This window comes from Salvia hispanica, chromosome 2 (assembly GCF_029641045.1).
Source record: "Salvia hispanica isolate PSC_SH4W2 chromosome 2, Shi_PSC_v1, whole genome shotgun sequence".
Taxonomy (NCBI): Eukaryota; Viridiplantae; Streptophyta; class Magnoliopsida; order Lamiales; family Lamiaceae; genus Salvia; species Salvia hispanica.
Window position 1 is genome coordinate 38,197,813 of NC_142693.1, and position 118,936 is coordinate 38,316,748.

The 118,936-nt window shown below is 36.1% G+C and overlaps 10 protein-coding genes, 8 long non-coding RNA genes, 3 other non-coding genes and 3 pseudogenes across 33 annotated transcripts in view; 12 read left to right on the forward strand and 12 right to left on the reverse strand.

The window, feature by feature from the left end:
- LOC125202715 (syntaxin-71-like) overlaps positions 1 to 2,766 on the reverse strand; it is a 3,766-nt gene extending 1,000 nt beyond the window's left edge. The window contains exons 1-6 of one of the 2 annotated variants that reach the window (XM_048101161.2): positions 2,482 to 2,765; positions 2,278 to 2,403; positions 792 to 957; positions 588 to 673; positions 412 to 480; positions 249 to 293 (exon numbers count right to left, since the gene is read on the reverse strand). In XM_048101161.2, coding sequence (XP_047957118.1) covers positions 249 to 293; positions 412 to 480; positions 588 to 673; positions 792 to 957; positions 2,278 to 2,403; positions 2,482 to 2,634 — 645 coding nt within the window. In that variant the 5' untranslated portion in view covers positions 2,635 to 2,765. Of the gene's footprint in view, positions 1 to 248; positions 294 to 411; positions 481 to 587; positions 674 to 791; positions 958 to 2,277; positions 2,404 to 2,481 lie in introns of both variants that reach the window. The other variant, XM_089063547.1, reaches the window with a different exon arrangement.
- A 6,196-nt stretch (positions 2,767 to 8,962) lies between these two features.
- Positions 8,963 to 10,400, forward strand: LOC125200898 (polyubiquitin-like). Its single transcript, XM_048098723.2, has one exon. It carries the CDS (start codon positions 9,121 to 9,123, stop codon positions 10,267 to 10,269), a length of 1,149 nt encoding a protein of 382 aa, XP_047954680.1. The 5' UTR covers positions 8,963 to 9,120; the 3' UTR covers positions 10,270 to 10,400.
- A 12,912-nt stretch (positions 10,401 to 23,312) lies between these two features.
- LOC148932352 (uncharacterized) lies at positions 23,313 to 25,153 on the forward strand (annotated as a pseudogene).
- Positions 25,154 to 26,511: 1,358 nt separating this feature from the next.
- Positions 26,512 to 28,450, reverse strand: LOC125200905 (uncharacterized). The gene is made up of 3 exons (XR_007172806.2): positions 28,353 to 28,450; positions 27,865 to 27,917; positions 26,512 to 26,765 (listed from the first exon to the last, which is right to left on the reverse strand). It is a non-coding gene; the product is annotated as an uncharacterized LOC125200905 (long non-coding RNA).
- Positions 28,451 to 33,895: 5,445 nt separating this feature from the next.
- LOC148932353 (uncharacterized) lies at positions 33,896 to 35,251 on the reverse strand (annotated as a pseudogene).
- Positions 35,252 to 35,375: 124 nt separating this feature from the next.
- LOC125194606 (glutathione S-transferase T3-like) lies at positions 35,376 to 35,924 on the reverse strand. The gene has a single exon (XM_048092860.2). The coding sequence runs from the start codon at positions 35,922 to 35,924 to the stop codon at positions 35,376 to 35,378; it is 549 nt and encodes a 182-aa protein (XP_047948817.2).
- A 1,409-nt stretch (positions 35,925 to 37,333) lies between these two features.
- Positions 37,334 to 39,080, forward strand: LOC125200901 (uncharacterized). The gene is made up of 2 exons (XR_007172803.2): positions 37,334 to 38,005; positions 38,088 to 39,080. It is a non-coding gene; the product is annotated as an uncharacterized LOC125200901 (long non-coding RNA).
- Positions 39,081 to 39,920: 840 nt separating this feature from the next.
- Positions 39,921 to 41,919, reverse strand: LOC125200896 (cytochrome P450 71AU50-like; annotated as a pseudogene). Its single transcript, XR_016135872.1, has 2 exons — positions 41,008 to 41,919; positions 39,921 to 40,723 (listed from the first exon to the last, which is right to left on the reverse strand). The product of XR_016135872.1 is annotated as a cytochrome P450 71AU50-like (transcript).
- A 3,027-nt stretch (positions 41,920 to 44,946) lies between these two features.
- Positions 44,947 to 46,383, forward strand: LOC125200897 (polyubiquitin-like). The gene has a single exon (XM_048098722.2). It carries the CDS (start codon positions 45,136 to 45,138, stop codon positions 46,285 to 46,287), a length of 1,152 nt encoding a protein of 383 aa, XP_047954679.2. The 5' UTR covers positions 44,947 to 45,135; the 3' UTR covers positions 46,288 to 46,383.
- Positions 46,384 to 47,944: 1,561 nt separating this feature from the next.
- Positions 47,945 to 48,016, reverse strand: TRNAP-AGG (transfer RNA proline (anticodon AGG)). Its single transcript has one exon. It is a non-coding gene; the product is annotated as a tRNA-Pro (tRNA).
- Positions 48,017 to 48,588: 572 nt separating this feature from the next.
- On the forward strand, positions 48,589 to 49,680 carry LOC125200899 (uncharacterized). Its single transcript, XM_048098724.2, has 2 exons — positions 48,589 to 48,931; positions 49,028 to 49,680. The coding sequence occupies exons 1-2, from the start codon at positions 48,755 to 48,757 to the stop codon at positions 49,523 to 49,525; spliced, it is 675 nt and encodes a 224-aa protein (XP_047954681.2). The 5' UTR covers positions 48,589 to 48,754; the 3' UTR covers positions 49,526 to 49,680.
- Positions 49,681 to 58,842: 9,162 nt separating this feature from the next.
- Positions 58,843 to 59,499, reverse strand: LOC125194617 (uncharacterized). Its single transcript, XM_089065075.1, has one exon. The coding sequence runs from the start codon at positions 59,497 to 59,499 to the stop codon at positions 58,843 to 58,845; it is 657 nt and encodes a 218-aa protein (XP_088921201.1).
- Positions 59,500 to 62,125: 2,626 nt separating this feature from the next.
- On the forward strand, positions 62,126 to 64,540 carry LOC148932354 (uncharacterized). Of its 7 annotated transcripts, none has more exons than XR_016135224.1 (7): positions 62,126 to 62,488; positions 62,579 to 62,685; positions 62,939 to 63,014; positions 63,662 to 63,759; positions 63,833 to 63,937; positions 64,157 to 64,254; positions 64,425 to 64,540. It is a non-coding gene; the product is annotated as an uncharacterized LOC148932354 (long non-coding RNA). The 7 variants fall into 7 exon arrangements; XR_016135225.1 differs by having other exon boundaries at positions 62,127 to 62,488; positions 63,662 to 63,755; XR_016135222.1 differs by lacking the exon at positions 64,157 to 64,254 and having other exon boundaries at positions 62,128 to 62,488; positions 62,936 to 63,014.
- A 2,243-nt stretch (positions 64,541 to 66,783) lies between these two features.
- Positions 66,784 to 67,719, forward strand: LOC148932355 (uncharacterized). The gene is made up of 3 exons (XR_016134887.1): positions 66,784 to 66,892; positions 67,088 to 67,277; positions 67,493 to 67,719. It is a non-coding gene; the product is annotated as an uncharacterized LOC148932355 (long non-coding RNA).
- Positions 67,720 to 69,189: 1,470 nt separating this feature from the next.
- On the reverse strand, positions 69,190 to 69,894 carry LOC125202305 (uncharacterized). The gene is made up of 2 exons (XR_016134932.1): positions 69,540 to 69,894; positions 69,190 to 69,448 (listed from the first exon to the last, which is right to left on the reverse strand). It is a non-coding gene; the product is annotated as an uncharacterized LOC125202305 (long non-coding RNA).
- A 3,333-nt stretch (positions 69,895 to 73,227) lies between these two features.
- LOC148932356 (uncharacterized) lies at positions 73,228 to 74,292 on the reverse strand. Its single transcript, XM_089064080.1, has 3 exons — positions 74,206 to 74,292; positions 73,708 to 73,962; positions 73,228 to 73,587 (listed from the first exon to the last, which is right to left on the reverse strand). The coding sequence occupies exons 1-3, from the start codon at positions 74,290 to 74,292 to the stop codon at positions 73,228 to 73,230; spliced, it is 702 nt and encodes a 233-aa protein (XP_088920206.1).
- A 2,567-nt stretch (positions 74,293 to 76,859) lies between these two features.
- Positions 76,860 to 78,341, reverse strand: LOC125194637 (uncharacterized). Its single transcript, XR_016136015.1, has 2 exons — positions 77,184 to 78,341; positions 76,860 to 77,086 (listed from the first exon to the last, which is right to left on the reverse strand). It is a non-coding gene; the product is annotated as an uncharacterized LOC125194637 (long non-coding RNA).
- A 194-nt stretch (positions 78,342 to 78,535) lies between these two features.
- On the forward strand, positions 78,536 to 79,759 carry LOC125204078 (uncharacterized). The gene is made up of 2 exons (XR_007173486.2): positions 78,536 to 78,961; positions 79,507 to 79,759. It is a non-coding gene; the product is annotated as an uncharacterized LOC125204078 (long non-coding RNA).
- Positions 79,760 to 88,156: 8,397 nt separating this feature from the next.
- On the forward strand, positions 88,157 to 93,343 carry LOC125201463 (importin subunit alpha-9). The gene is made up of 11 exons (XM_048099585.2): positions 88,157 to 88,520; positions 88,880 to 89,102; positions 89,413 to 89,566; positions 89,645 to 89,747; positions 90,815 to 90,999; positions 91,251 to 91,327; positions 91,918 to 92,068; positions 92,145 to 92,226; positions 92,305 to 92,363; positions 92,476 to 92,778; positions 92,903 to 93,343. The coding sequence occupies exons 1-11, from the start codon at positions 88,469 to 88,471 to the stop codon at positions 93,065 to 93,067; spliced, it is 1,554 nt and encodes a 517-aa protein (XP_047955542.2). The 5' UTR covers positions 88,157 to 88,468; the 3' UTR covers positions 93,068 to 93,343.
- Positions 93,344 to 93,406: 63 nt separating this feature from the next.
- On the reverse strand, positions 93,407 to 93,478 carry TRNAE-UUC (transfer RNA glutamic acid (anticodon UUC)). Its single transcript has one exon. It is a non-coding gene; the product is annotated as a tRNA-Glu (tRNA).
- Positions 93,479 to 93,850: 372 nt separating this feature from the next.
- LOC125219123 (beta-1,4-xylosyltransferase IRX9-like) lies at positions 93,851 to 95,610 on the forward strand. The gene is made up of 3 exons (XM_048121006.2): positions 93,851 to 94,579; positions 94,648 to 94,840; positions 94,956 to 95,610. The coding sequence occupies exons 1-3, from the start codon at positions 94,017 to 94,019 to the stop codon at positions 95,061 to 95,063; spliced, it is 864 nt and encodes a 287-aa protein (XP_047976963.2). The 5' UTR covers positions 93,851 to 94,016; the 3' UTR covers positions 95,064 to 95,610.
- Positions 95,499 to 95,601, forward strand: LOC125202929 (U6 spliceosomal RNA). Its single transcript, XR_007173259.2, has one exon. It is a non-coding gene; the product is annotated as a U6 spliceosomal RNA (small nuclear RNA).
- Positions 95,611 to 97,596: 1,986 nt separating the features above from the next.
- On the reverse strand, positions 97,597 to 99,479 carry LOC125202415 (uncharacterized). The gene is made up of 2 exons (XR_016135453.1): positions 99,364 to 99,479; positions 97,597 to 98,474 (listed from the first exon to the last, which is right to left on the reverse strand). It is a non-coding gene; the product is annotated as an uncharacterized LOC125202415 (long non-coding RNA).
- Positions 99,480 to 108,552: 9,073 nt separating this feature from the next.
- Positions 108,553 to 112,492, forward strand: RIP2 (ROP interactive partner 3). 5 transcript variants are annotated; one of them, XM_048100726.2, is made up of 4 exons: positions 108,553 to 108,781; positions 109,734 to 109,820; positions 110,055 to 110,226; positions 110,526 to 112,492. In XM_048100726.2, the coding sequence occupies exons 2-4, from the start codon at positions 109,801 to 109,803 to the stop codon at positions 112,155 to 112,157; spliced, it is 1,824 nt and encodes a 607-aa protein (XP_047956683.2). In that variant the 5' UTR covers positions 108,553 to 108,781; positions 109,734 to 109,800; the 3' UTR covers positions 112,158 to 112,492. The 5 variants fall into 5 exon arrangements, with proteins under 5 accessions (XP_047956683.2, XP_047956686.2, XP_088922133.1 ...); XM_048100729.2 differs by having other exon boundaries at positions 109,741 to 109,820; XM_089066007.1 differs by lacking the exon at positions 108,553 to 108,781 and adding an exon at positions 108,941 to 109,483.
- Positions 112,493 to 118,936: the final 6,444 nt, after the last annotated feature.

Genomic DNA, 118,936 nt, shown 5'->3' on the forward strand with positions numbered 1-118,936 from the left:
ATTTATATACTTTTTCATGGGCCATGGAGTAACCTTGATTCTTGATTGAATATTTTATTTTAGTAAGCAATAGAGAGGAGTGATGTCTACAAAGCATTTGAACACACAGTGTAATGTTGGATATGTTTACACGTCTACAAATATGGAGGGAAGAGGAGATGCTGATAGGCAACGGAAAACATGTGCCATGGAGAATAAAATTACTCAAATCTTGCACACCAGTCATATGTTTGTATTGAATTTCTAACCTTTGTGTCAATCTCATCCATCAGAGGAACCTGCCTATCCAATTCCTGCAACAAATTGTATGGAATTTGAGATTATTGTAGAGTAGGCAATTGGCAAACAACCAAAACAAAAGTATCAGATATCAACAAGTAAAGAGAACACCCATAGAATTAGAAAGGTAACCTCATTCATATCTTGGGCCATGTTTTTCAGTGTACCCAAACCTTCTGCTATGACATCCAAACCTTGGTCCTGCATTATGATTTAGATGATACTATTGTTGAAATAATAATACAACAAATTGTTGAAAGCCTCCTCTAAAATAACACTAGACTGCGCATTTTCAGAAAAGCACATGCCTGATTCATTTTCCGCATCTCATACTCTTGCCTGAATTGACTTGATTCTTCTGTATTCTGAAAGTATTCATTGTCGAACTTTCCATCTAAAATTCAGCATCAACAGATAGTCAACAAAGCCCAAATAAGCTCCATCAGAACCAGAAGAGATTGCACACAGAAACATGAAGTTGAATACAATGGATATCGATCTGGAAAAGAAACCTGAATCAAATTTTATTTCTGTACGAGGAGCTGAAGCTGATGTTCCCCAACCCCCAGATGATTTGGGTGGTGCTGCAGACCCATCCGGTATGGCTTGGATCCTATCAGGCAAGACATGGACCAGATCGTTACGGGCAGTGAGTTCTTCTGTTGAAAGTCCTTTAACCTGAAATGAACACCAACATAATTAATTATTTCACAAACTTTAAAATGTGACATGAATGATGAAATTATTTATCATCTAGAACAAAACACGGGCTGAAGTGTAAATGTGTCATAAACTACAACATTTTAAAGAGACCAAGTAGCTACAACATGACTGTAAAATGGTATCTCCAGCCCAGGGAGTGTGTGAGACCAGGTTGCATCAGTTTTGCAAAATGAAACAAGAACAAAAATAAATACTCATAAGGTTTCAATTCAAATTTCCCAAAAAAACAGACGATTTAAATCAGTAGTTTGACTTAACACCAGCTTACTTACATTAAAACCCCCCATATATGATAGCTCGCAATGAACTAAAACAGAACCCTGGGGTGACACCTCTAATTCAAAAAATTTAGATCAGGCCAAAACACCACACACCAATGTTCAGTACCCACCTTCTCTTGGAAGTTGATACTCAAAGAAAACTCATGATGGAGTGTTTCCAGATACAATAGAATGGCACAAGTAAGCTATTGACTCGATGGCAACATCCATTTGGCATTTTAAATTGGACATCAGCCAGTTCATCAGTTCTAGACTTCTGGTATTCCAACAATCATGGTCTTGAAATCGTGAACTTAGGGCACGGTGCCGCAACGCACAAGTAGTGATTAACATGTAAAGTGAATAAACAACCAAATTGCTACCGTCCCTATCTGCTATTCACTACCCCCTCCATCCCCCAATGTAGTTAAAATCATGAATTTAGGGCACAGTGCCACAAGGTACTCCAGCCATCAGTCCATCACCGTCTTGAAATCATAAACTTAGGGCTCGATGCCACACGGCACAAGGATGATAAGATGATTAGCATGTAAAGTGAATAAATAACCTAATTGCTACTGGCCCCATCTGCTATTAACTACTACACATGTTTGTTTCTCAGCTCAAGTTGCCAAATCCCAATGTAGAATCAGCTTCCTATGAACAAATTGTTCACATACCGCCGATTCAAGCAACTATAACAAAATGGGTTTCGACTTAAAAACCTTTATCAACAATGCAGGCTATACTTTTATCTCAGCGACTGATAATTACACTAAGAATTTAACAAGGAAATCCTTAATTTCAATAAAGGTTAAATTTGACAGCGTGAAGGAATGAGATACTATGAGAGGTTCTAGAAAAATTCAATCCAATGATCCACCAAATCGCACAATGAATCATGAGCTTTCACTTCAAAACAAACGAAATAAGAAACTGATGACATAAAATGACAAATTAAGTGAACCCTAAAGAGAATATCCAGACAGAAATTAGGATGAGCAGAACCTTGAACCTTCTTAACAGCTAATCGCTGCAATTTTGGGACTTCTTCAAGCAACCTGGCCTTGGTCCTTCGAAGCTCGGCGTTGATCGCTACAGCCGATGCCCTACTCTTCTCATTGGCAGCTGTCTCCGCTTTCTGCCATGATAAATTAAAATCAAAATCTCGAAAATTCAGTCAACGTGAGTAAAATTGAGTAGTCGAAATTAGTCAAACCTGGAGGGCTTCCTCGATGTCAGACTCTACAGCGGCGTAGAGGCGGGCGAAGGCGTCCTCGCCGGAGATGGCGGAATCCTTCTGCGAGACATCGTATTTGTCGTACTTCTTGCAGATCGCATCGACACGAGTTAGTAAATCAATGACGCTCATCTTTTGACCTCTGTTACACTCCGAATTCCCCTTCTGTTGTTCAAATCTTAAAGCAGAGACAATGAGATGATAGAGATACAGGGAGAGAAGGGGACAAAATAACAGAGGTTTTCCTTATTTTAATTAATACTTCTACGAACAGCTGTAAGCAGACCCAATTTTTATTTATATTTGCAATGATTAATTTTAGCTCCCTTATTTCACCACAGCCCATTTTCTTTTCTTTTAGAGCATCCGCGATGGTTAATAGGTCAGCCATAGGCCAGCCATTCTCTCCTCTGCCACGTCAGCAACACTAAAAAAATCACCTGTCACGTCAGATTTAGGCCAGCCATAGGCCAACCGCAATAAAAACAATTCAAAATATACTACATTTACGGAATTAAAATTGCGATATACGGAATTAAATTTACGACACATATACGGGAAAAATAATCCATTCCATTAAAAAAAAAGTACAAAGATTTAAAAAAAAAGTACATGATTTTTTTTATAAAAAAAAAGGGCTTCAACACCCGAGCCCCGCCACTCTCTACTCCTCATCGCCGTCGCCGTCGCCCTCCTCGTGGCCGTCGCCGCCGCCGCTGCCGCCACCCGTGGTATCTGAGCCCACGTCGGAACCCCCCAGCCTCCTCGTCGCGATCTCTAAATCAGCACGCATGCTCTCGAGCATCTCGAAAAGAATCCTCTTCTCCGTGGGGTCAGTGGCGTTCTTCCACTCTCGGAAGACCTGTAACATCTGAGCCCGCGTTTGGTTACGCGAATGGAGAGTGTACGCGAGTGGGGCGGCTGGGAGGGCGGAGGACTGGACCTCGCGGGGCGATAGGGGGGATCCGCCCCTCGCAGCCCGCTGCGCCCGCTTCTGTCCAACCGGCCGGGGGCGACCAGTAAATGAAGGAGGGGATGGAAACTCCTCAGCATCCGGGGGGAGGTCGTGGGATCCGCCGCTGCTGCCGCTGTAGTCGCCGCTATAGTTAAGTCGCTGCTTCTTCGGCCACCCAGCGTCGCACCCCGCCCGGAACTTCTCCGAGTCCTTCAGCAACAAGAAGCACTCCCAGAAGGTGAACTCCTTATACTTCCCCTCCAAGGGGAACTGACTCGCGGCTATCCTCCGGGCGTCATCCTCAGTCTGCCCACTTTTGAGCTGACGGAGGGCGTTGGCGTACAAATTCGCAAAACGGCCCACTGCGGCCCTGGTGCGTTCCCACCCCTTCCGGACCTCCTCGTTGCTGAAGTCCTTCCCGTGCGGGCAGTGCCTCTTATAGGCAGCACTGATCTTCGCCCACATGTTGACGACCCGCTGGTTGTTCGCAACCAGTGGATCGTCGCACACCTCCAACCACCCCTTGGCCACCCCGGCGTACTCATCCTCCGTCCACTTCCTCCGGCCAGGGGCAGCGGGCTGCGATGACTCGCCGACCGCCTTGCCCTTCCCCTTCCCCCTCGTCTTCTTCTTCGGCGCGGCCCGCGTCGCTGGAACGGGAGTATCATCTTCCCCGAGATCGATCCCCATATCGTGCAATGACAGAAGGTCATCGCCAGAGAACTGCGTCTCCACTGGGGTCGACGTGTGAGACGAAGCCGTCAAAAAATCAAGCGAGGGCCGATATACCGCGTCCCCTCCCGGTGACCCCTGCACCCCCCTCCCCCCCCGGCATCCCAGGATACATGTCGTGCAGCATCCCCCCCTGCCACATCATCCCCATCATCTGCTGCAACATCATCTGCTGCTGCATCTGGGGCATACCCCCCCACCCGGGCGCTGACTGCCCGCCGCTCCCCTGCCCGCCGCCCGGCATCCCCCACGGCATACCCCCCTGGTTCCCCCCCATCGCCCCCCCCCGGCGCACCAGCCATCATCCCCATCATCTGATTCCAAGGGATGTTAAATCCTGGGCCCATCTGCCCCCATCCAGATCCCACGGGTATTGTGGGAGTCTGAGAGCCGCTCGTCGCCGGACTGGACTCGTTGTTGTGATCCATCACTCGATGATGCTCTTGAACAGAAAGTTAGAGAGAGAGAAAACTCGTTAAAACAAGTGGTGCAAATGAAAATGAAACGAAAATCGCGTTTATATATGATTTAAAAAAAAAAAAAAAAAAACGAAAATCGGCGCTGGCCGATCGGGCCTCTGCAATGGCGGCTAGCCGATCGGCCAGCGGATCGGCTAGCGACGAGCGATCGGCCAGCCCACGCCGATGCGCTCGCCGATTTCGCGCTGGCCGATTGCAATGGTTCGGCTAGCCGATCGGCTAGCGCGACGAATCGGCTAGCCGGTCGCTAGCCGACCATCGCGGATGCTCTTACCTTATCAATTTTATTAATCGGATTTCACTTTTTTAACTAATTTCTCAATTCTGTAAGTATTCATGCTTGAAAATCCAAGAGCAATAAAAGCATCCGTATCATCGTCTCGATGCTCGGTCTCATCTCGGCGAGATGAGCCAGCATCGGGATGGCGATGCAGCCCTTTCGTCGCGTCGCGTGTCCCTCCGAGACGATGAAGCTGACGAGCTCTGGCGCAAGGCGTGACGCAATAAATAACTTTTTTTTAAAAAAAATTAAAATTTAAAATTTTAAAACTATAATATTACCGTTTGAATTTATTTTTATTTTTTTTATTTTTTCTATAAATACTCTCATTACCTCTTTCATTTTACACACAAACACACTATCTCTCATCTTTTTTTCTTCTCATCACTATCGTCCCTCCGCCTTGAGGTATGGGCAAACGCAGGGATTATCCCAAATTAGGGAGAATATTCCAGAGGAACACACTCCGGAAAACCTTCCGACCGAAGCTAGAAGAGGTGGAGGCGGAGGAGGACGAGGCCGTGGAAGCTCCGCTAGTCGCGAATCCGAAAATGAGGAGGAGGACCTAAGCCGTCATCCATACAGCTCCGCGGAGACGATGACTCTGTTCGACGCTTGGATCAGCACGTCGTACGATCCCATCATCGGGAATCAACAAACCCACAAGTGTTTTTGGGATAAGGTCATCGACGTATACAACGAGCAAAAGTCGAGGGGGACCTTCAGCCGCAACATGAAGAAGCTTCCCAGTCATTTTGAGCGAGCTGACAAAGATATCAAAATATTTTGTGGGATCTACAAGCATGAAGCGGAGAATTACCAAAGCGGAGCCAACATTCTGAGAGCGGCTTTGCGAGTATTTAAAGCCGACGCCGGTAAAGATTTCAAATTTTCCGATGTTTAGCAGTCGGTCAAAGAGCTTAATAGGTGGGTTGGCGGTGTCCAGTCCAGCACGGGCTCGAGCTCGAAACGCACGAAGCACACGATAGGTGGCCAATACTCGTCTAGTGGGGAGGGGGGAGAGGCAACGCCTCACAAGAGGTTGAGTTCCTGACATCCGATGCAGGGGGCTCCTTCGGTACACGACATCGGCCGCAAGGGAACAAGGCGGCGAAGGCGGCTAGAGCTCGCGCGGGGAGGGGCCGAGGCGAATCAAGCCAGGCGGGCTCCCAAGGCACGTCGCCGTCCTCCCTAATGTCCAAGTATTTCACCGCCACAATGGCTGACACTTCCCGCATGACGCCTGACCAATATCAAGCCCATTTTGCCGGCATTGCGTACCTGGCAAGATAACTTGGTATTCCGCCTCAAACATGCAGTGCCGCCTTCAGGGGATGATTCGCCGGCAGAGTAGTTTTTAAAATTTAAGTGTGCAATTTTTAATATCTAGTATTTTAAATTATGTCTTTTTTATTTTTTTAAGATTTTAATTATGTGTTTTTTACTGTAATTTTCTTTTGTTTAATGAAGTGTGTTTTTATTAATTAAATTTGTTGGAAATAAAAATAAAAAATGAAATTGAATGAATAGTTAAGGGATGAGATGGATGAAGGGTTACATGTATTGTCTCTTAGTTAAGAGGTGGGGTAAAAAGTGCAGTGAGACCCATGAATAATTAAGGGATGAGACAACATTGAGACGGTATTGAGACAGGGATGTGGATGGCCTAAATCACGAAAATCGAGGATTCATGCGGCATGAAACTTTGAAAGAGTTGTGTTTTTACCATAAACTTTAAACTAATAATATCATAAATTTTATCTGGATTTGTTATTTTTCACCGGCGAAAAAAATTACGGCAAATAATATTATGATACAATTTTATTTTTTTTTGTAATTTCTCGACAACAACTTCGAGAGTTTCAAATTCTTCAATATTTGAGGATAATTTTTCTTGAAATACACCCCTAAAATTATTCTTCAATCCATTAATACAACCACAATTTTTTAGTTGGTGAGAAATAACAAATTTGGATAAAATTTGTGATATTATTTACCAAATTAAAAGTTCGTGGAAAAAACCTAACATTTTAAAGAACTATGATATTATGGGCCAATATCTCTTCGTATTATTGTATGAACATTGATTACAATTTTAACCCATTTTACTTTACAGTCTTTCCATTTTTCAATTTATAATTTTTCTTTCACTTTTTAGTTAGTAAATTGTAAAAACAAAACGCAAAAATTTTATTTGAAAATTGAAATAGTGAAAAGGAAATAGAAAAATGTGTCGGATCAATTACGTTAACTAAAATCAATCTCATACTTGACAGAAAGCCCTTAGCTATTGATTATTATAGTCAATTCAAAGAAATTAACACTGACTTCAAATCTGCTAGAAGAAAGATGATGTTTAAGAGCATATAATAAGGGTGTGTGTGGTTTGTATGTTGGGAGTTGGGTTATACACGAATAAGTGCAAACATAAGTTGATGGATAAAAAATGGCTCTTGTAGGACTGGAGGGAATCAGGGAATATTATTTTCTTACAAAATTCTAAAAAAAATCATTTAGTTCTTTGTCCACTATCCCCCACAAATGTATTGAGATGTTTTTTGATGTCAACATGTAGCTAGCTGCAAGTAGATTTAAGGTAGTGTGGTGATTTAATATTTGGTGGCTTTCTTGTTATTTTTGCCGGTGCTAACCACTGACACCGTCACCTACATGTCTCAAAGTCGTCGAATGATATCCAATGGAGATTCGAGCCAAGGCAGTCCGAGTAAGCTGCACCGTATAAAATAATTCTATCACGTATTTTACGGGAACATGTAGTGAACCTTTAAATCTTCCTAATATTTTTTTAATATATGAAAAAAAAATCTTTAAATCTTTCTAATATTTTTTTAATATATGAAAAAAAAATCTTTAAATCTTTCTAAACTTATGCATCACTTCTTTGTAGGTACATTTCATAATTGGAGGATTGCTACACAAAGGTGGACAGATCACCCATGAGTTGGTCGGATAAAGAAGAGCTTGCGCTTATAGCAACAATGAATGAATTAATTGCGATAGGTTGTAAATCTAACATTGCATTATATTTCCCAGGAACCATATTATCAACAATCATATTCACGGTGATCATATTTTCTAGAAATCATATAAATTCAATAATCAAAATCCCAGATATCATTTCTCTATTAACATTTAACGTAACATTTAACGAGGCATGAATCTCTTGGACTCCTTTCCTCACATATTAGTCTACTAGTCTTTAATCTTTGGTCTACTTGCACGTAACTAAATTAATGTATCTTGAACTGCTTAATCATTCATCTTTAATGAGCCTCTTGGATGATTATTAAGTCAATATTTTTTAACTAATCCATCAATTAATTCTTAAACTTCCTTGCTTGGACTTACTAGTCCAACAGCTACTATATTTTGCGGTCCTTGAATTGCATTATTGTCAATTTAGACACAATTTACCCTCCCTTTTTCTTTATGTTGTGGTCTTTTATTTCGGATTGTATCGTTGAATACTTTTAATCAATCTACCGTTATTTCTTAAAAAAAAATTGTTATATCATGAATGTTTAAAAAATTATAAAGTTAATTGTATATTAGCCTATGTTAGGGGTTCCGTTCAATCAATTTCTACTAAAAGTGGAATGTTGATCTTGTTTCCCAAAATCTCTAAAATTGAAATTTTATTAAATTGACTATTATATACTCCATCTGTCCCACTAGAAATGAAACGTTTTCCTTTTTTGGTTGTCCCATTAAAAATGAAACGTTTCTGAAAATAGAAATAACTTTATCTCTACTTTTCCCTCTCTCTTACTTTACTCTCTCTTCTTTAACTCACAAAATAACACTACATAAAATCCTGTGCCGAAAAGCAAACGTTTCATATTTATTGGGACGGAGGAAGTATTTTCGAATATATTCATTTAATAGGGGCAAATTAATTTAGGACGACTAACATTTCAAAATTGAAAGAAAATAAATAAATAACGCCAAATCAGCGTTCAACGTTCGAGAAGGATCCCGAGTCCTCTGTCGAACATTCTCGAACGTCACCAACCGCCTTCGGAATCGGCAATTTCCCCAACCTTCGCTCCCTATAAATTCACTCTCACGTTTGCCCAATTTAATCATCTCAGCATTTTGCAATCTCTAAATTCCCCTTTAATCCTCTCTCTTTTTCCCAATTCTCGTTGAAAATGCAGATCTTCGTAAAAACCCTAACAGGGAAGACCATTACTCTGGAGGTCGAGAGCTCCGATACAATCGACAACGTTAAGGCAAAGATCCAAGATAAGGAGGGGATTCCTCCGGATCAGCAGCGCCTCATCTTCGCCGGAAAGCAACTTGAAGACGGCAGAACCCTCGCCGACTACAACATCCAGAAGGAGTCGACGCTCCATCTCGTTCTCCGCCTCCGCGGTGGGATGCAGATCTTCGTCAAAACCCTAACGGGGAAGACGATCACGCTCGAAGTCGAGAGCTCTGACACAATCGATAACGTCAAAGCCAAAATTCAGGATAAGGAAGGAATTCCCCCTGACCAGCAACGGTTGATCTTCGCCGGGAAGCAGCTTGAAGACGGCAGAACCCTAGCCGACTACAACATCCAGAAGGAATCCACTTTGCACTTGGTTCTCAGGCTTCGTGGAGGGATGCAGATTTTCGTCAAAACCCTAACCGGTAAGACGATTACTCTGGAGGTCGAGAGCTCCGACACAATCGACAACGTCAAGGCCAAAATTCAGGATAAGGAGGGAATTCCGCCGGATCAGCAGCGCCTCATCTTCGCCGGGAAGCAGCTTGAAGATGGCAGAACCCTAGCCGACTACAACATCCAGAAGGAGTCGACACTCCATCTCGTTCTCCGCCTCCGCGGCGGGATGCAGATCTTCGTCAAAACCCTTACGGGGAAGACGATTACTCTAGAGGTGGAAAGTTCTGACACAATCGACAACGTCAAGGCAAAGATTCAGGATAAGGAAGGAATTCCCCCTGACCAGCAGAGGCTTATCTTTGCCGGCAAGCAGCTTGAAGATGGGAGGACATTGGCCGATTACAATATCCAGAAGGAGTCGACATTGCATTTGGTTCTGAGGCTGCGCGGTGGGATGCAGATATTCGTCAAGACGCTTACTGGAAAGACCATAACTTTGGAGGTGGAGAGCTCTGACACGATTGATAATGTGAAGGCGAAGATTCAAGACAAAGAGGGGATTCCACCAGACCAGCAGAGGCTCATATTTGCTGGGAAGCAGCTCGAGGACGGGCGTACCCTCGCTGACTATAATATCCAGAAGGAGTCCACTCTGCACCTTGTCCTTCGCCTCCGTGGTGGTGAATGGTGATCATCTCTGAATTGATTACTACATAGCTTGGCAAGTTAGTTTTTGTAATCAAAAGCTCGGTTTATGCTCGTATTCTACTGTAACTGCAAGTTTGTGATATTCTGTTGTTATTAAGTAATCTTGTTTCGTTCTTTTTCCTTCCCATTATCATTTAGAATGCGAACAATTTGTGAATGCACTGAATTGGGTTATTTTCTGTTCAAAAGTGTGGTTTGTTTGTCCCAGAAGCATATAAATTTCTCGACACCACGAAGTGTAATAATGGGTTTAAGATTTGATGGACGCAAAGTCATTGCTTAGCTGCGTATTCACACAGCTGATGTTCTATGCTTTATATAGAAATTGTTGGCATATGATCTCTGCTCTACATCTATTTGTCAATCATTTCTTAAGATGTCCTATCATGGATAGACCATGAGATTGCCAGTTCCGCTTGCCATTTTTCAATTCTATGATTTGGTGCGGTTAGTAACAACTAACAAGGCCGCTCTTTAGCTCATTGCTGGAATGATGCATTAGATGAACAGGAGACGAGCTGTGGAGTGGAGTAGTTGGCCTGCTAGATGCTGGTATCACAGAACCTGAGAGATGGTTCTTCTCTTTTGCATCATCGCATTCTGGTGCCAGGAATGCAGTGTTTTAGCCATTAATTCGCTAAATATCGATTGTTTCATGTTTGTTCTCCATCTTTATGTAGTGATAGCATGTTGACACTCTTGTGAAAGTCATCTTTTCTTCTTGCATGACAAAGCTCAAGAACTGACCTGTGTGATTAGAGTGCTGCAGATTTACTAGCGAGTACAAAGGTGATTCTCACATTTCACAAGGAAAAAGTACTGACTTTTGGAAGTCATTACCCCATTGTTATTTTGATGATAATATCTTCTGTTTTCTGATGGAATCTCACCCCAAATTCATACTGCGAGATAATGGTACGAGTGTTTTTGTTGAACAAGAGAGAATCTAACATCTTTCATAGATTAATCATTATTGTAAGGTGCAAATAATTACCAAAGCCCTAGCAAAGAAGGCTAGCTGGAACGAATTCTAAAAGAGAAAGAATGTAAGGTGTAAATACTCGCAGACCAATCTAATGTATCGGATTATCTGGGGCAGCTTTCAAACGTCTCCACAGTGGCTTGGAATCATTGTCTCACATACATGTTGATCGTTGGGGCTCTCATGGTGCAGGTAAGTTTATAGTATGAGTCTATTGCATCGTGGAAAAGTTTCAAGTATTGTACTAAGATTAGCTTTGAGTTGATATTTCAGATTCAAGTTCTTTTGGTCACTGTCCGAACACCAATGAATTAAACGGTCATGCTAATAGTTCAGAGGACAGTAGTGGTTACAACAATAATATTTCAACTCAAAGTAGTTATGGTTGTTTAATCAAACTCGTAGAGAGGTCCAGAGCAGTTATGACCGAAGTTCACCCCAACGTTTAGTGCTTCATAAGAACATCTTTTACCCAGGGCAGGTTGCTGCTTCTGGCGAAGGGCCGGCAGTAGTTGCAGACAGTTTCCCTTCCAGACAATTGCAGGGATTTTCCACCTAACGATTTCATTATAATAAAAGCAATGATTTCATCAAGTGACAAATATGGACCTGTTGCTGGGGAGCTGAGTGCACCTGATCGAGCAGCACACGAGGTATGGATTGGTCCTAACCTAATTATTTGAAAATGTTGATGAATACGAGCTATCTTATACTCTGGACGTCATTTCTATGCCATTGCTTCTTATTTAAATTCCGTGGATGCTTGATTCTAATGAAATTTTCTCCTTTTCAAACCCTTTCATTTTGCTGCAACTTCAAATGTATTCTCAACCTATTTTGAGTAAATATTGTTGCATGGGCTTTATCATATCCATCCATGTATTCCGCACACTCATGTGGATGATTTTCTTGATATTGTGGCGGCAAGCTACTATACGTACTATGGCTCGAGGACTCCTTATGATCAGCATAGGGAGAAAAGTGTTTACCTAAAAGTTTTTCTTCTTAATTTGGCGCTTTTGTACTCGAACACAAGCAAACAGGTATGATCAGGAGCTGCTTGCACTGGGAGAGAAAATTGGAAGTCTCAGCTCAAGTTTGTCTGATGGTTTGATTTCAGAGTGTCTTGACTCGGTCCACATATTGCTTGCAGACTGACGTCAAGACGATGCAACATGTGTCGTCATTTCCCTTTCTAAGTGTAATTGTGGTGGTAGGAGGAATACACAGTACATAGATATGGATGAAGTAGGGAGTCTGAAATGTGGGAATAAATTTCATGTGGGTTGTATCAGAAAATGGTTGTCAGTGAAGAACTTATGTCCATCTGCAAGCAATCTGCAGTTGATGATAGCATCAACCAGGAACTATCTTCTTGAATTATTACTTTCTGGAAGTGTATGTGCAAATTATATTATACAATGGATGACTTTTGAAACAACAATGTTTAATGTAAATATTAAGCTGCCGTTATAGTATTTTTGTTTGTAGTCTTCATAGGATTTATGCATTGTTGTGTAGTATATTTTTAAAATGGTTGTACTAGTTTTTTGTACAAGGTTATTGGTCTTAATAATCAGAAATTTATTTTTCATTATTTCAAAATTTATTTTTTTCATAAACTTTAAGAATGGCATTAAAAATCACGAAGTGTGCAAATTTTATTTGAATGTATGGCATACTTTGATTTTATGTCACTAGCCATGAAATTTTCTAAATTATAAATGGAACGACATTGTTTTGACGTTCTAATATTTTAATTCGGTTTTGAATAATATATGCTTAATACTTTGTAGATTTGTCGGGTTTGAAGAATGACCAGTTGCAAGAAATTGCTACTAATCTAAAAATTTGTGAATTTTAAAACTATTTTTAAAGTTTGTGTAAAATACTAAAATTTGCTTAAAAGCTATGGTTATTACAAACAATATCCAATTTTTAAACACCCTACTCAAATACTAATATTTCTGTGGGCGTGAAAAATATTGATTACGTATCTTGTATAATGTCTAGTTATGTTGAGTGATTCCTTTTCATCAACAGTGTAGATTTAAAGGATGCTAAAATGATGATTTTTTTGGACTGCCTAATCCAACCTTAAAGTCGCTTAATTCCAATCAATTGCATCATAATCAACAACTATAAAAATCGCACCCTTTTAGTTAGAGAAGATACATTCATGATTCACCAATCACTATAATGGGATGCAAGAGCAAACTTGTGCTTATTTGTTTAGCACGCCTAAACTAATTTGTTTAGCACGCGCCTAAACTAATGCTTAACAAATACAAATGCTAAGTAGCCTAAAAAAACTTATATTCCTACAAATTATTTATAGAGATACAATCGAAACATTCCTACCAAATTATTTATAGAGGAACGATGATCTCGATTACCAAAAGGCAAAATCTTTAAAATTGGAAGTTTATTTGATGAAATAATTTATTATTGAATATTCACATTTATTAGGGTCAACAATTTAGGCCGACTTACATTTCAAAAGGAAAAAAAAGTTAGACGACGAATTCTTGGACGAAATTGTGGAGGAGAGCACGCTATCAATCACGACATTCAATCCGTCCGCGTCCACACCACTCACTAACGCTTCCTGTAGGGTTTATATCCTGCAAGACGCTGCGGGAGCTCGTATTTGGTTTACGTACCCGGGCGCTTATCTTTACCAAATTTGAAAACCCTTTTATCTTGAAAATGAATTGTGCTTCCACGGTAATGACAACAAAATGGAGCCTTTTTCCGGCTCTCATCGGTTCTTTTATTTTTGGCCTTGTTATAAAGGCACCAAAGCTTAAAGTTCTTGAAATCACTACTCCTTTCGTAGTGAAAGAGATTTACACTCCCTTGCTTACCTCTTTTAGATACGAGTCACATAGGGCTTGGAGAGTGTGCAACCGTGAATCTTCCAATGTTGGAGCAAGTCTATTTAGACATTCATGAGACCAGGCCATGGTACAATTACCGGCGTCGCATTCATATTGTTAGGATGCTTCACCAATTTGAATGTGTCGCCACAGTCTTATTGACTTTGGACAACTTTGATGGAGACTTTGTATTGTAAGGTTGAGTTAAGAGAAAGGTAATCTGAGAGTATCCAAAGTCAATGAAACTGTGGTGACATTTTCAAATTGGTGAAGCTTCGTAACAAAATGAAAGTGTTATTGATAATTGTACCAGGTCTAGTCTCATGAATGTCTAAATAGACTTGCTCCAACATGGGGAGATTCACTTAAATCACTTTCACTGCAGGGTCATAGGAAGTAGTAATTTCAAGAACTCTAAGCTATGGTGCCCTCATACAAAGCCGTCTCTAAAACAACCGATGAGAGTAAGCTTGTCAAGCTCTGGAAGGCCAGAGAAAGGCTCCGTGTTGCTGCCATCATCACGGAAGGACAACTCGGATTCAAGATGAAGGGTTTTCAAATTAGGTAAAGATACGCGTCCAGGTACAAAAACAAACCACGCCTGCCGAGCTTGAGCTCCCGCAGCGTCTTGCAAGAGAGAAACGGTTGCGGAAGCTTTAGTGTGCGTTTGGCGTGGAGGTGGAGGGACTGAACGCCGCAATTGATGTCGTAGAGCACGCATTCCTCCACGAATTCGTCGTCAGCTTGATAGTACCTAGGGACGTCGAATGAGAGGTGGAAGTCGGAGTCACGGTGAGAGAGGCAGCGGGAGACCATGTGAAAGAAGCGGATAGTTAAATCTTCAAACTCGAAGACGTAGTGGCCGATGGAGCTCAAGTTGAAGCGGAGGTTGGGGACGAGATTTCCGTCTATGGGAGAGAATCGTGGTTTTAGCGGCTTCAAATGTGTCGATTTTGAGTAGAAAATTATTGTTCTGATTTGGTCTTCCTCTTCCTCTTCCTCCATTGTTTAATTAATTTCCTGGAAGAAAGAACAAAGTTTAGAAAAATGGAGTGAATATTGACTTGTAACGAAAATTTAGTCCAAAGTTAAAGATGATAAATTGAGTAAAGATGCAAGAACTTTGGGCGGAAACGTCGACGTCGGCGGCGGCGGCCCTAATTTTCAGAGGCGGCGCGGTTGGAAGATGGAGAGAAAACTTTAGGAAAATTATAATGGGATTAAAAGAATAGTTATGTCAATTTATATTTTTTTTGCTGTTGTTACAAATCTCATAATTAATTGATAACATAATTATAATTATGGGAATATTTCATTCCATAATTAGTTAATTACTGATATCATATTACGGGAATATTTCATTCCAAAACTACGGGATTATATAATAATTGATAATTATATATGGAAGTTATTAGATCCCATAAATATCTCATTCTTTTTAGTATTATTATAATTAATTGATAATATATTTATGGGATATTTCATTCCATAGTTACGGGGTTTACATAATTAATTGATAATTATATATGGAAGTATTTATTAGATTTGATAAATATCTCATTTTCTAATTAATTGTATTATGGTGGGGCCCTAAATATTTTATCTCATAGGTCACTCAATATTTAATTTCAATATCGCTCTAAAATAATAATTTTATTTCGTTAATTAATATAAATCTTACTTTTCGTGAATATATAAATGGATGTAAATATATGAAAATAAAATAAATTCTATTACTAATATTTTATAAAAATGGAGTACATAGTTAAATAATAATTATAATGATAATGTTGCAGAATACACAAACATAATTAGGGAGTAACAAAAATAAATCAAATAAGATTATTATTCTGACCATATATATTTGTAATTTAGGCACCAAAGAAAATAACACTAATTTTATTTCTTACGTTATTGATAATATATAGAGATACAAAGATTATGAAAATTAAAAAATAAATAAAACCTATCATACTATGAAAATAAATCTAATAATTATACGACTATACAATATATTTGAGATAGATGACGTGGATTTACATATTTGTAGTTTAGGCCCCACATATATAATCAGAGATCTGTTATTATTGAAATCATATTTTTCAGAAAACAAAAAGAAATTGCAATGAATCTCTATTATGCTCAAATTTGAGGAGCTCACGTTATGATAGAATTCATCTTTCAAATCGAGAGTGCAGTTGCCATGTCATGAAGTGGCCGTTTTCCACATCTTTGAGAAAAACCTTGACCTGAAAGATAAAAAACGTGTCTGTTTCTAGTTGAAAAGGACAAAATTCTTAATAATGAGATTCTCAAGACTGAAGCATATTAAGGAGTTTAAAACTCATATTAAAATTTATGAGTACACATTGCCAGCATTTAATGGGATTTTCCCTTCTCAGTAAATTCCGGTATAATCATGAATGGTAGTACTCCTAAAAGAATAGGAACACTTCTGACAGATTTGATATATATAGATAATAATGTGAGACACGGCATATGATAAAATGTAAGGTAAAAATGAGTTGCACCGTTTTTGTTCAATGATTAATTCGTGAAATGGCCTTTTTCATCTATATACCTATGCATCTTTGCTCACTTGCAGCTTAATCTGAACTGAGTCAGGGGCTGAAATTGTGATACTCTGAGAACCTTTACCTTTGTTCTGGATCAAAAGTGACAGCAATGGCAATTCTGGAATTCAAAGAGCAAGAATTATTATTGTTTTCATACACCCAAGAATCTAGTTCATCAAAAGCACTCATAAGGTCGAGCTCAATTATTCTTACAGAAGAAACTTGCAAGATGAGTGTGCTAATCTAGATTCTAGCTAGACCAGATATATAAACTTATTGTTGGCAAAATGAAAAGTTGAAGAAAAAATAATTTCGGGCAGCAATCAAGTAGGACACATTACTTGTTAATCATTAGGAACAATCATATTGAAAATCAAGTAGGAAACTTTGCTTGTTGATATCATTAGAACAACTGGAGAACAAGCAAACATATTGTAAGAAGTAAAGATCACATGTCCCCCAATTTCTTGTCACAACACTAGAGTACTGCATACATCTTTATTCTGAATTCAAACATCATTAAAAGAGCAATTGAAGTGCTTATTTCCAAACCATAACAGATATACTACAATCCAATGAAGAGAAATAAACAAAAATTAACCTCATAATGTGAAAGCAAATCACATACTATTCCCAGGAACTCTCAGACAAGCAACCAAGGTCTTATCATCACCCGTACAATGATTTGACGAGGAATTACATTTTTCTCTTTCCGGCGGCAATCTGCCTTCTTTAGATTAATTCAGGAGCTATCATGATTCATTACCTCCGAATCTGCAGCTGCACGAACAAGAAATTACTGAGGCAACAAGCAAAATCACTAGAAGGGTATTGTTTACCTTCATCCCCAAAGGATTAACCGTTTTCAACAATCTGACTAGTTCAAAATTGGTCAACCTAAACAAACTAACAAAATAGCAGTTCAGAGTTAGCATAAACTTTCGTGCATTTGCTACCCGATTAAAAAAATGAAAGAGTATACTGATTTCAGATCACTAACCTTGCGTAGGTACGGAATACGATATCGAATTTTCGGTATACCGCATTTGCGAAATACCAAAAATTCGATATCGTTAATTTTTGATACCGTTACCTTACCGTTATTGCGGTATACTGTAATTTTACGGTATACTGTTATGCAAAAAAAATCTCTTTAATACACAAAATATTTAAAAGTAGGATTTTCGGATATTTTTCTTTTTAATTCTATTTTATATTATATAAATATATTAATATAATGTAATATATATAATATTTTAACATGTACCCATTTTTTGGTATGCACCGAGGATTCGGTATACCACGGTATATCGATTCTAGGTTATATACCAAGTATTCGGTATATCACGGTATACTGCAATATAGGAAAATTGATACCGTTATCGTACCAGTATCATACCGTACTGAAAACCACGGTATATCGAAAAACCGGTATTTTCAGTATTTTTTCGGTACAATAAGTGCATTATTTCGGTATTTCGGTATTTTTGTCCAGCCCTAAGCGCGGTGGCTAAGCATCTAATTCGGAATAAATAGGTTGTCCTCAGCTAAAACACTTGAGAAATACAAGCATAGACATAGAAATCTCGAAAGAGGATATATAATTGAAAATCTAGGGTTCCCGAGATTCCAGATGTAAATGGTGGAGTATTTATGTCGAGTATACGGTTGTACTTGATAGAGTAAAGGTCAATTTTGGTCCTAAACATATGGCCAAAATACGAATTTGGTCCAAAACATTATCTTTTTGAAAAACGGGTCCATAACAAATGAAATCCGTGTCAATTGGGTCCATTTTTTACGGTTCCGTCAATTTTTTACGGTCAACCGTCGATTAGTGATATTTTGACCCGATTAGGTTTAATCTCGGATTATTAGACATCTAATTATTTTGTTAATTAAATTTTTTTTAAGACTCTTTTAATTCCTTTTCCATTTCTAATTCAAAAATCATACCTCACCACACTCCAAATACTGGAAACGAATCGACTTCCTCCCCAACTCTCCAACTCACTCTTTCTCTTCTTTCTCTCTACACAATCCACAAAAACCCTTAAGTCTGATTCAGATTGAGAACGCCGTCGATGCCGCCGGCCATGAGTGGAACTTGTTGTATCATGAGTTCCGCTCCACCGACGGACTTGTGAACGTCAAAGCGGCGTATTCGAGGAAGAGGAAGTCCAGCCTCTGCCCGCCTTAAAATCAAAGTGAAACTGAAGGGTGGTCGGAGCCCGATTCTGACGAACACCATTCTTCTCCTCCTCTGAAGCAAATGGAACAAGATCTGTCGGCAAACCCTAGTACCAGCACGGAAGTTAAGCTTTCTCCAATTCAAAGACGATGCAGGGAGGACGACGACGAACCCTAGTTCTTCCTACCCTTGATTCCAATTGTAAAATGTTCATGATGTATTTGAACATGATTATGAATATCAAGGACTAGTTTGTCGTTTATTATGTTGATGGTGTTTACTGGTTTTTATGGTAGGTACTTGTTGTTTGATGGTGGATACTTGACTTTGATGATGGTTTTGATTGTGCAAGTGACACAAAAACTTGTTTTTTGACATCATATGCTACTGACCTCGACTCGGCCATATCCGATGGGTCAGACGATGTATGGTGATGTTGTAGAGAAAGATAAAATTAGGGTCCTGGGAAAGAAAGAGAAGAAAGAAAGGGAGAAATGAAAAATTCAAACTGAATCGTGAAACTTGTTTGCATTTTTAAAAGATTAGAAACTTGTTTTAGTTTTGCATTTTTAATTTTACATTTTAATTTTCAATTTTCAATTTTCAATTTTGCATTTTCAAATTTTTCAAAAAAAAATAAATCTATATATATATATATAAGTATGCTACAGTAATCAAAATTGCCTAATTGGGTCAAAATTTCGCTAATCGACGGTTGATCGTCAAAAGTTGACGGAACCGTAAAAAATGGATCCAATCGACATAAATTTCATTTGTTATGGTCCCATTTTTAAAAAAGTGAATGTTTTGGACCAAATTTGTATTTCGGCCATATGTTTAGGACCAAAATTGACCCTTTACTCTGCTTAATATAAACACAATGCCGAAATAAAAGCAAAAAGGAAAAGATGAGTATATATTGTTAGTATTTACCTATTTACCTAGGAGTATTAGATAAATAAGCTGAGTAAAATATTGTCATTTATTGCATAGATGTTCTTCGATAAATGTAATAAAAATATAGTACTATTAGCAAAGTAACTCCGATCCATATCACAACAAATAAACTAACAAGATCTACTAGTCTAGACAAATACTCCCTTCGTTCCTTGTTAACAGAGACATTTCTTTTTGACACGGAGTTTGAGAATAGTGTGTTAAATGAATGGTGAAAAAGTAAGAGAGAGTAGAGTAAGAGAGATTAAGATAGAATTAAGTAAAAGAGAGAATTACTTTTTGCCAAAAATAGAAATGACTCAATTAACTTGGAACTTTCCAAAATAGAAAAATGACTCTATTAACATGGAACAGAGAGAGTACTCTATAGAATTAACTACCAGTCAATCTCAAATCCCCTTAGCTTTTACTATGTGATAGTCAATACTTCCACTTCCATTTCATACCGCTAAACAGAACTTTTACCTTTGACAATAGATCCTTTTGCTCTAGTGTCAGTTTCTCGAAACCCTGCACAAAATAAAAAAATATAATTAAAAAAATCTCTTCTAATTTATAAATTTTATTAATAACTACAAAATTTACCTCGGGCTTTGTGGGAGCCAAGTGATCAATTTATGCATGGCATTTACAATCTCAGTAGTCAACTCTGGAATTACTGTAATGAGAAATCTAAGGGTGGTCTCGCGATCACTATGATCCTGGCTAAGAGCCTTATCTATTGACACCATATGTTGCATGCAATTCCGCCAAAATCACAGCTTGTCCATCGGAGTAAATGTATTAATCTCCTTTAAGATCTCATTCATGTTCTCGTTATGCTTTTCCTCCACTTGTATATGCCAATTAGTATTCTTAAAAGCATCGAGAACAATAAATCTGGCTAATTGAGTATTGTCTCTATATAGTACCCAATACACAGCGTATAAAAGTTTTATTGTTTGCTCTTCTTCCCAGAATATTACGGGATTGAGATCGCACTGTTTATGCAAGCGACTGGAATAACGATTCCAATTTTTCAATTGTTTTAGACAGAACGAATCTATCGTGGGCGGGATAAAAGGTTCACACTTAGAAGTTGTTTCCAAGAACAGATACTTTATGGCGCGATTAATTAACAATATGAGCTCATCAACGTCTTTTTTCTGTAAAACTTGTAGGTCAATTGGCGATCGATCTTTTGTGTTGGAAAGGTGGCCCTTCGGAGGTTGATTCTTCTTGATGCTAATGACAATTCCATTTGTTGAGATTCCCGTGATACTAATCAACAGAGTGAAGTGATCTAATGTCATCAACAACAGGGCCAAAAATACTACTAAAGTCTGAGGCAATACGATCCCACCACGTCTCATGATTTCTTATGTACTCCCGAGCATAAAGACGACGAAGCTCTATATCAGCATCTTTGGTTTGTTAACTTTTTACACAACCAGTGATCCAAAGTGAAATTGACATCCACCACCAACAAAGTAGACGTAGACTTGTTTAATAATCTCATATTCACCGTGTTCGAGTTCTTAATACCGGCCAATACCTTCTGATGATGATAGTCTTTCTCCACCATAGGCAGTCAAGTTATTTGGCCTTGAGTTTCCAAGCAATTATCTTCTTTGTTAAAAAGAGCTACCCCTCTTGACATGTTGTACATTGTATTTTACATGTAACACCTCCTCAATAATTCTTGTATACATGTTTGTATCAACATTTCGACATCTAATGGGTTAGAGATTGAAGTATACAACTTGGAGTATGAGAGGAAAAGTGTCGATGATAGAAGATGAAGAATGGGGAAGCATGATAGTGGAAGTGTATTTAAATGGGTTCTCTCAGTACTATTTTATTTTCTGGTATTTTTATTTGCCAAGTGTCATTTCTTTATTTCACTAGATTTTTCTTTATCTAACTAGAACATTCTATAGCTTGAGTAAACAAATAGGGGTTAATTAATCTCCCAAGAACAACAAAATAAAAATCGTCCCTTTAATTTTCATGTTTGTTAAAACTTAAAACTCTAATTTACAAACTCTATAAATTTTAATAAAGGGAAAATTGCCTAAAAAGTCACAAACTTTTGGGAAAGTTTGGTTTTTTCCACAAACTATAAAAGTTACCCCTAAAGTCACGAACTTTATCGGATCGTGCAAATTTCCCAAACTGCCGACCTGACGACATATTTCCGTTAAAAACTTATCCTACGTGGCATGACGGAGGCGTGACTTGGCAAAATTTTTGATTGGGCACAAAACGATGTCGTTTTATGTTTTTTTATTGAATCTTCTTTTCACGTTGCCGATTTCATCCCTAAACCATTTGTCGATGATTTCACTCTTGTCGATTACGTTTTCCGTCGATTAAATTGGAGTTGCGCTTTTGAAATCAGCCAAAAAGAGGTTATATTACCTGATTTTAGGGTTAAGCTAGAAATTTTGCCAAGTCATGCCTTCGGCATGCCACGTGGGATAAGTTTTTAATGGAAATATGCCACCGGGTTGGGTAGTTTGGAAAATTTGCACGATCCGATAAAGTTCGTGACTTTAGGTGCAACTTTTATAGTGTTTGGTAAAACCAAGCTTTCCCCAAAGTTTGTGACTTTTAGGCAATTTACCCTTTTGATAACATATTATAAGATTTTCATTTTCTTTATAACTTTATATTAACTCTAATCACAATTTCTCATAGCATTATAATTCTCTAATATATTAATTTATTCTTCAACGATTTTGAGATAACGAGCTAAAACGGTTTCGGTTGATAACTCACAAATTTCTAATTTTTATTCATTCCAAGTTGTAAATATAATTCTAGCTTCTCACCATATATAAACTTAGAAATTATCATTCACAATTATAAATTATTGCAATTTTTGGTATTGTATTATTCACCATAAGCCTCGATTCATCGATTTCTTAAGCAAACTAGCAAATTTCTTCTAAGACTATTTTTGGGGCGTTACCTCAATTCTGTCCTATGTTCCCCTACTTTTACACGTTTGCACAGTAACTCATCATCCATTCTTCTTCTTCATATTCAAAAAGTTATATATTGTTATTAGGTGAAAAATAAGTTCCATTTAATTAAAACATAGGTGTGTCTAGTATAACATTATTTGCATGAAAGTAGGCTCTGAGGATAGTTTTCATTCCATTTTTTTTAATTATTGGGCTGCAGAAAGTGGGCTTTTAGGATTGTTTGTTTTTATTGGGCTGCGGAAAGTGGGCTACAAAATATTTGGTTCTATCACTGGATTTGCAGCTAAATTAAAACACAAATATATAATTCTTTATCTCATCCTATTAATATATTTTAAATAGTAGTATATAGAGTTGTGATCAATGTCGAACCCTTCTTAAAGATCGAACTAGAGACCAAATCTCATCCACCCATTAATCACATCTAATGGTTATTAATAATTACTAAATTATTTGATTTTTTTATTAACAAATGGTAATTTTGGAAGATCAAATATTATGCAGTATGCATCTCTTTCTATCTTTCCAAACCCAATCCACTTCTCTCTACAATTCTCACTCATCTTCCACGCCAACTACCTCCGGCGCGCAGCCTACCCCGCCCTACCGCATCGGATTCGAGGAAGAAGCAGCACTATGCGAAGTGGATCTCCAATCAGGTGGAGATGGAGAAGCTCTCCAATTAATTGCCGTGGGAGGCTTGGTATCCGACGGTTTAGGCTCGGTGCCGACGGCTCTCACCACGTAATTCTATAATTGGTTAGACATCACGACCAGTCTCACATCAATCAAGCGCTGAGAACATTTTGCTATGCCAATTTTGACTTTTAGGCGTGTTTTTGCACCGTTCAGCCCCTAATCCGCCACAAATTAGTCTCAGATCCACATCAAATCTTCGGTCTGTCCCTCCAAGGAGCAACCGACGATCTCCAGCGCTTGATCGGTTCAATTTTGTTCGGCAACTGTTCCGAATTGTTGCGCGATGCGCTGGACCAGATCCGACGCCCTTTGGCCGCGATCGAGGCCGATACGTTCTTGTAAACGAGGACCGACGAGCAGAGGGCGAAGATCATGAAGCGGATCTCGACGGCGGAGTAGGATGTGGACACGTGTTTGGATGATTTAGGGAAAGTTGGAGCGGGGACGGAGCTGGTGAAGGTGATGGTGTACTTAAACGGCGCCAGCAATTTTGTGATCGACTACGGGAGGGCGGTGCGGATGGCCGCGCGATTGCAGATGTTTGAGGCGCATAACATTGATCGGTGGAGGAGGATAATCATGAATAATTATGTCTTTCTGGGTGTATTCTTCCAGTGGGTTTTTGTTGTTCGGATTGTTTTGTGCTCTGATTTCTGTCATCCTAAATTACTTCATTCAACTAGACTATTACTTCATTCGGTTACATTATTACTTGATTCACCTAGATTATTACTACTTCATTCGGTTATATTATTTACTTCATTCAATAAGTATACCACTTCATCACAATTGGATTTTACTTCATTAAACTTTAATTGGGTTATCACTTCAGTCCATTACCTTATTAAATGAGGTTCTAACTTCATCAACATTGACATACATCATAATAAAGAATAAACACTTCATTTTGAAAACGCTTCACATAGTCTATTCGCTTTAAATTTTGTAAAAAGGTTAAACAAATTCAAATTCAAAGTGGAATGAAGTAATAATCTACTGGAATGAAGTAATTAACTATTGGAATGAAGTAATAAATCTACTGGATAAAGTAATGAACTATAAATGTAATTCAACAAGTATATCACTTCATCAAAATAGGTTTTTACTTCATTGAACTTCAAGTGCGTTATTACTTCAGCTCACTCTCTTATTAAGTGAGGTTATAACTTTATCAGTGGGGTTATAACTTCATCAACATTGACATACGAATAAATCATAATAAAGAAAAAAGTACTTTATTTTTAAAACACTTCATACAATCAATTCTTTTTAAAGTTTGCAAAAAGTTTAAATGAATTCAAAGTGGAATGAAGTAATTCACTACTGGAACAATGACGGATCCAGAAAATATTTCGTATGGGGTCGGACAAGTGAGCAATAAACCCTATATTAATTTTATGCGTTGAGCGACAACCCTTCCAATCGGCACATCGGATCACTAAGATCAATTTTCTTCCCCACTTGACGTTGTCGATGTAAAATCATCAAAGAAACAAGATTATTTTAATAACTTTTCATACAAGAATTCATACTTTAAGTTGTTTAGTGCATAAATTAGATAATTTGTGATAACTTTTTGTAAAATTGGTGAATGTATAGTTTGACCATTTGTGAAATTATATCGTCTCCACTTGTAAAAATAGTGTATACTTCATTAGGTAATGTTCCTTGAAAAAATGATTCACAATAAAATTATATAAAAACAAAACATATAATGCTATATTGCTGCTAGCCATTCAATGATTCACAAAGTAACATTAAAAAAAAGTACAAATCAAATACATAAAGATTACATAAAAGATGACATGCACGATAGTTCTAAAATTAAGAGCATTTGATGGATATGGAGAAGAAAGGAGATAAAGCCACCAATACAGCTCAATCTCTCTCACACTATAACATACATACCTATTCCTGAATGACCAACACAGACACCATATATGATTTCTTGATTGACATGTGAATAAATCATTACTACTCTCATTTACAAAAATCACAAAACAACGATCAAATGTACAGTTTGTATATTTCAAAGAGAAAGATTGTCGTTTTTGGGGCAGAGGGTCATACGATGGGGTCGACGGTTGATCGAACGCCTGAATACAATTAAAAATTTCTGGTATTCATAGACCCACGGTGGGGTCGGCCGACCCCGCGCGAACCCACCTCCATCCGTCATTGTTCTGGAATGAAGTAATAAACCTACTAGAATGACGTAATAAACCTTCTGAATCTCATGGAGAATTCAGATTATGGTGATCTACAAACACCAATTGACACTCTTCTTTATACAAATTCAGAATTAGAGGTAGAAGAAGAAGGCAACTTATTTGAAAGTTCACTTTTTTTTGGATACCTGATGTGTTTTTATTTTTGATAAAAAAATTTAACCAATCCGATGAAAAATCTATTGTTGAACCTTGTTGATGAATGAATTATATTTAACAATTTATATTTTTTTCAATTTTTTTTTTCGTTTATAGTGATATACAGATCTAATAGTTTAGCTGAATGAAGTAATCACCAAGTTGAATGAAGTATTATTACCATAACTATAAGTTTGTGTAGAGCTATACTTATTATGAACCAAATATCCAAATGAATGAATTATATCTAACAATTTGTATTTTTTCGATTTTTTCACTCCTGTAGTATAAACATATCATTAATGTTACAATAGTTGAATGAAGTAAATGCGCCAAATACGGCGAGGTTGGTCGGCATGATTCAAGAATTGTGAGAAGATACAAGTGATGTGCTTATTTTCTTATATTAAATTATTTCATTCCAGTAGGTTTCGTACTTCATTCCTGTAATTATTTACTTCATTCATGTTGTTTATTACTTTATTATAATTTGAATTTGAATTTATTACTTCATTATAGTAGTTTATTACTGTGCGTGAACTAACATCGTTTAAATTTTCTCCAAAATAGTCACTATTCCCACAGTAACCGATACAGAATCTCCATCACAAAAAAAGGAAAAAACACAAACTTGTCCAATACAAGAAATCATCCAAAATTGACACCAACACATCTCAATGGTCTGGGCAGTGATTTTAGGCACCACCCATATGTTAGGCGTGGGGATGGAATGCACAAATGTCCTCATCAGCATGTCACCATGCCTCAACTACATCACCTGAAACTCTTCACCTCGCTCCTCCAATTTGATTTCTCACCTAGCTGTGAGTTAAAGGATTTTTCCCCAGCGTTTTCTTCACCTGTATACAAGAAACACATAACAACAATTCAACATTTGAAACATTATTTATATTACATCATCAATATAGTATGTAACATCATATTTAGGTTCTTTAGTTTATTACAAGTATACTCATAGCTAGATATACATACAAAACAAGTCAGTTTATATTACTTCATTCCATGAAGTTATTGCTTCAACTAATAAGTTATTTAGCTCATTCAAATTAATTTCTTAGGAAAATATGCATACAAAACAGGTCAGTTTATGTTCCTTCATTTCATAAGGTTATAACTTCGTCAAATAACTTAGTTGATTCATTCAATTGTTATTCTCACAAAATATGCATACAACACAGTTACTTCATCCCATGAATTTACTACTTCATCAAATAGGTTAATTAGTTCATTCAATGCTACTCCCTCCGTCCCCGAATAAGAGTTACTAATTTCCATTTTAGTCCGTCCCCAATTAAGAGTAGCACTTCACTTTTACCATAAATAGTAAGTACGTCCCACATTCCACTGACTCATTTCACTCACATTTTATTATAAAACCAATATAAAAAAGTGGGTCCCACATTCCACTAACTTTTTCAACCAACTTTTCTTTACATTTCTTAAAACCCGTGCCCAGTCAAAGTGCTACTCCTAATGGGGGACGGAGGGAGTATTTCTTAGCAAAATATGCATACAACACAGTTAATAAAATTCATACGAACATCAGACGAACTTTCCTTGCGATTTGATTTCCACGAAGCAATGTCTCCAAATTATGAAGAAATGAATCAAATTAAGAAGATGCAGATTATTTTTTGCCACATAATTCAAATGAGTCCAGAAATGAACTAGAAGCACACACTAATAACATATAATCGAAAGAAAAAAAAACAAAAATCAAGCACCAAACTAATAGCCACATCAAATGAAGTAATAACCTCATGAAATGAAGTAATATCCTCATGAAATTAACTATATCGATTTACGCAGCCAAATTGTTTTTATACATTTTCTCTCAAATATCAAAAGTATAGTGAAGTAATAGATTTATGCAACAATCAAATATTGAAGTAATATCTCCTAAAGACAAATCAAAGCCAAAAATCAAATGTGTCTTACCTGAATCAGAGGTTCGGCCAGAGGATGGAGTAATCTCTCAAATATCAAAAGTACTGTGAAGTAATAAAAAATTAATTGTTGTTAGTCAAAAATCATGAGAAACAAAAATCTTTGTTCAAAAATTATTTAAGATCATACAACCATGTTATTTCTTCGCTCAACTAGGTTATTTGCTTCATAATTAGTACAAATTTTTGCATACTTATATACAATACAATTCATATTAACTAGAATTAAGTTCGTCCGATCATGTTATTACTTCATTATATTAGATATTTGTAAAACTTATATATACAACAAAGTTAAATTCATCTGATCATGTTATTAGTTCATTACATGAGGTTAATACTTCATTAGATAGGTTATTTAGTTCATTACAATTATAATTATTCGCAAAATTATGCATATAACGGCAGTTCAGCTTCATTGTTTATTACTTCAGTCCATGAGTTTACTACTTCACAAATAGGGTATCACTTCAATTTTACCTTCAAGCCGACCAGCAAAAGAACTTCACACGAGATTAGCTTTGTCGACCCGCTGCGAATTAGCCACCAGCAAACGATTATATTTCACCCCTAATTGAACTTGTTATCCATTGATTGATGAACTAATTATGCAAAAATCATAAACCAAAGTAAGAAAGTATGAAGTAAAGTCGAATTTTGAAAAATATAAAACTTTAATACAGTGTATTACATGAGGCATAACTTTCTGCCGGAACGCAATTGACATCCATTTGAAACAGTAAATCGAAGCAATTTTAGTCATAGACTTCAAAATAGGAAGTTCAGAAAAACAATATAATATAAACCTTCACCTTCCATTGATGAATTTCTGGTGTCAACTATTTCAAATCGCGTGGAGATGTGGACGTCGGCTGATGGAGATGTTGAAGTTTGCAGATAGAGATGCTGAAATCGACGGATAGAGATGTTGAATCTGTGGTTAATCGACGACTACCGGTCAACGACTTTCGTGTGTCAACCATTTCGAATATGTGGCTAATCGACTTGAATCAGCTTGAGATGTCGTCGATAGTAGAAGAGGAAGTTGTGGAGTCGTCGATTTTGGCAGAGAAGCAGCGTTTGAGCGTCGATTTGCAGTAGAAATGAGAATTGGTTCAGAGCAGAAGATGAGCGTCGCTTTGTAGAAGAAGATTCGTCGCTTTGTGGAAGAAAATTCTTCAATTTGGAGAAGTATTCTTCAATTTGGAGAAGAAGAGAGCGAGAGAGATGAGAAAGAAGAGGAACGGCGTGAATGAGGAGAAACAGTATTGAATTTTTCTTAACCTAGATGTAATTTGACCGAAATACCCCTGATTTGAAATATATTGCTTACATAATGAAGTAGCAAAATTCATGAGACATGGTGTAATCTCATCCATTAAAATCTAAATCTAATGGCCCTAATTTGGTCTCTAGTCTGGTCTTTAAGACCGGATTTGTGAATAATGGGACTCGTAGTATATAATTTCATATATTTTAATTAGTTTCAAATTAATTGAACAATACAACAGACTTTATAGAATAAATTACGAAATTAGATGAATTTATAAATATTTAAAATTAAATCTAATTTATAAAGTTTGTATGACTTCTTATAATATAAAGTGTAGCATAAATTTTAAGTGATGAACTGTTATCACTTATTTTAAGTAATAATTTACTTTTTATATGTATATATGGTGGAAATAAGAATTTTTTTTTTCGTATACAAAAATTGCATTTAATCTTTGTCATGCATATCAAGTTATTCCATGTTCTGAAATTAAACATATAAGTAAGACTTCTTATAATATAAAGTGTAGTATAAATTTTAAGTAATGAGCTATTATCACTTATTTTAAGTGATAATTTACTTTTTATATGTATATATGGGGGAAATAAGAAATTTATTTTTTTCATATACAAAAATTGCATTTAATCTTTGGTCATGCATATCAAGTTATTCCATGGTCTGAAATTAAACATAAGAAAATAAGTAGTCAACTAAGATGTGATTATTGGATGATCCAATTTTTTTTTTATCTTGGCTTCTCAAGGAAATTTTAAATTTCTATGATCTAATTTATTCATATATTTAATTGTTTGTTTCTTACTATTAATAAAAGATAAAAAAATGAAATTAAATGATATTGATAACATGGAATTTAATAAAAGATAATTGTCTTTCTAACAAAAATCTAAAATTATTATCATTATCAAACAAAGAACAATATTGCATGATATTAATTGTTGTTGTGTATAATAATATACAATTAAATATGTTGAAATTACTTAAAAATACATATTTATATTCAAGATATATAATTTATAAATATATTTATATTTAAATGACTAGAAGTACACATAGTTATAATTGAGTTGATTTTGATTTATTCTACAACTAGATAAGATATTTTTGTTTATGACTTTGAGTTCTATTTCTTTTTTATGATTTTCAAAATATTATCATGTACTATTGATGAAAATGAATTTATTAATTGTGATTTTTTTTTATTCGTTTTATCATGTCCACTTAATTCTAAAAAAAAACATGTTTTTAGTTTTTTTTTTGAAAAAATTAAACTCCTATAAGGAGGAAATTACAAATAAACTCCTATAGAAAGGGGGAAATTACAGGTGATGTCAAGAGGGCTCAAACTCGGCACTTCATACAATAATGTCTAAGCTCCTTGCCGCTAGGACAAAGGCTCTGGACAAAAAACATGTTTTTAGTTATAAACAATTATGTTACAATTTCAAAACTTATGAAGTACTGGTTTTTTATTTTGTTTTTCTTATGTTTTTGTTCGCATTTATGAATACTTATGTTTTGTTAATCGAAACTGGTGAACTATTTATTTGTTCATATAGTTTGTTTTTTTTTCTTTTATAAATAGTAGTATTACAGTTTTCTTTATTTGTATGTCTTATTCTATGTCATTCACACATCTCCTCTTTTGGTATTTCTTTAATTTTATACTACTACACTCATATTAAATAATTAAAATAGTATACAATCATTTGCTAAAATATGAAATGTTTCATTAAGAGTGAGTTGAGAGAAGTACAAATATCTTTTTGTGATTGTTTTTAATATTTTAAATTGTTTATAATATTACAAATACTTATTTTAATTAGTTGTTATCTGTAAATACATTTTTATAATTATTTATTCAATATTCTTTATTTTAAACTAATATATATTCATTGTTTAAAATATCGTTTGTCCTGTGCATACATGTGGTAACCGGACCGGATCACCTCCCCCACATGCTACCCATTTGTTACCCCACCAATAAAATAGCGACATGTGTTTACTCTTTAAAATATTACTCCCTCCGTCCCACAAAAGATGTCACACTTTCCTTTTTAGTTTGTCCCACAAAAGATGTCACATTTCGTTTTTTGAAAAAAGTTCTCTCACATGAATATAAAAATTATATTTTCTCTCTTCATTAAACACATAAAACAAAACCTCCTAAAATCTCGTGCCTTACCACAAGTGTGACATCTTTTGTGGAACGGAAAGAGTAAAAAACAAGCAAAATCCTACGTGGCACCTTCACAAAATGTGTATACTATACTTTTCATCTTCATTTTCATTGAATTATTATCACACCTTTGAACATCAAATTGATGCCATAAAAAATGCAAAGACCAATCTAGTTGCCATCTTCCCCAACCTCCATTAAAACTCAAATATGTAAATCCACAAGTCTTCCAAAAGTCAACAACAGCAACTTCTTCGTGATTCTCTCCCCCTTCAAATTCGTTCTTACAGGAACTTCCAACTCACCATTCCTTCTCAAATTTGACACAACCTCCTGCACTTCTCTCTCTCGACCAGAATTCCTCGAATTAGTGAAATCTCTGCCTACTCTCTTATTCTTTTATTGCGCCGTCAACCTCCAGCTCTCGGAGTTCACCCGCCAGTATCGGCCGTTCACAGTGCCACCTCCGTCGCCGACGTCCAGCAGCTGTCCCCGCCGCTGCCATCCCCTATTCATCTCGTCTTTCTCTCCTTCTATCACTGTCCCAACCGAACAACAACTCCAGTTCGTCGCCCCACACACGCTGCCACCTGGTCCTCCGTCGTGCAGCGCTGCTGTTCACCCCGGTCCAGCCACCACTGCTCCACCGTCGCACTCTCTAAATCTACAACCGACCCGGCGGTGGACCAGCTGGGGGGGGAGGTTGCAGTCCGAGCGTCCAACTTCCCGAGAGCAAACCGAAACTTAGGGATTGCGATAGGTCGGGGAGGAAGTTGTAGTGGTTACGGTGAGGAGGGCGAGCTTCCTAATGTTGACAATGGACTGGATGGGGGGATATCTGTGAGATGAGGTGCCGGAAGAAGAATCCGAGCAACCAGTCAGGCGGCAGTGGGGAAAGTGGCTGCCATTTGGTGGAGATCGAATAGCCGGTGGCGATATGCAGGGGATCTGAGAGGTGTTGGAGCTTGTAGGCGGGGAGAAGTAAGGGGAACGAGAGAGAGAGAGAGGCAGAGGTGGCCAGGTGATCGGAGATTTCGGTGGCTAGCGACCAATGCCGAAACCAGGAACTGAAACTCGTGAGATCGAACACAATACTCCCTCCGTCCCATAAAAGATGTCTCACTTTCCTTTTTAGTTTGTCCCATAAAAAATGTTACATTTCCATTTTTGATAAAAGTTTCCCCTCACATTAATATAAAAATTATATTTTCTCTCTCCACTATACTCACAAAACAAAACCTCCTAAAATCACGTGCCGTCCCACAAGTGTGACATCTTTTGTGAGACGGAAGAGTACAAAATAATAAAATATAGTAATATTTAATTAATTATTTAATACATATGTTATAATTTAAATAGTTTATTTTCTATTATAAATAAGTAGTACTCTTATTTTTAAGTTGTATTTAAATATTTTTTAAAATAATCACTTTAATGTTTATCAATGATTTAGAAAAAAATTATAAATTCTATTAAGTTAAAATGAATTATCACCAATAAAAAATTGTAAATATAATTATGTTTTATTTAATCAATAACTATTTTAATTCAATTAAGTGTACCTGTCACAATTTATAGTATGAAGTAAAGAGCTTATAATTTTAATAGTAGGCCCAATATATAGCCCATTTATCAACTAATTACTCGTCTTCTTCATAGTAGATCTGAAACTCTACTCTGGTCTCTCCATTTCTCTCAACTAATCTTCCCAAGAATCACGAAATTCTCTATCTTTTTCTTTAATTTCCGGCGAAGCCTGAAGGATTGTGGTTGAGATCTGCTGCTCGGGGTCAAGGTAAATGGAGTTTCCGGCAGTGCTCGTTGGGCGACGGTGGGGTCGGTCGACCCCACTCGACCCCACTTGGGTCCGTCATTGCTAGCGACTAGTAGTGATGCTCGGAGGCATCGTGGTGGTAATGCTGCTTTGGATTTTTCAGCGGCGATTATCAGTAAAAAAGGAAGATGAATGCGTTGACAATATTTTGTGAAGAAGGTGCCACATATGACTTTGATTGTTTTTTAATATTTTAAACAATAAACACATGTCGCCATTTTATTGGTGGGGTAGCAAATGGTGTAGCGTATGACGGAGGTGATCCGCTTCGTGTTGCGACACTAGTTTGCTTAAAAGTTATTATTATTACTAACTATCCCCATTGGTGGCACCCACCCAACCCAACCACAATCAACTTTTGAATAAAATACTCATTTCTCTTTCATCCACATATACAACCCCCAACTTATTAAAACTTTTACCTCCATCAATGACCCCAACTCAACCCCAATACATATTTTCTTTTTCATATACTTTCAATCAATATAAATTTTATATTTATTCAAATATATTAAAAAACTCATATAAAAATTATATAAATTATTTTATAATTCAAATTTATAATAAAAATTATTACACATCCATATATAAGTGAAGTACAACATAATAAATATACACAAATAAAAGAAATACGGTACAATAATAGAAAATAAACAAACCAAATTACAAACTAAAGTGAAAAATAAGAAAGCTTACTAAAAAAGATAAACATTACACATTCAACTATTTGTGCCAAATTTATCCCAAATGAGCTCAATCAAATCATCTCGAAGAGCAATATGAGCTTCTCTATTGCGGAGTTGATCTCGATTTGTTATATAAGAAAACAAACTCCCGATCCGTTGAGTAGAGTAGCAAAAAGCTTCAGCATTTCCTTCTTGTGCTCTTGTAGGGGTATCTTCAAAAAACTCAGTAGGAACATAATAATTTTGATATGTATCACGTTCATCTTTTACTATCATATTATGCATGATTATACAAGCAATCATAATTTTTCCCATCAACATCTTGTCCCAAACAAGGCTTGGCCTTTGCAAAAATGCGAAACGCACTTGTAGGACTCCAAATGCTCGCTCAACATCTTTTCTGATAGACTCATGGAATTGAGCAAACAACTTATGCTTTTGAATTTGTGGAGAAGCAATTGACTTCACAAATGCAGCCCATGCAGGGTATATGCCATCAGTAACATAATATGCCCTATTATATTGATGACCATTTACTACGTGATTAACGGATGGTGCTCGACCTTCTAAGACATCATTAAAAACAGGAGACCTATGGAGTACATTAATATCATTGCACGAACCTGGAGTTCCAAAGAATGCATGCCATATCCATAAGTCGTATGATGCAACAACTTCCAAAATGATCGTTGGTTTTCCAATTCTCCCTGTATATTGTCCAGCCCATGCGTTAAGACAATTCTTCCATTCCCAATGCATGCACTCTATATCCCAATCATGCCTGGAAAACCACGTTGATTTGCTACATATAGAATTAGCGAGATCTTGTTCAGTAGGTCTTCTAAGATATGTGGCACCAAAACATGAGATAACACCTTCAACGAAATGTATTAGAGAATCTCTCGTCACCGTTGAACTCATCCGCAAATATTCATCAACGACATCGGATGATGTCCCATACGCCAGCACCCGCATAGCTCCGGTACATTTCTGTAACGATGACAAACTTTGTCTCCTTGTAGCATCGCGTCTCTCTTGAAAATACTCATCATTAGCAGTAAAAGCTTCTACAATCCGAAGGAATACAGATTTGTGCATGCGAAATCGGCGTCGGAAGACCTCTGGCCCATATGTCGGGTTGGGACTAAAGTAGTCATTGATCAAACTCTCAGCACCAATCTAGCGTTGCCTTTCACAATACCTTTTTCTAACTGTAGAATCTTGAGCCCCTACAATTAGATTATGATTGGCGGATAACATGTTCTCAACAATTGTATAGATTTGATGATTTTGTTGAGAAACTCGTTCCTCCCATTCATTGAGTGCTATGATATTTGAATCATCAGAACTTGAATCTGATGAAAGTGATGAGTTTTCACTAGAAGACATTTTTTGGAGGTGGAATGAGTTTTCACACCAACATACACCTTCACTAGTTCCTTCTCATTATCTTTAGCTAGCCTTAGTGCATGAAGTTCTGCAGCAACTTGAGCATTAGTAGAATCAGATTGTGTTACCTTACTTTTCCTTTTCTTTTTGCCTTGTCTCTGCCCATAGGTCGAGAACTAGTTGAATGGCCAGATGTAGGAGTTTCCGGATTTGAAGGGATAGTATACTCGCCAGATTCAGAAGTCTTTGTCCTCTTTGAATTGCTACCATCTTGTTCATAACCAACATTTTCATTGTCAGGAAATACCTGTGTTGTATCATGAATACTCCACTTTTGATGTTTGCTCATAACTTCATTAAACACTATCAAATCTTGAAATTTGTTGCCGCCTCCTGCTTGGTAGATGCTATGAGCTTCATTCTCAACATCTTGGTCGCTCATTCCACTCCTCCTTCGCGCGTTTGCTTCTCTGCAAGCAGCCACCCATTTGTTTGCATTTTCGTTAAGTCGTTTCCATCGACTCTTCATAGAATCCACATTTCTTTTGTTAATTTCAGCTGGATTTTTTGCTTGAGCTTCGTGATACAATTTTTTCACACGTACCCATAGTGCATCTCCCTTCTGATGTTTACCACGCACACTATCTACGCTTGCATGGACCCAAGAAGACATAAGTGCTAAATCTTCTTTCACAACCCAACTTACATTGTTTGAGTTCCTCTTCTTTTTGTTCTCTTGTTGGGCATCTCCGAACAAGTTTTGGGCGACATTGTTTGATGTGGGAATTTCAGTGGATGTAGGAATTTGGCTTAGATTTGGAGATAATTCAAAGTTTTGTGAATACTCAGGATTTGAAAATGATTGGGGATTCTGATAAGGTGGTGCAAAATTTGGAAAATTTTGCAAACTTGGATATTTTGATGATTGTGGATAATTTTGGGAATTAAAATAGTTTGGGAAACAAGAGCGATAATTTTGATGATTTGGATCCATAAAACCAAATTTATCAAAACAAGAATGAAAGGGCAATAATTTGGATGATTTGGTTGCTTTTTTGAGGAGTTGTACATGTTAAGTGGGATATATATAGAAAAGTGAAGCACAATGTAGTAGCAAATAATAAAAAATAATAGTCAGATGTCATTTTATGGAAGAGTTGTTCACATGATTTTTTTGGAAGAATAATTCACATGATATTTGAAAAGATATATATAGATAAATGTAATAATCATTGAATAAAAAAAAAATAATTAATAAAACAATCAAAATTTAATGCAGTGCAAAATTTTGAAGATTGAAAATGTGATGTAGAATTATATTGTTATTTTGCAAATTTATTACAATATACATGTAGTACAATAATCAAATAATAAATACATCAATAATAAAAAATGAAAAAACAAAAATAAAAAGGAAATCAATATTCAGCCAATGATATTATGACAGTGGCATGTGCCCCTCACTTTGTTTGGTGGCGCAGAGTGCTCCCAATTGATGAGGGGCGGTTGGTGTTTATTGTTTTAGAATTACTTTTATTTATACTTATCTTGTTTTTTATGGGTAATATTGTGTGGAGTGTTACTGATGGAGGTGGTCTAATAATATCCAATTTCTAAACACTCAAGTCCCAACTCAAATACTAGTACTCCCTCCATCCCACTTAAGATGACAACAATCTTGAGTGGCACGAGATTTTTGCAAGTGTTGTTAGATGGAATAAAATAAAGAGAAAAAAGAAGTTGAATATTTTAGTAAGGAGAAATGAGAGAGGAGGTTATTTCTAAAACTGGAAAGTGATCATCTTGATTGGGACAAAAAAAAAAAAAAGAAAGATGATTATCTTGAATGAGAAAGGAAGGAGTAATATTTTTGTGGGCGTGAAAAACATTGATTAAGTATCTTGTATAATATATGTTAGAGTTTCATCATAACTGTAGATTCGAAGGACGCTAAAATAATGTTTTTTTTTACTGCCTAATCCAACCTCAAAGTCGCTTAATTCCAATCAGTTGCCCATAATCAACAAGACAACAACTATAAAATCGCATCCCTTTAATTACACATTCACCAATCACTATAATGAGATGCAATAGCAAACTTGTGCTTACTTGTTTAGCACGCCTAAACTAATGCTTAACAAATACAAATGCTAAGTAGCCTAAAAAAACTTACATTCCTACAAATTATTTATAGAGATACGATCGAAACATTCGTACCAAATTATTTAGAGTTTAGACCTACCAAACACCCCCTGGTGTTACATACGAATTTGAATTTTATTAAAAAGAAAAATTATGTTGTATGAGGAACGAGGATCTCGATTACCAAAAGGCAAAATCTCTAAAATTGGAAGTTTATTTGATGAAATAATTTATTATTGAGTATTCACATTTATTAGGGTCAAACAATTTAGAACGACTTACATTTCAAAAGGAAAAAAATAACACCAAATCATCGTTCAACGTTCGAGAAGAATCGATCCTTGGGTCCCAAGTAGAACATTCTCGAACGTCACCCACCGCCTTTGGATCGGCAATTTCCCTATAAATTCACTTCCACGTTTGCTAAATTCATTCATACAATCTCTAAATTCCCCTTTAAGCCTCTCTCAGAAGCGTATAAGTCGTAGCACTCTGCTTCGTCAGTTGTTTTATTCATACAAATTTCGTTTCACGCGTGAATCCCTGTGTTCTTAAAATTGGTATTTTGCTGGGCATCACATGAACACTAGATGGGATAAGGATTAGATGCAAGTAAGTATTCACTTCACCTTTGCACCCCCTAAGAGCAGAAGTGGCCTTGAATTTCGCTTAACTATTCCGTATTATGAAAAAGACATTGCTTAGGTGAACAGAAATGGACATCAGTTTGTATTTGAATTTTGAACAGCTGGTGTTGGCATGAGAACTGCGGAGTCATAGGCCCTTGCCCCTTGATGTTCTGTAATCTCCATCTATTGTCGACCATTTCATGAGATTTCCTGTTCTGCTTTGCTATTTTTCAATTCTATGATTTTATGTGCTTGGAGGAACAGGGCCCCGCTTCTCGAGTTCATTGCTGTAATAATGCACTACATGAACAGGGAATGAGCCACAGCCATGGAGTGGAGTAGTGGTCTGCTAGATGCTGGTGTCACAAAACCTGAGTGATGCTTCTTCTTTATCTGCATCCTCACATTCTGGTTCCAGGAATGCAGTGTTATAGTAGTACCTATTATTTCGTTAAGTATGGTCGGTTTCATGTTTGACTCACCCCATTGTTATTTTGATGATGGAAGCAGAATCTCACCTCAAATATTTACTCAAGGCCAAACAAAAAGGCTAGCTAGAACTAATACTAAAACAGAGAGAATGAAGGGATATATCTATCAGGCTAACTTACCTGTAACTCAGCTGTGGTGGAAATTTTGAGAAATAAAGATGCTGATTATCTTGTATGGAACAAAAATGAACAGGATGCTTGGGCGGTTGAACCAAAAGAGTTCATCCCCTGGTTTTGGATCCTTAGTTTCATTTTAGTGATGATAAACTGTAGTTTTCCCCCAACCACCAATATAAGAGCATCTCCAATGCCGGCTAGCCGAACCATTGCAGCAGGCTAGCCGAGAATCGGCGAGAAAAGCGGCTTGGGCTAGCCGATTCGGGTGTGCTGGTCGATGCGCTGGCCGCCATTGTGGTGTGCCGATTGGCCAGCGCTATTTTTTAATTTTTTTTTTAATTTTTGAAAAACTATATAATGTACTCCCTCTGTCCCTCTGTCCCGCTTAAGATGACACGTTTTCCTTTTTAGGTTATCCCAACTAAGATGACACATTTCCTTTTTTGGAAACTTTCTCTCTCCAATTAATACACTCAACAACTTTTTCTCACTCCTATTAAATTATTCATCTTTCTTTATCTTTCTACTTTAATACTTACATCAACATTTTCTCTCTCCAATTAAACACTTTAATCAATAACTCCTAAAATTCCGTGCCGGCTAAGCAATGTGTCATCTTAGCTGGGACGGAGGGAGTATTTTTTTAATATTTTTTTTATGATTTTTTTTAATTTTGTAATTTTTAAATAGACACACAGACGACGGGCTAGACCTAATACAAAATTAAGACCTAAAACAGAAACATGTCATAGCGTCGGGCCGGTGGCTTCTCCGCGCCCCCGGACCCCCATGGCAAGGGGCGTCGCCCCCCTTGACCCACTGACTCGGCTAACGGCAAACTATAACGGATTCAAGGCATACTAACATTTTTTAATGTATTTTTTTAATAAATTAGTGAGGAGTAGAGTGGGGCGGTGGCTCGTGTGTGGAAGTCCGGATATTTTTTTTATTATGTATTTTTTTTTTTTTAGTTAATGTACTTTTTTTATTTAAATAAAATTAACGAATTTTTCCCGTATATATGTCGTAAATTTAATTCTGTAATTTAATCGTAATTTTAATTCCGTAAATGTAGTATTTTTTGAATTATTTTTATTGCGGCTGGCCTATGGCTGGCCTAAATTTGATGTGGCATGTGGATTTTTAGTGCTGCTGACGTGGCAGTGAGAGAGAGTGGCTGGCCTATGGCTGGCCTATTTGCATTGGAGATGCTCTAATGTGCAGAGATAGTGTAATAGCTTGGTTTCATGAATAAAACCTCAAGGTATCTCTCAAAAACTAATAAAAATCTGAAGGAAAAAATATAACGATCATAATTTAGCTATTAGCAACTACACTTGAATACCTTTACCATCTCGTAACTTTTTTTTCGGTAATAACTTTTCCTACTCATCACTTCCACATTATAATTATTGCACTAAGATCTCCTGCATGCACAATGCATATCACCATGGTAATGAAGTGGAGAATTCGGTAACCCATTCAAACATGCAACCTGTAAACTGGAATAGCCATGAGATGCTTGGCCCTAGAGGTGACCAAACCAAAATGCTCGGACATGTCCAAATCATGTGGTTTTGTTCTATCAAGGAGCTCCCAATCAAAGCAATGAACCAATTGCGCTACTGTCAAACTAACTACAGTTAGTCCCAACTGTAGCCCCGGGCAACCCCTTCTACCTGACCCGAATGGTATGAGCTTAAAATCTCGACCCGAAAGCTCAACGTTGGTCCCTTGGAATCTCTCTGGATCAAATATTTCAAGGTCAGTCCATGCTTCCGGATCCCTCCCAATGGCCCAAACATTCACAAGAACTCGTGTTTTATTTGGAATGTGAAACCCGTTGATCTCGCACTCTTCCATGGCCTCGTGTATGAGCAACGAGCCCACGGGGTGGAGCCTCATAGATTCCTTGATGATACAATCAAGGTACTTGAGGCTAGAGAGATGACATTCTTCCACCATTTGATTTCTCCCACCTTTTCTTCCAATTCTTTACCAAGTTTCTTCATTTCTTTTGGACGTCTAATCAACTCAGACATGGTCCATTCTATCGCTGCTGCTGAAGTGTCCACTCCAGCTAGCAACATATCCTATCCAACATTAACTTGTAAAGTCACTTTTTCTTAACTATGTAACTTCTTGATTATAGAAAATGCTTCATAGAATTAAAAGGTATAGTACTCCATATAAGTCTTTTTTAACTAAGAATAACAATACGAGAAACCATAGTCCTTCCTTTTCATTACGAAATTTCTTTTTTATCGTTCCATTATAAATGATCAAATTTTCTTTTTTAGCGAAAAAATAATACTTTTATTCTCTATTATTTTATTCTCTGTTATAAGTATTCTTTACATAAGAGTGGGAATATTACCAGAAGAATGGCCTTGACATGGCGGCTGTCGAGGTCGAATCCGGCCTCCCCAGAGTCAAGAATGGCCATGATGGTATCCACGTAATCATGACTCCTCTCCTTTTTGCCAACATGATCATCAATAATCCTCTCAAGAAACCTATCGAAAATACCGCTAAGCTTCTTGAGCCGCCTGGCCGACCCCTGAAGGTCCATCCACCTGAGGCAGGAGAAATAGTCGCCGAGGTTGAACGCAGCCGCCTCAGCCATCGTCTCCGCCATCACCTCCTTAAACCCCCTCTCATCGAACTCCCCGTCCGTAAACTTCCTCCCAAACACCATCGAGCACACCATATCCGCACTGAGAGACATGACCCTCGCGCTCAAATCCACCGCCCCAACCGCCTCCCTCAGCTCCGCCACTAGTAGCCGCAGCTCCACCTCCCTCACGGGCCGGAACTGGGCGATCTTGAGGGGGCTGAGGAGCTCGAGCGTGCAGAGCTTGCGCATGCTGCGCCAATAAGGGCCGTAGCGGCCGAAGACGATGCTGCGCTGCTCGTAGCTGAGGTAGTAGGCGGCCTCGTGGTGGCAATGGTGGGGCCGGTTGGCGAAGATGAGGTCGTGGGTTTGAGAAAGAGCCCGGAGACGACGATGGTTGGGATGGAGCCGAAGCGGGTGTACATGATCGGGCCGTGTTTGCGGGCCAGACGGTGGAGGTCTTGGTGCGGATTCTTGCTTAGTAGATGGAAATGGCCGATGATCGGAAGCCCTTTCGGGCCGGGAGGGAGTTTCTTCTTGTTCTGCCGCCATTGATGAACGTGAATTAGGTAGAGGAATGTGATTGTTGCTGCTGCCATTACCCAAATCCAACCCATTTTTTGTTGCAATTGTGAATTACAGAAACTGGGAATTCATGATCATTATTTGGATAAACTACGACTTAAACTATTTATTAGAGTGTACTCTTAACTATGCATTTATAGTGGTATTGTAGATCTTTTAAAGCTTGATAATTGAGGTTCTTCTCGTAGAATTATCTTCATTTCGATTTGTAATATTAATTTTGGAATAATTGCTAGTATGACTTTTTTGTATTAGAACTAGAACAACCTCATCACATAATGTCATATGCTTGATTAATTAAATCATGAATTGTATCCTCGAAACTAACTACAGTTTGCAATTTAAATCTAGCATATTAATGGCTTCGGTCGTTCTATAAATTCAAAATATAAAGTTTTTGCCTGCATGGAATGTGAATTCTAAGTCCTCACAACGAATTGATGTTTTCAATTTTTTACGATCTACATGTTCAAATTAATTCCTTCATGTTCAAAATGAATGATTATTTTACGTACCAATACTATTGGGCAACTACATCAGCGAGACGAAATATCAAGTGAAAACCAACCAAATTATGACACCATATTACTTTTCAATACAAAAATATTAATGAGAAAAAGGGACTTGAATTGAAAAAAGAAATTAAGCCATATACTCCCTGTCTATGAAATTTTCTTTAAGTTTTAAGTCTACCGTTGTGTGTCTTCAAAAATTTATATTTATCTCACCAAAAAAACTTAATTTTAAGTCATTGTTGCCCAGCTTTTAAAATTTTCATTTATCAAAATAAAAGAAAGAAAGAAAGAAAGGCGTTTTATATGACAATACTTCATTGATTACAAGATTTCTTATGCATAATTCAGCCTAAAAGTCAGAATAAAATTATTAATTAAACTACTCTGATTTTCATAGCTAGTGATCATGTTTATTGACTTCGTATACAGGAATCCAACTAAAAGCACCCATCATCCACTTGGATACTTTTCTGATGGGGAACTTTCTAGTTCAAATGTTCAAGGTGTCTTCTAGCTAAGTATTCAGCATATACTACTATTTATGCAACTTCATTAACAATCTATTGATGAAGTCAAATCTAATTTGTTTAGTCAATTAACTTTCTAAGGAACAAGTTTTCGATCAACACACATGAAAGTTGAATAGTTTATAGATATCTCATATATTCTGTTTATATCGGTCTAGAATCAACAACATCAAGGTTAAATAGTTTACTTCATGTGATTGCTACAAGTTCTTCCGAATGCGTTCCAAATTAACATTTGAAAGTCTGATTTCACGTCAAGGAAACTATATTGTATGTCTAGAATCTATTGTGATGATCATTACAAATTTTCGGCAACTTATGGTGATTAAATGTGCATAAAAATGGTCAAATGTGAGATAAGTACCAATATATGGCACTATTACAGGGTATCTATAATTAAGTATCCTTGTTGTGAGATCTAATTTCACCCTGCTTTTAGTCCATGTTTCATGTATTAGTATTATCAAATGGTTATAAATTACTCTCAATTGCTTAAAAACAAAGAAAATAAAAGAGAGGGCATTTCATCACAAAGTTTTTATTCACAAAATGACAAAGATACACACATTGACAGTTGAATAAAACACAAATCATACATAATCAAACACATAACATAACACATATCAATACTCGATCAATATTCTTAATGAAAGAAAATAACTATATCCACTCTAATCATCTTGATACTTATCCCATAACTTACCCCTCCATACTTTGCCGAGCCCTTTATTGTGGGAAGAGGTGCATGGTTTATGGCAGTTGTGTCCTAATGCATGAAGAAAAAAATTAAAAAATAATAATAATAATAATAATAATAATAATAATATAATAAAAATAATAATAAATTGGTGGGAGTCATGGGTTGTGAATGCTCTAGGAACATAGATTAATCATTTAATCAATTTCAGTTTTGGCAATAATTAATTCACTTCTTTTTACTTTATCTTTAATCTCTCTCTACTATATTTTTTCTCTTGTTTTATTTTTTCTTTTTTACTTTATTCGTTTCAATGGGCCTCCATTACGGGGGCTCGGGTCGATGATGGAGCCGGTATCCACTTTTTAAAAAAAAATTCAATTTTTAATTCATTATATATACCTCATTCTTCATCAATTCACATTCATCCCTTTCTAATCTCAATTTCAATTCTATGACTTCTCACCACGGTAATATGAACTTCAGCAACAAAGTGCCTGACATGAAGGGAAGAAGAAGGAGACAGTCAGGGAGGCGTCTGAAGCTGGGCGGATGATGAGTACCTATTCCATAGAGGAGTCGATTGCTCTTGCTCATTGGTGAACGGAGATCTCCGAGGACCCGATTTTAGCCAACAATTGCGATTTCTCGGGGCGCATCACGAAAAGATACGAACAAGTAAAGCCCGTAGGGACCCCGACACACCAGTCCGACGATCTACGCAAGCATTGAAAATGCCTGGTGTATGAGTGTGCTAAATTTCACGATTTCTACGATGGCATTGCGAGAGTCTTCAAGTACTGGGAAATATATCTACGACTGAAGGATTATCCCAAATTCATAGGGTTAATGGGTCGTTGTTTTTTTATTATGTTTTATATCTTTATCTTTTTTTTAATGTATGATGTTTTATTTTATTTTAATGAATTTGTTTTTTGTCGTATATTACGTTGTCTCTAATTTACACCAACAATTACAAGTGAAATATATAAAAGTAATGATGATGTGGAAATAAGATAGGCTTTGAATGGACTCTCATTGCAGGGAGATAGACGCTAAGATAGTCTGCTGACATAACAGGAAAAAGTGAAAATAGGCTCTGAGATGAGCTCCGAGAGAAGTCATCGTTTGCTAACGCTCTAATAGTCGAGTTATAAAATAAATTAAAACGGAAGAAGTAAATGAATATTAGTGCAGGGCTTCCATTCTATCAGATTCTCTGAAAATATGGAATGATTATCTCGTTCACCAAATATCTGAAAAATGGATTTTATTTAATGACATAATTTATTTTCGAATATATACATTTATTTAGGGTCAAACAATTTAGGCCGACTGAATACATTTCAAAACTTGACCTCAAAGTAACGCCAAATCACTGTTCTAGAAAGATCGACCCTCGAATCCTCAGTAGAACATTCTCGAACGTCGCCTTTGGATCGGCGATTTCCCCTCATTCGCTGCCTATAAATTCAGTCCCACGATTTCTCAATTCATTCACCTCACCATTTTGCAATCTCTAAATTCCCCTTTAAGCCTCTCTTCTATTTCCCAATTCTCGTTGAGAATGCAGATCTTCGTCAAAACCCTGACAGGGAAGACCATTACTCTGGAGGTCGAGAGCTCCGATACTATCGACAACGTCAAGGCCAAGATCCAAGATAAGGAGGGGATTCCTCCGGATCAGCAGCGCCTCATCTTCGCCGGAAAGCAGCTCGAGGACGGCAGAACCCTCGCCGACTACAACATCCAGAAGGAATCGACGCTTCATCTCGTCCTCCGCCTCCGCGGTGGGATGCAGATCTTCGTCAAAACCCTAACGGGGAAGACGATCACGCTCGAAGTCGAGAGCTCTGACACAATCGACAACGTCAAAGCCAAAATTCAGGATAAGGAAGGAATTCCCCCTGACCAGCAACGGTTGATCTTCGCCGGGAAGCAGCTTGAAGACGGCAGAACCCTAGCCGACTACAACATCCAGAAGGAATCCACTTTGCACTTGGTTCTCAGGCTTCGTGGAGGGATGCAGATTTTCGTCAAAACCCTAACCGGTAAGACGATTACTCTGGAGGTCGAGAGCTCCGACACAATCGACAACGTCAAGGCCAAAATTCAGGATAAGGAGGGAATTCCGCCGGATCAGCAGCGCCTCATCTTCGCCGGGAAGCAGCTTGAAGATGGCAGAACCCTAGCCGACTACAACATCCAGAAGGAGTCGACACTCCATCTCGTTCTCCGCCTCCGCGGCGGGATGCAGATCTTCGTCAAAACCCTTACGGGGAAGACGATTACTCTGGAGGTGGAAAGTTCTGACACAATCGACAACGTCAAGGCAAAGATTCAGGATAAGGAAGGAATTCCCCCTGACCAGCAGAGGCTGATCTTCGCCGGCAAGCAGCTCGAAGACGGCAGGACGTTGGCCGATTACAATATCCAGAAGGAGTCGACATTGCATTTGGTTCTGAGGCTGCGCGGTGGGATGCAGATATTCGTCAAGACGCTTACTGGAAAGACCATAACTTTGGAGGTGGAGAGCTCTGACACCATAGATAATGTGAAGGCGAAGATTCAAGACAAAGAGGGCATTCCACCAGACCAACAGAGGCTCATCTTTGCAGGGAAGCAGCTCGAGGATGGGCGTACCCTCGCTGACTACAATATCCAGAAGGAGTCCACTCTGCATCTAGTCCTTCGCCTCCGTGGTGGTGATCATCTCTGAATAGATTTCTATGATAGCTTGAGAAGTTGGTATCTGTACTCAAATCATTGGTTTATGCTCGTGTTCTACCATTTATGAAGTAATCCTGTTCCTTAATTTGCAAAGTCTCTGACATCCTTTAAGTAATCTTGTTTCTCAAAGTTTGTGATATTCTGATTTTGTTTCTTACTTTTCCCTTCCCAGCGTTTGTTTGTGACCATGCGAATTTTGAGAATAATTTGTGAATGCATTTATTTGGTAATATTTACTGCCAGAAAGTTTGGTTTGTCTTTCTAGAAGCAATTTTGAGTTGTTATATTCATACAATTTTCATCAAATACGAATGGTATTTTGCTGGACGTCACGAAGCTGAATAATTGGTTTAAGGACTTGTTAGAAGTAGTTATGTATTCACTTTAAATATAGCTCACTGAGTTGTGACCTCTTTACTATTCTTAACTGCTTGTATTTAAACAGCTGATGTTCTATCAACTGAGTGATCCTTTATATGAATGTTATGTTCTCTAGTCCCATCTTTTTTCAATCATTTCAAGAGATGTTCTATCATGGGGAGACCATGAGATTGATTTCCTGTTCTGCTTGTCATTTTTCAATTCTATGAATTGGCTTGCTTGGAGTAGCAGGCCACTCTCGATCTCATTCCTGCAACAACAGAGTAGATGTACAGGGGATGAGCCATTGAGTTGAGTAGTTGGCCTGCTAGATGCTGGTGTCACAGAACCTGAGTGCCGGGAATGCAGTGTTTAAGCTATTATTTTGTTTTGTTTGCTCCCATGTGAAAACCATCTTTTCTTATTACATGATGAAGTTCAAGAACTGACCTGCGTCACTAGACTACCAGTACCCTTTTTTTATTGAAACTATGAGTTGTGTTAGCATATGCTATTGTATTTCCCATTGTTGCGGATATACTAGCAAGTGCAACGGTGAATCTCACATTTTGCCATTGTTATTTTGATGGTAATATCTTGTGTTTTCAGATGGAAGCAAGATCTCACCCCAAATTCATACTGTGAGATAATGATTTTCAATGTGATCAACTGGAAAAATGGATGTGGAAGAAGTGGAAATTTGATGATGATGAGAAAATATGGAGTTGTCTTCAGTTTCAAAAATGCTAAGTGGGAGATGTAAAGATAACATGTGAGTGAAAAACTTGCTAGGGCGGATTGCTTAAGAAATTGTCTGACTAGCAACCAGAGTGTTGAGGATTTACAATGATGAAACCTGTGCGCACGAGTCATGTAGTCCTCCTTCACAACTGACCCTGACAAACTGCCGGAAGAAGCATGCCTGGAATTTTGAAAGGCATAGGCATAGCTGATGATATGTAAAGCTACTTCCGCTATTGATTGAACATGTTCTGTGTCTGTTATTGTAATTGTTTTTGGGATATCATTGAGATTCTAATAGGAAATCAAGAAGTTGAGCAAAACAAGCAAGATTTGAATTTTCTACCTTACCTCTGCCTTAACGCCGATGTGTACTAGTACTGCAAAAATCATGAAAAATGCCAACACAAAAATGAATACATGCAACTGATATTATTGTAAGAATAGCTCTGCCTAACGCCCAAGTGATTACTGATTATACTGCAAAAACTCATAAAAAGGCCAGCACAAAAATGAATATATGAAAAAATCAAAATTAGAATTTTGGGGCATTCCGAGAATTGAACTCGGGACCTCTCGCACCCTAAGCGAGAATCATACCACTAGACCAAATGCCCATTTGATCATTAAATTTCCTGTTTTATTTAATATATCCTGTTTAATACTCTTAATCAGATTTACCAAACTCTGTTATGACTCAAAATTGCAATTCTTGCATTACAATCGAAAAATGCATGCATAGGGAGTATTATTTTTTTGATGATTATTATTTCACTTAAAAATATAAATTTATTACTGTTATCTAAATATTACTAGTATTAATCATGTTCATACTCCAATCATGTACTCTAGTAAGTAACAACTGGTTGATGATAGTGTAGAGGTATACATCATGGAGCAGAGAAATAGGAATAGCTCCAACCGTGAAACAAGAATTGATTCTCCCAAACTACAACCATGAAACTATTCTTCCATCTGTCTTAATAAATTTAATGTTTGATTTGATGATTGCCTTCTGTTTTCACACCATAGAATGTTTTGTTCTTATCACCTTTTGAGGCATGGCCATGTCCAAACTAGTCATTCCACATGTGAAGAATATGTGGGGAACAAGGTTCCCTAACTCATGACCACATTCCTATGATTCACCTTATTCCTTTTTCTTGCCAAGTCTCATCCCAACACTAAAACATATACACCACCACACAGTTTTCTTTCCCTTAACTTTAACCTTGTTACTTTTTTACAACTATTGCATCCCTCCTTAAGTAAGGCCACCATATATACATCTTGTCTTCATATGTCATATATCTCTCCTCCTCTTACAAAACCCCGTCTCGTGCCAAACCCCAGAGATGGAAAAAGAGAAATATGATATGTGCCCATTTGAGGCCATGGATCACCTCTGGTTTCACCAGATTGTTATTTCCTCAAAACCACCAAATAATTCATCAAAACACATCTCCCAAATTTCAGTCACAATCCCAAACCAACAAATCCCTTCACCATCTTCTGCAGTAGCTTCCTCACAGGTAACTACCTCAACTTGTCACTCTCTACACATACAAACTCAAAGATAAAGAGTGAATTATGTTTTGTTTGTTTATATGATGTGATAATTTTTATAGGTTGAGAGCAAGAGACAAGAAAGTAATCATGTTGAAGAAACTAGTACTACTTCTACTCCTAGAGGTGAGGATAGAGCAACAAAGTTATACCTAGTTTCGACGAAAACTAGGTCATCAAGATCACTCCAAAAACAATATTCAAGAACCTCAATGCGGAAAGCTCTGAGCTCAGCCGATCTCGAGCTTGAAGAAGTGAAAGGGTTCATGGATTTAGGGTTTGATTTCAAGGAGCACAACTTAAGCAGCCATGTGATCAGCCTGATCCCCGGATTACAGAGAATCAAATCCCAAGAGCAAGATTTAGGGAGTCGTATTGATGTTGATGAAGAAAAAAATGGAAAATTCATGAGGCCATATTGGTCAGAGTCATGGCTTGTGAAAATGTTAGATTCCCCATTGATACTGAGTTTAAGGATTTCGGATGATTCGGACAAGGTGAAGAAGCATTTGAAGGATTGGGCTCGAATAGTGGCAGCAACCATCCACCAAGAATCTTGATGCTTAAGAGATTTGTTGTGTTGTGTGTATTATTGTGTATTAATATGTACTTTATGTTGGTGACTTGTGCAAATAGTATTTCCACAACCAGCATATCTTGAGTTCTTAGTGCCATAAAGGAGATGGATTATAATATATTTGCAATTTCCAAAATATGTCACTTCCTATATGCATATCCTCATGAGTATCAAAGCAAACTTTTTTCTCTCAAGTAGTTGAAAGCAATAAATTTTGTTGAGTTTGTATGCTAATCTTTAAACAAAAATAACTTGCTATCTATTTTTACATACCCTGCTAGCTATCAAATACTCCCTCCGTTCCATAGTAATAGAGTCATTTCCCTTTTTAGTAAAAGTCAACACATTTTTCCACATCTACTTTACTATCTCTTACTTTTTTCTATCTTCATCTCTCTACCTTTTTCATTTTCCACTTTATTTCCTCTTTAATTCATTCACCTAACACAATTTTTCTTAATCTCCGTGCCAAAAAGTTTTGCCTCCATTACTATGGAACGGAGGGAGTATCAATCAAAGATATTTACAGTATCAAAAAAGTAGTACTCCGTAACTATTTAGTTTTGTGAACTATTTTTTATTTATTAACAAACTAAAAAAATGGTAACATCGATCTTGAGAAGGACATAGTGGCAAAACATCATTTATAAGAGAACACTTTGGGTACATTTAGCAATATTATTTAGACGAAATTCTAAAACAGGTCCTATACATTTATTTAGAAAAGCATTTTGGTCTTATATTAAGTGTATTAATTTTTGGTCTAATTAAGATATTTTGATCTTACATAAAGTGTATTAGCTAGCTTTTGGTCTAATTAAGAAAATATATTTTGTACATATTATAGTTTCGTTAAAAATGAATAGTCAACCACATTTTAATATTATTAACAAGTTAAATATAGACTAAAATAACGGCCGAAAAGAAACGTCTCACTTGTAGTGGTCACATAAATAACGGGTCAAAGACAATTTTTGCTTTTGGTCTAATTAAGAAAATATATTTTGTACATATTATAGTTTCGTTAAAAATGAATAGTCAACCACATTTTAATATTATTAACAAGTTAAATATAGACTAAAATAATGGCCGGAAAGAAACGTCTCACTTGTGGTGGTCACATAAATAACGGGTCAAAGACAATTTTTCATAATGAAAATGCATATATTTTTATGTAATAGACAAAAATTAAAGAAAGTACATATTTTTTTTATGTAACAAAGAGAGTGCTACTAATAAAAGAATAGAGCGGTGCAATAAAAGCATTATAAAATTGTTGGTTGATTAAATTAAATGCAACTTCCTTCTTGCCGTCAACAATTTAGTGTAATTAATTGTGTATAAATGCACGCTACGTGTAAGAATTCTATATTTCTACTTTATAAAAAATACTAGTACTTTAACCTCGTAGTATATTACAACATAGTAATTCTAATATATCGAACGCAAGGATATATTGCAAAGAATAATATATCGAAGTGCACTTAATCCCTTAATAAACCCTCGTAGTATATTACGTACAACATAGTAATTCTAATAATTAACATTACAAACAATCGAAAACAAAATAAGAACATCATCATCCGTTATAGTGCCCAATTACAGAAAAAGCTTACCCACCCCTAAAATTTCCTTTTATCTAAATAAAAGAGCTGAGTATAGTTTACGGCCTGAATTTTGGAAAGTTTTTAAAAATGATCAATTGTTATTCTTTTAGATTGATTTTGGCCCACAACTAAAATTCGGCTTCCAAAAAATTGAATCATTGAGTGCAATTATATACCATGACACCTCTATTATTCAAAAATCAAACAAGTTGATTTAATTTTTCGATGTTGAATTCTCGACCAAAATTGAAACCAAGTACGAAATTGAGATTTTACAAAACAAGCAAAATTCAAGTCATACTATATTAAAAGATTCAAAATCTCATTGCATAAATTATAGTCCTACTTAACACAATTTTGAAAAAATCACACAAATGCAAATAGATTAATTTCATTTTTTTTAAAAAAAGGAGACAATAATAATATATTCACGATCATTTCAAAGTCACGATCTAGAATTTTTCCTATCAAGATTTCTCCTTACACTCCGTTTGGACTTGTGGCGGGTTTGATGAGGGACTCTGGGGCCGGCCCGGTTCGGCGGCGGGTTGTATGTGTGCGTCTCCGGCCCTCTGTAATCAATATCATAAACCTCTGATCCCATATTCTTCGCATGCATTCTCCCTGCATCACCATCACATTTAGAGAGACACGTATATACATATATATGTAGTGACTAGTGAGAGAGAGAGAGAGGGGGGGTGGGAACCTGCTGAAAAGCCCGGCCCGAAGAGGAGGAGGAGGAGGAGAAGTAGAATGCAAAGGAAACTAGACTTGAGGAGCTCCATCACATTCCAAATTAGAAGAGTTGTCTGTATTTTGATGTGATTTAGTACTACTTTGGAGAGGAGTAAAGAAGAGGAGAGTTATGGAATTTTTTGAAGAGAGGTTTTGGGAATTGAAATAGTCGACATCTGCACAGCCATTGATTGAGATGTATTGTGCTGGAACATTTATGTTTACAGATCTCAAATCATGTCTCCTCTTCTACTATTTCCCTAGTACAACATAAATTATATAACAAATCTATGTAACCAAATTTTGTACAACCAAAAACTAATTTATTTGAAAAAAATAGGTTTATATATGCATTTAATTAAAGTATGTGTATGCATATATAGTACATGGAAAGTGTATAATATTGTGGTTATATATTTACGATTTGTGTATAATTTTTTTATTTTTTTAGAACCATAAAGGTAATTAGTGTATACTTTTATTCAAATTTTAAAAAAAATAAGAAGGAAACTCAGATATAAAAATAAAAAATGAGGTTAAAGGCAAATAAGTTTTTTTAACTTGTCCATTTACTATATTTATTATTTTAATATATAATTAATACATCAAATTATTAATATAACCGTACAAAATTTGGTTGTTTATCATCACACTTAATTAAATCAATGGAAATGAAAATATTAGGGGTATTGGCGAATATCACCAAACTTTTAAAAAAATTATTACTTTTTTCCTATGAATTTTAACTTCGACATATAATATCACAAATTTAAACACTCACTATTTTTAAAATAGAAACTTTTGGAATGATACTAGTTTTAATGCAAAATTGGTAAAGTATTAAAGAGATAGAAAAAAAAAATGTGTGTGTGAAAAATGAGCATCATTTCATAGAGAGAAAGAACTTTCTTTAAATTGAGTATTTCTATTTTTTAGGAAACGGTCCAAAAAAGAAAGATTTTCTATTTTTAGGGAACAAAGAGAGTAGTTGTTAAATTTTTGCACCAGCGATACATATAATTTGTCATCACATCATATGAGATATGGTTACTACCGAAAAATAATAATTATGTAATTACAAAGTCCCTAGAAGACAGACATAGTTATCCATCTCATTTTATTATAGTCGGAAACTGTTGCCGCTGAAAAAATTCAACAACTATTTAAGTTCGTGATATAATATATCAAGTTTATAGTTTGTGAAAAAAATATGCAATAAAATTTTAGCAAGTTTCGTGATATTAGACATCAATACCTCATAATATTACTCTCCGTCCCAAAAAAATATATGCATTTTGAAATGACACAAGCATTAATAAACAATTGGTAAAATAAGAGAGATGTGGGCAAAGGTACTTAAAGTAGTGTTAGTGGATAGTGGAATCACATTATTATACTCGTTTGATAAAAAAGATGGGATATGAGAAGATATATAAAACAAGATAAGAAATACGGGTTTCATGTCAAGATATGCAAAGATATGATTTTTTTTCCGTTGTTTGATAGAAAAGAAATTATCTAAATTTGTATAGTATATTAAATAACATGGCTTAACTTGACAAATTGGTGGGTTACATAAACATGGTTAAAGTTATAATTTTGGTAAGATTGGGGAGGACCCTTGTCTTATATTGGACTTTGAGTTAAGCTTAACTATGATATCAAACAATTAGAAATGTCATATATTGATACGGTCCCGCTACAACCGGCGGCCAACACCGCCGGGGACAAGGCTGGATCCTCGAGGCAGCCAGAGGATGAGGCGTCGATTGCGAAGACGAAGCCGAAAAGGAACGTGCGTCCGCCGGAGAAGTTGGGCGACTTCGTTCCCAAGTAGACCGTTGGAAGTTATCTATTTTTTATTTTATTTTATTTTGGTTATTAGGATATTTTTGGATATTTGTTTTTATTCTTTTAATTATTTTTGCAGTACGAGTCGAGCATATCTATAAGCTCCGTCTTGGGTTTTCTTTGTTGATTCTTTCCCGGGATGAATAGGATTAGGTCAAATCAACCTTAGGGTCCTTAGTCTATAAATAGGGTTTTTGTTCAATAACACAATTATGAATGAAATATTATTTTTGCCCACAAAACCGTGAATTATTCTTTATACCCTAGTTTGACAGCTGCTCGACGGAGGAGTTCCGCACACAGCAGAAACTAGAAATCTCCGACGATCCTAGAACAGGACGCCGGACTCTCACTGATCGTCGAGCAGACCGCCGCCGATCATAGTTAGGGAATTGTGTCCCTAACATATATAATTCTCTATATTGGTATTACTAACTTATCAAACACACCTAGTGTTTAATGAGTTGTAATGATGGGTCATAGTAGTATAAGTTGTAAATAAATTAATGTATAAGGGTAATGAGTTGGGACAAATTTCCATAAATGAAAATACCTATATTTTTTTAAATAGATGAAAATAAAAGGTTTACATATTTTTATGATCTGGGATCGAGAGACTCTTATTCAATCCATGTTGCCATGACAAGGGGCATGCGAAATTTAGTGGTATGGATGTTTTTTGGAATTAGGAACCATATTATTGTCTCTGAGGAAAAAAATATTTGGATCATGTCTGACAAGTGAGCAGCATAATTGTATAATGCATTGATGTGTTGTTGAATATAAGATGAATTATTTGAGTCGAATCTGAATTTATTTCATTTGTTTTGTGATGAATTCAGTAATTTAAATTTATCCAATCATCAAATTTCAGGAAGATGCAGCTCTTCAAAATGGAGTTGATCAGTTTAAGGTTTATACAGTTTCATAACTCAAGCCCAAGGTAGCATATTTAGTTCAGCTTAATTTTCATTTCTAAATCACGTACAAATGATATGCTATATATTCTGGGCTCTTTATGTGAGTATCACTCTCGTTTGACACACGTTTAGCGTTGTTTGTTTCGATTTATCTATTTAGTTTGACTCTAGTACATTAAAAAAATGTTATTACAATTTTTAATTTCACAAAATTCATAAAAATCAAAGCTCGATTTGTTCGTTTTCTCTATAATTTCAAATAAATGAATAAAATAATAAATCAAGCTTTGATTTTTATGAATTTTGTGAAACTAAAAATTGCAATAACATTTTTTAATGTATTAAAATCAAGCTAAATAGATAAATTGAAACGAATAACACTAAACGTGTGTCAAACGAAAGTGATGCTCACATAAATAACCCACATAAGATATATAAAACGTAGCATATCATTCCTATGTTATCATAAACACATTTCAATCTAAGCATGGTATGGACAATCCCATGTGTGTATGTCTTGAAGAGACATCACATATAGGAGACCACCTCTTTGGCTGGACTTCACTACCATATTAATTATTCCTTTCAACTTTTATTAGGAGTATATATTTAGTTAATTTCTGTCTACTTTATTTTTTTCGGAAACATAATTATTTGTTCATTCTTTTCTGGCTGTGATCAGAATACTATATATGACCAATTTTAGTTGAGATAATTCAATGCACTGCAAGCCACGGATTAGGACCAGAAATATTTATTTTTTCCCATAAAGTCTTACATGAAAAATTGAATGTCTGGCCCGCTTGCATTTTTAATGAATTTAAATTTTAATTCACATTCTCTGGTTTTCTTGACATAATTTCAATTTACATTCTCTGGTTTGCAATATACTAGTAGAAACTAGAAGTACCAGTATAATAAATTTATCATGCAATCACATTTCACCCACAATTACATTTACACACATCCATCTAATTAAATCCCAAATTTGAGAACGTCAAATATGTAAACAAAACAAGCCTTTGTATATCCTAGCTAGATAGGACAACGGTTCAAATTAAATATTTTAGGGTTTCTTGATTTCATAAACTTAATATGACTAATCTGTCAAGTCCAATTGGGGACGTTATAAGATTGGCGTCAAATGAAAATAGCGTCACTTTTATTATTAAGGGTCCCAAATTGTAAAGGCATTTATTGGATGGATATGTATTGTTTCGAAAGATGGTCCTCTTTCGGTATGGCAATGTAATGTAGTGGTAACAATATATAGTAGTAGTAGAAGTAATTTGTTTGTCAACTGAGTACTAATTGTTTTCTGTTTCGCCATAATATTTACCTTGATTTGTCCTATAGACATAAAAAGTATAGTTCGGTTGGTATGATTATGCATAATATTTACCTTGATTTGTCCTATAGACATAAAAAGTATAGTTCGGTTGGTATGCTTATTTATTTAGAATTAAGTTGTGAGATTATTTTAATTAGGGAGTGTCTATGACTTATTATTATATATAGAAGTATCCATCTAGAATTAAGTTGTGAGATACTATTTTGCACGACCTCAACGATTGTCTTGTCCTCAAATAAACGACCTAATTAAGATATGGAGTAATAGATAGTTTGAGGGCGTGTTTGAAAAAAAAAATACGAAATTTGAACGGCGTGTTTAATGTTCGATGAAGTGTCGAATTAGGAGTCAAACAAACAGAACAATAGAAATTTTATTGGATTTTAGGCTAGTCCATCGGGTTTTCAGACTCGGCCCTAACCGGTTGAGATTAATCGTGTTCGGGCTAATCGGATTGTAATTTTATCAGGCTAGAAATTTTTAGCCATAACTATATAAATTAGGCGGGCAATTAGAGTCAGCCCACAGGTCGTGGGTTATATTGACATCCCTACTTATATTGACATCCCTACTGAAACATGAGTTAAAAAGTTTGTTGAATATGCAATTCATCCAAAATAGTAAATGAAATATTTATTAATGTGAAAAAAAATGGTAATGTGAGACATATAGTCGCCTATTTATAATATCGCATACAACTATAACAACGCTTTAGATATTTTTAACTGAACAAAGTTGGGAGAAATTGAATGTTTAGCTAATGGAAGGAAATATACATCTAAATCCAAAAAGAATAATTACGACGATCATTGACCATATATAACGTATCTGTAATGTTTGAGGTCAAAATCTTTATGTTTAAGGAGATTTGACATGCTGAGGGAAGTTTTGAGCGACTGTGCTGCTCTTCCATGTCATCAATTTTTTATTATTTTCATATATTATCAAATTATCTCCTCTCCCATCGTCTCACCTTCCGTCTATACAGTTCCACTTACTAATATTTTTTTCAACGAGAAACTCAATCAACATATTTCTTCATAATCTCGCTCCACCATTCTTCTATAAAATTAAAGATTTTATCCTTCCATTCCATTATTGACTGCAAAATTTCCAAGAATTTTAGCAGAAATATAGCATAATTGTCTTACAAATCTCACCAAATCTCCAAGTCCATGCGACTACTTCAATTGAAATCCGAATTCAAAAGGTGCAAAATATGGAAAATAGACAAACTTTCATTGAACCACAATTCCTATCGCTCATCATTCTATTTGAATTCCAATTTTTCTTATTAATTCTTAAACAGCAATTCACCATTCTTACCCCAAAGCACATAAACTACTCAGAATTGTCTTTTCAAACACAACATAATCAGTTAAAACAAAAAAAGTCTATGTCAGTTTAAATTTTCTTTTACTATGTTAAAAGTTTTTTAAGAATAAGCGAGAGAGGTAGAACTAGAAGGTTGTCGTCAAAACAAAAAAAATTATGAAACATAACGTGGAGATATATGGAAGAAGTGTGCTAAAGGGTTAAAATAGAAAAGCTTAAAATTCACATAGCATCCACAACGTTGAAGAAAATTAAAGAAAAGGTACACCATGATTGGAAATTACAGTAAGAATAAACGTAGTGCCAAATAATATAAGTGAAAGAAAGAGGGAAAAGGGAAAAAAGAAAAGAATGAGATCTAGAGCATCAATTTTTTCAAAAAAAATGGCGGAGATGGGAGAAAGATTATGAAATTGAGTTTATCAATTGAAGAAAAAAAAGTAGGTGGAGACTGGAGCAGTGTAGACGGATGATGAGAGGTTGATTTGTAGGTGTCCACAATAGTGGAACAACCACGCCACACCTACAAAAAAAAATTATATATATTTCCGCTTAGTCATAACAGTCATGTCTTAGCCACATCAAACTTGTCCAGCCACGCCTCACATTATTTTATCATATATTTTATTTCGGATAGTGGATTTGAGATTGAAATGAAATGAAAAAAATGAATTAGAAATGGTATTTTATAGATAAGATAAAGAATTATAAAAAAACGAAATTGAGCCGCGGCGGTCTCGCGGCTTACAATAGGCTGACGTGACTCCGCCGCGCGACCGCCGCCCTCCGACCTGGCGCAGATGGGTCCTCAGTTGTGGATGCACCGTCGCGGCCTGCTGCTTATAATAGGCCGCAGCGATGGTCCTATTGCGATTACTCTAATAAAAAAATCGCGAGAATAGAAGAGGGGAGAGGATCCCCTTACGTGGGAAGATCACAGCACCATATGTTGTGGCTAATTAAAATGACGTATTTTTCCATAAATATCATCAATTTGTGTAACTTATAATCTCAGCAACAATATTATATTTAATTCGATTTCTGTAACTTATAACATTAATCCCTTTCCTGTCGTTTCCTATCTTTTCTCAATTTTCTGTGCATATTATACTTTTTTAGCCTTTTTCTATTGCTTAATTAGTATACTATTGAGTTTTTTTTTTTTTATAAACTAAAATGCTCAAGCCAAAAAAGTGCGAGCTAAAGAGTACAACAAGAAAGTCCAGCAACAACCAAAGTGAAAAAGCCAAACAAAACAAGAGCTAAGCACCACAAAAGGAAAAAAAACTACCAAACAAAGAGGTCCCTGAAAACGCACTCCACGCAGCACACCCAAAAGAGAGGAAAGAGCAGCATACAAGTAGAGAAAAGGCAAGGAAAACGAACCGTAACACATGCCCAAGACAAGCCCAAAAAAAGCAAGCAAGCACCTCTTTGCATCTCCTGCGGTCACAATGATTTGAAGTTTCATCCATGCAAACAGTCAAGAGACCTCCTTTTAGGGGAGTTCCAGCACCAGCCCTTTGCTCGGGTATCTTGGAGTCTTCCATCCTCTGATATCACCAAAATTTTCCATTGCTTGCATCGAGGAAAATGGGAAATTCGGGCACCATCCTTTCACCCATATGCCTAAGCGCCAAAAAAGTTGTCTCTTTTCGAATTCCCAGTTAGGCTTGAAAGCTTGAAAGATAATCTTATTTCGAATATCCCAAATGGACCATGTGATGACGTAGAACATGGAGATCCATAATTGCTTGTCAAAGTTTTTGAAAGGATTACCGAACCAAGAGAGAAGACACATCCTTGTATGCTTGGGGAGGCAGAGAGACAGGTTCCACTGGTTGCAACAAAAATACCAAAATCTACTGGATATCTTGCAACTAAAAAAGAGGTGATCAATGGTTTCTGGTTCCTCCATGCATAGAGCACATCGATCATCCTCAATGCCGGCAAACTTTAATCTATGTAATCTTTCTTTTGTATTGAGTATTCCTTGGAGAATGAACCACGAGTGAAGCTGAGCTCGTGGCGGGGCTCGATTCCTCCAAGGTAGTCGACCAAGGTATGATGGTGAGCTATCCTTCTCCATCCGCTGGCCAACCTGCAAGACAAAGTTAGATACCGAGAAAATATTTGACTTATCCCCTGACCACATTCCTCACGTCCCTTGTGTTTGCTCTCAACGGAGACTGATTCACGACTACCAGGAGGTCACCAACTAAGTCTTCTTCCCATTGCGAAAAGTTTCTTTATCCATTTGAATATCCATCTCCAGCCTTCTCCTTCCCACTCCCCCATGTTCTCAATGAGACTTTCTTTTTGAATTGATTGCATGAACAATCTAGGGTAACGGTTTTTTAGACTTTCGGTCCCTACCCAATGGTTGAGCCAGAAGCTTGTACACTTTCCATTGCCAACTTTCACTAGAATCTCATTGTTAGCAATAGAACTTCATTTGCGATCAGCACCCCGTCTAGGATCTGCCTATTCTTCACAAAAGCAGATTGTGTTTCCCCTATCAGATCATTTAGAACTATTGAGATCCTTTTTGCCAAGATTTTGAATTTTTTCCACCGTATTTACTTTCTTATATAGATACTAGTTTAGCAAATCTTATTAAAATTAGTTTAGAACTATTGAGATCCTTTTTGCCAAGATTTTGAATTTTTTCCACCGTATTTACTTTCTTATATAGATACTAGTTTAGCAAATCTTATTAAAATTAGTTGTAACTAATTGGGATTAAATATTATTTATATTTTTTTTGTTTATGCAATCAAATCTTATACTATAGTGAATAGTGATGGAACATATTTCATGGAAACGAGTTTAATGATTATTATCAAGAACGAGACCGAAATTAGAATGTAGAGAACTATATAAAAAAGAATATCTGACGCCTCATGTGCCTTCAATTGTTTTTTTATTCAGGTATTCATTCAAATACTCCATCTGTACTTGAAAACTAGTTTTACCACCCGTGCTATGCACGGGCCAATTGATTTTCAAAAAATAAGAAAATATATTTATTATGAATTAAACGAAATTAAAATATATATAAACATAATGAAAAAATTATTGAAAAACATGTATATAAACTTCGATGGTAGACCTTGTATTGATAAGATTATAATGATTTAAAGAAAATACTTCTACTTCTACATGTATCAATCTACCAATATACTGTAATAAAAGGAAATGAGGGAAAGAAAGAGAAATATTTTGTGTGCATAGGATATACACATAACATAAATAAAATTGTTTGAAAAAATAAAAATTCTCAATAAAATAGTAACAAACATCTCTCTGATATCCCAATAATCTACAGATTGAAAAATGGATTAATTTAATTAATCCGCAGTAAAAATAATGTTTTTAAAAAAAACTAAACTAATTAATAAAAGCGAACATTCTAACATGATAAAAAAATTGATATAACAGAATCTAAATAATAATAAAAATTTATATCCAGATTGAAACAAAGATGACGATTCAACAGTGCTCCCTTCCACAATAGATGTACCAAGTTCATCACCAATAACATCATTTATAAAAATAGGATTCTCAACAGATCCACCAACAAAGGCTTAAAAAAAATTAGTACAACAATATTAACGAATAAATAATTGATAATTTGCTTATATTAAATACATACAAAATCAATTCATTGTTATTAAGATTAAAAATTTCAACCAATTGTTCAACTAATGCAAATAGAATAGTTCAATGAAAACTAAATAGAAATATAATCATATGATTCCAAACAAAACCAAAATATTATACATTAATGTATTGTAGAATACATCTTCTCTTAATCAATAAAATACTTAAATAAGGAAAAAAACGTTAATAATTTAAATTTGATTATACATGGTATACCTAAGTACACACGATATTATGAATGAAATAAATCAAACACTCTTTTTAATTAATATATAAACTATTAAATAAAAAAATCAACAAAATATAATACGGAGTATATTTTTTTCATATTTATATAAAACTACAAAACACAATTATTATATAATAATATAAAGACTATTACACAAATAAATGGACCAACACATGGAAATATACCCAAGTAAAGAATATATAAGCCCAATCCAATTTACTCAAGCCCAAACCCAAGCCAATTCTACAAAATTTAATAAAAAACACAATTATTATGTTTATTATATAATATAATAATAAACGCTAATACACAATGAAATGAACCAACACATGGAAACTTATACCCAAGAAAAGAATATATAAGCCCAATCCGATTTATTCAAACATTGGGGCCTATTCTAAAAAAAAATTATATATAATCTTAAATTTTGTAGAATACATCTTAATTAATAAAATACTTAAATAAGGAAAACAATGTAAATAGTTTTAATTTCATAGACAATGATATACCTAATTACTGTACATCATATTATGAATAAAAAAAATAATTAATACACAAACTATTACATAAATAAATTCAACAAAATATAATAAAAACATATTTTTCGAATTTATATATAAACATTAAAACCAATTATTATACAACAATTATAAAGCTCTAATTACACCATTAAATGGCCCAACACATTAAAACACATACCCATAAACACAATGATATAAGCCCAATTCTATATTTTTAAATTGGCCCATGCATCTAAATAATGCAGGCCCAAAATCACGAGCCCAATATCAACATTAATATTAGTGGGAACTAATTCACTTAATTAGACTATATCACAATTAATTAACACACTTAAGAAATAAAACCATAATTTATACACCATATATAACACATTCTCTGATTCTCTCCTCTATCTCTCCTCCCTCCTCGGCGCCGACGCAAACCCTAAAAATCCAACGCCCCGATTCGCCGGAAAATCCGTCGCCTACCACCGAATCACCGCCGGAAACGACACCACTACACCTTACCACTGTTAATCCAAAGATTTAGACCTAAACGACTACCAAAACAATCTCAAGCCCTAATTTTCCAACATTCAATTGCCGACGAATTTCTCTTCGCCGACAGTTTACCGACGCCTCCATAACCGATTTAACTTAGACGACGGAGGGTGGTGTAAAATCCGATTCACAACAGCAAAAAAAACCATTGATATGCTAATCAATTACATCAAAATCGGTTTCGATTAAAGGTATATTCTACCAAAATTTAAATTAATATACAAATATGTCGAACATTAGACCTATTCTGACCTTTTTCATTGGCTTTATTTTTTTTTCAGAATCGTCGAAGTGGCGGAACACTTTCTACGATTCAACAAATAGATCGAAAATATTGGACAAAATGCGAAAAAAAATGCGAAAACCCCAAATTAGCATGCCTGATCAAGTAAGTTTCTTCACACTAAGTTCGTTTCATAAATATTTTGAGCAATTACATGTTGGAATGTTGTTGACAGACTCTATTAAGCAGATATCTAAAATTGTGACCAAATATAAACAAATTTTATATCACTATCACATTTCACATTGATGTAAAATAATTGGATAAAAGAGGATTTTTTTAAAATTTAAGAATCTGTGTAAGTGTAGCTGTCTATTATAAATTAAAGTAGTATCAATCAATTGTCTAATGACAGCAGAAATATTGAAAGACAATGATATATGCAAGAAGAAGGATAAAAAGATTCTGCAGTCAATTCATCAAGCCAATCAGAGGTAAAATACTCACTTGAAGCTTCAGTTGATACACCTAAATAGGAGCAACCCTTTATAGTTGTGGAACTCTTCAACTTTTTCATTGCATACACCCAAAAATGTAAAATAGAATATTTATTGAAATATCTTATTTAAAAATATGTATATATGATACAACAGAATATCTATTGAAATACATGTAGAATATCTATTGAAATACATGTTGAAGATTACTGTAAAAAAAGAATGCAAAAGAGCCAAGCAAAAAAACAAAATTAGTAAATCCTTTACTACATTTACTAACTGGAATACATCAGTATTTATCTTACTTAAGATTCAAATAAGTCCAGCCATGACAATGCTATACGATAGAAAACCAAAAGAAAGATAAACTAATAACTGATAAAACTTAACCCAAATAAATACTTCAACAAAAGCAACCATCAAATGTGCCTCCTTCTCTAAATTTGTGTTCCAAATTTTGAAGTACTTTCTTTGTAAATGTGGCTTGAATGCATGGCCCCTGATAATAAAATAATTTAGATCTTAGGGATTAAATAAATACCAGACATGAGAAACAGATCAATATAATAGATATTAGATATTAGATATGTAGATATACATCAGAAACCTAACATATGCACTAAATTATGTCTTTTCTTTTGCAGGTGAAGATCTATTATCAATTTCATGGTGCAGATCCCAAAAAGGATAAAGGATGATGACATTGAAGATCAATGAAATACTTATAAATGGCAGAAAGTTGGTAAATAAAACCCTATTCTATTTATAAATAATGTTATTCTTAATAACTTTCTAATCTTTTTTATACACTTCAGCCTAAAAACTGTGGAATAAGAAGATGGCAAAGTAGTATCAATCGATTGGAAAAAGGTGGAGAGCATAAAAAAGAAGAATGAAACAGAAGAAAAAAGAACTCAAAGGTCAGTTCTTCTATACTAAACTGAGGTAGCATTCAACTGTGTATGATTAACGGAGTAATAATATAGAGTTGCAGAAAAAAGAACAATCTAATCTAAATATAATCTAATCTAATCTAAATAACTAAAAATAACAGATATAAGATTAGGATACACTTGGTATCATGAAAACCAAATAATCACATAAGCACAATTTTTTTTATTTCTGTTTCTTCTTTTCAGGTGCACAAATAAAAGTGGATGAGAATCAAGATCAATAGAAAAAAGTTGAAAACAAAGAAAAAAAAAAGTAAAGAACAGAAGATATCAACACATCAAAGGTGAGATACACTAAACTAAACTAAAATGCTGAAACTTCAAATGAAAATAACAATAGAAGTTTTCGCATTGTCTAAAGTAGAGTTGCAATAAAAGAATCTTAACACACATTACAATATAGAACTTTAACATAAGCACAATTTTTTTTTTGACTTCTGTTTCTTCTTTACAGGTGCACAAAATCAGAATCTATCAGTGATAAAAGTTGCTAAGAATCAAGATCAATTGAAAAAAGTTGAAAAACAAAGATAAAAGGGGAAAGAACTGAAGATATCAAGACATCAAAGGTGAGATATACTAAACTAAACTGCTGAAAGTTCAATTGAATATAAAGATTGAAGGTAAAGTAGATAACAAGTTGCAATAAAAGAACACCATCAATAGCTAAAACTACTAAAGATATGATTAGGCAGAATAGATGAGGTGTAGGAGAATTAGATAGATTAGATAGATGGAAGTAACACACATACCAAAAGTAGAATGATATTGTAAGCGGGTGAAGAAGATATTGCAGAGTAAATAAAAGAGAAGTAGAAGGGGGTATTTATAGATGTTTGTTGCTGTTTATTTGTAGACACAGTAGAATAAAAACAAATAAATTAGGAAAACAGACATAATCATGAGTGAGACCTTTCAAATAACACAAATAAATGATAATCAAACAAAATCGGGAATAAAAAACAAAACTTCGATTAAAAACTGAAAAAAATAGATTTATAAGAAACAGAAACGAACACACTAAGAACAGAGTGAAGATACATAAGAGAATATATAAGAATAAATGGAAAGAGATCGAGTATGCAAAAAATGAAATAATGAAGAAGAAGAAGAAGAAACTGAACTGTTATACTGTTGGTTTTCTTGACTGATTTTGGTTGAGAGAGGATGTTAACTGGTTATGGGAGTGTTAGGACAGGTTATTTATAGGGCTCTCTTGTCTAGTGTGCTGGTTAGAAAATCATGCAGGTTCGCTATAAAACAGAATGATAGAGACCTTCCAAATAACTAATTATGAGGAGAATTGTAAAGTACATAAAATAATAATATCCAAATCAAAAATTCTTTTAATTGTTGCATGCTAAGTTTAAAACATTCTGTTTTAAACTTATGGTCATATTAATACGAATATAAGTTAATATAACAGACTGATATTATAATTAATTCGGCCCATTTAAATTCATTAGTTTGCAACCATATAAGTTCATTTAAGACCCATTTCATTTCAGCAGTAATTACCCTTTCTTGCATTAGTATAATAAATCTCACTTATTGACTTAAAAAAAAGCCTAACCTAAATATAAAAAACCAACTCTAACTCCTACTCTTCAGGAAAAAGGGGAAAAGAAGAAAAAGAAGATTAGCTGTCTCCTTTCTCTCTTCAAACTACCATCATTACAGAGAGAAGAGAAAAAGATGAGATGGCAAGCATGAGAGGCTTACAAAGCCTACTCCTACTGATTCTGATTTCTTCTCTCAGTTTTCAAAAAGAGGTATGCAATTCTTTCTTTTTAATTGTTTTCACTTTAATCCTATGACTGCTACACACCTACACATTCTATCATCTATGATTAATACAAAAATATTAATCACATACTACAATTCTACACATTCTTTCTATTTAATTTATGAATATAAAAGTATATTCACAATAGGTTAGGAACTTAGCCCTATTAGGTGCACATTAACTTCTATAACTGCTAAACATTTCATGATCTATGTTTATCAATTACTACTCTTTTGCAATAATTATTTCCAGTTTCCTTTGCAAATTCTATTCATAAATAACTAAAGTTTATTATTACAGACTTTCAAACTTATAATTTGGATTTTAAATATAAAACCTAGTAACATATTTTTTAACTTTGTTCAATGAAACCATGCATTGGAATCTGATAAAAGTAATTGCAATTGCTTAGCAGGAATGACTTTTTTATTTAATAACCGGTCACCCCCCCCTCTCTCTATTACTTTCTCTGTTTTCTATGTTCTAAACTTTGATATTGTTATCTTATTTTTTTATGTTAGAAAGAATTGATTTTATTATCTAACTATTCATATCACAGGTATTAATTGCATATGCAGAAAATCTGAATCTCTCCTCTTTCTCTCTCTTGGAAACTGCAGAAAATATGAACTCTCTCTCTGTTGGAAACTGCAGAAAATATAATAACTCTCTCTCTCTCTCTCTCTCTCTCTCTCTCTCACTCTCTCTCTCTCTCTCTCTCTCTCTCTCTCTCTCTCTCTCTCTCTCTCTCTCTCCTCTCTCTCTCTCTCTCTCTCTCTCTCTCTCTCTCTCTCTCTCTTCTCTCTCTCTCCTCTCTCCTCTCTCCTCTCTCTCCTCTCTCTCTCTCTCTCTCTCTCTCTCTCTCTCTCTCCTCTCTCTCTCTCTCTCTCTCTCTCTCTCTCTCTCTCTCTCTCTCTCTCTCTCCCTCCCTCCCTCCCTCCCTCCCTCCCTCCCTCCTTCCCTCCCTCCCTCCCTCCCTCTCTCTCTCTCTCCCTCCCCCTCCCTCCCTCCCTCTCTCTCCCTCCCTCCCTCCCTCTCTCTCTCTCTCTCTCTGCAATGCACGCTGCTTGCTAGGATAAACCTACAATTGCTCAACAAAAAGTAGGAGATGAGAGAAGAAAGAAGAAGATAAAGAGGTACTCCCTAAGATTAACTCTGTTAGTGAATTCGCAGTAAAGGTTCTTTAGTTCTATATCCAATATAATAATAGATAATAAGGAAACATTAAACCAGAATGCATTTGAATGTTCAATAAATGGGCCCAATCAGCACCAATTTAAATAGCTTATTTTTGGATTTTTTTACTATTTAACAATAGCATTTTATTGCAGGAATACATATAGGGTTATATCAAACCCTAATAAACAGGAGCCGCCTCTACTATAGCAGAAAAAGGAGAGAGAAAGAGATATTACTGTATAAAGGTGGTTACATCATAATCATTTTATAGGCCTGCAGAGGACCATATATTCACTTTATTACACAAACATAATTCAAGGAAGAAGAAGAATATAATTCAAGGTACGACTCTCTGACTGGCAAATTTAATGACACAGTGTCCAGCCGCCTCCCTCCTTCTATAGATTTTAATAATAGTTAGAAAGTGGTACTAATTATATTATTATATCAGTAAGCAAATGATATATATTTTATTTTAAATGTTGTATTAGTAACACCATTCAATAACCCTTGAAAGTTTGTTTAGATTTTAACTAATGATGTATTTAATTTTTCAGGTATGGATTGCAAAGAGGTCTAAAGGAGCATGGAATAGCTTGAAAGAATGGAATAAATATATAATGTAATAGTAGTAAATAGATGTAATAGTAGTAAATAGTAAATATTGTAATAGAATAGAATAGTAGGAGTATATAAAAAGTAGGCCTTATGGCAGATATAGGCCTGTCTCTACACAATTTTCCATAAAATGACCGAAAATACAACAATGAAGCTAAATTTAATAGGATTGATGATATTTACACAATTGATACATAAAAAAACATAAACATACAGCTGCTATAATGCCCAGTTTTCCGCCAAAAAGGGCAAAATTGGCATTTAAAAAACTTCCCAAAAACCTGTCACTTTATATATTGATAGATTTATCATTTATTTTTATTAATTTATTCTCATTCATATTCTATTATAAAAATATATATAAAAGTATGTCTCACGTATCACTAACTTTTTCAATCCAATTTCTATTAGATTTCTTAAAATTCATGTTCGATCAAATTATGACAAATTATTAGGGCAGAAGAGATTATTGTATTACTGTCCTATAATTTTATATATGATGTCGACTATTAATTGGGTATAATTATTTTTGAACTTCGATTTTTTAATTTTTTTTATGCTTATAAAAGTAAATTTGGTGGAATTAAGTTATGATTTGGCGGTGACAAGCAAATATGCACGGAGCAAGAAAGGAAAGGAATAAATTATACAATCGCATTAACTAAATTGCTGATTTTATTAGTGCAAAAAATTGATGTGGTTTATGGGAATATTACATCGTTTTAGCCACAGCATTTTTTCCCACAGCAGGGATCCTGATCTTCCAAGAAGCGCTCCTTTCGTCGCCCATATTTTTTCCCTTCATATCAAATCACTATATATATTTTTTATATTTATAGTAAAAGAATTCTTTCTGCCAATGATTGCTTTATCGATTTTATAAGATCGTTACAAAATGCTTGTGCATTTAGAATTAGTATTTTATACTTATAATTTATGCAAAGATATCGATTATTAATTGTAGAGCTAATCATTAATGATATTTAATGAAAAACCAATAAGGAATCTATATAGCGTATAAATTAGCGCTAATTAAGCTCGATTAGTAAGTAGTGAATATTATTAAGAATTATTGCCGGTATTTGGGGTATCAATTTTACACTATATGTATAACCCCTCTTAGGGCATGTTTGATTGGTATGATGGGGCATGATAAGGCCCCTTATCTCACCTATATCATTGCTTTGCTTGCCCTGACAAACAACCCTCTCGACCCGGGAAAAGCTTCATGACCCGTAAGCATTTATGATAACAACCTCCCAAACTGAGATTTTACTACCCTGCGAATTTCCCCTGATACTCACTATGCGATTGTTCTGGTTTTGCCACGTTAACTCCAATTGTCTAGAACACCCCTCTCCTTCTTCCCCCTTCCCTCGATTTTAACCCATATCTCAATCGATTTTGTACTACTTTCCTCATTACCCAGTCCACCGAATTCCGTATGAGCTCCGACTCCGGCGACGAATTCAGGTGCGTCATCTGTGTTCTGATAATCTCAATTTGGGTAATTAGACGAAGTTCTTCAAATCCTTCATTCTTATGCAGTGCGTCCGAAGAATTGAAGGAATTTGTCGAGGCATAATTTCGAGTACAGATCGATTTACCATGACTATTGAAGATGACAACAATAAGGTACACCTATTGCAATATCCATTACATTGAAAATGTTTTTTGATTTCGCCTATCTGTACCCAAAGTCACAAAGTGAATGTTAACAAGTCTTCATCCACGATGCGGTTGTGGATACGGAATTCCTTCCACCCCACGTGGAATTGCCATCCACTAGCGATCCGAAGGAGGCGCACGGGCCATGGCCTGCCCCTAGCCATCACAAGTCGGCAATCAAACGGGAGTTCCGCGCCATGTTGTGCAACAAATTCAGGTGGAAGACGCTAGAAAAATTTAGAACGAAATCAAGTCAATAACTTCGTCATAATATAAGCACAATCAAAGGTAAAACATTGTAAATAAACAAGGAAATACCAACTCATCCATAGAATGGAGCTCGGAAAACCTTTTGCAGAACGATGGGAGTCTAAGGTATTCCCTATCAGCGTTGTCGGCCATCCTGCCAAATCTATAAAATGATAGAATATGAGAGTTGCTTTATTTGATCTCCTCCACTGGGGGTTTTAACGCTTCAAATGGCCACACTGGTCTGTTTATGAAATGATGTGAACGAGGCTGCTCACTGCAATGAAATAAAGGAAGCTGATTGGGTTGGTTTCATCAAATAAATGCGGTCTTACATTTTGAACAAACACGCCGTTCCTCGACGTAGCGGTTGGGAAATTCATTGCGTGAAGCAGGAGGTAGACGGTGGACACGATGGATACGAAGCAGGGCATTTATTTACGCGATTTCATTAGCACTGTGATCCTTGCTTTTCCTTATTCATGATATTTATTTGGGCAGTTTTGAAATGTCCGATATTTTTGGCAGCTTTCATGCATAAAATATTGGATGGGGTTTAATGCAACCAAATCTGTAGCATTAAAAAAGTAGATAGACTTGGCTGCCAAATCCAATATTTTTCATTTATTTTGGAACGAATTACATTGGATTTACAGTTATTTTCCTCAAAATTTGCCGATTTTTTTGTCCGTTTCTACACGTTAATTTCATGGTATATCTACACAAAAATTGTGGATACTAACATATGCGATCTTCACGGGGATCTTTCATGTGAAAGATTTTAAATTTTGGAAATAGTAGTGATTTAGTCTCTAAGTCATAATACCCTTATGGAATTTTGACATAGATATATTTTTTATAATGACTATTTTACCCAATATCATATTAAATGGATACAAATCTAATTAAGAAAATTAAGAATCGTAAGTTCCATTAATAATATCATTTTTTAGTTAGATTTTAAATATATAGCTTTAATGCTTGAATATGTATTAGTTAAGAACATGTGATTTTTTTTTTGAGTTGCAATTACATAAATAATAGTAAAAATGAAAAGTAAAGAATTAATACTAAAATTTTAAAAATTTTAAAATCAAAATTATGTACTCAATTAGTATTACAATCAAAACTGCATCTCAATTAATTTTAAAACCAACATTGCATACTCCAAATTTGGTGGTACTCATATAGTAAAAATTCAACATTTAATAAAGAAAAGTACATATTAAATATGGTCAATACTAGCATTAACAATGATGTAAAAAAATAATTTATGAAATTATTTATATTTTGAAAAATAATTTAATTTTTCTTGATATTAAAAAATTTAATTAAGAAATCTATATTTTACAAATAATCAAATTAACCTTATCAAGATCTTAATTAATACTACTTCCATATATAAATGCAGGGGCAACAAAATACATATACAAAATTTAAATTTAATTTAAAAATAAATGTAAAATAAAATTACTACTTTAACCTCATTATGTCATAGACATTATTTCTCCAAAAACATTTTTCATTTACAAAAGTATTTCTAATTATCTCCACTTCATTGTTGTATTAACCCACCTTGTCCAAATTCAATGTGCATTACATATTTGTGTATAGTTTAAAAATATTTATAACTTAAAGTCATTATCATGTCGTCCACTAGTATTTATATAGTATATAAATCATTTAATTGATGAGTAAGTTACACATGTAGGAAATATAAAACTAATATAACTTAGTCTTAGTGCACGCATTTAAAATATTCAAGTGATGAGCAAAACATAGTTGTAATGGTTATCTTGGCTATGATGAGTTCTCATTCACTTCCCAACAACATTGTACACGTGTTTGTATAAAATAGTGAAGTGTAAGCTTTGTAAACTTCCAAAATATATGAAATTTTTGTAAGACACGTGTGTTTCTCCAAGCCGATTTTTGTCATTTCATTTAGGCGGTCAAGTATTGAAAATTACACAATTAGTTACTCTACTATTCTCGAATGCATGCATGTATGGTCGTCCATCGCCTCCTTCACCGAGGTCGGCTTTCCCCTACAACTAGACTTGACATTTATCTACCTCATTACTCAACCAATATTCATTAATGAAGTCAGTAGAGATGGTGTCGAGGGTGTATATAAGGCGATAAACAATGCAACGAACAATCACTCACCAATTAAACCAATCTATTCGACATGAACTTCCGAATCCCTCAACAAGCAGCCTTCTTTTACCAAGGAAAATGGAACCGAGAGATGGATACCCTCCTTCTTTCGACTATGGTGAATCTGAGAGGCGGGATCGGGAATGGCACGACGATTGCGCAACCGATGAAGTGCTTCGCATTCTCCGTGGAGTGATCAATCCTCCATTTGGCGCAAACCTTTCCACTGATGACATAGCAGTTCGAGTGAAAGTGATGAAGGCCCGGTACTTGACGTTCAAGAAAGTCACCCGGACCAACGGAGCGTATTGGAATATGAAAGAGAAGATGGTGGAGGCCGACGCTTCCACATGGAAGGTGATTTTCCAGGTGCGTTTAACTCCAGTCTTCAAAATTTTGTACTTTAATGCTTGTCAAACCTTTCTCCAATGCAACACGAGTTCATGTATTTAATATAGAATGATGCCTCGGCGGGTGCATGCTATTACCGTGATGAACCCGAATTCTGCTTCCTAGCTAGTTTGTTTGGCTTGTTCGATATCAAAGACAATATCCCTCACGAGGTTATCACCCTATCGGACAACACCGAGGTCATCGTGTTAAGTGATTCGGTGGTTCCCGACGCTCCCATCCGTGGGATACAATTCCATTCACCGGCCGACTCACACGAGGTAACTTCGCCAATGTCGGGCCCATCCACACGAGTTCGTCGAAAACTATTTGATGTGGGTGGTCCATGCTTTGATGAGGAGTCGTCTACCATAGCTCCGGCACGATTTAAACAGTCGGCGAAGGTGGTTTTAGGCTCGCCTAAAGGGTCTTCGTGCGCGTCATGGAGTCCTTGCTCTATTTCACGTAGAACACTCCCGTAAATGGCATGGTTTAGGGCCATGGTAAGGGTTGCATTATCTTGTGTGTTTTGTGGTTTAGTAAGTTCTAGGTATCTGTTTATTTAACTTTATTCTATGTAGTTGGAAGTAGCTGAGCTTTTGGTAGTGGAGGTTGTTGTGTGTGTTGTAGCGTTAATTACCTATGCTTTCCGTTATGTCAGTGAGGTTTGTAGTGTTATTTGATGGATGATTGTTGCTTAGGAACTTAGGTAAGGACTTCAACCTTGTTTCCTGTGATGTAAAATCGAATGATAAATTTTTATCTAATATGAAGTCCTTGCGGAAATGATATGAAGTGCCTGCTCTGTTTTATTCAGAGCCATAGTGTTTTCATTCATCAATTTTGTTGGTGTGGTTATGCAAGTGATTTTAAATGATTAAAGAGTTATGATAGAGCACATTACAAACAATGATTCCTAAGTGGATTGAAATGATATAATGGCAGAATATATTAACACCACTACACCTCCGTAAAGCATAGCATACACAAGTCGTTATACATAATGGTGTCTGAGTTTTAAACCATTTAACAAAAGCCTACAAAAGATTACAGTTGTATAGATTCATTTACCATCATCAAATGTAACTGCATCAACAACTCAAGTGTTTTTAATCATACTTCCCAAAAGTTAGCTTCATTTGGATCCACAAAAAGAGCTTCACTTGGATCCACAAAAGTAACAGTTGTTGTGCGCTGCTTTAAGCAATTATAGCATGTTGTCACCTTCCAGAAGGTCAAAGACAAATGCAGCACGAGCAACCTCCGGCAACCCTCGGAACAAATCCATAAGCTCCGGCTCCTTAACTAGCTTCTTACAGATATAGAGTTGTTGTTTAAGAGTTAAACCCGGAATTCCTTTCATCTGATCAAACACTTCTGACCTCTTGGTACTAAGATCGAATTCGTACCCAATTCTTGTTGAAATCTCCTTAAGTCTCTCATTAGTGTCAGTGTGGATCTGACTCATGAGATGAAGGACACCATCCATCTTATCTTCTATTTTCCTTTTCTTCATAACCTTTTTTCCCGCCTTCACCCCAGGACGAGACCCTGACCCAGCCACAGCCTCCGCCCCTGATCCTGCCCCAGCGACAGCACCAGAACCCGCAGCTGCCCCTGAAGCAGATCCGGCCCCTGATCCGGACCCAAATGCAGCCGCCGCTGCAGCATCTCCACCCTCAGTAACAGGCTGGCTTTCATCTATCATTTCCGGGAGCAAACCATCCGGGAATGCTTCGTCGGGAAAAAGCTCTTCGAAGGTCATGTGGTGGGATGGACCAGCTTCGTCAGCCTGGTAATTTTTAGCACCATAGATCGTCTGAACTGAATCCCCAAGGTCAACCGATTTTTCACCGCCAGCACGGTCCTTGCCGAATATCTCCTTCCACTCTTCGAATTGAGGCCACGACTTGTTCCTCATGTACCTTGCATGACGGTCTTTCTATGGGTAATCATCAATGTAGACACATTAGAGAATGCAAGAAGCTAAGTGATGATTCTTTAAATAGGCAGGAACAAAGAGGGTATCCAAAATGCAAATATAGAACTGGTTCCCAAATGCAAACACATAAGTTATTCCCAATCCCAAAAGCAAATACAGAAGTGGTTGATTAGGCATTGACTTAAAATATGCAGATACACATGTCTTAGTTGAGGTGTAGGCTGCTTGGTAAAATACACATACCTTAATAAATTGGACCCACGACTCATCGTCACACTCAATTTTATAATTACCATCCGAGTTGAAGCCAATACCACTGTGGTTAAGCATCATCCTGAGGGACCGTAATTCCTCCTCCAAGTTGTTATCTTGGAGTAGATGTGGGGGTGAAGGCGGATATCGGTTTTGGGAAATTCACGCACGATTGCCTCCCTGATACGTGTTAGATATCGGCCCGGTAACCATTATCTCCCCTCCACCCGGTCGCCGTCAAATCCTTCATTGTAGCCATGAGGATCTCTTCCTCGCGCACGGACCAAATACGCCTGGACCTATCCACTTGTTGGGGTTTGGTGCCCCTTGCACAGCGGAAGACTTGTACAAAACAAATAAATCAGACGTGGGATCTATTTGACCGATTATGCGATTAATCAATTCACATGTTAAACAGATAATTGCATGCTAGAACGCAAATAATTCATGCTCAAAGAAAGTAAATCCTAAAACATGAATTCTATGGTTTAGGGTTACCGATTTTGATTCTCGAAAGAATCGTCGATTGCTCGCGCCTTCTCCACGTGATGATCTTCAATACTAGACCACGGATCTTCTCTCTGGTTCCCGAACTGTATCTCGATATCAGGGTGGGCTGATCTTATCAAAATACTAGGACTCGAATAAAGAAGACAGAAGAAATCCTTTTGGGAAAAGGAGTTGAAATCGAAATCTCCTTCACCTGGGGGGGGCCGAAAATTTCGAAAATTTCAAGTATGAAAATTGTGATCATTCCATCTTCTTTATTCTCCTATTTATATTAAGTTCCTTATGGGCCCAGACAGGGATCTATGGAAGGTTTTGGATATGGGCTCGCCCAATTAGCTTTTTACTAATTAAATTGAACCCACAATTTAATACAAGCTTATATTGGAATATTACGAGCAGCCACTACAGAAGTAATATTGAACTCTCCTCATCCAAATCCGAAATTATAAGTAATCTGGGTTTCCACTTTTATTATTTATTTCCCGCGCTTAAGATATAAATGTCCATTAATTAATTAATGTCTGCTATGGACTTACTTAATTAATATCTTATTAATTCCAAGAGTGGACTTAGCAAGAAACACTTATTTATTATTCATAGAGTAATAAAACTCCAACTGGCCAGTTTTCCGAATAATAAAACCTTGTTCGAGCTCCTCTTGAGGACATTATCAAACGAGACTCACCTCGTGCACGTTTCAACATAATAGCAATCCTAGCACCGCTAGATATTAATCACCACTACCCAATATATCGGGATTATTGGGTTGCGAAAAAAACCCGCACCATTTGATAAGTCAAAGTAGTACATAATCAATACCGTATGCTCAATGCTAACATATGTAGATTAAGAAACAACATTTTATCAAGACCTAATCTTTCAGTAGATAGCATAAAGACACGTCTTGTTGTTAGATCCGTTCAGTGCTATACCACACCAATGTCAAAATTATTTCAGTAAGGCAGAAATATGCGGACTGACATTGCAACCTTTCACGATAGGTAGCCAAAGTCTATCTAGGTTGTAAAATTCTTCTTTTTCTTTTGCAAAGCATTGCATAGATCTGACCGTGTTACCTTAAAGTGGACGACGCCCACAACCGGTCTACTAAGCAAAAGACTTAGACTTTGTTTACTTCTTATGCATTTAAATGTTTGTAAAACATCTTATAAATGCACAAGCAAACACAATGTAATAATAATAGTGATTCTATTCGTGCGAGACTGCTCGAATAATACCGAATCGGGTTAAAAGTGGATTGTAGAGTTTTACGTATACAAGCAAGATTCTATTCGCGCGAAACTTGCTCGAAACATGCTTTTCAGTATACCAAACCTAACATCCACTATCGCATTCCCTCTGATGCCCACATCGTTGCTGTCTGCAACCGGATTGCACCAAATAAGAACAGTAACAACCATTCGATGCAACAGTCATAATGGAAAACACATTGCATAATTTAAAAAAGCATTACCCTCTGGTACATTTTCACCATCATCATCGCTGCCTCCTATCTGATGAGATGCCATTTGAAGAAGAAGGTTGAAATGGAATAAATCAGGTTCTGCACAAACAAAACAAATGCAAAATCGTCTTAATTAACAAACCACAACATCAATAAAAATTGGAACCCTCGAGTTTGAGTAAACAAAGGAATGAGAATGAAAGATGATTTGAATAATGCCACTAAAGGGAAAAACCAAATAATACATCGCATCTCAAGTAGTGCATATACTCCCCAATCAGTGTTGCAATATGAGCTTGTTTTTTTTATGGAAGATTGAAACCTTAGTCACATAAAAATCGCATACTCCAATACATGAATCAGTACATTGATAACAAACAGCACATAATTTGAACTACGATTACCCCAAAATTAGCAACACATACCTCTTAAAACAAATAATCCAAAATAATTTTATCTAGGCTTAGCCCAAAATGAGAAACACACACCATTTAAATCAAATAATCCAACATAATTTCTGCGAGAGGCTGGTTCATACAAAACTCACCGGTGCAGTTTAAGACGAAGCTCGTTATCGGAAGTTGTGTAACATCCCGAGTTTTCGTGCACTAGTTTTAGAGTATAAAAAAAAATTGGATGAAAAGACGATTGGAATTAAAATGCAAGGAAATTCAAGTTGTAAACTACAATTATTGGAAGAAGGAAAAGAGAATAAATTAGTACAAGATACAACACATGCTACACAAAGTGGATACATGGAGCTACAAGTGAGATTCCTTTCAAAGCTACATTTCTACAGTACAAGATCTTCTAACTCTACTCTCTTATCTTCCCCATCCTTCTCGAATTTGGCATCCCATAAGACTCCAAATTTGACAACCAATAACACCAAGGATCCTGCAAGAATTTAACACCAAAAGGATTATTAGAAATAGGCTTCACAAAGACTCAAGGTTGGAGACTTCTCCAAAATAGCAAGTGTGACCCAACTTACACTAAAATGGCATGCAATTGGATAAGCACAAGGGAGAGATGAGATGGCAGCCCCAAAAATAGGAGCCTTTGCCCCCAAGACTTGCTCAATTAGGTAAAGAAACATGATGCCAAGAAAGAGATGGAGCTGACAGCCAAATATGGGAGTCATTGTCCCCAAGTTTCCAACACAAGAGGCCTATATAAGCAGCCCCATCCCCATTCCCCTCCCCTCTCCTTTAGACACCACAAATTCACTCAAAATCAAGGAGTGCAGCAAGGAAACGAGAAGAGCAAGAAGGTGAGGAGAGGCAGCGGCGAAGCGGGGGAAAACAGCCGTGAACCAAGAGGATTCATCAAGTGAGGTAATCCCCTCGATACCATTCTCGGCATCACGTTAGAACGCCACGAAATTTCCAGAACGTAGAATCATAGGCAGCATGCTCACGTAGGACAAATCATAGCGATAGGATCAACGAATAATCAGTTACCATAGCTACTGCCCAAATATCAAGTGTAAACATGTCAAGTAACTCCCTACCAAGAGCTCATTCCAGTGAGCTAATTGTTTCCCAAGATCGAAACTTTAGAACATCATGATATAAAACAATTCCTCAATATAGCTACTGCCTTCAAGTAGAACAACAAAGCAAATCAGAATAATTAAGGGGTTAGGGGGAAAGAAGACTTAGCTTTATCGCGAGGAGGCGGCGACGCCGCTGGAGCAATAGCACGAACGACGGTGACGCGCCTTGAGTCTCGCCCGAACAGCAGCAGCAGCAGTAGCAGGAGCCTTGAGGAGCAGCGACAGCCTCCGCCGGACTCCGGCAACGGTGCTGCGAGCACCGGGGAGCCGAGCGACCAGGGGCGGACGCGAGCGGCAGAACGAGACGACTGCTCATGGAGGAGCGACACTTCTCTGTCGGCGATTTCGTCGGGCGAGAGGACTCGACGAAAAGAGAGAAAGAGGTAGACGGAGACGGAAGAAGACGATCCGGCCGTGAGCTCACCGGAAAAAGGCAAAGGGTGTGAGAGCGAGACGGCGATTTGCCGGAGACGCCGAGGGATTGGGCGGAGGAGAAGAAGTGCCGCTGCTTCTCCATTCGTTTTGATTAGGGATTTCAATTGGAAAAGTGAATTGGGGAAGAAGTGTCGATGGAGGAAGGAGTATATTGGGTTCTATTTTATTTTATTGGGCTATGTCCCATTTGAGTTAAGTATAATGGGTTGTCATGTTATTATTTAAGATTTGGGCCAAATTGAGTAAATAAAAGTAATGGGCCGATGCAAGTTGATAAAAGAAAGTTGATGAGATTTTTAATTGTTGGAATGGAATTTAATTTAAGAGATTCAGCTAAGATGCTTAATCATAAATTAATTAAAATTCCGAAGATGGAAAAGAATGGTTAAGTAGATGCGAAGGGCCGACCGGCGTCGCCCCGCGACGCCATGGGCGGCCTTAAGAAAATTCAAAGAAAAGATTTAAGAAAGGATTTTCCAAGAACCCATACTTTATTATTAATTGCTCAAGTAATTATTTTAAAGATAATGGAATTTCTCCGAACTTAGTAAAGTGAATAAATAAATTTTACAAAGTAATGAAGCCGAGGTGGGATTTAGAAAATCCTATAAGCCAAGACTAAGGATATAGGTGCTATACCATAGGGTACATGCATTCCTTCTAAGGAGAAATAGTTCAAGTACTAATTAGCGTGCTACGCTATTTATTTTCAAAGGATAAATTGCTCGAGGGCAAATGAGGTCAAAGCGAATAATTGAATTGAAGAGTAAGCATATCAGGTGGGCTTTCTTTATCCAGCACACTAGTGTGGATATAAATCAAATACTTGCGGAATTTTGAAAAATCATCTTTTCTCAAAATGGAGCTGTGATTCTTTTCAAATTGTTGTCATGCCATAAATGTTTTGTTTTTTTATGAATGTCATGGAATGGATTGTATCATTGGATTGTCATGGAATGATGGGTGACCGTTGGAGCGACACTTGACTGGAATGAATGATGAATGATGAATGATGAATGATAAATGATGAATGATGAACGATGAACGATGAACGATGAACGATGAATGATGAATGATGAATGATGAATGATGATTGATGAATGATGAATGATGAATGATGAATGATGAGTTAGGATTTATGACAGAACCTAGTCTGCAGTCGAACTTTTAGCTCACAAAAGAACTTAGTAAGCTCGGGCCTTTTAAGAAAACCCCCGTGTGTTACTGTGATGGCTTGACAACTATATAATGTATGTTTTGTTTTCGGCACGTGTCCACTGAGTACACCAAGTACTCAGCCCTGCATGTATTTATAAATGTGCAGGTTGAACTTCAGGAGAATGGAGTGATGATCGGAGTCGATGTTGTTAAACAATCAAGTTGATCTCCCAACGGTTCGTGTCTTCATACACGAAGTCGTTTAGTAATGACTTATTTCGCTGTGTCTTTGTAATGTGAGAATTGTAGAATCTCACCAGCAACTCTGATTTATTTGAGGAGACGTTCACTCTGTTTTCAAGACCATGTAATGAAATACTCGGCTTCTATGATATCAATCGACTTGGTCTTTGTGCGAATTCTCAAGTTCCAGCCCTTTTCTTTCCCCCGCTTCTTTAATCCCTCCCATTAGTCGCGGTTTACCCGCTTTCGCTATCCTTAGCAAAATGCGGTCGTGACAAGTTGGATTGTGTCAATCGCCCTAATGCTGCGTGAATTGCATTCTGGAGGAGGCGCGCAGAAATGAATCGGTGGGCGGGTCTTTTTAATTTTGGGTTGAAATCAAATAGGGTTGTTGAGGTCAATTTCGGCAATATGATAATGTAATGAGGACATTAGTGTCCATACAATTTACTATCGAGGATTTGTAAAGATGAATCAAAGCTCAGATAATTCCAACTAAGTTATGTATCAGGGCAACCAAACCCACCATCAAATATGGACTGTAGATAACAATCTTAGAAAGTGGAGTACAATTCACTCTATCTGACCTAACCCCATCATACCAATCAAACATGCCCTTAAGAAATGAATAACACCAAGAACATTTGAAATCTTCTTTTCATTTTCTTTCACTCCTTGGTTATAGCGCATTGCACAAAATCAATGTCTTCTTCAATTTCAGCTAGATTATTATTTTCATGCTTGATCCTACTTTATGTCGCTCCATAAATATTCTCTTCACGTTCTCATAAACTAGGGTATGACTATTCCACTCAAGAAGTGCCCAAAATTGAAGTAGGTTCGTCGTTCCGTTCCGCTCCTAATGAATCTGATCCTATCCATAATGGTGCTCCCGGCCTCGGTGCACCCAACCCTCCGAGTGATCATTCCACTCACGAAGTGTCCAAAATTGATGCAGGTTCGTCGTTCCGTTCCGCTCTTAATGGATCCGATCCTATCCATAATGGTGCTCCCCCCGGTGCTCCCAACCCTCCGAATGATCATTCCACTCAAGATGTGCCCAAAATTGAAGTAGGTTCGTCGTTCCGTTCCGCTCCTAATGGATCCGATCCTATCCATAATGGTGCGCCCCCCGGTGCTCCCAACCCTCCGAGTGATCATTCCACTCAAGAAGTGCCCAAAATTGAAGTAGGTTCGTCGTTCCGTTCCGCTCCTAATTAATGGATCCGATCCTATCCATAATGGTGCTCCCCCTGGTGCTCCCAACCCTCCAAGTGCTCCTAAATCTCTCCCTTGAGGCCTTGATGATACATTATTGAGTAGACTAGAGTACAAATAAAGACCAATTGCTATGTATGCGATGATTAATACTTTATGAAGGTCTATGTACGCTAGATTTGAAATAAACATAATTATTGAATAAATATTGTGACAATTGGTTGAATTCATTTCTAATTAACGTACAGCATTATAATCTAGCTTAATTGTTACTCCTTAACTCGGTGAATCGAATAGTATACAATTTAAATTACAAACTACGCAAATAAAACGTGATCAACTCTCGTTCACTTAGTTTGTATGAGTATTTGTTTAAAACAAATCACCATTTCAACTTTATGCTTATTATTTAATATTTATCATATTATGTATTTTTAATTTATTTATAAAGGGCCGACTTTAGGAAGCTGCAGAATTTTTCCCATTTTCTCTAATCTTCAGCTTAAAACTTTTCCATTTATTTATATTTTTAAATTTTAAATTCATTAATCAAAAAATGAACCATCTATATTTAAATACCAAAGGAGGAGCATCAAATTGTTCGTAATCTCTCAGTTATTGCTAAATTTAATTAGCGCGCACATTTCGCAAACACATCCCAGCCTCACGCACATTTCGCAAACACATCCCAACCTTTTTTAACATAGAAAAGCTCGGGCCGATTGAGGGAAAGGGCAAATTATAACAGATGACCCTCCAAGATTTTGAGAAGAGTATTATATAGATAGCTCTATCATATAATTGATGTGGATCATGATTATTAAAGTAGAATTTGTGATTGAATTGATGAAGTTGAAATTCCATATAGAATTAAGTCATGGGATTCTATTTTGTACTGCGTAGGCTTAACTATTGTCTTGTCTTCAAATGAACAACCTAATTAAGATATGGAGTAATAGCGTGTTTGCAAATAAAATACAATACGAGATTTGAAGGGCATGTTTATTCAATGTTCAATGAAGAGTCGAATTAGGGGTCAAACAAATAGAATAATATAAATTTTATCGGATTTTCGGGTCTGACCCTAACGGGTTGCGAATCAATCGATGCCGGATAATCGAGTTGTATTTTTATCAGGCTAAAAATTTTCAACCGTAACCCTAAAATTTATAAATTGACAAAAAGGAATAAATATCAATAGATGATATGTCTATTGAGGTAATTTAGCCATTATGAACGTGAATCATGTTTTATATGTAGATTAAGAAATAAAGAAATATTTCTTCCATTTACTAAATACATCAAATTAATTGATATGAAATCGAATTGTGACAGTTAAACTGAATTTTGTAATAATTGAGGGATAAATCCAGGCATATCCAATGGGCCTACAGTTGGGTTACCAGTCCATTAAAAGTCGTTGGACCCATAATTAATGGCCTCTCTCATTTGATTTTTGTTGTATGCTCATTGTCATTTTGTGTGGCTATTTATACTCCAGTAAAGTGGTAATTAGCATGTTGTACTAATTAGGGTCAATGATAATATAATGCATTTTGTAGGAGTTAATTTCAAAAATAGTTACCAAATCAGGTGTTTGTATCAGAATAATTACTACTGAAATTTGTTTTGTTTATAATATTCCATGTTATATTATTATTAGTGGTTAATTTGTCAAATTATTTTATTACATATGACAATTAAAATATCACATAATCTTTTCAGTATAAGTTAGTTTAGTAAAAAATTTACACATGATTATGTATGTTGCATAATTTTTCCCTTTTCAATTCCTCTTATCTTGTTTCGTAGCCCTGTTTAAGTTAATTTAGATATGCTATGTTGGTAAACACAACATTTATATTGGTGTGAGGAGTATAATATAAATTCATGAGCTACTCCTCCAACTATCATCAAAGATGGAAACTCAATCAATTTTTGTCATGGTTAAAGGCATCCGCAATGGGCGGACGATGCGACGGACGATGCATCGTCCGCCACTGCAGCATCGCGGCCGATGGGTAACCCATCGTCCGCGGACGATGCGCGGAGGATACCCATCGTCCGTCGCATCGTCCGCCACTGTGGACGACGCGGACGATGGGTCACGGACGATGCGACGCGGTTTAGTTTTTTTTTTTTTTTTTTATTAAATTTTCAAAACCTATATATATCAAATTCACTTTATTTTTCACACTTCATTTTTCTCACTTCACTCTCATCAAATTCACTACACTTTCAAGCAAAATGGATTCCGGAGATTATCCGAATAGTCCGATGTTCGGTGGTGCACGATGGTCGGGTACAGAACCCGACGAATACCGGCCATTCGACACCAACGCCGAGTACGATCCCGACTTTTCCACCGACTCATACGGGCTGTCTGATATGGAGCCGTCTCCACACCGCCCCTCCGCCGCCGCCGCACCTTGCGGCCTGCCCGCCGCCGCTTCCGGGTCCACTACCAAGAAGAAGCGGACAAAGGAACGAGCCCAGAAGTTGTCTACAACGGAGGTATGTGAAGAGTTCGCCCCGGGCAGGACGGACTACTCCTACCCCGAATCCATCGTCTTGACGAGATGTTGGATTGATGTTTCGGAGGATCTGGTGTACGCCAACAACCAGAGGGTGACTGCGTATTGGGAGCGCATCGCCGAGAAATACAACGCGGCCAAGCCGGCGAACGCGGAGCAGCTCCGCAAGCACTAGGATCAAATAAAGAAGCAAGTAAATTTGTTCGCGGCGGAGTACGAGAAGTGCGAGAGGGAGCAGGCCAGTGGCGAGAGTCTCGCGGATGTGCAGGACAAAGCGATGCAGTCGTACATTTCATTGTACGCCGATTTCAAGCACCACCAGTCCTGGGCGCTCTTGAGGGACAAGCAAAAGTTCGTTGGTGGTGTGATTCCCCAATCGACGGCGGCGAGGAGGAGGGCGTCCAAGCGCACCTTCAATGATTATACAAGTAACGATAGCGGCGTGTCTCCGATGGACCTCAACAGTCCAGTGTTCGAGGATGAGAGTTCCGGCACACCGATGTCCTCCCGGCGTCCCCCTGGCGTCAAGGCTGCCAAGGGCAAGGGCAAGGCCACATCCTCCTTCGTTGCACCGCCTGAGCAAGCCCCGTCGCCGACCCCGAGTTCGACGTCGTCCACGACTTCGACCGCGGCCCATGCGTACGCGGATTTGGCGGCCTCCTCCGACTACCGGACGTTGTTGGACGCGCACATCGCCCTCATGCAGGCGACCAACCCGGCTCAAATTGAGGGCATCCAGCGGATGATCGATGGCCTCAGCCGCAAGTTGGGACTTCTTTAGACTAGCCTCCTTTTTTCGTATTTTCAGCTTTTTTTTATTTCTTATTTTGTAACTTTTTTTTTTAATTAAGTAAAATTAGAATTTCCCTTTATTGTGTTGTTTTTATTTGTTTAATATTTTTATTTACATTTGCAAACACAATAAAAATATAAATACAAAATAGTGAAATGCTTAGGGCGTCGCTTAGGGCGGGCTATAGTCCGTCCTACTGCAGATGGAATAGGAGGAGGATAAAATGTTGACGTGGCGTCGCTTAGGGCGTCCCATTGTCGATGCCTTAAAATATGCGAGGATGATATTCATTGAGTAGAAATAGATGTTAATTGATGATAAAAATGCTTATATATTTCGGCCCACCCTAATCATCATATACTTTATCTTTGATAGTTCCAACATTTCCGAATAGACTAGACTAATAATATGGCTTTTCAAAAACAACAACTACAAGTTGCGTATTGGATATTAGAAGGTAATAAGGCTTTAATTTTTGTTTATATCATTTTTTATACTTCATGATTAAATTAGAATAATAATTCTAAGTACTATGTGATTTTTAAATTGTAAAGGATATATTTAGAAATTTCCATTAAATAATAGAGTATTGAAAATTTGATTTTATTTTTTCTTAGTTTCTATTTCCTCTTCTTTCTTTTTTCTTCCTTTCTTTTTTTTAAAAATATTTTATACATACACTTAATTGAAATTCATACATAAATTAAGGATAAAATACCTAATTTAATCGAATCAAATTAATATTCTTAATTTAATTTTTTAATATCATTTTAGGACTAAACACCTAATTAAAAATATTCAATCATTTTATATTGTTACAAATATAATTCATAGTTTTAAATTTTATTAAATTTATATTGATTAGTTATTAATAAAATAAAATAATAGTAATAATTATTATTATAATTTAATATTATATGATTCATATTTTAAATAAGTATATTATAATTATTTTTTAATTATGATTATATTATTAATATATAATAATATAATAATATAATAATAATTAAATATAATTGAAACTATAACTATAATTAAGTATGAGTCATAATTGAAATTACATTAAAAATAAATTAAATATTACTAAATTATAACATCATAATAATAATATAATCATTAATAATAATACTAGTATAGAAGAAAAAGATAGAGATGATATATATACTATCATTTTAGTCCATCTGCATCCATGTCTCTTATCCGTCTTTTAATCGTCTCATCTCTTCACTATTCATGGGCCCCACTGTACTTTTCAGTACATCTCTTAACTAAGAGACAGCACCTGCATCCCTCCATCTCTTAACCATCTCATCCCTTAACTATTCATTCAATTTCATTTTTTTTATTTTTATTTCCAACAAATTCAATTAATAAAAACACACTTCATTAAATAAAATAAAATTACAATTTAAATACCTAAAAAAATAAAAAAGACATAATTTAAAAAACTAGAAATTACAAATTGCACAATTAAATTCAAATTAAAAACAATGGAGGCAAAGAAGCAGAAGAAGGAGTTCTCTAGTGACGATCATCTAACGGTTGCCAAATTTTGCCCAAATGTGCTCCATTAGATCCTCCTGGAGTTGGGCGTAGGCGGTAGAATCACGTGTCTTTGCCCGAATAGACAACCGCTCTTGCAAAGACGGATGCACTCCCCTTCGAGGCGGACTACTTGCGGTTGAGCTTCCCGGGGTTTAAGGTTCGAACCAATTTCCCGCCTCAGGTCCTTCGTCGGCGACAATCATGTTGTGCAAGATTATGCACGTATACATGATGTCGACATATTCTCCATAAACCATTGTCGAGCCGGGGCTTTGATAATGTTAAATCGAGCTTGGAGAACCCCGAACGCTCACTCCACATCTTTGCGAGCAGCCTCTTGCTTCTGTCCAAAAAGAGACTGTTTTTCGTTCGCAGGCCTATTGAATGTCTTCACGAAGGTTGGCCACTTCGGATAGATGCCGTCGGCAAGATAGTACCCCATTTTATACTGGCGATTGTTAGCGATGAAGTTGATGGCCGACGCTTTACCATTCAGAACTTCGCTGAAGAGGTCGGAATTGTTGAGCATGTTGACGTCGTTGTTCGAGCCGGGGACCCCGAAATACCCATGTCAAATCCATAGCCGGTAGTCGGCGACGACCTCGAGTATAACGGTGGGGTAGATGCCTTTATGGCCGCTCGTGTATGACCCCCTCAACGCCACAGGGCAATTCTTCCATTGTCAATGCATGCAATCGACACTCCCGAGCATCCCGGGGGATCCGTGCACTTGTTCGTGAAGTTGGAGCAGAAACTGACAATCTGCGGTGGTTGGCTTCTTCAGAAATTTGTCGGTGAAGGCTGCCCGAACACCTTTGCAGAAGTTCAACAAACAAAGTCTCCCAGTGGATTCTTCGACGTGCAGGTATTCGCCGAACAAATCCGTCGTTTGTCAAGTAGCAAGCTGACGGATCGCTGCAGTACATTTCTGGAGCGTCGTGTGGCTAGGACGGCCAACAGCATCAAACCCTTCTCTGAAGTACTCTTCCCGTCCCACCAATGTATTCGCGATATGCAAAAATAGCGTGCGTGACATACGGAAACGGCGACGGAAGTAGATATCTCCCCATACCGGGTTCCGACTGAAGTAATCATGTTCCAACCTTGCGGCGGCTTCCTCCCGGTTACGATGGATGTAAGTCCGGGGGTAGCCTTTGAGGAGGCGCGACGGCTTCCTCCTCCCTACGTCGATCTTCTTCTAGCGGTTCTTCCATTATTCGACGCATTTGCTCAAATGGATCCATAATGGATTAAATTTGGGAGAAGAAAAAAATAAAGGAATGATTTTATAGAAGTGAATGAAGATGAAAGAAAGAGAGATGAGAGAATAATAGATGTGTGTTTGTGTGTAAAATGGAGAATGAGGAGTATTTATAGAAAAAATAAAAAATAAATAAATAAATAAATAATTTTAAAATATGACTGTTCAACGGTCATATTACCGTTTTTTTTTAAAATTTTCCGAAAAATTGATTTTTTTTTTAAAATTATGACGTCATTATTACGACGACACGGGCGCCGCGCGCGTGTCTCGCCAGCTCGAGGTCGGCCTCTTCGGGACGCGTCACGCATCGAGACGGCTCGTCTCTTCGGGACGAGATGCATGCCGCATCGCCGTCTCGATGTTGTCTCGTCTGTCGAGATGAGATAGGGACCGCATCGAGACGCGATGCGGATGCCCTTAGGTCTTCTTTTTGTGTATGCCCAAATATGCTCTCCCTGGCTAAAATGTGAAAATGTAACTTTTAGGGTTTATTTTGGAATATAACTTTTAGGGGTTATTTTAAGATGAAAATTAGTATCATATACTAAAAATATAATTTTTAGGTACTTAAAACGATATGAAATATAGATTAGATATTATTTTTGTACAAATGAAAGATCAAATAGTTCACTCAAAACAATAAAACAATTTATGAGTAACATCTCTTTCCAAACTTAAAAAGGTTGCTCTTGTTTCAAAAAACAAACCCCATTTTAATATATTTAATGTTTATTTAATTATAAAAAATAATTTAATTTTTCTATTGATCTGTTTATTAGAATTAGTTTTAATTTATTTATGATAGTTTTTTCAATAATTATTATTAGTATTTCTTTTATTTTAATAATTTTATCTTAAAATTTATATCGTTCATTATTAAAATAATATTTAATGGATAATGACGGTCATGGATGAGAATATAATATATTTTAATTTCACCGTTCAACTAGTTTTTGTACTTATCATGTATCTAGCTAAACGACATTGTCGATCAATATGGAAAACTTATTTATACTCCTATTTGATTTTGTATCTAGCTAAACGACCTTGTCGATTGATGTAGAAAACTTTGTCGATTGATGTAGAAAACTTATCCATATTTGATTTTAATTAACTCCGCACATTTATAACTTTCAAACACGATTTCCAATTTAGATTTAATTACAAAATCAATTGAACTAAACTTTCGACGTGAAACTTTTTCTTGATAAACAAAGAAAAGGTTTTTTGTACATTAGAATTTGGTTAAACGAATAAAAATGTAAGAAGCCCTAGGGTGAATTATCCCTCAAAACAATCATCAGTGCAGAGAGAGAGAATCCAAACACACTTTCCCTAAATTCAAGAAACCCCCAAAATTTTGTACATCAGCCCACCAGTTCAACAAGGCGCGAATTTCAATATATAATGTTCGATTCCCTCTTCTTCTTCAAACTGCTTGATTTGATATTCGCAACCCCGCCGTGTTTGCTTCGCTCTGCAGCTTAATCATTCGACATATTCCTGTAAACGAGCTGGAATTTGTGGGGAAATGGCGGATGAGAACTCTACACCGCATAAAAGAGGACCTTTAAAATCATCAGGCAAAGCCACTCTCTAACTCCCTCTGTTTCTATATATGTAATTGTTCATAGGTGTAGAAGTGTTTTGATCATTTACTGTGCGTTTTGTGCGTTTTATGTTATATCAAAAGTCCGAACATTTGACCGAAAGGGAAGTGTGGGTGTGTGTGAGTGACAATTGAATGCTTCTGTTTCTCTCGATGGGTTTTGTTTACTGTTATTCAATTAATTGTGTTTGCAAGAGACGGCATTGCTTAATGAGACTCTGAAGCTGATTTCAGTGGGTCGAATTGTAAACTTTGTGCTCAAATTTTTGCCCCTCTCTTTGCTGGCTGTCATTATGGTTTGATGAATTGAGCGTGTTTTGGGTGTGATTTCAGTTGGAAGTGCTGCAGTGCAGAGGAGACGAGATCATGTTGTCACGGTGCGGAAGGAGAGAAGAGAAGCCCTAATGCGGACCAAGCGTTTATGCAGAGTGGGAGTTAGCAGTGACGATGCTGATGTTCCTGTTGATGCCGACATGGCAACCGATGAAGAACAATCAGTGTTGGAGGACCAGACTCTGAAATCCATTGAAGAACTAAACCTTGCCATTGCCTATCAGTATGCCATATCATTCTTGTTTCATTTTCATTGGATTGAAGTTCTCTTGCCTTAATATGTCTGCTGTCAAATGCCAATTATTGATATTAGGTGATTACTTCATCAAATAATACAATTTGGCGGCTGATGGAAAGTTAGACATTTAGAATTGAATTGATATCGTTATTATTAGCCTCGGTTAAGTCTGCTGTATCGTGTGTGTATATCTTTCTTATGAAAAGGTGTTTGTTTTGGCTCCAACATTCTTATGTAAGGCCGAAATTTAAGTGTGTCAGTCAAAGTGAAACTGACATTATCCTTCCTGCTCCAGAGGAAAAGGAGCAATGCAAAAGAGGGTTAACGCTCTTCGTGAGCTACGAAGGCTATTGTCAAAATCAGAATATCCTCCAGTTGAAGCTGCCCTCAAGGCTGGAGCTATGCCAACTCTGGTTCAATGCCTTTCATTTGGTTCACCTGATGAACAGGTTTGAAGACTCTGCAATTTTAAGTTAAAGAGGTTTCTGCAATTCTGCATGTTTTCTAATGGGGTTTCACTATTTTAGTTGCTTGAGACAGCTTGGTGCCTAACAAATATAGCAGCTGGAAAACCAGAAGAAACAAAAGCCTTGTTGCCTGCATTACCTTTACTTATTGCTCATATGGGAGGTTGTTTTCTATGCTTTTCTCATTTTAGTTCATTTTTGTATTCTTTTCATTCCTCATTTTATTAGGTATTTGAACTCTACTTAACTGATACTGTTGAGGAACACAAAGTTATATTTTTCAATATTCTCTGGGAAGTATTCTATGTTCTCAAGTTTCATAGGTGGCTACTAGGACACCTTTATTATGGTCATGGTAGGAAAAAAAGTAGAATGTGATACTATTGATGGTGAATGCTTTTCTTTTGTCACCACAAATGGTTTCCATGTGTTTCCTTTTCTGTCATCTCTCTCTCTATTATTGTGTGCACTGTACATGAGCATTGGAGCACGGGCTTTATTAGACAGGAGAAAGGGTTAATCTGTGGGTGGCTACATTTTGTCTCTACCTCCTTCACCACATGTTTTGTTGATCTTGACCTCACCTCTGAATCATTATAGCTTTTCTGATTTGTTACTTGAGTATAATGTTTCAGTGTTCTCTTAACAGTACTCTTTTGTCTGTGATTTGATAATCATATTTATTGATTAACGTTATTTGCTGCTTTACCTTTTCATATGTCTGCCTTCTTTGTTTTATGAACAACTCTTTTTTAGGAGTACTTTTTACTGTGGCATGTTAAGGTTACACTCATGTTGTTTGTATAGGTTTTGTGTAACTGCATGAACTATTTCCTAGAAGTCCACAGCTATTCACCATTTTGCTTGTGGAGTTTATTGTCAAGTCTAGTTCAGTACCACATTTGGATGATTAATGGTTAATGATGACACTATTTTTCAAGTAAAGGAGAATTGTTAACCAGGGTTAAAGGTCTGCATCATATCTGCTTGTAACTCACTCCATGCCACATGCATGTGGTTTGTATTCTTGCATTTAATGAAAAGAAGTCGGCCTCATCAGCCTAATATCTTCTGCAGATTTTAGGCTTGATCATAATTTTGTGTACCAGAACTGTTCCTTAATCAATGCTTTTAACTTTTAAGTTTACTCACACATGTAGCTTTTTTCAGTACACTTTACTTCAATCAGAATCTTCAACAACTAATTGAGTATTCTTTGTGCTTTTGCAGAAAAGAGCTCACTGCCTGTTGCAGAGCAATGTGCCTGGGCATTGGGAAATGTTGCTGGTGAAGGAGAGGAACTGAGAGATGTTCTCCTATCTCAAGGAGCTTTACTGCCTCTTGCAAGGATGATGCTACCAGACAAGGGATCAACTGTGAGAACAGCTGCTTGGGCATTATCAAACTTAATTAAGGTGCTGAAGCATGTTTTAATCTGCATGTTCCTTCTTTAAAAGTTCAAACTAGGTTGATTGGTTAATTGATTTATCTGTGAGAGGGTAGGTAGGGAAATGTCATTTTGTTTGTATATTGAAGGCTTGTAACAATTTTGTCGCATCATCATGTCTTGGAATTTTTCTAGAGGACGCATGAAGACCACTTAGCCACAACTTTTCTGGGTTCCATATTCTTTGGTATTTGTCTAATATATTAATTTTTTATGCAGGGACATGCAAAAGCTGCTACAGAATTAATCAGACTTGATGGAGTTCTTGATGCAATTCTTCGACACTTAAAAAGAGGGTAAGTAGTTAATGTTTTATCCATTGACCTATTTCTTAGTCTGATTGCTGAACTACACGATAACATTGAAACTAGTTGTATAATGAACACTTACTCCTGAGTTTCAACTTTCAACTGACAAGGGAAAATATTAAATAATTAGCGATGGATACATTTGTCTGCTTGGTTTTTATATGTACATTTTATGGTATCATACTAATGTCGCTACGTGCATTTTCGAGAAATGCAGTGCAATGAATGCTGCATTTATTAGGCTTGGTTCGCTAATTATTGATCCAGAAGCATGGGTCTGAGATCAGTCCATACCCACTTCTACTCTACCTGAATTGCCAATTTTGCTTTTGTTATCAATTGAAGGAAACATGAATAGAAGATACATCAATAGGTTGGAGTAAATATATAAACATATATGCATGCACGCACACACACACACACACATGTATGCCCTGAATGAGATTTTCTTAATGCATCATCAGATTATGAAGTAAATATGAATTAAGAGGCTTGGTACATTACCATTACTGACGTGTTTCTTTTGTTTTTCTCACTTGTTTTATTGCCTACTTTAATTTTTATACTGATTTTATCAGAGATGAAGAACTGGCGACTGAAGTGGCATGGGTGGTTGTGTACCTCACTGCCCTTTCAAACGTTGCTACCAGTATGCTAGCAAAAAGTGATCTGCTACAAATACTCGTAGATAGACTGGCATCATCAAATAGCTTGGAACTTCTTATCCCGGTAATCGGCATTACAAGTATTTTATATGCATTACAAGTAGATTATTCCATGGTTTTAATGTAGTTCATGTATATAGGTGCTAAGGAGTCTGGGTAATCTTGTAGCTGGCGATTCTTATGTCACCGACAATGTCCTTGTCGCTGGCAGTGAAATCACAGGTTAGTTCCAGTTCTTTTAGAGCCGATGTACTGCATGACTTTATCCTGCAGAAACATTTAACATTGTGTGTTCACCAGTGCGTGTAATTCAAGTGATGATCAAATGTTTGAGCAGTGAACACCGTGTCTTGAAAAAGGTGTGGTAATTTCCATTGTGGTGGTATACTATCCTAGTTTCATGCTTATTATACCAAAATATGATTATAACCTTGGGGTTGGGATCACTATTTTATATGCATGTTGTTTTAGGAATCTGCTTGGGCTCTATCCAACGTGGCTGCTGGTTCTGTCGAGCATAAAAAACTAATACATTCAAGTGGGGCTGTCTCCATACTCATACGCCTTCTCTCAACTTCTCCATTTGACATAAGGAAAGAAGTTGCATATGTCCTTGGTAATTTATGTGTTGCCCCCTCTGAATCTGGACGTCCTGTATTGATTGTTGATCACTTGGTTTCTCTTGTTGGCGGAGGATGCCTAAGTGGTTTCACAGACTTGGTGAGGTCTGCAGATATCGAGGCTGCCAGGCTTGGCCTGCAATTCTTGGAACTGGTTAGCAAACATTTCCTGTTAGGCTGTTACTGTTAATCGCAACAAACGCTCATTCAACTGATTTTCTTGATGTATTCGACCTAAAAATTATGTGATTGCAATAAATAGAGTGCCTGCTCTACAGGTTCTGAGGGGAATGCCAAATGGCGAGGGCCCAAAGCTTGTGGAGGCAGAGGACGGGATTGAAGCCATGGAAAGGTTCCAGTTTCATGAAAATGAAGAGCTAAGGAGCATGGCTAATCAGTTAGTCGACAAGTACTTTGGCGAGGATTATGGACTTGATTCTTAGGGTTGAGACCTTTCAGTGATGCAAGGGACATGTTCTCGTATTAGTGGATGCGTTTTGGTTGCATCGGAAGTGTTAGTGAAGCTGAATGCATTGTAGAGCACTGATCGTTCATATGTATATCAACCTGTCTTTAGTTTGGATGTAGATGGTGGTTTGGAATTGTAACTTATTGTTGTGTTGTGTGTTTAAATTTTCTTTAAGTTAAAAGAATGAAGGGAATCTATGAGGTGTTCTATTTCCCGCACTTCCCAAAATCGTACTAGTATTATTTCTTTTTGTTGCTGCTTTTTTATATTATTTCTTGTATTATTCCTATTATTTTCTAACACAAAAAGGGGTTTCCGTTGCCGGGAATCGAACCCGGGTCTCCTGGGTGAAAGCCAGATATCCTAACCGCTGGACGACATCGGATTTCTTGAATATCACTGATTCTATATTTAATTTATTAATTGGGAAAAATATCTGAACGCTTCTCCATAGCAAGATTATTTGGCTCATCATAAAAATTCATGTGGCATTCATTGCATAATGTTCAGATTATATTTTCTTAAATTTCGATCATTTTCAATAACTCATTACATAAATAATGTACGTATGATAATTCGGCACTAATCAACTTTACAAGAGGGATACACATCACTATCCAATGATGATCCCCCTCCTAACCCACCCTCATTTCAATAACATCTCAACAACTTTATCTCTAAGCAAAAACCAGTAGAGTTTCCCATGAATCTTACTTCCATTACAAGTCATAACCTGGTAAAGTAAACTCACGCACATCTCCAATCACAAACCACAACATGATTGAAATTTACCAACAAAAGGAAATTGTTTGTTTCACATTGAGTCCCTCCATTTCAAGAACACCCATCATACCACCAACACAAACACTCATAGATAGATAGTGGCACAACAAAAACCAACTACATTTCTTGATGTTCATGAGATGATGATGGGGTCTCAAGAGAGATCAAGAAAAAAAAATATTAGCATATGGAAGAAAGCCATACTCCATTTCCTCCTATGCTTTGTGATGGGATTCTTCACAGGCTTCACTCCCACAACCACCACCAAGGCTTTGCAATCTCAAAGACCGCCCCTCTCCTCGCCCGAGCCCCTACACAACAACCACACTTCCAAAAGGGCAAGAAATGATCAGAAGCTAGTGATCATAGTCTCACCAACTAGCAAGAGGAACAAGCTCCTCCGCAATGCGATGCTTACAAGACTAGCATCCACGTTGAGGCTGGTGGCTCAGCCACTGGTGTGGGTGGTGGTGGAGCCAAAGCCCCCTGATCCCGAGGTTTCTCAGATACTGAGAAAAACCGGGATCATGTACAGGCACGTGGTGTCTGATGAAGATTTTATTGATGGGGATGCGGAGATTGACCACCAGAGGAACCTCGCCCTCAGCCACATAGAGCACCACCGCTTGAGTGGAGTGGTCCATTTCACGGGGCTGTCCAATGTGTATGATCTCAGCTTCTTCCAAGAGATCCGAGCCATCGAGTAAGTACATATAGATAGATGAATGGATTCAGTGTTGCATAATATTGAAGGTGGGAATATTGGTGCAGGGCGTTTGGAGCATGGCCTGTAGCTAAGATGGTGGCGAATAGGAGGAAGGTGATGATGGAAGGGAGGGTGTGTGATTCATGGAAATGCCATTTCAACAGCATTCATATCTCAAGTTTTGCTTTCAACAGCTCCATTCTGTGGGATCCTGAGAGATGGGGTAGAAGAACTTTTCCCACTCAAGATGCACCTCAGGTCCTATTTCTCTACTTTATTTTCTCTACATTAGTATGAAAATGTCTGGTTTTGAGCTAAGTCCTCACGGTTTTGCTGCCTAATGCTTCATTTTGGGAGTTGTTTATGGTTGCAGAATTCACTCAATTATGTGAGAAAGGAAGTTGTTGAAGAGGAAATCACGTTGAAGGATATTCCAACGCAAGTTCTACTCTGGGAACTTCATATTCCAAACAAGCTATAAAAATGGAATCGAGGATTTGTTTTCGTCTTTTCTTCATTTTCGATTCGTACACATATATACTGGAGTGTGATGCGAGGTATCTTGGTTATTTAATCTAAGAAATTGGAACATGACAAAAACTCAAGTTGTAATAATAGCAAGGTTAGCAAATGCTCTAATAATGATACAGAAAATGGCTTTCTACATCCAAGATTCAATTTTATTCCAATTGTACCATTCAATCTTGATAATATATATTTGTGTGAATAGCAGTCAGCTCAGTTGTTCCCGTTTTCAGTTTTTAGTATTTATAATAATCTGTGTCATGTTCATAAATGGGCCTACTTAACTCATCAAGCTCAAAATATTCATTCTGGTCCAGTTGATTGTTATCCCACATCGGAAGTACAAGCATATATTATGTAGGTTATAACAACCAGAATGGCACACATGAAAGTCCCTTCGGGGACATCCGATAAAATTGGAACGATACAGAGAAGATTAGCATGGCCCCTGCGCAAGGATGACACGCATAAATCGAGATATGGTCCAAATTTTTTTTTAAAAACTTTTGATATATAAATGTCCTTTTATAAGTGTAAAACTATTGATAACATGTTCTCAAGTTCATATATTTTTGGTTTTAACTTTTGATATTGTCCTTTTATAAGTGTAAAAATTATTAACACTACAAACACTGTTCTCAAATTCATGTTCTGTGTGGGAAGTATTTGTAAGACCAAAAAATAAATATAAAAATGATATACTACATTTTATGTAAATATATATTGTGGCATTATCTTGTACTAGTATACAGGAGTTTCTCTAATTTAAAGAAAAACAATAATTATTGTAGTAATATGTGTGCCGTTACAGGAGTTTCTCTAATTTAAAGAAAAAACAATAATTATTGTAGTAATATGTGTGCCGTGAACTCTGTGATAAATACTCCACATGATAAAATAAAATAAAAACATCCAACTACATAAAGAGTCTTTTTCTGCAATACTACTCAAAGAATAAATTGCGGTTGCTTCTAAAGTATAATGATGCTTATCTTAGGATATGAAACTATTGATGAAAAAGATGAGAATTAGTATATTTACATTTCCTTAAAGTCCTACTAGTATATTGATAGATTGTGATGAAATTAATCAAAATCTTGAAAAAGACAAACTAAAAAACAAAAAATTTTAACTCCCTCCCAATCAAAAATTTTGAATTTTATTATTAGCCGTTTTGATTAAATTTTGATTTTGGCTTCTAATTACTAGAAGAGCTGAAATGTATGGTTCATAATTTTACAATTACTAATGTTACTTTAGTTTAGAAGATAGACGAGAACGACGGCAGAAAATGTTCGTGTTAGAATTGGTTTATTGACTTATTTAGCTTAAGTTCTCATATCAATAATATTTAGGTAAACCACCAATTTTTTTTAATACGATAAATTTATGTAAACTGCACATACATAATTAAACATATATTGAATTTTGATTTATAAATTTTAATTACTTTAAAATAAATTACATATTATGCTGCAATAATTTAAGAAAACATTGTTAAGTTTTTACTTATATGATGCATAAATCCTAAAACAATAATGAAATTTTTTGTACTAATATGAACCAATCATAAAACTTTTTGTACCAACATGAAACAATGATGAAACATTTTGTACTTTACATAGACAAAAGTCAACGTCGTTTAAACACATATTACAGAATATATTAAATTGAAACACAAATGAAACTTTTTGTATGAATTAGGTAAATTTCAAACTTTTTGTACTAATATGAAATAAAGTATGAGTTATGTATTTATCCCTCAAAATCATGTGAAAATTTATTATACATTTCTTTTTTATTATTATAAAGTAGGAGTAATTAATAACAAAACTAATTAGCAATTGAATTGAATTGAATTTTAAAATTTAGGAGCATTGTGTATATGTACAATACATGTACATTTATCTTTATTTTCTTGTTGATGTATGGTAGTGTATGTTATATTATGGCCAACACCAACTCTAAAATAAAATTAGATACATTTAGTCACAATTTCGTAGTGCGAACTATAATATTATATTTTAAAAAAGAATTGAAGTATTTGCCTAATAATTCCCGAAAGTGTCATTAATTTTATAAAAATAAAGCATAAATTTTTGTGCTTCGTGGTTACTTGGAGTTGTATTGATTAACCATTGTTAATGATTAGATGGCTTTTGCAAACTTTGTCGACTGATGTCTACCCTTTAGTGATTGTAAATTGTGCTCTTAACATACTTTTGCAAATTGGGAAGGTTTGATCATCCATTTGCTTGGAAATAAACCACTCACTCCCAACAAAGTTTGCATTGTGATACATTGTAATGTCCTAGAATCAAGGTAAGTAGATGAAAAAAGCAAACATAAATAAAAACAATTTGAATTTGTATGTGATGTGAAAATAGATTAATTAATTGTAAAGTTCGATTTGATTGGAATAGATAATCTCATGTGTGTACGAAAAAGCTATGTTTAATATTGTTATGTTGCAAATTTGGTAATGTATAAGTAAAATATAAATCATTCAAGATTTTACTAATATTTTTTTCTACGTTCATTCCTGCACAAAAGTCGAGGTACATACACATTGGGGAAATCCATGGATGCTCAAGCTAAACGATGGGCCACACGTATCCACACACCTTGATTACAAAAGTCTAAACTTACTAATTCCTAATTCATTTTTGCAAAAGTAAGAAACTAGAGATTCAAGAGTCAAGATTTACTACCACTTTACTAGCTAAGCTCCAAATTCCTAATCCTTCATTCCTTCTAGCAGCAGTAACATCCGATACCCGATGGGACGGATCAGGGTTGGGCCAAAGCCGGCCCAGCAATACGCAGCATGGTGATCCTCCACCCGATGAGGAAGAGTGTCACGGGCACAGTGAGCATGGGCCAGTCGAGGTAGAAAAGGTCCCAACCATGGCAGTGAACAGCTGCAATAGCAGGAATGCTATAATAGTACAGCATGAAGACTTTGGAAACAGGACGGGCCATCTCCACCAGCACGAAAACAGCCACACACAGCAACTCCAGTCCCACAATGTTGGGCCAAGTACCCCACTGTAAGAATGTCAAATAGCAGAAGAAAAATGCCATACTGTTGATACGCTTCTCCATCGGCGATCCACAGAAACCAGGCGCATCCGGCAGAATAGCGTGGTTCCTGGACAGATATCCCATGTGATAAGCTCCAGCTGCAGCAGTGCAGCTGAGAAGCATCATCGCCATCTGAAGACAGCTCAGATCACCAGTGGCCGGCCAATCCTCCAGCCCTAGGAAAAGGGGGGAAATGAAGCTGCAAACGCAGCCTATGGTAGCTCAAAACATCGCCAAACTAGGGCTATTTGCCCATTTCTGCAGACGGCTTCCCATCACAAATCTGGTCCCAGAAATAACTTGATTGTTAATTTACCAACATAAACATGAAATGTATCAAACCACACCAAAAGTAGGAAACAAGATTTAGTAAAATACCAGTCATTCAACATTCTGCACTTATTAATACTCAACTTGGAAACCAGATTTAACAATACAAGTCATCCTTTATTCTGCAAATGTCAATACTCAACTTGGAAACTAGATTTAGCAAAATGTCAATCATCCATCAATCTGCAAATGTCAATACTCAACTTGGAAACTAGATATAGCAAAATATCAATCATCCATCATTCTGCAAACGTCAATACTCAACTTGGAAACTAGATTTAGCAAAATATCAATCATTCAACATTCTACAAATGTTAATACTCAACTTGGAAACTATCAATCATCCATCATTCTGCAAATGTCAATACTCAACTTGGAAACTAGATTTATACTCATCCTTCATTTTGCAAATGTCAATACTCAACTGGAAAACTAGATTTACCAAATTATCAGTCATTCATCATTCTGTAAATGTTATAGTACTACTCAACATGGAAACTAGATTTCGCAAAATACCAACATTCTGCACAGGTTGATACTCAACCTGGAAACTAGGTTTAGCAAAATACCAGTCATTCAACATTCTAAGAATGTCAATACTCAACCAAAACTATTCTTCCCTTCGGGCAATCTACCATACCAAAAGGCAAAAAGATAAACATAAAATTAACGAAAATTTTATACGAGTACAGTTCATACAGAGCAAAAGGCATCGGAACAGCTTTGAATTTCATTCGCATCAGTTCGAAACATCAATTCAGACCTTACACTTCTATCACCTAAAAAACTTCACAACATAATCGACAGATTTAAAAGTTATGCAGCTAAAATCTACACATTACCTAGCAGATATGATCCAGCAGACGCTCGAATTCCGGCGGCGACGAGGTGCGGTGGCTGAGGAACGGTTTCCTCTTTGCTGAATTTAGTTGTGACTTAGCGGGAGAGTTTTGTTGAGTTCAGTTCACGCAACGTTCGTGATTTATTGTATGCTAAAAATACTCGACTACAAAATATTGGGCCTAAGGGTTTGGGCTTTAAAATAAAATGTTAAGCCCAAAAGTAGGCCCATTATCAACTATTTAGACGGGCGGTGCTCGGTTCGTTAAACAATACTCCTTCCTCCTTGTAGACAGCATGTGAAATGGAACATATTTTTCATTTATTTTTAAGATTCATTCTAAAATGACAAATGCAGTCTATTTTTAAATAACGAAGGAGTATGTTTTTTTTAGCAAAATCTGTACGAAGCTCTATAGTATTAAATTTATCAGTTTATCCATCTCCAATAGTTGAGTAGTACTACTATATTTTTTTTGTTGTTCTACATAGGTGAGTCATTCATTTTTTATGATAAAAATGATCACATTTAGTTTAATTTTTTATCACTCATATTTTACGATTTAATTATATATTTTATTCGTTTTTCATTTAACATATAAACACCGATTCTTTAAATAATCCACCCGTAAAAATGCAACGGCTAGGATCGAGGGAGAAAGTAAAAAATCATCTTTGAGGAGGAGTCAATTAATAAAATAATGAATTTTATGGAATATATTAATTCGAATCAAATGGATACCCCTTGAGTCTTGACCCATTATAATTTTATCAACAAATGCCAACCGTTGGATTCATCTTTTTTCTTGTTTTCAGAGTGCTGTCCGATTTTAGTGATTAAGACTATCATTAAAAGCAAAGCAACGAATTTAATATTTTCCTTTTTATTCATTTCAATTGGTATAGTGAAATTAGCCCATGGTTTTCTTCTCCTACTTTCAATGTGATTCTAGTGATGGCTGCATTTTCTAAAAAAAAAAGTTAAATAGAGAAACTCATATATGCAAGAACTCTCAACTCAAAATAAAACCCTGCATATAAAGATATAGTACTACTGTTAGAGAAACTTCGCCTTACTTAGTACTCATAGTAGTTATTACTCCAGCAATCGCTAATCTCGATTTGATCGGTCCGTACCGTAGCTTGTAAAACATGCTTCTGGTGGGAGTATTAGTAAAACATAAATAAGTATAAATACTGATTTACAATTTATGTCTTTAGATTTGTTTTTGAAACTGTAGTGGTAAACCGTAAACCTCATTGCTTTGATTATAGATTGGAGTATATCTGTTGCTCGTGGTTCAATGGTTCTTGACATGAGATATAGGTACGGAATTGTATATTCTCTTGTTTTTCAGAATTGTGATTAACCGTCCAAAAAATTAGCTATGTGAAATTGGCTAATAAAAATATACTACCAATAAAAAATACACAGATGAATAAATTCTCTTGTCTTCAATCTTCTTTTAGTACAAATATAATTATGAAAATTAACGCCCTCAAATGTCATTAAAATTTGTGACATATTTTATATTTTTTGTGACATTCTTGAATCTTAGGAATATTGTCTTGGAGTGAAGATCGGTGTGTATTTTATGGTGGAATAAATGTAAATAAACTAATATTTTTGTATACGAGTGAAATTTTGCTATAATGGTAATAATTTCTACAATACTTTTTTTAATCATGATTTTTTTAAAAGTAATGAAAGTAAAAAAAGAACAATGTGCAGAAAAACTTACTGGAAATTTCTTTTTGTTGGGCTTGAATCTCAATGCATATAACAAACATGCCATACTATATGAAATGTCTATATCTTTCTCTATCGTCAAAACAGATAAATGCAATGAGAAAACACACATAAATCTGACATTCTATTCGTGCATATTAGTCACTTCCACCCCTTTCTTTTGAGGTTCATAAATGAAATGATTTTTTGTTAGATAAGAGGCAATAAATGCTGACCCATTTTTTGTAGCAAAATAATAATGTCTCGTGCTTGGTTTGGGACAGTGACGACGCAAACATGGAATATGCAGATTTCATATAAATGTATGAAAAATTCTCGTACTACAATTTTGTTTATAAAATTACAATACAATAGAAATTCAAGGATTGCATGTGATCATATGTTACTTCTGTAGAATATTCATGTAGAAAGTATTTTTCGTGTTCGATTTTATTTGCTGAATATGTTAGGAAATTCAACTTTTTTATGAACAAAATCAATAGGAAAAAAAAGGAAAAAAAATCCTAGTAAGAGTGTAGCCTACGAGGATATGCAATGACGCCCCCAATGTGCCTGGCCACGGCACCATAGCAGCCAGCCCCATCGAACTACCGCTGCTTTTCCACCGGATCGCTCAGTGACCAGCTGTTTGGCGGCTCCAATGCGGACTTCACAATGACCACACCATTTTTTTCAAATTTTAGTTATATTTTATAAAATTAATGTTTTATTAATAAAAAAAGATTTGCATTTATGAAAAATATCACGGAAGACTAAAATTTCACTAGGACTCGTACTTAAAATTGATTTGTGAATTGGTAAAAGAATTTATTTTGAAAATGACTTCTTGGTTCACTTTTGTAAAAATTAATGAGATTTTATTTTTCTTTTATTTTCTGATGTCAATGAAACTATTTATTTTATAGTTATAATTTATAGGAATATTTTGCTTTCACATTTTACAAATGGGAGGGGCTATAAATAAATTATTATCAAATACCAAAAAATTTCCTTATAGTACTAATTTTTATGTACACAACCTTTTATATGTGATTGGATTTCAGTCTTTACTTTTACATAAAAAATTTATACGAGATTGCATGTTATCATATAATAGATCAAATACTCATATATTTATGTATAATTGTTAATAATCCACTTAACATAGGTTTGATTTGAATCCCAACAAACCAAATTGTAAGACTATATCGTACAGCACTTCACACTATCAATTTTTTTTATTTCACATGTGTTATAATCAAACCCATATCCAGATTTATGTACAACTCTCTGTAATCCATTGAACATTAAGTTTCATATGAATCCCAACAAAGCAAATAGTCACAATATCAATTTTTTTATTTCAAATGATAAGGAAATCATAAAGTATAACTCTGAATAAAGATAAATGTTCAATTATATTATTGATTGCTAGTATTATTTTATAGAAATGAAAATAAATGAGGTGAAAGTCTGAAAGATTTATCTAATAAAAAAATCCACACATAATTTTAAGCTTGATTTGGAAATATTTATGCTTTATCTCTTAAGATAGGGTGTCCTAACCATCCTACCGCAATACTCCCAAGTCCTATCTAATGAAAAGTCAATCTTTTCTTGAATTGGTAAATATTTAATTTGAAATGTAATCTTTTTCCTAAATTATTGCAGTAGAATTAACATAGTACTAATATATTAATTAATGTTCATAAATCTTTTTAATATACAAATACCTAAAATGTTTAACTATATATCCGCGATATATGTACATTATTTTTTTATGATCATAGGATTCCATTTGTCCACCAATACTTGTCATATATATTAATTTTTTATTATTTTTAATAGTAGACTTTATATTCCATAAAACTCTTTTTTACTTATATGTTATACAAAACTAATACTCCTACTACATCTAAAAATAGGATCCACTTTTCACTAGCATTTTCCATCAACCTTTTTTTTATAATTTTTTTAAGTGAACTATAAAATTAGCCCTTATGTATAGTTAATCGAACGTTTGAGGTATTCATGTTTCAAAAAATGCACCCGACGCCTCTACGTATGGGTATAATATCATTTGAAGTCCCTTTTCACTATTTACGGTCTTTCATACCTAGGGTTGGGGAAAAATACCGAAAAAATGATATATCGCTCGTATCGTATTGAAAAATATCAAAAAATTATCGAATTTTTGGTATATCGTAATTTTCGATACGATACGGTATCGTAAGTTTCCGATACGATAACGATATGAATTTCCTTATATCGCGATATATCGAATATATCGAAACATATTGAAATTCAATACATATTGAAGTTTAAAATTATAAATATATATAAATCCATTTAATTCATTCATATATTTAGAAAATATATAGATGAAACCCTAATAAGAATACTATTTATTTTATTGGGTAGAAGTTTTATTAATTTTTGTGTTATTTTTCAGTTTTGAAATTATATTTTTCGATATATAGGTATTCGATACGATAACGATATTTCGATATATCGTATCGATCTTACGATATATCGAAATATCGATACGATAACGATATTGATATTATCCATATCGAAAGTTCGATATATCGATATATCGAAACTTTCGATACGATAACGATATGAAATTCTTTCATATCGATATTTTCGATAAGAAACACGATACAACATTTTCGATATCGTATCGACCCACCCCTATTCATACCCTTCTCATCCTCAATTTATTTCCAAAATGCCACTCCAAGGGCATTAATGTCTTTCCATTATTTCACATATTCCTAGTATAAAATAGTTTTAAAAGAGTATGGGAAAATAATTTTTATTTATTATTAGTATACTTTAATCTTTATTAGTATTTCTTAAGAAAAATAATTATAGAATAAAATATATTTAATTACCATTAAAACATTCGATGATAATATTGTAATATAATTTCTAGTATTTATAATTTATTAGTATTATGTTTATATAAAAATTAATATTTTAATAATTTATTTTACAATATTCTTAAAATTCAAATTTATTTATATTAATGAAATTAATGATGAAATATTGGAAAGACCGAAATATCTTTAATGGCATTTTGGGAAAAAAAATAGAAGGATGAGAAGGGCATGGAAGACTGTAAATAATAATGAAAAAATGACTTCAAATGATATTATATCCATATTTAGAAGCGTCTGGTGCAATTTTTAGAAACATGAGTACTTTCAACGTACGATTAATTATGCATAAGGGCTAATTTTATAGTTTACTTTTTTTTTAGAGTAGTGATTTAGAGACATAATGTCTCCAAGCCATAATAACATTGTGACTAATTTACCCTAAAAACCATAATATACCTAATTAAGCCATAATAAAATTTGGTAAGTTGCATTACAATTATTGTTAAGTTTCATACTACTTTTATTACGTCTGACTAATTCTTGATCACTAAATCAATCTGATTGATATAAGTTTGTTATGTTCAAGTATTATTTTTGTAAGTTTGTTATTTTCAACTAATCTTGTTGTAACTTTGTTATTTTAAACTAGGTTTATTATTTTCAACTGATTTACCTAATTAGTAGTATTAATATATAATATAGTATTATCAAATTTTAATGTGTTGGGTGTTATATTAAAGTGAGCTAAAAAATTTATTATTTTTTAAAGATTATTGTGAATAAAAAGTGATTAAAAGAATAAGTATCAATATTGAAGATTATAGTATTATAATTACAAAGTAATTATTTTTTGTCACATGTTATAGTAACTCTAAGTATTTACAGTTCAAAAATATTAGATAACTAATTATTTATATTTTATAGCACTAATTATTTGTTAAAAATTATTTAAATTCACATTTATAAAGACTAATTCATTAAGAAGTCTGAAATTATTTGTTTGCTGATAAATCTTATTTTATTTGTAGACAAAATGTACACTAAATCTATAAAGCTAATAAAATTAATATTTAAAATTTTAAAGAAATATCTTTAAGTAAATGCATTAAAATGGGCATATATAAAAAAAGTTATCAAATCATGTTTTAAACAATTAGATGATTGCAACATGTTATTAAATGCATGCATCATCTATGCATAATCAAAATTTATATCCTTAAATAGGTGTATTTAGTAAACAAATTAATATAGGGGTAATAAAGTACATATACAAAATATAAATTTAATTAAAAATATAATATAATATGTGCTTACCATTTTAAGCATTATGGCTTGGAGACATTATGTCTCCAAAACATTTTCCTTTTTTTTAACATGAGTCCAGTTAGCTTTACTCCTGACATTTAATGGCATATAAGCATAATAAAACAGATATGGAAAGAAAGCCAAATAGCTGGAAACTGATTCAATTGTTACCAATCCACCTTCCATCCCCATCTCATGCTGCAATTGTACTTTGTCTCTATCTGTAAATCAAATTATTCAATACTATTCAAACTCCAAATCAAATTATTCAATATTCAAACTCCAAATTTAAGGCGCGTGATTTAGGAGCCTCACCAACAATAATTGAACTGCTCTTACCAACCCAAAATTCAATTTTTTTGAATAAATATTACATGCCATATTAAAAGTTTTCAATACTTGGCCTAAAATGCCCGAGTTACATTAAAATTGGGCATACACGACTTTTTAGAATTATTTAAATAGAATTTTATTTTATAATAAAATTAATTTAAAATAATTGATAAATTATTAAAATAGAATAATTAAAAGTCAAGTTAACTACTACAAAATAGTATTAATCCATCCACGTACATGTAAAAACCCCCTAGTGTGTGTGGGTTGCCATACAAAACTTTACAAAAAAAACTTCTTCAATCTCGCGTCTCAATTTACCATTTTACTTTGTCCACAATTAGGAGTTTTGATGTATTTTTACTATAAATAATAGATAGACTCCATAATATTACAGTAATCCATTTTATTTATATTTTATTTCTATAAGATTAATATATAAATATTCATCTCACATTCCGCTATCTCTTTCCGTTCTTAGAATTTGTATCTCTTCTCTAAAGAAGTAGTATCAAATAAATTACGTAAACACTCAGCTTATTACATTTGGGAATACATTACTTATTCACCTATCTAACCTCAATTTATAAAGCGTTACGAGATTCATTCTTGTTTAATCTATATAATCAAACAAGCCCAAAACATATCAATTGTCCATCATCAACGGATAATTTACCTAAAGTAGGGATGCTTAAACGGTTCTCTGGTTCTCGGTTAATCGGAATCAGAACCGATCCTGGAACCAGCCGGTTCCTAACCGAGAACCGGATTATAATTCAATTTTATTTTATTATAATTTAAAATACTAATAAATACTCCCTCCGTCCCCGATTAGGAGTCACACTTTGACCGGACACGGGTTTTGAAAAATGTAAAGAAAAGTTGGTTGAAAAAGTTAATGGAATGTGGGACCCATTTTTTATATTGGTTTTATAATAAAATGTGAATGAATTGAGTTAGTGGAATGTGAGACCTACTTACTATTTATGGTAAAAATGAAGTGTGACTATTAACTGAGGACGGACCGAAATGGAAAAATGTGACTCTTAATCGGGGACAGAGGGAGTATAATTTAATTGAATTAATTTTGAATTAAAGTAAAATAATTTGAAGCATTGAGTGGTTTTTAGATTTCAATAGTGTTAGATTTGCGAGCTCTGTTTTTGAAGTATTTAAAATATTTAAACCGTGATACTTTGATTCTAGAATTATTTCTCCAATCTATTTTTTATGAACTAACTACAATGAGTAGGACATCATAAGTTTGTTTTTAATTTCCAAAAGAATTTATACAAATACAAAATCATATCAAATGATAGAAATTTAACTTTATAACAAATTTATGTACTACCAATTCATTTAATGTACGATTTTAACGTGTTTGTGAATAATTTATTAACTGTTCCGTTATAAACTAAAAAGTCACAGCAAGATCAATTAGTATTAGAAATTCCATTGAAATTTTGTTTATCCAAAAAAGGGAAAATGAAATTCAATGTTTAAACTTAATTTTTAAAAAGTGCTAAAGTTTAGAATTCCTATTTTTTTTTATAAAAGAATTGCTAACATAAACTAGTCCGACCAACATCACGCTTATCCATATATGGATTATTTGATTTTTAAGTATTATTTGTTATATTTCTAGATGTCGGATTATTAGTATTTTCTTAGTATTGAACTATTTAAAATTATAAATAAATTCGGATTAAAATTACTCATTGGTTCCGGTTCTTAACCGGTCGGTTCCAAATTGAAACAGATCGGTTCCGGTTCCGGTTCTAGGATTTATGAAAATTTAAACCGGTCAACGGATCCGATTAGAACCGGAACCAGCCGAATAAGCAGGCCTAATCTAAAGGTTCATTTGACACACAAAATTGAAATTAAACTAGAATTAGAATTCTACGGAACTCAACATGAAAGTAATTAAATTATAATTCAATTCCAAATCTTATAAAATGATACAATTGAAATAGAAATGTGATCAAATACAAACTCTAAATATTGTACAAACTCCAAACTATGATCTGGACCATTGAAAAATGTCAACAGATAAAAAAAAACATCAATAGGAAAATGTCAACGGAGTTTCAACGTAGTCAAGGATTGATGTTGTATTGATATTGTGTTGATACTGTGTTGACACCAAAATCTTGAAATTTTACATTGCGTTGATATTGTATTGAAGCTATTTTGAAGAATTTGGAATTTGTACAATATAGTATAAGTTTGCTTTTTATATATACACTATATGTGATATATGAAGTGTGTGAATATGCTCAATTTTCAACTATTTGAAATTTTAATTATAAACTACTGTATATATAATTCAAATTGTAAAATTAAAACTATCACTAATTCCAAATCTAAATATTTTACCATACCAAACATTAAATTAAATTTAGAATTAAAGACTTAAATTCCAATTTCAACTCCACTAGCTCAATTTCTGCCTATAGACGGCTGAACTTTTTCTCATACGGAGTACTATATTATTCCCTTTGTCCCCATTAATTGACATCAATTTTTTTTTTATCAGTCTCTCCAAATAATGAACTATATATTCTATTAACTCAGTTCAATCATATTTTATTATAAAATTAATATATAAAAGTAGGATTTAAATTTTACTAACTTTTTTCGCTCATTTTTTTATTTACAATTTTTAAAACACGTGCCAAGTCAACCGGGTCAATTAACATGGGACTAATCCTCAATGAAAATAATTTACTCCGAAACAATGATTTTTTTTTTTATTTTTAATTTGGTACAACCCCTTACTAATTAGTTATCGTGATTTGTACCGTTGTAAGAAGCAACATTTATTTCCAATCTCATTATATAATCCTTATAATAGGACCAAGTACCTAAATATGATTATAATATAACAAGTACAGAAATATGCATTCACGTCGAAATATACTTGTCATTTTATTAAACCATCAAATTCGGAAATTTCTCACTCAAACAGAGCAAACCAGGAGAGAGAGACTTGGGAACAGCATCACGGCTGGCTGCACTGATTGAACAATGTGTATGTAAAATGAACCCAACTTTCTCTCTCTCGAGCTCTTCACTGTAGGGTTTTTCTCTCTTTTTCCTTTCACCATTTTTCTCGGAACTTGTGCTCCACATCAACTCTACGCAGAGACTTCAAACTTCCAACTCGTGAGTCCTCCGCCTTGCATTCTACAATGCCTAAACTTTTGCTTCTTTATATTGTTTCCAACACTTATTTTTCTTTCCCCACAACTATTTCTATTCCAAGACTCCATTTTTTTGCTAGAAATGTACATATCTTTGTGTTCTTGTGCAATAATTTTCATTTTTTTTTGTAATGGGAGGAGAATTAGTTGTGTGAGTTGGTGCTGAAGCATTCAAACAAACGTTGCTGGATTCAACTTGAGTTCTTTTTAGCATAAACGTTGTTAAATTGTGTGTGGTAGATCTTGATTTTTCATTTGGTTTAGCATTTTTTTTGGGCTGTAAAAATTTGCTTGGGCAGATCTAAACAGTTGGAATTAAATGCTTGATACTATGTGCCAACTCAGTACCTCATTGATGATAGCGCGCTATGCCATTTTAGGAACTCTCTCTCCCCTCTAATGAGGTGTATGGTATTATGCTTTTGTGTAGAACTTTTTTCCCATTTAGAAAAAAAAATAAAATTGATATATTTGCTTGCCTTTTATCATAAAGCAATTTAATTTATATGCATCACATTCTATCTGCCTCACAATCTGTAGGTTTATAGTAACTTTACTGAATTTTGGGTTACTTTGTTATCAGTTTTTATCCTTAAACTGTTCAACATCTGGAGTGAAAATAAAGGAAGAAATTTGGAAAGTGATAGACTGGCCTTTGATGTTGGTATCTTATATCTGATCTGACTGTTACTTCAGTTGTCTCTTTGCTTTTTTACTAATTTCACACTTTTTTTTCCCTTTTATTTTGGGTATGGTTGGTGGGAGTGGAGGTTGTTTCTATGGTTTTCCTTTGAAGGGATAGTATTGCTTCTCTCTTCCGTATTTTGGTTGGCCAATTCACTCAAAATAGACTACTATTGGCTGCATTTTCTGAGTTTTATATATCCTTACATATGTGCATTTTTCTGAAAAAGATTGCAGAGTCTTGAGTCAGGCAAGCCTTAGTTAGCTTTGTCCTCTTCGCTGCTGAGATAATACAATATGCAGACCACTAAATCGAGGTAATTGAAGCTTATGTTATTAATGCTTTTTCGCTAGTTTCATCGTTCGATGCTTGCACTATTAGACACAAGTTCCATTGGATATGATGTGGTGAAAGCATTGTTGTCGATTTTAATATTCTTCTCATTTTACATGTTTTGTAATGAACTTTGGTTTGTCTTGTGCTTGATGAGGTTGATTCTTATATTTGAGAGCATCATCTTTGATGGTATTGTTGTGTTGTTTGAGTGCAGACCTGGTTCTCTCGATGTCACTCCAAAACCTTCTCCTGCCACACCTCGTACAGCCCGGAAGCTCAAAACTTCTGGATCAGATCCCGATTTGTTTTCCTCACCAAAGAGCAAAACACCTAAGGATAAAAGTCCTAAAGTTGTTGGCCGATCTCCACGAAGCCCAGCAATAGAGGTAACATGTCGAATGGAGAATCAAATTTCATTTAAGGACACGTTTAGTTTGATGAAAAGGTGCAAGTATTTAGATTTTAATCTGCAAGTAGTAATATGCCTTTATTTATCTAATTATCTTTGCTGGTGAGTGGTAATCAGCCACTGATGATTGTAATGATATCTTTAGGTGCAGTTAGTTGCAACTTTTTGTCATTACATGCTAGCTGGCCTTTGCATCCTTGTGCATAAACTCTTGACATAGATCTATTGTTGTCCTTTTCTTAATGTTAATTATGATCCATATTTGTCACGTCTTAGAAAAAGAGAGCACCGAGCAGAGTGTCTGAATTGGAGCCTCAGCTGGCTCAGCTGCAGGATGAGCTGAAAAGGGCGAAGGAGCAGCTGAGCTCTTCCGAGTCATGGAAGAGGAAGGCTCAGCAGGAGGCGGAGGAAGCTAAGAAGCAGCTTGCAGCTATGTCAGCTAAACTCGAAGAAACTCAGAACCAACTGAAGGAACTCTCCGACTCTGAGGAAGCTCGACTACAAGAGCTACGTAAGGTTTCTCAAGACCGAGACAGAGTTTGGCAGTCAGAACTGGAGGCTGTTCAGAAGCAGCACTCGATGGACTCTGCTGCCTTGGCTTCTGCACTGAACGAGATTCAGAAGCTAAAGCTTCAACTAGATCGGGTTACTGAGTCTCAAACTTCTCATGCTAGGCATGCTGACTCAGCTCATGCTGAGATTCAGAGCCTGAGAATCGAGCTTACGGAAACTCTCGAGTTGGTCGAGAATCTCAAGAACCAGTTGAATGATAGCAGAGAATCGGAAGCTCAGGCCATGGAGGAAGTTGGCAAAGCTCAAATGCTGCTGGAAGTTGTCAAGACTACAGAGGAAGCTCTGCGGTTGGAGCATGACAACGTCAGGGAATCCTACAGCTCGTTGCTGGCTGAGCTAGATCAGTCGAAAAACAAAGCAAATACACTTGAGGAACTTGCCAGCAAACTCCGGGCTGATCTTGCTAAAAGTGAAAGTGATGCTAAGTCCTTGTGTGAAAATGGGGATAAACATGAGCAGGCAGAGATGTTGGAGCACGAGGTTGATAGTCTGAAACGCGAATCAGCAGAGTTGAGGGACGCCCTTGAAGCAGCTGAAAAAAGATATCAAGATCAGTACCTCCAGAGCACGTTGCAGATTAGAGATGCGTACGAGCTAGTGAAGCACTCGAAATCAGAATCGCTGAAGAAAGAATCCGAATTGGCGGAAAAGTTGAGAGAATCCCAAGTTGAGATTGAAGAGTTAAAGGAAAAACTGATGGAAAAGGAACAGGCATTGCAAAGTGTTCCATTGGACAACAACAACTTGCTGAATCTTGATGTGAAAGAAAAGAATGTTGGAATCGAGTTAAACAATTCAGAATCCGGCCTAGAAGATCTGAAAGCAAGCTTGTCAGAGATGGAGACACAGCTCCAAAGCATCACTGAAGAAAACAAGATGCTCAAATCCGAGATCTTGAAAAGGGAGGTGGAGAAAAACAAGGCAAACGACGAGGCCCTTGCTTCAACAGAGGCAGCAAGAGCAGCTGAACAAGAGGCCCTGATGAAGCTCGGGCACCTAACTGAAGAAGCCGATAAAAGCTGCAGAAGAACCACGAGGGTCACTGAAGAGCTCGATGCTGCTCAGGCTGCAAACTCTGAGATGGAGGCTGAATTAAGGAGGTTGAAGGTGCAGTCAGACCAGTGGAGGAAGGCGGCTGAGGCAGCTGCCGCCATGCTCTCCAATGGCAACAACAATGGGAAGTACGTCGAAAGGACAGGATCCTTGGACTACCACACAATTGGTGGCAAGTTAGGGCTGCCTTACTCAGAAGATACAGATGATGAGTCCCCTAAGAAGAAAAATGGGAACATGCTGAAGAAAATTGGTGTGTTGTTGAAGAAAGGGCAGAAGTAGACAACACAACTAAAGCTCTTTATGGTTTCATTTCATTGTCCTAAATAATTGAATGCGTTCTTGATCAGATCCATTTGTGACTTTTTTAGGTTTATTCTTGTCTGAAATTTGCAGGAGAACTAATGCAGACAGTTACCAGCAGTAATCTTGTATAGTTATGCTCACCTGTTATGAACTCTCTCTCTCTCTCATCCCATTTTGTGTAACCTGCAATTTGTGCTGGTTTTTGGAGGAAAATTGTTGTATGGTTTATTAGTTAGTTGTTGGAGCTGTTGTATTTTGTAATCAGTTGGTTTAAGACCCCTTCATCTTTGAAATACAAGTACATTTCTGAAGTTATGTTTATTTATATTGATTTTGCATTTTGTGATGAATGAGAAATATCTCAAGGCCAATGTAATTTAATTTTCGGTTTAGTATTTTGTGTATTTATAATGTAACTAAAGATCCTTATTCCATATTATAATTAAGAATAAGGGATATTTGAAATTTCTACATTTAATATCAAGTCTAGAAAATTCACATATACTTATGGACATTGTTCCAAGTTTGCCTCCACACCAAAAGGGCTTTTAAACCCTCATCGCACATTTTTTTTCTATAATTATTAAACTGTAAAAAACAAATGCCAATTGTAAGAAATTGTAGGATTTCGAAACATTATTGTGCTCTAAAAGAAACATGGAAGATGAAGATAATAAAAGAAGTACGAGCTGAAAAATGAGCAACAAATATTTTTGAGTTAGTGAAAATAATTGATTACGTAAATCCAATGTCTTTAGAGCCCGCAATTTTTTTTTCATAGTTGTCTTTGTCTTTGTCTTCATTGGAAATCTGTTCAACAAAATCCACGCCACATGAAAACTCCACTTTACAATACAAAGGCCCCCTCAAATAGTTCATTACTCCCCGATACAATTTGGTAATTCTGTTACGTCCTTCCATCACCTTGAGACATTTCATGTTGGGAAATGGGGAAGGAGTTTGCTCAAAGGGACCACCCTCGAACCTATATGTTTCAAAACAACCATTACATATATATATGCATACATACACATAATTTAAGCAAGAAATTAAGTTACCTTGAGAGTGTCCAAAGTTAAAAAAACGGTGGAGGCATTTCCAAATTGGTGAAGCATCCGAACAAAGTTCTGATGCACAAAATTGAGACAGTAACGAGTCTCATGAATGTCTAAATAGACATGTTCCAACATGGGGAGATTCACATTCGCACACTCCCAAGCCTCGTAAGACTCATATCTAAACGAGGTAAGCAACGGAGTATAAATCTCTTTAACTTTAGGCGAATCAGCGATTTCAAGAACCCTAAGCTTTGGCGCCTTTATAACAAGGCCATCTGTGAGTTAGTATGTGCTTGTGTAGCCAGCCCAACAAATAGGCCCAGCCCAAGAAGATAATCAAGAGACTAGTTCAAATATCTTGAACTAGCCGTTGGAATAGAAAGGAGTTATTCTGTTTTTCTGTTTTGTTTTCTTCTCTTATTCTTCTTCTTGGTTGTTACAGTAGAGTGGCAGTTAGTAGAGGGTTAGTATAAAAGGTGTAATCTACTTCTTTTCTCAATAAGATTGACACACTCTTTCCCTCAAGAATTCCCAACAACATACACAATATCTTCTTCACGATTTCTGAGTTCGATCTTCATCCAAGATTTCATCACAGTTTGGCGCCGTCTGTGGGAAGGGGGCGACGGAGAGAATATCGATTCAGAAATGGCTGCGCGATTGGAGGCCGAGAGATTCACCGGGAGCAATGATTTTGGGCTCTGGCGATTAAAGATCAAAGCACTACTGATCCAGCAAGGATTGTCTGCAGCTCTGGATGAAAAGGCAGATGATCAGAAGGCAGGCGAGGTGCTCGATGAAAAGGCCAAGTCCAAGCTGGCTGAGATACACGCTAAGGCTCATAGCGTGGTGATATTGTGCCTTGGCGATAAGGTACTGAGGGAAGTTTCTAAAGAAACTACAGCAGCTGGGATCTTAACCAAGTTAGAGAGTCTCTACATGACAAAGTCTTTAGCCAATCGATTGTGTATGAAGCAGAGGCTCTATGCATATAAGTTCGTGGAAGATAGGGGTATAACAGAGCAGCTGGAGGAGTTTAATAAAGCAGTGGATGATCTTGAGAACATTGATGTTCAAATCGAAGATGAAGACAAGGCTATTCTGTTACTGAATGCCCTTCCCAAAAGCTATGATCATCTCAGGGACGCCATGGTATATGGGAGAGAAAAGACCATCACTCTCACTGAGGTTCAATCAGCTCTAAGATCAAAGGAGTTGCAAAAGGGATCTGCACAGCCACAAGATGCAATTCCTGAAAGTCTTTATGTCAAGAAGTTCAAGAAAGGGAAGTTCAAAAAGAAAGCTGATGAAGTGAAGTCCTCCACACCAAATCAGAGGGAGACTAGGTCATGCCATTGGTGTAAGAAGCCGGGCCACATCAAGAAAGACTGCTATGCTTGGAAAAGGAAGCAGGCCGAAGGTAACACTAATCCCTCCTCTGATTGTATTGAAGAATGTGCTCCTCCAGAAATATTAAATGTTATGGAGAGTGGCTTAACTGGTGTATGGATTATGGATTCTGGGTGTAGTTTCCATATGTGCCCACATAAGTCTTGGTTTCTTGATCTAAAAGATGCTACTGGTTCAGTGTTGTTAGGCAATAACACAGTGTGCAATGTGAAAGGAATTGGAACTGTAAAGTTAAGAATGCATGATGGCTCTATGAAATTGTTGAGTGATGTTAGGTATATCCCAGAGATTAAAAGGAATCTTGTCTCACTGGGGTTACTGGAAATTAAGGGCTTCACATTCATCTCCTCTGGTGGCAAAATGGAGGTCAAGAAAGGATCTCATACTGTAATGATGGCTGAGAGAAGAAATAGTCTTTACTACCTATTAGCTGAAGTCATTACGGGAGACTCCAATACTGCCATGATTGATGACTTGAGGCTATGGCATGAGAGGCTTGGTCATCCTGCAGAAGGCAGCATCAAGGAGCTTGTGAAGTCAGGAATAATCCCAGGAGATGCTACATCAAGTCTTGGCCCATGTGAACATTGTGTGCTGGGGAAGGCCAAGAGATCTCCATTTCCTGCATGTACTCACTTCTCTAATTCACCTTTAGAGTATGCCCACTCAGACTTATGGGGCCCTGCACCAGTTAATACACTTGGTGGGGGAAGGTACTACATGACTATTATTGACGATTATAGTAGAAAAGTCTGGGTTTATATCCTTAAAGAAAAGTCAGAAGCCTTCCAGATGTTTAAGTATTGGTGTAAGGAGGTTGAGACTGAAAGAGGCTCTAAGTTGAAGTGCTTGAGAACTGACAATGGGCTAGAATATTTGTCCAAGGAGTTTGAGTTATTCTGCAAGGAAAATGGAATCAAAAGGCACAAAACAGTCCCAGGTACTCCACAACAAAATGGAGTTGCAGAGCGCATGAATAGGACCATTATGGAAAGAGTAAGGTGTATGTTGTTTGCAGCGGGAATGAGTAAGAAGTTCTGGGGAGAGGCAGTGTCTACAGCAGCATATTTGATCAACAAATGTCCCTCTACTAGTTTGAAAGGGGATACCCCTGACTTTAGATGGTATGGTGGCCATGGAGACTACTCTAAGGTCAGGACATTTGGCTGCAAATGCTTTGCACATGTGAAGCAAGGCAAGCTGGAGGCTCGAGCTCTGAGATGTGTCATGCTGGGATATCAGAAGGGGGTAAAAGGATACAGACTCTGGTGTGTAGAGGAGGGTAAGCAAAAGGTTGTGATCAGCAGAGATGTAACATTTGTTGAACACCTCATGCCTTACTTAGAAAAGTCTGAAGGCAGCAAGAGATCTGACTTTACACAGATTGAGGTGGAGCATCAGGACTCTTTTCTTGAGCCTATGATAATTGCTGAGGATCAGTCCCTAAAGCCAAATGATGTCACCTCAGACACAGATGAAGAAGTTCCCTCACAGCCTGATGATCTGAGAAACTATCAACTTGCTAGGGATAGGACTCGGAGACAAAATATAAAGGTTCCAGCCAGATATGCAGAAGCTGACATAATCTCCTATGCATTATGTGCTGCTGAGAAGCTTGAGTGCTCTGAGCCTGCTACATACACTGAAGCTATGTCAACCAGTGAAAGAAAGAAATGGATTGAAGCTATGAATGATGAGATAGACTCCCTGATTAGAAACAAGACTTGGATATTAGTTGAGAGGACTGAGTTTATGAAACTAGTCAGTTGCAAATGGTTGTTCAAGAAGAAAGTGGAGTCTACTGAATCTGATAGTGTGAGATTCAAGGCTCGATTGGTGGCAAGGGGCTTTACTCAAGAAGAGGGCATCGATTACAATGAAGTATTTGCCCCTGTTGTAAAGCATACTTCAATCAGAATCCTGTTAGCTGTAGTAAATCAGAGGAATTGTGATTTGCAGCAGTTGGATGTGAAGACCGCATTCTTGCATGGAGACTTAGAGGAATCCATCTATATGTGTCAGCCTGAAGGGTATGTGAAGAAGGGGGATGAGAACAAAGTATGCCTTCTCAAGAAAAGTCTCTATGGACTTAAGCAAAGCCCAAGGCAGTGGAATAAGAAATTTGATGCTCATATGTCTAACAATGGCTTTGCTAGGTCCAAGTATGATGATTGTGTTTATATTAAGAAGAGAGGTGGAGTTCCAGTAGCTTACTTGCTGATCTATGTGGATGATATCCTCATAGCTGGACCTTCTAAGCATGAAATTCAGTTGGTAAAAGATGGATTATCTAAGAGCTTTGAAATGAAAGATTTAGGAGATGCAAAGAGAATTCTTGGCATGGATATTATAAGGAACAGGGAAGAGGGGACCCTTTGGCTATCTCAGACAGATTATGTGAAGAGAGTGCTAAAGAGCTTTAATATGGATAATGTGAAGGCTGCTACTACACCTCTGTCACAACACTTCAAATTGACCAAAACCCAAGTCCCAGAAAACTTGCAAGAGGCTGAGGAGGTGAAGAATGTCCCATATGCTAACATCATTGGCAGCTTGATGTATGCTATGATCTGTACCCGGCCTGATATTTCACATGCTGTAAGCATCACTAGCAGATACATATCTGCATTTGGTAAGGAGCACTGGAGTGCCTTGAAGTGGGTGCTAAGGTATCTTAAAGGAGCAGGAGGTTGTGGAATATTGTATAAACAGTGGAATGATTCTGAAGGTGAGGGAATTCAGGGATTTTGTGATGCAGACTATGCTGCAAACCTTGATAATAGGAAGTCTCAAACTGGATATGTGTTCACCATGTTTGGGTCAGCAATAAGTTGGAAGTCTACCCTGCAGAGTGTGGTTGCTCTGTCCACCACAGAGTCTGAATATATTGCATTAACCTCTGCCGTGAAGGAAAGTTTTTGGATAAAGGGAATAGCTGCTGAGTTTGAGGTGGAGCAAAGTGCAGTGACAGTTCATTGTGACAGTAGCAGTGCCTTATGCCTTGCTCGACATCAGACTTTCCATGAGCGTAGTAAGCACATTGATGTGCGTCTACACTTCATCAGAGATGAGGTGGAGAAAGGAAATGCTAAGGTGGTGAAGATTAGTACTTTACATAACCCTGCAGACATGTTTACAAAGGCTCTGCCAAAGGAGAAGTTTGAGCATTGTAAAAGGTTGATAAATGTCTGTGATCATGGCTGAGCTACATCAGCAAGGTGGAGAATTGTGAGTTAGTATGTGCTTGTGTAGCCAGCCCAACAAATAGGCCCAACCCAAGAAGATAATCAAGAGACTAGTTCAAATATCTTGAACTAGCCGTTGGAATAGAAAGGAGTTATTCTGTTTTTCTGTTTTGTTTTCTTCTCTTATTCTTCTTCTTGGTTGTTACAGTAGAGTGGCAGTTAGTAGAGGGTTAGTATAAAAGGTGTAATCTACTTCTTTTCTCAATAAGATTGACACACTCTTTCCCTCAAGAATTCCCAACAACATACACAATATCTTCTTCACGATTTCTGAGTTCGATCTTCATCCAAGATTTCATCACACCATCAATCGGAAAACAATATCCGATGATAGTGAGCTTCTCCAGCTCCGGAAGGCCGGAAAAAGGCTCCATGTTGTCGTGTTCATCGTTGAAAAACAAATGTGTTTCAAGATGGAAGGTTTTCAAATTTGGCAAAGATAAGCGTCCAGGTAGTTCAACCGAGCTGTGCAACTGCGTGAGCTGGAGCTCCCGCAGCGTCGTGCACGAGATAAACGCTTGCGGAAGCGTTATTGTGCATTTGGAGTGGAGGCGGAGGGATTGAACGCCGTGACTGGTGGCGTAGAGCACGCATTCCTCCATGAATTCGGTGTCGGTGTCGGTGTCGAGTGATGAGAGGTGGAAGTCGTGGATGGTGGATGTGGATGTGGCTTCGCGGTGAGAGAGCAATTGGGAAACTAACTCAGAGCGGCAGTGGTGGAAGCGGAGGCTGGGGAGGAGACGTCATAGGTTTTTCCATCTATGGGAGAGAATGCTGGTTTTAACGGCTTCAAATATGTCGGTTTTATCAAGGATGAGTAGAAGAATATCATCAGGGAGTTGGCTCATTTTGTCTTCCTCCATCAGAGACAGATTTCAATAGCAAACCTAAGTTTGTTCTTATGGGACGAGATTATATAATTGGAGAGAAAAATAAATCAAATATTTTAATAATATTTGTAATTTAGGCAACTAAGTATTGTAAGGAAATAAGGATAGCAGATAGGAAAGTTTAGGTAAATTAGTACTTTTATTCTTTTCAT

What these genes read in the sequence shown, in the direction of transcription:
- LOC125200898 (XM_048098723.2), top strand. Translation starts at nt 9,121, where the DNA reads ATGCAGATCTTCGTAAAAACCCTAACAGGGAAGACCATTACTCTGGAG.
- LOC125194606 (XM_048092860.2), bottom strand. Translation starts at nt 35,924, where the DNA reads ATGTCTTCTTGGGTCCATGCAAGCGTAGATAGTGTGCGTGGTAAACAT.
- LOC125200897 (XM_048098722.2), top strand. Translation starts at nt 45,136, where the DNA reads ATGCAGATCTTCGTCAAAACCCTGACAGGGAAGACCATTACTCTGGAG.
- LOC125200899 (XM_048098724.2), top strand. Translation starts at nt 48,755, where the DNA reads ATGGAAAAAGAGAAATATGATATGTGCCCATTTGAGGCCATGGATCAC. An exon ending in CTGCAGTAGCTTCCTCACAG is followed by an intron (nt 48,932 to 49,027) that starts GTAACTACCTCA and finishes TAATTTTTATAG; the next exon opens with GTTGAGAGCAAGAGACAAGA.
- LOC125194617 (XM_089065075.1), bottom strand. Translation starts at nt 59,499, where the DNA reads ATGTGGTCAGGGGATAAGTCAAATATTTTCTCGGTATCTAACTTTGTC.
- LOC148932356 (XM_089064080.1), bottom strand. Translation starts at nt 74,292, where the DNA reads ATGCTTAACCACAGTGGTATTGGCTTCAACTCGGATGGTAATTATAAA. An exon ending in CGTGGGTCCAATTTATTAAG is followed by an intron (nt 73,963 to 74,205) that starts GTATGTGTATTT and finishes GATTACCCATAG; the next exon opens with AAAGACCGTCATGCAAGGTA. An exon ending in TGATAGATGAAAGCCAGCCT is followed by an intron (nt 73,588 to 73,707) that starts GTTACTGAGGGT and finishes TCAGGGGCGGAG; the next exon opens with GCTGTGGCTGGGTCAGGGTC.
- LOC125201463 (XM_048099585.2), top strand. Translation starts at nt 88,469, where the DNA reads ATGGCGGATGAGAACTCTACACCGCATAAAAGAGGACCTTTAAAATCA. An exon ending in CTTCGACACTTAAAAAGAGG is followed by an intron (nt 91,328 to 91,917) that starts GTAAGTAGTTAA and finishes TGATTTTATCAG; the next exon opens with AGATGAAGAACTGGCGACTG. An exon ending in AACACCGTGTCTTGAAAAAG is followed by an intron (nt 92,364 to 92,475) that starts GTGTGGTAATTT and finishes ATGTTGTTTTAG; the next exon opens with GAATCTGCTTGGGCTCTATC.
- LOC125219123 (XM_048121006.2), top strand. Translation starts at nt 94,017, where the DNA reads ATGATGATGGGGTCTCAAGAGAGATCAAGAAAAAAAAATATTAGCATA. An exon ending in CAAGAGATCCGAGCCATCGA is followed by an intron (nt 94,580 to 94,647) that starts GTAAGTACATAT and finishes ATATTGGTGCAG; the next exon opens with GGCGTTTGGAGCATGGCCTG. An exon ending in CCACTCAAGATGCACCTCAG is followed by an intron (nt 94,841 to 94,955) that starts GTCCTATTTCTC and finishes TTATGGTTGCAG; the next exon opens with AATTCACTCAATTATGTGAG.
- RIP2 (XM_048100726.2), top strand. Translation starts at nt 109,801, where the DNA reads ATGCAGACCACTAAATCGAG. An exon ending in ATGCAGACCACTAAATCGAG is followed by an intron (nt 109,821 to 110,054) that starts GTAATTGAAGCT and finishes GTTTGAGTGCAG; the next exon opens with ACCTGGTTCTCTCGATGTCA. An exon ending in CACGAAGCCCAGCAATAGAG is followed by an intron (nt 110,227 to 110,525) that starts GTAACATGTCGA and finishes GTCACGTCTTAG; the next exon opens with AAAAAGAGAGCACCGAGCAG.